Raw genomic sequence first — 144,179 nt, 5'->3', positions numbered from 1 at the left:
AGTCGAAACTGAATCTAAATTCACTTGTTTACGCATTATAATTAACCTCTGGCTTTTACTTGTATAATACTTCTGAAACCATACACACTAACACTACAAAACGAAACTATTATAATTGCGTTCACAAACCGTCTTCATATCGTTTGTTTGTAGTTTTTGACAATAGCAAATACGATGGTGAAACATTGTGACAAAGCGGAACTCGGCGGGCGGTCGCACCGTGTGTTACAACAAACTTTAATTAGGCAGTCTAGAACAGACGGCGAGAGGGTTAAGTGCAAGCCGATTTATTTATTATAAATCAAAGTTTATAACACTCGACTACGTATATTTTACAGTAGAATATGAATGTGGTAATATGGAAACCATAATATTTATTATTCACTGTAGTAACATTTAAAGGCAATTATGTGGAACGGAATGACAAGACAAATGACCGCCGGTACAAAACCAAAGGCACCTCTGATTTTTTAAAGTTATTTGTGTATTCTTTGTGAATTATGGCTTGCTTTAACAGTGAAGAAAAACATCGTGAGGAAATCTGCTTGTGGGTGAGTATGTGAAGTGTAGCAATTCACACCAAAGTGATGTAATAAGGCCTAATTCCTCTCAGTAGTAAAGGACGCCAGTGCCCAGCAGTGAGACAGTATATAATATAAAGCGGATATCGTATTATTATATCATATATACCTATTTGTTTAAAGAGGCTAGAAAGGCCGTATTTTGATTATTGGTTTCTATAACTCACCAGCTACAGTAAATACTTGGTTGTACAAAAATCGGCTGTATGCACCACATAAAATTTTCTAAAACCATAAAATTTCACCAGTGAAATCATTTCAAGAAGTTTCCAATATGAGCTTTGCGTAGATTTATTTAAAAATAAACTCAAAACGCGAACTCTCGTTATTCCAATTAAAATTCCGAAGCGACTTCCTCTTAATTGACGCTGGTGTCGAACCCGTGACGTCGGCAAACTTTCGTTATTTGCATGCCGCTTTCTGTCATTACAACTGCACTATGCGCGTGAGTTGATGAAGAAATGTTAATTGTTGTAACAACCACGTATTTCACCTAGTCGCTATATCTATGGCCTAAGGCGCATTCATGATTCTAGTTTGGGTGTTTGAGAACAGCTGAGATAACGTTAGGTGACGCATTCTCTCTATACTCAATCTCTATTCCTTTAAACAAGTGCGTAAAGCCGTCGTTCTTGCACCTGATCTCTCTTGTCCTGTCGGATTACCGTTTCACCGGACTATGAGAGTGAAGGAACAGAGAGTACATCTGTGTATTGCGCACATATGTTTGCACTATAATATCTCCTGCGTACTTAGCTGATCTCAGTTGCGATTAGCCGCCGTGACGGAAATTCGGTTAAGAAGGTATCATTCCATTAAATCTGAAGACACATCAATGATTACTTAGCATCAGGTGGCTCGCTTATTTGCCTACATATGCTATAAAAATGCTTTTAGTATTAGCAATTGGTGAGAATTGGCTTTGAGCTTGATCTTTGCCTTTTCTATTTAATTCTACAGTTTACTGAGCTGTACAATTCAGATCACTTTATCTAATTTGGCCTGATAGTAGAAATTGAATGTAGATAAAATATAAAAAATTAAGTGTAGTTAAGTCGCTACCAAAAGAATTGAGGGACATGAAACCCTCTAAAAGTCTGTATACAACTGTCAACGGGACAAGATGAAACATCAAGGTCAGGCTTCGCAATCAGTCTTTAAACAATATATATTTTTTCAAATCCATCATCTAAGTAATAAAATAGACTTGAATAAATAGAAACAACGCAGTCTAATCCTTGCAGGTGTTGTGAAAATACTAGACAAAAGCTACGCGACAATATACATACAGAAGACGAAACTGTGTCACACAACTTGTTAGTTTTAAATGGAATAAAGAGTTATGTTGTGTTAACAGTTTGCTGCAAACTGCGCATTCCGCGAACATGCTTTTGGACTTCCCTCTATTATACACATGTGAAAAGGCACCGCCTGTGGAAACTGTTTCAGATGAATTTAACTTCGAGTTTCCTGTTGTTGATAGTTTAGTTTAGACGACAATGATACGTATAGCTGTAGAGCTTTGAGAAGAGTTCTCAAATGCAATTCGGAGTCAGTATAATTTCTTTGATTTCCAAGTTTTTTTTTTATATTTTTTGTCAACTGTTGTTAACAGCAGCATAGTCATAGGTGTGAGGTCTAACAAAGCCCGAAGTATTAAAATATATTAACAGTTAATGTTTTTTTATAGCTCGCAGAGCTCTGAGAGGAGTACTCAAATGCAATTCGGAGTCCGTATAATTTCTTTGCTTTCTAACTTTTTTTCGTAATATTGTGTGTTAACTGTTTTAAGAGCATGATCATAGATGTGAATTCCAACAAAGCCCGACGTATTAAAATATATATCGTTATTGACGGCTAAAGTTTTTTTAAAAATTAATTTGGCCATAGCTAATGTTATCATGTGTTTATTAAACCCTATTTTCGTTGAAAACCTATGAGATAAAGGAACGAAATTAAATAAATTATTTTGTTGTAATTCTAAATCTTATTCAGACGAAGTCAAACCACCCATAATATATAATTCATAAATACACATAAAATAATCCATAAAATTTTGTTGCTGAGGTTATACATTATTTTACGATGCAGGCCGTCCCTTTAATGGATTACTACGTTTAACGAACTGCAAATATTGAAAGCGTTTCATATAAATTAAATTGCTCATTGCAATGACCTTTTTCATTGAAAAAATAGTAAATAAAATATTATCTATATATTATGTATATAAAAATGAATCCCTATTTCCCTTGGTCACGCCATCACGCGTGAACGGCTGGACCGATTTCACTATATTTTTTTTTTGTTGTGTTTGTTATAGTCAAATATACTGGATACAATATTTTATTAAAGCCCTAACATAACAAATTCAGACATCAGACATTAAGACTTTATGTATTCAAAATACGAATTAAAGCTAACTCTCACACTGACAGCATCCGATAGCATAACTTTATCAACCAAGAATTCACGAATACTTAAAATCTAAGAAATGTGAATTATTTATTTTAATACAATGAATTAACGCTTTTACACTCGTAGGTTTGTTGGCAGTGGACTTCTGAGATAGGCATCGTAGTTTCTAAATCCAACATAAGTCCTATAATAAATATCGTGTCACTTCTGGATCCGGGACTTATTTACTACTAGGAAATAAGAGGGTTTAGCTCTTAGTCCACCATCCTCGCCTATTGGGGGATAGCACGCTTCACATACATCGAAATTTTTAGCTAATATTTTATTTCTTAACTATTAGGTCTGCCTTGATGGCGTAATTGTATTACGGTACGACTGCAGTGCTGAGGTCTCGGGTTCGATCCCCGGGTCGGGTAAAGTGATATTAGGTTTTTCTACTCAGTATTAGTCCGCAATCTGGAATTTTCACCCGATATGACTATAGCCTCGCCCACTATTACATCAAGGGACGGAATACATACGACGCAAAGTGGGTGTACCAGTTGGACCTACGCCTTCGAGGATAATAAGCGTAAATGTGTGTGTACAAGTAATATTTATAGGTATATTTATTTCACCTTTTACAGATGCACCTTGTTTATTCCTGCGCCACCCTAAGTTTAACTGGTAAAAAAATGCCTCTGACATGAAGTCCGCCTATATACTTCTCTGTATATAAAGTGTTAAATAAATAATATTTATATCTTCTTAAATAGAATCTGTTACACTCCGGTGTGACTGCACTCTGGGAGCACTGGACGTCGAGTACTTGCGGAGGAAATGTCGAGTTTCGTATAGCTGACGATATTTTGCCGCCTTAATAATTTCATAACTAGCTCTCGCAGCCGCCAGCCTCGTGATTTATTACTCATTTTCCAATGCCGTATTGTGCAAATCCGTATTATGTGAAGTTGTTATTGATTTTTTATATAAAATATGATTTGTGTATAAGATTTTTTGTAGATTCTGATTTTATGATTTAGTTGCCTAGTGAATGAATCAGGAAAAATCATTTTCCTGATTTATATAAAGAGATCTATGGCTGTGCTATAACAAAAGATTTTGAAGAGGTTCGATCAAAGAAAAATACAGTATCTGAAGTTGTACAATTGAAAAATACACTATCATAGAACCAGTCTTCATTTTTACTTGCCTAATTTTACTAGCACAGTGAGTAAGTATCTATGGTTAATAGAACTGGACTAATGAATAACTTTTATAAATGTATAAAATTAAATATAATAAAAGTGTAATAGGCTGATGACTCTATATTATAAATATTGGACAGAACTAATATGACAGTTTTTACTACAGCAACAGAAGCCCAGACAACAATTTTTAGATTTGTTTTCTGTCTGTATGTTTACACGCGCTTTAGTCAAAGCTTACTGCATGGACTTGAATACAATCATCACCAATGTATTGCTAGAAGTCTAACTTAAAATTTAGGCTCAATTTTATCCCGGGAAAATATAAAGCGGGACTTTTATCCCGAAAAAACCCTTTCACGCGGGCAAAGCCGCGGTCAATGCTTGCCTCTATAAACTTATTATATACGAGTATATTTATCTTAATCTTATATAAAAAGCTTAACAAGAAACTGTCTAATATAAATAGACACGTCCCCCTGTCGCCGCAGTATGATATACGGCGCTGTACAGCAATAAATTTGGGACGCAACACCGAAGACATTATTAGAGTCAGATCGGTCCGGTTACAGGAATAGTTTCGTATAAATACCTCTCAGTAGTAGAGGAGCCCGTGCCCAGCAGTGGGACAGTATATAATACAGGGCTAATATTATTATTATTATTAAATACCTCTGGTTTAATCGTGGAAATTGATGTTATAAAATGGTTGTTCTTCTTACGTGGGACATGAGATATCGTACCTGACTGAATACACTATTATATATCTGTATATTCTCTACTCAAGGTCGTTTTTACCATGCGTTACTTAATGAAGTCACATACGTGAAAATAATACTACAATTGGTTACTCATAACGTAGATATAAAATAATAAAAAGTAAGTTTCGAACTAAATAAATATCAACAAAAAGTAATTTTCATTTTATACGCAACTAGCTTTTGATCGCGGCTTCGCCTACGTGATAAATTTTTCCGGGATAAAGGTCCCGCTTTATATTTTCCCGGCCTAATATAATAAGGACCCTATAGCACTCAGGACTAATGTAGCTTCCTATTAGCGAAAAATTTTTCTAAATTATTCAATAGTTCCAAAGTTTAGTAGAGGTAGTAAGTTTTTGTAGAGGACAAACATACAAAGTAAAAAAAAATACTCCGTATAATATTAGTATAGATAACACTATAAAAGTACTAGTACTATAAAAGTAGTATAAAAGTACAGTATACTATAAAAGTATTTATCGTAGCGGCAACAGCACAAATTCAGTCAGAAATATACTCACGTACAAGCTATATTTGCATTAAACTACAAAATGATAAAAATCTCAAATTCAAAACCGGGATTTTTGGTGAAAATATCCGTTCATGGATAATTTTAGCACAATGTTAGCAGAGGTAAAGATGAGACCGTGGGTTCATTTATTATCGCTATGTCAAAATGACCTTATATACTTAGGCATAACCTTAAAATATCAAATAAAACTGTGTGGGTGTAATCTTGTATTCTAATTTATGACATTACAATTTAATTCTCCATATCTCCTAGTTACCTCTGCGGAACTTCAAAAATATAACAGAAAATTCAATTCTAAATCCAAAATCAATATTGTTTAAGTTGATCTTGTGAAATACAAACATTACTCGAACAAATCGAAATAGCGTCCCAAATCTGAACTCCTTGAAAACGCACAGGGGATGTACGCAACAGCTCTGAAGTACCCTTGAAGTGATCGTGGGGTGCGGGCCCACCTTGGGGATGAGGGATAAATAAAAAAGGATATTAAACTTTTTCAATTAATCATTGGAATCCTCAATTAGACCGGATTGGTTTGTGGAATTTCATTACGCTATTGTTTTATTGGTCCGTTTCTTTCCTGATGTGGACAAGTACCAACTCGGATAAAAATGTTTTCCATAGTATCTTGATAATGTATTATGGTTCGAATCATATAATTTCGTCAACAATACTGCCCTGTTGCTACATAATTATAAAATACAAAGAAAATTATTAGAGTACTCAGAAAAAAATCACATTGAAAACATAGGCCATCTAACTAGATAGATCATTTGTGTTCTAAATCAATAAATCGAACAGTTTATACAGTAATCAGTAACAACCCCTCTAGATCAATAACTCAAATACGGGTAATGTTTTTGTATTTAATACTCAACATTGACATTTCAACACTTTATAGAATAAATCATGTCTACCATTGACAAAATGTATTTTCCCGAAAGTGCCTGTCTACTGCAATTTTCTTCAAACTAGGCCCAACAAAAACGGGGGAGATGACACTACCGGCAACTTTGGCTTCGTACTCTATCGACCAATTTATTTTGACCTCTCAGTCGGTCGAAATGTGGTTGGTATCGTGTATAAACTTGGAAACTGTGAAGTTCTAAGTTAAGTAGTTATGTGTTGCTAAGTGAGTTTTTTGTGTTATTGACATGGAAAAATGAGCCATAACATAATTGGAAATAGCACAGAAAAGGTATTTAATACTTCATCGCAGATTTATCCAATACAGTTCGAATTATGTCTAACGAGTGTATGCTTGTACGCGTGCAATTTGTACTTTAGTGGGATATGACATGAAACTTGTCTTTTATAAGGGTTCAACCCCTTCATGGATTGAAAACTCTTAGGTCATCCCTTGACTGATAGAAAGTATAAGCTGTGATATGAAAACTTTATAAAAATATCACAATCTATCATAGGCCCCGCCAAGGTTGGTTTTAGGGAGGTGCATCTGCACCTACGCACTGTACTTCATAATAAGTTTTTTGAAATTTAAATCGCGCGGGTTTTTGATAATGCTTTACCATTAAAAAACCTCTGTAGTCGATAGTTTCCATTGTTGCAGATTTATTAAGTGACTTATATTTTTGTTACTTATTTTAGAAGATGCACATGTACCTACTTGCACCCCCCTCCCGGCGCCCAGAAGATAATAAGAAGGTACGGACACGAATAAGACACACGCCGCATTCTATCTTAAGCATAATATATCAAACTTTATTAACTAGAGTCCCCCCATTCATATTTAACCATATTTTACGAGTACATCCGATACGGCACAATTTTAATTATGCCCAGGAACATTCCCGGGAAGCGTGTTAAAATCGCACGGACTGTATAATGGCGACAACTAATAAACTAACTTCATTAAATAACGCACTGGAAACTTGTCCAGTGAGAATGTTATAAAACATGATGCATTAAAAATTCATTAATTGGATGCGTTATTTCATTTTGACATGATTTGATATGAAACGATTTTGTTTTTATATGAATGAATGTGTCCGATATGGTGATAGGCTCGTCGCCTATCACATTATGGGACGGACATGGTGGAAAGTGGTTGGACCTGTTGCGCCTCTGCCTACCCACTCGGGGATTAAAGGCATGAGTGTGTGTATATGAATGAATGACGAGACGAACAAGCCGCTTGCTTGATGCTACGCGATACGACTACAATAGAAATATCGATATTGTAGCGCTCGTCACCCTAAGACATGATAAAGTCTCATAATTCCCATTAATTCAATGTCCTTCAAAGTGGAATACAACATTGCTTGCACGATGCTGCTTGGCAGTAGATATAGAGGTTGCGATGGTACGACTTTAGTTTACAAGATAACTATCATTTTTATATATAGGAATTCTATTCGGTAACTAGATGATATACTTGGCATGTCTTTCGTGTTTCACATACTTATCGAAATAGATAGTCCGTCTCGTCCGTCGTCATCCGTCTTTTTGTATTTATACCACCACGATATTGCATTTCGAAAGTGTAAATAAGACACTAAAGACCTAGCGTTAAGTGACTGGACATTTAATATTATAACCCCATAGTTATCATAACATCTAATCCAACTTCATAATTATTTTGAATATTTACCTTCTAATTTATCTCGTTTTAAAGGTTTAGTTGAAACCCCCATCGCCAGTGCAATTGGACTCAGACCCAGAAATACGCCGAGAAGTGCAAAAACTTCACCCTATGTAGTGCCTCCAGGATTTCTAACTCATAGAAGCTACAGGTATTCTTGAGTCATAATACATACTTTGGGCAGTCGCGGCATCCACCGAAATGCTAGTAGTAAAAAACAAAACTTATATTGACATTAAAGCTGATGCTATACATTGTTCAACATAATATTTTACCACCACAGCAATATAATGCCTCCTCCATTAATATAATTAGCTGTCTCCGCGCAGTACATTGTAGTGTGGGAACAGCATCACCTGAAGTTGGAAACTTTAGCGTTAATATGAGCTAACTTCCCCACGGTAATTGGATTTTATGAATACATTAAATATTTTCATAGTAAATACTGAACGTTTATGCTCTGTTGTGTTTTCTATAGACGAGTAGGTACCTAGTGTTTACGAGTTGGTAAACTTAGGGTTGATTGTCTCAAATTTGTATTTCTTTTTAGTACACTTATTTTAATAGCTACTGAAAATACTGTAAGTAAAATTCCTTTAGTAGTAACTGGAGACTATTAAAATAATCAACGTTATATGAATGAACTCACAGTGTCTTAAAGTCTGGCAGCGAATCTTCTGCGTAGATTGGAACGTCAACAGCTAAAAAAAATCAAAATGTATACTTTATTGTAAAATGTTAGTCAGATATTGTAACTTTGACTTTTTGGACGACCAACAACTCAAGCCGTCCCGTGACTATGAAGGCTGCAGTCTTTGAACTTCGGAAGATAATTATAATAATATAAAAAACCGTGATATAATCCGGAAAACTAGTTTTATGTTAATACATAAAGGCTTTTTAATAATTTGTCTTTTGAAACTTATCTTAGTAGTTTTATATTACTCGCGAAATTTTAAACAGAAAGGTGTTTATATTATGAAAACAAGATATAAATTAATGTTTGTAAGCACTATATTATAATCTATGTTTCCAATTATAGGATACCCTGTTTATGTTATATATTTACATAAAACAATTTGTTTCGTTTGCTGTAACTACACACGTCGTATAATTTATCAGTTTTATGTTATCATACGAATTCTTAAATAATCACAAGTGACGATCGAATGAATAAAGTGAAAGTACCAATCACACAAGTGTCACATGAAACTTATGCGTGTATAATACTATTGATTATAATAGTTTATGTACTACAATTTTGCCACAAATACATAAGGTTTCCGTGGTGTAGCGGTTATCACATCTGCCTAACACGCAGAAGGCCCCCGGTTCGATCCCGGGCGGAAACATTTCTTTTTATTATTCCAATAATACTTTTATTATGAATCTTTGATTATAAATTGAAAAGTAAAATCAATTTGATATAATTTTGTCTAAGAACAAGAACAAGCAAATTCTGTAGAACTACAGCATATACAATAATCATTTCATCGATTTAAAACAGCGCCATCTATTGTTTGGTTTGGTGAACGATAACTATTCGTTATCAGTAATCGATCTTGCGGTAGCGTCGAAGAGAGTCGTTATTGTAATTTAAATAACTGCGATTATTTTTATTTCTTGTTCATGATTCTTTCATGTATGGATCATCTTTTCCACCTATAAATGGAAAATATGCAAATATAACCAATAGCTGAAGAAAATGAATTTTATAAAAAAAAAATATATCTAATATGGCCAAAACTTTTTCATGAAACTCTCATGTTACTTGCAATAAAATTAAACTCTACCTACTTTTCTATTTAATAATCCATAAAAAACCAAAGGAATCTCATAAAATATACCGAATTTAATACATAATGTAATTTAATAAAAGCCAACCGAATTCCAAATAACTATAAGCCAACATGCACGCAGGCACACATGAATAACTCAAACTATAATTAACAATATTGATTAACACTTAACCCAAATATCTGATTCAAATAAACATTTGTAAACGTTCACAAAAGGGCGAGCGGAAATTTTCAAAAGGATCTTTAGGCTTTCGCAATCCAACACGATGTCACAACTTCGTTCGACTGAATCAATTTTATTTCGATATGAAATGTGCCTGTCATAGTAAATCCGCAGATCTGAAGCGGTTGATCTCTCCTCCCGGATTCACTGTGTAGAAAATTGTATTTCCAAATCCCGACGCGTATATCCCCATTTTTGCATATTCCCGTTCGGTGTGCAATGTGGGTTTTGTATAAGACTGATCGTCTGTTAGTTGATATCAATGAAGGCGTGATATTAGCCATCCTTGTTCCTGTCTGCTCTTATATTTTTATAATGTGGCGTCGGCCTAAAACAGTTTTTCAAGTATGCCTGAGGACAACAGTTTTGGGCAAGAAATTTCAATTAAAAGCTTGGAGCTTTGGACCCACAGCCCCTACGCACTACTACAAATAGGAAATGAAGGTAACTATATAATTACTTACCAACTTTTCCTCGCAGCAGCACCCGTGTGAAATATTTTTTTTATAAGTTAAATAGATTTTTTTGAAAATAATAAAAATCGGTGCTTATGATTACTTCGTATTGAATCTCATTCACATTGATTAGTCATTATCAGTAACTTAGGTGTGAAAGCGTAACAAATAGACAGACTTCCCCCTACAGTTGTTAAACCTATTATAGGTATGGATTCTTTCATTGTTTGTTTTGTCCACTTCTCTAGCAATGCTCGTCACGTCGAAGTCCTATAAAGTAACTGTCAATTTGCGCTACTGAGAATTTAATGATAAGAAGACCTAACCATGCAAGAAACCTATAACTAGAGAACAATTTTAGCTCAAGGTTTTCAAGATTTTTTTTTGAGTGAGATGTATTTTTTCTGCTAAGGTACCGCATCGCTAATCTAGGAAACTAACTTAATGCTTTGACGGTGAACTAATTGCTTTGATTTTAAGTTTAGGACTTAAAACACAAAGTAAAGTAAAGTTTTTCTTTGACACAAGCACATCGATGGCTCCTAAGTAAACTATCGTATCTGTAATAATAGAGATTTACACTTTTTTTGCGTTTCGTTAATTAGGTACTATTCAGTTCCAAACTTATTAAAAAAAGTTAACTAATGAAGATTTTTTTACAGCTTACTACCAAACCCATTGAAAAAAGTTAATAAATGAAGATTTTTTAATGGATTTAGTAGTAAACAGTGCTTAAATATCGAAACGCTAAAAAGTGAAACTCACTATTTTTAGATACGATAGTTTACTTAGGAGTCATCGAAACAAAAAATTACATACGAGTATACTTAGTTATAATAAGTAAGCAATTAGAGTTATTTAATACAATTTGTAAAGTTATAAAAAAGATAATTAAATTCTCGTTACGTTCAAGTTTGTAAATGTAGTACAAAACAAAACACACTTACTCCCTGACTGTGTTTGTTTGCCTCATACATTACGGACTAATGGAGCAAACCATTATTTCAATAGACGAATTATACGTGCTACTATCCTAAAGAGGATTCATTACAACTAAAATGTATTAGTCAAGTAGCAAGTTATTTACAAAATTTACTTAGTACGGGTTAATAATATGCGATAGAGCTAGATAGATATCACTGCAAAGACTGTGCCACTAATCATTATTATTAAGTTAGAGATTGGAGGACATGGAAGAAGTTATGTTACGCATTATTAGACTTAGGTCTTTCACCTACAGGGCTATTGACAAGCGACTAGTAGAATACGCATACACGCACGCAGTGTTATTGCCGGTGACACTCGGTGACGTTACAGTTTGCAATAACTATTATTCGACAGCTACCCCAATTTCAAAGCTTTATAAGTTACTTTTTATAGAATGGATTTAAAAAAAATCTTTTTCCCTTATTTTTGATAAATTTAATTTAAAAATAGTCGACTACCTCATAGAGTTCTTTATTCTCCTAATATAAATCATCGGTTAAAGATGATACAGTCCTAATTTGCGGTCCTTTCTAATATACTGGGCCTACAAATATTTTTTGAAAGTTCCCTGATTTATAAGCATATACTGTAACGCTCAATCGTCCCAATTTACTTATTCACTAACGAAAACATGTATAACATTAAGTTAAGGTTGTGTACTTCGTACGTTTACGAAACTATGAACTTAAGACTCTCCTAGTGATATAGCTTGGATGTTATATTGCTGTTCTATTCTTATACTGTTGTATTGATGTATTATTTTCTATAAAAATACTACAAAAAATAAGTAAAGTACATAAACTATAGTGTTCGACACTCAAGTACAGTAAGTAAGGCTAATAATGCTTAGAATCCAGGCTAAATAAAACGACATTGTCAAGCTAGCTATTCAGGTCTTGATTAACTTTTCGTGTAATATTAACAATCTTTAACATTTCCTTTGCAAGTATTAACTGATTTACGATATGCAGTCACTAATCACAAGACGATAACACTCAAAAAATTTGAATCAATTTCATAAATTGTTCCTTGGACGCCAAAATACTTAACTCCTTAGTGTCGCGTGTTGCACTTATTGTACAATTTAGGTTCTTACCCTACAAGGGGACTATTTCAAGAGGGTCCTTTCACACAGAATGCAATTTCCTTGACAAAGGCCCCAGGGCATTGCGTCCCGGAGTATTTGACCGGCACAAGTGCTTGCTTTTTTACGTAAAATGTAAGAGCCGACTAAATATTTGAATAAATGTCGGCGGCCAAATTGATTTTTCAAGGAAAACGTAAGTGAATAACTTGTTACTTTTGGTGTTATCAATAGGTAACCACAGAAGCAAATTTATAGGTTCTAGGACGTAAATCTATCAAAAAAGGAATAAAGATGTTCGTTGTAGAACAAGCTTGTGATCTAGGAGGACATAGGTGTAGCTCGTAGCTTCGCCAGTGCGGTAAGCCTTTCCTTATATAAAAGTGTCTAAAACACTTTAGCTATACGAGCGCCATCTTTTTAAAAGTTAGATTAAAAATCCTACATTTTCCAAAGGAGCCAATCACCGGGATAAAAAGTAGCCTATGTGTTAATCCAGGGCAAGGATATGCACCAAATATACTGTATTTCATCCAAATCCGTTCAGTTGTTGCTGTGTTTACTTGTAACAAACATCCAAACGCCCAGACATCCAAACATTTTCACAAACTTTCGCAATCACATCGCGACTATAAAGGTTTTAAAACTTCACATAATAAATGTATGTAAGGATAAGACGTTTAAGTACAGGACCTTTATTTATATGTTGTAATTCCTTAAACAAAAACAAACTGTTATAATACATGTAATTATCAACCAAATCACTAATTACTGAAAATGCTTATATGGGTAGGTATAGCTAACCAAAACAATCAAAATACCAAATAGGGTCTCCCCATAAGTCTGGAATAGTTCACCGGCGCATACCACCTGCCGAAACCGTAATTTCGTCATAACAATGGTACTCGCCTATTGAAAGCTGTCAAATTGGAATGAAAAGCCGAAATATTGATCAGCCAGCCCCCTTCTGGGGTCAATAACCGTTGATTGCCTTCATTGACGAATGGTCTGTATAGGTGTCGAATTCTATCTATAAAGATCTATACAACACGAAAATGGAACATTAGTTTGCCCGGTTTTTTTATGAACACGTGTATTCGATGAAAAATGGGAAGCTAAAAATATCAATATTATTATACATGCAATAGCCTACATATAGGATCATTTTGACATTGCGTTAATAAATGAAACCATGTACTCATTACCCCTGTTATCATTGTGCCAAAATATAATTGAATAACGAAAATTTGGCCAAAAATCTTTATTGATTGTTTGTAGTTTAGTGCGTATTGTGTATGTGTGAGTATATTTTTGATTGAAAGTATGATGTTGTCGTTACGACTTCTTTGAGCAGCAGTAGAAGTGACATTAGAGTGTCTAAAATAAAAAATACTTTTTATGGATTTAATTCGTAATTTACATATTTTATTTTACATCTGCGGTTCGAATAAATTATTGTAAAGTCTTATTTTCAAAAAGATAAGTACTTATGTGGTTTGATTTATCTTAATTATCAAAATGGCACTGTATATTATAATATGTATAAAGGAAACCTTGTTTAGTTATGTAATATAAGATTGGCGTAGACTTCAAGCGTACTGCAGATAGCAGAAGTGACTTCGCTGAATTTCTAGGACTGAGAGTCTACCTGTCATCAGTCAAGTTTCGATTTAATCCCAATATCATTAGAATCTAAATTTATTCAATATTGCTTATAGTTTATACCTTTTCAAAATTGTATGTGACGAGCTGAATATACAAGATATGAAATTATAAACCACTTTATTGGAAGTTATTTACTAATAATCATTTAAATATCCCGCTGAAGTTTCAACTTCAATTATCAACTAAAAATGCATGTAATTTCATAGTTATTAAAGTTATCAGCTAAGTAATAAAGTAATTAAATCATTATAAATGATTGCTCCGTTATCATCTAGTAATCATACTTAAATTAGTGACCTATATTCACAAATTGTGATGACAAACTTATCAAGACAATCGAAATTCTATTTTATGTACATGCATTGATGACTGATATAACCTTTATTGTTATTAAAAAATGACCCTAACTCATTCTATACGATATTGATAAAAGTTCTAGAATTAAATTGTCAAAATGGCAAAATTATCTATTGAACAGCATGTACATACATATCGTAGTAGCTATGTTTTGTTGAAAAATTTAGACCTTAGAGCTTTTTACCAAAAATCTTTTAGAATAACATTTAGAAATAGACTATTATCTTTATTCAAACGAGCATATGTAAACGCGTAGGAGTCTTAGAAATTCTATAAATGATCGTCAAATGGACTTCTTGAACTTAACATCCTTAAAACAAGGGTGATTTTAAATTAGCAGTATGACTCAACAATTCTGTAATTTTTATGTACGGATACGGCAAAATGATCTCATGGCACCTGATGGTAAGTGGAGTGGGATCCAATAATATTGACTGATGAGAGATGATTACTCGACAGTTAACACAGTTATGCCAGCCTCTTGGATCCGGATGTAAACAGGCTGATCCCGGAACACGACACACTTACGTGGGCCACTAAGGCGGGTTGTAACACCTTGTGCACGGCGGTCGCTATTCTAGCGGATATAAAATATATCCTACCAGCAAAAATCTCCAAATGTACTTGTAAACACTAGCAGTAATACTGAAACAGTGATTTATCATCCCAGTTTTCATAACACATTTTTATTTAAAAGCACTCCACAAATTCATTAAAATACACAATTCGCCACGTCGCGCCTCCCGGCAGTATATTAACGATTTCCAATGTACAGCGCACTTTCAACATTTTAATTTTAATTAAAGTCGAATGCTCAATTAATGTTCAGTTTTATGATCACCTGGTTCCGATATTCACATTTCGTTTGCTGTTTTGTGAAAAAGGGTTAAATAAAATTCAGATTAAAATTATGGCTTTTGGAGCATAGATTTGAATGAGCAAATGGGTCGTTTGACGGCAAATCGTAGCGCATACCTAACTAATCCTAAATACCTAAATACCTAACTAATCATGATCGGCTCATTCAAACTCAATAGCAAACTATTTTTTTTTGAAAATAATTTATTAAGGTCGTCCTTAATCGTCTTCGATGGCTCCTAAGTAAACTATCGTATCTGAAAAAAGCTATATTCACTTTTTTAACGTTTCGTTATCTAGACACCGTTTACTGCCAAACCCGTTAAAAAAATTGTAAATGATTATTATGAAGTATTTTTCTTTTCTTAACTTTTGAATTACTTAAATGGCTTTGGTAACATTACGTAACGAAACGCTAAAAAGTTAATATCGCTATTTTCCCAGATACGACGGTATACTTAGCCATCGACATATTCATAAAGAGGACAAAACTAGCCATGCTACACTTTTGTCTTTTACTTTCATTTGTACACTCAGCTATCACTTGAAGTTTGTTTACAACTCTACTAGAACTGCGTATACCAACACTATTGAAACAATCTAGAAAATAGAGACAATGCCATAACAAGGCTTTCTACGCGACGTTGTCAATACAATAGAAAGGTACGACATCCAATTGCAATAGTGTAAAAAAACCTTAAGCACACACCATCGAACTAAGTGCGTCCGCAAACATTGCTTTAACACATTCTTCGATATCAAACAAGTCTAGACTAATCCATTATTAGAAGATCTCTAGAGAGGGCACAAACTGCCCGTCTCATAACAATCTGCATACACTGCCCACTGTGTGGGAGGTCAATGTAAAATGGTTTTTAGAGTGGATAAGGGTGCATCCAGATTAACGGGGAGATCGACAAAGAAATGCAATTAAATGTAAAATAGGGGCTGTTTCACACGATTGTTGACACGCCGTGACGAATGGGGACCAATAGGTACTGGAATTTCTTTTTCGATTCCCTTATTTGTAACCCTAGATTTGAATTGGAGAGTGTAGTGTGATTTAACTTCAATATTATTAAATAAAATTTTATAAAAATTATAAAGCTGTCTGCGTGAGGCATATTATACATTTATTAATAAAAAAAATAACCTAAAGATGTCTTTTAACCTATTTTCCTCGATCGAATTGAATAGATCAATATGTACCCGCTGTGATGTAAAACTTATCCTAAATCTAAGCGACACCAAGATAATTTAAAGTCTTTTCCATTCAAAACAGAATCTTGGTTCACTAGATATCGTATCGCAAGTGATTACCTATTCATAAAACGGAAAGTTAAAACTCCTGGGATTACTGTTAGCAAGCCGGCGCGGTGGGGCAAAGAGATTTATGCATTTTAAATTACTACTGAAACATCGTACGGCTTTTACTTACCACGATCCTAGATAACATTATACCGATCTCTTAAATACTATGTTACTTTTCTAATACTTGAGTATTTTTTACGATCATTGTGAATACAATTTTACTTTTGTTATAGAGAATTGTAATTAATCCTTCAATAATAATTTAATGTTTTTGCATTTTTAATTGATATTTTCTTTTAAAAAGTCTCGGTGGCGTAGTTGTAATGCGTACGCAATACGAGTACGACTACGACTAGGTTTGCCGGAGTTCGAGCCAAATATATTAGTGTATTGGTTTTTCCATCTTAAAAATTACTCGTTTGGAGCTCGGAGTCAAAAGTTGGTGGTGGGATACACCCGTACTTCGAAAAGAACGTAAAGCCGTTGGGCTTGCGTCTGAACTCTCTCCAGTTATGTCGGATTGGCATCTCAACGGACTATGAGAGTGAAGAAACAGAGAGTGCACCTGTCTATTGCGCACACTCTTGTGCACTATACAACTCCTGCGGTTCTTAGCGCATCTCCTTTGAAATAGGCCGCCATAGCCGAAATTCTGCTTGGAGGGATTCATTCATCAATATTTCTTAGCAGGACTTTGGTGGCAGAAATAGATAATGCCTTCCTACTTAACCCGATATTTGATATTTAGATTATTTAATATTTTCAAACCCAAATTTATACCCAAAAAATATACATCATATTCGTCAACATCGTGCAAGCCAAATGTTCCCCATTTCACTGGTCAAAGGTTTAATATGATTATCATTAACTTTGGATGCTGCGAAGCTTCTACTCACAAAGGGATATGGTACGTAACTTTATAACCGCATCTCCAAGTTAGTTAATTAAAATGATATATTACTGCGTATAGTAAATTAGTTTTCAAATTTGAGGAAGTATTCACTTGTGACGATGACTTTGCCCATTTAAACTTGTTTTAGCAATTAAGTTAATTTTATATAAACTTTGTTTAACTTTACTTTAAATTCGTTAATAATTCCAAGACCTTGTGAACTTGGAATTTTTTCGTAAGATAATTGAAGTTAAATAGTTTCTTAAATTAGAAAAATACATTATAATACTAGCGCTGTTACATACTGTCCTAGTGCTGGGCATGAGACTCTACTACTGAGAGATTAGGCCTTAGTCCACCACGCTGGCCTGATGCGGGTTGGTAGACTACACACACTCAAAATTCAAATAGAGAATATCTCAAGTATGTAGGATCCTCACGATGTTTTTACTTTACCTTTAAAGCAAGCGATAATTCACAAAGAATACACACATATGTAACTATGAAAAAATCACAGGTGCGTGTCATGGGTTTTGAACCTGCGAACATTCGTCTCAGCAGTCCGTTCCATTTTTCATACATTAAAACATATTTTATTATTACAACATTGAATCCAAATCACCCTAACACGTAAACAAACAAACTTGGCCTGTATAACCAAATTTCAACTGTAAAGCATCTTAGTATCGTAAAAAGTGCTACTTTATTAGATTCCCCAATAAGCTAATGCATCGTCTGATGGAGTATCCTCGTGGCGAAGGTCGGGAGCGGTCCAGTTGCATCAGTCTGACGTCTGACGCATCATCAATCAGCCGACCGTCTTATAAACGACGCTCTGGACTGGCTTGCTGAAATCCACGAATTTTCAAATGGATTTTTTATGTTGGAGAATTTGGTTCAGTGTTATGAATAAACTTATTTCTTCAGAATTGTATCTTAAATGTTGTAGTCGGCAGTGACTTTATATTTAATTTTGCTTTTTGAGTATTTCTTACTTTTTATGTAATTGTGAATTTAATATAAATATTTACAATATAAAGATAGTACACTATTGTAATTGTTATTGTAATAACCCATTTTTTAATATTTAAGAATGTTTTAAAACCTTAATACAATAATCACACTGATATCTACCTCTATAAGTATAGTAAGAAATTTGTGCTGCCAAAGTAATTTAGTCTTTATAAAAATGAGAAGACTGTTTATTTTGTACCCTTAATATTTTACGAAAAAAGAACCGAAAAGATAAAGTCATGCAAGGTTAGATATTAGCTGGAAGGATCATCCATGAGGTAATGGTGTGGAAAACGACCGCGATGTAAACGAAACTGGTTGAAACAACGCACAAATATAAAAGTCTTTGGCTTCTCTGGAAAAGTGAAGATTTTGGGTTACCCCTGACAAAGTTATTGGGGGAACATAATTAAAATAGGAAAACAATCGATTTTTATTTTGTAATCGGCTAGAACTAAGTAAGTATAAAATTATTATTATTGTTTGTTATCAGGCAGGCAGTATATTTAATTAGTAGAAGAAACTAGTAAAAATATTAATTAATAATAATTATAGATGATCTTAAAATATTCTATGAATTATATATATATGCTATTACATAAATCTGAAAACTATGTTTGATTAAACGCACTTATCTTAGGAACTACTGGTTCGAATTGAATAATTATTTTAGTATTCGATAACTCATATATCGAGGAAAGCTATAGGTAATGTAACATCACGCTATGCCCAATGAAAGCGGTGTATCAACGAAAAATTATGCAAAAACTGGTAAAATTTATTCCTTATGAGAGCTTCCGTTGCGTGCACTACATACATACATACATACATAACATCACGCATTTTATCCCCGAAGGGGTATGCAGAGGCGCAACTAGGGCACCCACTTTTCGCCAAGTATGTTCCGCCCCATGATGTGATAGGGGGCGAGCCTAACGCCATATCGGGCACAAATTCCTGACTCCGGGCTGATACTGAGCAGAAAAACCCAAATATCACTTTGCCCGACCCGGGATTCGAACCCAGGACCTCAGAGTGCTATTGTACCGGACATGCAATACATCTACGCCACCGAGGCAGTCCCTGCACTACATAAACGGGTAAATTATAAAATAAAGCCCTCGCCGCGTCTGTCTGCTAAAACGCGTTAAAGTACTGAACGGATTTTGATGAAATTAAGTATAGCGATATTTCAAGACCCAGAGAAGTACAAAGCTTATATTCAAGGAAAAGTATAACGCGACTTTTATCCTGGAAAAACTCTTTCACGCGTGCGAAGTCGCGAGAAAAAGATAGAAGATCTATGTTATACAGTCGGTTTATGGCTAGGTATGTAGCTGAACGGCGTGCAGTTCTATCTAATGTTTTGTATAAGGGAAGCCCGTTGAAGAACACATCATATTATTAGGAGACAGTAAACATGGAATTATAGCTAAGAAATCCTATAAAACAATCTGAGAAAACAAAAACACTTCGCAACAAACTTAAGTCTTTCAAATTTATGACATTTCATTCCTTTTGTTAACATCTTATGTTTTTAATGTAAAGGTACAATTAATTTCTTGCAATTTTGAGCACTTTCGTAAAGAAAGAAAGCTATTAAAAAGAAAAATGTAAGGTGTGTTTGTAGAGACGAAGTGATTTCGCTCGAATAAAGAGGGTAGGTACCGAAGGGCTCCGAGGTACACCCCTTGTTCGTCTGCTAGGGATGATATTAAGCAAAAAGTAAGCACGGGTTGTGAAGACGATAGACTTCTGTGGACTGGCCTTTAGAGGTTCAATCATTTGTTAATGAATGATAAAATGAAATGATAATTATGAATATTATAAAATAAGAAATGAGCTAAGTTTTATTGCTTTCACATTGCGATGCACCAAGAACAATAAGAGATTTGTCTAGGCGGTTTATATTAACTAATGCAATTCAGTTTCTTACGCCAAATTTTCACTATAAAATCGAGGCGCCGCATGCATATTAGGCATATTTTGCAATTAGAACTAAGACGCTATAATTTAAAGGCTTTGCAACACAACAAGATATCTAAGTAGCTTCCAGTCATTTTACACCGACAATGACTTTAGGGCTCAGTCTGCAAAAAAATCTAGATATATAAATACACCTGTCTATACATATTATAAAACAAAGGCCCCGTTTCAGTCTGTCTGTATGTTATTGATTTTCTCATAATCTACTGAACAGATTTTTATGAAATTTGGTATGAAGATAGTTTAAGACCCTAGGAAGGTTATAGGCGACTCTCTATGGCGGGAAAATATAAAGCGGGAGTGGGACATTTATCCTGAAATAATCCGATACGTGGGCGAAGCTGTGAGCAAAATCAAGTGACAAATAAAATGATACCTATATTTATTTCTTCCTTCTCTATATCTTATTTAATACATCATATCCACAATCACCTCTCAGCGCTGGCAGCCACGTAATGCGGCCCGAATGACAGTTTGATTCACTTAGCTCGTGTTACACAGTATAAACGCGCCATCAAGCGTCGGGGGTGAGCCGGCCACCTTTGTTTGCGGGTGAACATTTTTTCATCGCACCCCGTCAGTTTTTTAATCGTATTTTTCCGCGGAAGCTTCACGCTTTCATGTTTCGAAGCCGACTAAACAGCAACGGTTTTCGGAATAGAATTTATTCAAATAGCTTTTTTGTGTTCGTTTTTAATTTTGAAATACGCATGACTAGCTCTAAATAACGTAATAGTTTTATGTTTGTAAAACGAATTTATATTCCATTTTTGCAAAACTGAATGTCTTTGTATAGAGAATCAGTGGGATATTCTGTGTTAGATATTCATTATTCATAAAACACTATTATAGAAGATATACAGGGTAATTAACCGACTTCAAAAAAAAGGAGGAGGTTATCAATTCGACGTGATTTTTTTTTTATTTTTTTTATTATCATATCGGTAGTGTTTACCTCTGCTAACAATGTGATAAATTCATAGATGAATAACGAATATTTTAGCGATAGTGGCGTGGGCTTCTTAGAGTAGTAATTGCGGTATTAAGGCGTCTAAAATTAAAATTCATTCAGTAAAGCAATTTCAAAATGATTCTGTATATACAAAACCGCATTACTAAGCACAATCAGATTAAGCATCCTCAAGGACAGTGCATATCATCTAATCAGATCTCAAAAGAGGTAATTATTATTAGCTACAGAAAGTCCACTACAGATCACAGGTCTACCCTAAAGATTTTCTAACTGATTCCAATATTTAAACAATTAAATTTTTAGCCACTGGAAATACTTGTGCTTAAATTAAGAATGAAATAAAATTCTCTAGTTTATATTTCTCTTTTTTAGACTGACACAGCAAAGATATCCAACTGCACTTAATGGTAAGCGGATAGTTTCGCCTGACGAGTGATGATTATCCCTTGCTAGTCGACATAATTATGTCGGCCTGTTTGAAACAGGAATAACACTGACTGATTGCAAAACGCGACACGTACGTGTGCCTCTGGGTTTTAAGACCATGTTTACGGCGTTCGCAATCTGAGCGGATACAAAATATATCCTACCACCTTCTCTATCTTTGTAGCGAAATATTGAAAAGCCTTAATATGAAACAGCGCATTAGGAAACAAAAATGAAAAAGAAATAGCAATAAACAAAACAGGAGAAACAAACAAACCCTCAAAGTACTTTAACCCTTATGCAAAACGTCTTCTTTGATTCTACAAAACAAGATACAAGAATTAAAATTACTGGAAGCGTTTTGTATATTATATAAAAATGCATATTGATATGTGATAAATAAAAGTTGATTGTGAGACAATTACAAATACACTGTCGTTACAATAGACGACTCCAATCTCGTCTTCGATCTATGGAATAAATTGACCATCAATACAAGGAGGTTTTAGTTACAAATGACTTATTTTGATTGGTTTATTTTCGAGATCAGTTCGAAGATTAAGTTTGGGATCGTTTATTGGAAACGGTCGTGAGAAAAGCAGTAATTTTAGTTTTCGGTCGAAAAACAAAAACAAAGTTGTTTGATACCGGCTTTAATTTTCTTAAGTGTCATCATTATTTTGTTCATGGTTCATGAACATCATGGTTTTAATGCAGATGAGCCGTTTGTGACGGTAAGATACTACAATTCTAATTTAATAATAATAGAATTCTTTATTGCACATCCAGTAAAACATACATAAAACATGGTAAAAAACATACTAGACATGGTTACACAATGGACGATCTTATCGCTAATTTAGTGATATTTTTTAAAATATCACAACACACGCAATTTTATGGTGCATTAAAATTTAAGTCATTGTAAAAGTCCCAAGTATCGAAGGCATTGGATATTCTCAAATAATTTCACTCACAAGAAAATTATGGTAGCCATAAAGTTTATAGCGCTTAAAATATGACACCAAAGTATTTGTAAGTTTTGTTCACACCATAAAATAGACGTAAAATCGGGAAGATTATCCAGTTTATATTTTTCCAATATGTATCTACACTTAAAAGTTTATGGTGGATTTATGTGGGATACAGAATCGCTAAATTAGGGGATAGTGGATTTGTGATTTATTGAATATTTCAGTGAGAATTGATTAGTAATCGTGTGATAGTACATTAGTAAGTAATTATCAAGATTTAAATTGGACTGATACGTTGATTGTCTTTTTATTAAATAATTTTCAATTATTGATAAAACTAAATACTTACAGCTAATAGAGAGATTATTAGAGCCGACTGTCCTTTTATTTTTGTAACCAGGTTTAGTTGGTTTAAGTTCTGTCTATAGCACGCTAGCAGTAATCATTTAATACTGAGATCATATGCTCATCTTGCTAAGTAAAAAAAGTAAGAAAAATTTCAACTTTAATTGTACGTTTATTTTTTATTCACGTAATAACTTTCAAATAAATATCATTAGAAATATTGAATTAATTTGAAATTGGAATAAAACTAATTACGAATTTTATCGCGAATATTTATATTACTATTTTTTCCCGACGTTACAAAGACTTTGCAGCTTTCAGGGTTGGGGACCATGAAGACTGCAAATGCGTAAATAGTTTTATTTCAATGTCTAAACTTCGCGTAAACATAAGAAATTATTAAATTAATTTGAATCATCCAGCAAATATAACTCCGCAGCGCCAATATTGGCACCAACGCGGAGTGGCGAACGCGTCGGCCACCCACCGCACGCGGTTTCGCAATTTCGGCTGAACAGTCCGCGCTGTCCGCAGGCGACGAAATCTCGCCCATTACGTGTACGTTTTACATTGCTATGGCGAAGCGATTTGTTTATAGCGAAATTATATTTGTGTAGATATTGTTGAAATGAGAAATGTGATACAAAATCGAATTTACATAATGATTTCTTATGTTTACGCGAATGTTAGACATTAAAATAAAACTATTTTCCGGATTTTATCGCGGTTTTTATATTGTAATTTTCTCCCGACTTTTCGAAGACTTTACAACCTTCGTGATCACGGGGGGGACTAAGGTGTTGGTCACCATATCTACCTAATTATTTACGTATTATCTTCTATATCATATTATGAGTTTGTATTACTTTTTGCTCTGAAGGAACCACTTATAAGATCTCACTGTCTTACTACAAAAACTAGCGACGGTATCCTAGTTGGGAGTGGAACGGCCTGCCAAGACGAAGGTTCGTAGGTTCAAAACCCAACGGCGTGCACCTCTGACATTTCTAAAAAGTTATGTGTGTATTCTTTAGAGACTATCGCTTGCATTAACGGTAAAAGAAAACATCGCAAAGAAACCTCCAAACCCGAGAAGTTCTCCCTAAGAATTTCGAAGGTATGTAAAGTCTGCCAATCCGCTCTAGGGCAGCGGGGGAGAGTGAAGACCGGTGGGAGGAGAGTCAAGTATTAAATAGCGTTAAAAATACAAGCATATAATTTTATGTAAAATTTGATGATAATATTTTTAAAGCTTTGAAGATTAGTTAAAAAATCCTCTCAGTAGCATATTATTATTATTATGTTATTTACTGTTACTGCAGTTCATTGTGAAGCCGATAGAGTTCGATGTAGGCTTTACCGTGTGATTACTGCCAGTCATCTGTCTATTTTAGTGAATCAAGACAATATACAAGACCATATACAAGACCTATAAGCATAGTATATCATTACGTATCTCCCAGATTATACAACAAAAGGTAAGCGTGCTGCATAATATACTCCATATTAAGTACTAATAAATCTAAAAAAAATCATTTCAATATTTTCACATCTACCCCAATAAGATTTATATTCCCATCGTCCGGAAAGCGATATCCGTCCGCCATCAACACATAATACCACATTGCACCAGTCAGCCTGTCCGCAGGGTGGATAGCTGAAATCCGTCGGCCGTAAAATCCTTTGGCTTAAATCGCTTAAAGCGCTTAAGCATCGCCTCATCACGCCTCGCGGTCGTTCGTACCATTTATTTGTTGCGCTTTTTGTCGACGTATTCCGATATTAAATTTCTATTCAACTCTTTAGAACCAATCGTTCGGAAATGGGCTTATTTGGTTTCCAAACGCGGTAAACATAACTGATTGCGCTTTACGTATCATTTGAATTTATGATTGAAGTCGGCTTTCATTTAAATCGGCTTGTTTATGGACAGCAACAAATTAATTCAATTGTCTAATATGTTTTAGGGATTTGTTATGGTAAGGGAAAAATATTATAATAGCGCATTTAAATAAATTGATCTATAGCTAAAGCGGCGATAGCCTAGTTGGTTGTGGAACGGTCTGCCGAGACGAATGTCCGCAGGTTCAAATCCCAAGGGGCACACACCTCTGATTTTTCTAAAAAATTATGTGTGTATTCTTTGTGAATTATCGCTTGCTTTAACGGTGAAGGAAAACATCGTGAGGAAACCTGCATACCTGAGAAGTTCTCTATAGGAATTTCGAGGGTGTGTGAAGTCTACCAATCCGCACTAGGCCAGCGTGGTGGACTAAGGCCTAATCCCTCTCAGTAGTAGAGGAGGCTCGTGCTCAGCAGTGGGCAAGTATATAATACAGGGCTGATATTATTATTAAAGAGTTTTCAGACTATATAGAGCGAACATTGGGAGATTGTCATACAAAAATTTTGCGCTTATGAGATGTTCAATCTACCGTGAAATAGAAAAACATTAATGTATAATACTTCATATTTTTCCATATCAAGTTTTTAATGCGATTATTATTTTCTGTAAATATTATTAATATCTAATTTTTGTATTAATATCTAAGGACGATCACAGGGATATTTCAAATAAGGCAGCCACTTATTATTAATTTGGCCCTGATGTCCTGTCTATAACTAACTATTTAGTTTAATGTCTTTAATCTTCAGGCGTTTTATATTCCGAACATAACATATTTAAATAAAAAATAAAATGATATTGCCCTAAGTATTTTAAGTAATAATTAGCTGTTTTCACAGTATTTAACACATTTACACGAACCTATAAAGTATCGAAGCACGGCCTTATATTTTTCCGATACATATTTTCCAAAGCGCAGACACTAAACTCCATCGAAGTATCTTAACTACGGTTCATAAGATGCGAACTGGAAGTAACTTCTTCCACATTAAGCTATTAGTTGAAGTTAAGAAATTCAAGCCGCCGCAAGTTTCAAACCGTTACAGGCACTTAGTGAATTTATTTTAGAGAATTTAAGTGCACTAAGTATGTTAGTGCCAAACGTGGGAGTTGAAACTGTTGAATTAATTACTTTGGGAATTTACGTTGAATGGCTCAGTGGTGGTGTATTGAGCAGTACGGTTACCGCTTTGAGGTCCTGGGTTCGAATCCTGGGTCGGGCAGTGTTATTGGGTTTTTCTGGTCAGTTTCATCATGAAGTCCGGCATTGTTTTGAGCTCGCCCCTTTCACATAGAACTAAGTACACCGGGCGATAATGTTGGCCTGGTTACACACCTATCTACCTCTTAGGGATAAAGGCGTGATGTATTTTGTTTTGGAATATATTATTATATAAATGTAAGAAGGGTAGATAGAATTTTTATGATCCTACACAGTTTTCGCCGCTCCAACTGCATGAAACACATTTTCCGCTATAATGATATATGGTTCATAACATATTTTAGTTGTTGGTAGTATTTTTAAGTACTTGGTTTTTTATTTGTTTAATTTTCGATGTGACAGACCTACCACCGCAATGACTATTTCTGCCGCCAAGTAGCAGCGTGTAGTCACTGTTGCGTTCTGGTTTGAAGGACATTGTAGCCCGTTTAACTACTGAACATAACAAGACTTAACATCTCATGTCTCAGAATGAAGAGCGCAGTGGAATACCAAACAATACTTTGTGATTCAGGGTGTTGGATGTTGTTTCTACTGTTTATGGGTGGTCGTATCGCTTACGTATCGTGGAATACGGCAAGCTTGTCTCGTCATTCAAAGCAATAAAAAAAAACAAGAAATATCACCCATAGGCAATTGTCAATCCGATAAAACAAAACAACCCACTAAACCACAAAGTGCTTAAATTTTTGGGTTGCACGTATAATATCATATAGGTACAGGTAAAAGAATATGCTTTTAGTACTGACAACGTAAGATTGTCTGTATTCGAATACCTATTGAGTTATAGTAGGAATAAACATTGGAGCTGAATTACGATCATATTTTAGTATTACGGCTAGCAGAGCATATTATAATATTTACAATGTTATTTTGAATTTAGAACAACACAGAGGAAGTGCAACACAAAACAAGGTATTCACCTGTTAATAATTTGGTTACTGGCTGAAACCGCAAGGCCGTGCACACGTGTCGGGCGCAATACAGCTGCGGTTGCGACGGCCCGTCCACCTGTCTCGCAAATGCATATTTCATATATAAACTCGAGAACTAGCTAGAATGTTCTAGATAGTTGCAGATGTTTTGTTAATATTTCAACGGTTTTACACACACTAAAGAGTATGTGAATGCGGATTTTATCCTCGAAGCGGTAGCAGCAGTTGCAAATGCACCGACGTTTCGTCATGACCTCGGACGTGCTTCTGTCTCATGATGTGATAAAGGCAAGTATAATTCCAAGTGCACAAATTCCAGACTTCGGCCTAATACGGCGCAGAATCACCAATGGGTTTTTCTACCGGCAAAGATCTCACCAGACAATCAAACTCCAGACCTCAGCATGACTGAGTCAGTCAGTCAGCATGATCGAGATACAATTACATCACCGATGTAGGCGGTATGGTTTTATCATCAATATAATAATACCTTCAATTATAATTGTACAGGAATTATTGTATCCACAATCAATAATGTGAATCATATTGTCAAAACATATATCTTTTAACACTCTATACTACTTATATACACGACAAGAAAATGAGGTAAATCAATCAATAAATGAACCCACAAGCATAGAATAGACAAAACGAGCGCGGCACTGAACCGTCCGATTTCACTATGGAAGCGAAAATTTCGTCGATTGGCCCGGTATTTGAATAGCGTTAACCCTCTTCCGCACTCTGATGGAACGATGATTGATTTGTGTTTGCATTTGGGGCGTATTGCAATTTAATATCTTATTGTTAATCGGCGGTGGTGTTGACTTAGACGCTAGCGGGCGGACGGTAATTGTGAGACGTTTTCCTTTGTGCTATTTCGTGATTACAATTTTGGGTTTTGGTTATTTACTGTTGGGCTGAGGTTAGTTGTGTTTAAATTAAGTTCATCATTTATAGGATACTTTGCTGGTAGGATATTTTATATCCGCCTAAATAGCGACGACCGTACACTGTGTTAAAGCCTTGTGTGAAATGCCATAGTGGCCCACGTAAGTAGGTCGTGTTCTTGAGTAACCGGGACTGGTATATTTCTGTATTTTATATGTTTTAAAATGCATTATTTTCGTGACACATTAAAAAGTAAATTGTATAAGTTCACCCTTATACCTGGAAAGGAGTAGACGGGGCCATTAACAAGATGTCTTTCTATAATTGGTAACGCTAATAAAAAAGGAGAATGGCAAATCCTAGCCATACGTTGTGGAAAGATATCTTGTCTTAAGTTCCAAATAAGTAAACAATACATCCACTATTTACTTGATAATTTTAATTATGATGTTATGTTTGGGGGATCCATTACTAGAAGGCGCAATTTCCAATGTAGGGCAATACGAGTGTATTTTGCGAATCGTAGAAATAGCTAGCATTGACAAACACGGGTATAGAACCTAAAACCCAAACTACGTTAAAATACGGTTAGTATCGAAAGAATATTTATGTCAATAGCTAAGAAATAAAGCCTTAAAAGTAAGACATCAGGACAATGGAAGCTTCCTTCCGGCTGCGTTCTATTGTAGGGTTTTATATATTTCTAAAACTAGACGTTCGTGGTTGTTTATTTTTCTAGCAATTTCCTCGTAGGGGAACTGGGGCACAAATGAATTAGGAAATAATAACCATTATGAAATGTATGTGATAATATATTTTAATAAAGTGTTATCAGTAAAGATTATTTTATTAAAAAGATAAATATTTCTTGGCAGTATAATTGCTTCGGCAACTGTCACTTCACACTACAGCAATGTTTTTCGGCAACAGGGTAACAGCATCTGCGCGGTACCTTATTTATATAATAGCATCGTTCTTGCATTTATTATTTCCAGTAGAGATAAAAACGTAGCAGAAATAAAACTTTTTTATTTCACAGGAATATAAAAAATAGGCTGGAAATTTTTATTCAAAAATTGTATTTTACTTTCAATATTTAACGGATTAAATTTCTACATGGCACTCGGTAACGAAGTTGCAGTTTTCATGGATGATCAAAAAACGTTATTCGAGATATAAAAGCAATTACAATATAAAAACACGAATAAAAACTACAAACCGACTACTATAAGCCTTTAAAACAAGGCAATTAGTTTGAGTCAAATTAAATCCGTGGCATTTCAGAGTATAGTCACAAAATATTAAATACTTTAATGTACTTAATGTGGAAACAATTTGCTCAATAACTCATTGACAAATAGTGCCTAGGCTCTAAGAGGATAAAGGCCGAGATATTTAAAAAAATTACGAGACGAGCAAGCCGGTTCCAACTGGCCGGGAAAATTGTATCGACTACTGCTATTGCTCGACAGAAAAATAGACATTGCGGTTAGTTATTACATTTATTAATTTCACGCATATTCAAGCTAAAACTAAATACGGAACAACTTAAACGATGTAGTACACGAAATTTAAATATCATCAATCTTTATTACAGCTACTCCCTTCGTTCGTTCGTCTTTCTAAACTATGAAACAACTTTCCCATTTAGACGAGTGGCGCCTCGGTATAACCTGTAACCGCAGAGTATCGATGTTTTATACACACTGTTTACACGTTCAGACCACATAAGTGGGTTACTGATAGCAGTGAGTGTTCTATATAATCCTCCTTGCGACGATGTCCTAAATGCTGAGGGTCGTGACCTCCTACACGGATCATTTCTGGACTATACTGCGCCAATGGTGCCGGTTGTATATAACATTGTGTATGAAATATAGTATCATCACTACATAGTATAAAACAAAGTCGCTTTCTCTGTCCCTATGTCCCTTTGTATGCTTAAATCTTTAAAACTACGCAACGGATTTTGATGCGGTTAATAGATAGAGTGATTCAAGAGGAAGGTTTATATGTATAATAACGTCTATTAAATAGTGGAGAAATACTGTTGTTTTGTTATGTTATACCCGTGCGAAGCCAGAGCGGGCCGCTATGTTTTTATATACAACGTTCACAGTTTTTCTGTAGTGTATTTAGTATCAGCATTGTACCCGTGCGAAGCCGGGGCGGGTCGCTATTTATTATAATTCGCTCACTTAATAAAATAATAACCTATTCGAAAATTGATAATTTGTGGGAATTGTCAATGAAAAAATTTGTGTTTGCGACTTTTTTTAAGTCGCTATAAAATTGAACCAATTAAAGATAGGTCAAAAATTAAACTTATAGTATGAAAATAAAGGAGGAAAAAGTAAAGGTCGCCAACAGAAATTAATATTTAGACGATTCCCACAAATTAACAATTTTGGAATAGGTCGTTATTTTATTAAGAGTGCGAATTATGTTTTGAAAACAATATTTAGTAAGTTTGTGGTGTGGAAGGCTTCTGTTCAAAATCCGAAATAGTCTCATTATATTTAAATATGCCATAATGTAAAGAAAATGAGGTGTGCAGTGTGCACCCTTATGGTAAGTCGCTAAGTCTATGAAATTCTATAAAACCGGAGGAATTGCGCGACAATCGGATTTGTAAGAAGGGAGAATCAGAAGTTAAAGAATAGGCCTTCAAAAAAGAATTTCTGAAGGCCTTCAGAAAAAAAAACCTAAGTATTTTTTTCTTAAATACAAAATGTGTCATAACACATAGAATACTTTTTTTTATTATGTATTTACAATGTTGGTCGAACATCGCACCCATAACCAGCACACATAAAGAAAATTCCTAATAACATTAGTGTAATTGCGATGCAAGCCGGAAACCTGCTCCATTAGTGGCATTATTGATGGGTTTCAAATTGCACGGGCCCTGCTGGGACGCAACCCCGCTCAGAGGGGTAACAATTTCACAAGATTTATTTAGTGTCAGTTTTTAAATGTACTCATATTTTTATTAGGATTTTTATGGTATTTGTTTTTCACATTACGCTTTATGGTAAATTGTTTTTGTTTCTTCTTACGTGTTTATTAGGTGTTTGGTTCGGAGTTCCTTCTAATACATTTTATAAATACATCGTAACTTACTTCTTACAATTTAAAATATGTTAAAAGTAAATGCAAAAATATCTCAACGGATTTGGATAACATTTATCACACCGATACACCATAACCTGGATTAACACTTGGGCTACTTTTTAACCCAGTAATATACTCCCATGGAAATAATGTTTTTTTTTTATATAGATGGCGCTGTTGTCAGACAAATTGCACGATGAATAGCTACAGTGTTAAGGGCCTTTTTAGAGAGACCAATCAGGCGGGCGAAGCCGCGTGCATCATCTAATTTTATACATATTTTACAGCTAGAAGATAGATAGAATAGATAGCTAGAATGATATCGGATTTTTTTATATTTCAATACTCTTAAGTCTGAAAAGTAAACATTCAAACTTTTGCTTTCCAAAAGCCAATGTTTAATTAGTAAGTTACTTAGCTTACTAAGCTTACGAATACTTAATATAAATCTACACCGTAATTTTGTAGTATTTATTTAATAAGAAGTTTGTAATGCTTATGTTATAACCTTTTGATGTTATGTTCTTACAAAGAAAAAGATAGTATTTTGTCAGAATTTATGTAGTTCTCGATGAAATGATTTTTCCTTGCATACTTAATAATTTAAATTATATTATAAATTGACTTATATTTCTTTGTCAGAGTACTGTTTATTTGCAGATTTATGAACCATCAAAGAGGAACATGGAATATTCACGGCAGTTAACCCTCAAGTCGGACACAAAACTTAAGAAAGATCTTCTAGTTAGGGTTAAGGAAATTCATGACTACATTAACGAGCCAATTTGCGGAGGTGCCTAACCCGAAAGTGACCTGTCTGCCAAAACTCGGCCGAATTAGCCTCAACTTTGTTACAAAGTTAGCGAAAAGAAATAGGGTGCCGGACTCATTTTTGTTCTTTACTATTATTAAATATATACGCTGTATAAATTATAACACAGAAGGAATTATTAAAATCCGGTAAAAAATCAACAAGTTATAAGTCTTTGAATGTCAGTGGAAGAGGTAATTAACAACAAACAGAAAAGAGACGAAATATCTACATTTGACGTCATCGGTAATTACGACGCGTGCGAAAGAAAGAGATGAAGCGATATCCCCACAACGCGCCCACTTCTGCACGTTAAAATATTTGAAATATAAATTAATAATAAATAAAATTAATAAATAAAATTAATAAAATACTTTATTTATCACGTAGGCGAACAAAGTTGCACTTATGATACGTCAAAACAAAGAATAAGAATAATTATTATTTCTAAACAACTATTAAAATCACTTATATAACTATGGAGATTTTAAATTAGGGATAAAGTTTATACAAAAGACTAGGTACAAACCGAAGTAACCAGCTCGGGCTGGCAAGTAGGGGAAATAGAAGGGTAACGCGTCGCGATCCTCACCGGTGAGGACATGAGCCCTAGCCTAGCTAACCTACCAGCCTTTCACTAGCTACCTAAGTGATGACTACCCGAAGAAGAAAGGCAGAAAGAAACTCCGGGCTTTCTTTTTGTCATCAATTGTTCAGTACTTCTTTTGTATTTTTTCCAAGTCTTTCTTGTACATAGTCACAATAGTTATATAAGCTAATGCACGCACATCACCGTTAACATGGGATAAGATGAAATCCAATCGACGAAACCTGGAGCGGCATAAAATAAAATTAGCGATAGCAAATAAAAGAGAACATAGATTCATACTTAAATAACGGCGTACAGCGTGCATTCGCCTACATTTACAATCATAGTTTTCAATCATGAGAAAAGAAAAAAGATATGAATTACTAGCCCATTTTTTAACCATTTTTTATGCAGTTTTCGCAGAAGTGCTTCTTTTTTGTATTATTAACCATTACATATAAAATAATGAACTAAATCAAACATAGGCCGGTCCCCTATTGGCCATCGTGAAATTTTCCCGTGTTGGAATAGATTGAGTTTACTGTATGCTGATGCCAAATGCTTGTACGAGTGGTCGATTTTGGTTATACGGGTACAGCAAAGTTGCTTCAGTGCATCTGATGGTAAGTGGAATGGGATCCAATAGAATGTCGACTGATCATCGATGATTACCTCTCGGTGGTCGACGCAATTATGCCGGCCTGTTGGAACTAGATATACACAGGCTGATCCCGGAACGTGACATATTTATGTAAGTCACTAGGCGGGTTTTAACACATTGTGTATGGTGGTCACTATTCGGGCGGATTTAAAATATATCCTACCACCAGCGATTTTCGTGTTCATTTTAATATTCAACGTAATTCCTAATCCATACTTTATATTAAGATTGCAAAAGTAGCTCTTGTGTGTGACGTTTTTAGGGATGAACTACTGAGCAGATTTTATGAAATTTTTGGACACAATATGAGACTCTGGGAAGAACATAAGCTACTTTTTTATCCTCGTAAAAATATATAGCGAGACTTTTATACCGGAAAAACTTTCTCATGCGGATGGTGATGCGAGTAAGAAATAGTATGGTATTATTATGACGAAAATCAAGTTCTTTTATGTCAGAACAGGATAAGACAACATTGATCAGGCTGTGCAAACCTTCATCAATCCAATTTAAATCTAGTCCAATTTCGACTATAAACCTAAATAGCCAATTAAAAAACAATCAAAAACCAACTTTAAAACTTTACCTTAAAGGTCGCAAACATTTGGATAAAATACCGAGTCTATTTGCGGAATAAATTCCGTCGGAGTCGGGGCCGTGTCATCTGAATTTGAACTGGCGCCAGCTGCCGCAATCGCAGTCGTATGTGGGCCAAGAGGCTGCGGTTGCTTTGGGCGCTTTTTTACCCACTGCCATAAACAAAGCAGGTTTGAAACTCGCATTTGGGGTGAAAAAAATAAGGATTAAAAAAAAATTGCTGTAGTTATTGGCAGTGATTTGGTTGAAATATTGAAAACACCATTCTATGAGCATATTTTTGTATCCAGTCCAATTTAAAAGTTGATTAACTCTTAATTCCTGTTGGCTCTTAATCTAATCTATGTTTAGTTGAATCTTCATTCATAAATTATGCGATTTCATCAGCATTTTTTTAAGGTCTTTAATTTTTGAATATACATTGTCTCATAACAGACTATCTTTTGCCCGTTTGATAATGTTTTTCCGGCATAAAAAGTGGCCTAAAACATTCACGAGCTATGTAGCTTCCTATTAGTAAAAAAAAATCAAAATCGGTTTAGTAGCTCCTAACATTAGCGCTTCGAACAAACACGCTCTTCAGCTGTATCTGTATAGATTTATAAATATGTAACAATAAAGTCGACCTGTGAACGATACATCAAACAGTATTTAATGTCTGTCCGTTCGATAAGTGCTCTATCGTATGTACCTGTGTCACAACTGTCGCTCCCATATTTGTCGGTAAATATGTCTCACCGATCAAACAACATATCCTATGTTATATTTGCTCGTGTTTTCGCGATTCTAGTTGCGCTTGGCTTGACTGTGGGGCGAAAGCGAATTTACCTCTCATATTTTTTTCCGTTTTTATTTTTTTATTATTACCGGAGATCTGTCGTGTCTGGCATAAATAGGTCTATAGATTGTCTATTTCTGCTACCAAGTCACTGTTGATTACTATTGTGATCAAGATTGAGGTATTGCTATCAATGTATTTTTTTGAGTTATTAATTGAATTGGTTTATAACTTAAAATTACAAATACTAAGCAATTCATTCATTCATTCTATCCAGTGCCTTGTAATTCATAGTTTTAGGTAATGTAGTTTTTTATAGGCATAGTTAGCGTTTACCAAACGGGTAATTTAGTCGTCTTGCCATAGTAAAACAACTTTTATGTCAATACAACTAATTTTGTGTTTTTATCGCGACATATATTTTAACTTTCTCCCGACGTTTCAAAGACTGCAGTTTTCATGGTAACAGAGCGGACTCAAGAGTAGGTCGTCCGAAAAACCAACGTTACAATATCTAACTACATTTTATATTTATACAAATTTAGATATAATCCGAAAACTAGTTTTATATCGATGTCTAACAATTGCGTAAACATAAGAAATCACTTCGCTGTCAGTTCACATCTTGTCCACAACGTTAAGAGCACCCGGAATACAGAATAGTTTCACTTTTCTGCACCGTTGAACTGTATGTCATGAATATACGGGAAACTTTAAAAGTGGAAATAATTCGTTCCTCGCAGACGTTTGTTGATGTTTTTTTTAAATATTCAGTGAATATTAAAATTCAAGATATTTGCGAGTATAAATCTCAACGAAATTTATTTAAGTATTTATTTATTTGCCACTTAACAATGGCTTAGTTTTTAAGAGTGGTTCCGGCGGTCTTGAAGTCCGAATCGAGATAAAATTAAGTCTGTAATATTCTGTTATTATTTTAATTAGCTAGATAAATGTATGTAATTGTTGCAAATATATAAACAGGAAATATTTTCACAACCTTTCGTAATTATAATTAATAAGAGTTTTTTTAAGTGCACCATAGTCTTGGAAATGAAACGGTATGATAAGACGATTGTCCGCAGTTTCAAATCCAATGATAGGCATCTCTTCGTGTGTTTACCAATTATATATAATTATAGTTCACTTTAACGAGTTACGCGACGAAACCACCGAACCTAAAAATTTTCCAAGAAGAATTTCAAAAGTATGTGAAGTCTGCCAACCTGTGCTAGGCCAGCGCGGGGGATAAGGTCTAAACCCTCGCATTAATGTCCTATTACCACGTGCTCAACAATATGCGGTATACAGGGCTGGTATTTTTATTTATTATAAGAGTATATTAATAGATGTCAATCATATTACTTCCTTCGATTATCTTCTTCTAAAAGTTATTAATTTGTAACACAATTGTCCATTCCTACAAAGAGGCGGACGGTGGACACTATCTTCTCTCACAGACCAATTCTCGCACTTTCCAATTAGAGAACAAAAGGGGAATCGCACCGTTTTGCACATAACAAAGGGTAGTTGCTCTCTATTCTGGCCACTTAGTCCCCCATCTCTTTGTGCCGCATTTTAAAATTCCACCTACCGGCCTCATTTGCACCGTCATTTTTGGAGAGTTACGTATTAAAATTGAAACTCTATTGTTATAATAAAATTTTAAGCTTATCCTGTACATTAACTATTTTTGCAAAATTTTATTGTGAGTTGCAACAAATGCAAAAAAAAATTATGAAAATAAAAATATAGTTTGAAAATTTTGCCTGTTCATCATTATTACTTTGTAAGCATTACATCACGCAGAACTCATTTGATTTATAATGTAACTAGCTTTTGCTCGCGGCTTCGCCCGCGTGAAGGTCTTTTCCAGTTTAAAAGTCCAGCTATATATTTCCCGGAGTAGAAAGTAGCCTATAACCTTCCCAGGGTCATAAACTATCTCCATACCAAATATCATAAAAATCCGTTCAGTAGATTTTGAGAAAAATGATAACATTCGGGCAGAATAGTGGACTTTGTTTTATAGTATGAATGGACTGTAGATTAAATCACGTCACGTTTGTTGCATATTAAGTCAGAAAAGGATACATCGTTTTATAATATGTATAGATTGTAGACAAGATCGCTTCGTTTATGACTTCCCGTTACACTTCTATGTACACTACATCCATAACACCGAAAGTGCAGCGATGCGTTCCGATTCAAGCAATTATTTCAGTTTTCACTCGCTCGACCGTGAAGTTCTTGGATTCTGAAACTTATGCAGTCGCTTGTGGTTATGTGAAACGAACCGCGATGCCCAGTTTGTGACAAAGGTATTCTTTTAGCATCTCGACTCCCGCTTGCGTACTTAACCGTTACTTTCAAAGGAATGGATTATTCAATGCATTAAGCATTTTATTGGCCTTTTAAGACTGAGTAAAGTTTATACGTTCATTCTAGATAGGTTTGTTAAGTACTAACTTTTGTTCTTGGCGTTGTCTGTGTGTATGTGAGATGGAAATCTCACTCTGAATTATTATAATTAAATTGTATAATTTTATACAAAAACTTAAACTGGAATGCTAAAAAAACCATTAAAATCATAATAACAAAGCATGTTACTAAAACTCAAACGCTTATTTGCCCAACCATAAACCAAAACTTTAACGTTTACGGCAAGCGCTGCTTAACTACTAATTGAATTCACGTAACAAGATATAATAAAAATGTAGTTATAATTTTCTAATTTCAGTTTTTAAGTCACGGACGCGTTTTGACCTGGTTTAAGTTATGGTTTAGTTTAGTTAGTTAATACATCCAGCGTAACACGTCCGAACGCGCATTAAATTGGTATAAAAGTTTAAATAGTTAAGGGAGTTACCAGCTGTGTTTATGGTAGGTCATCATGCCACAGTGGACGGTGACCATTTGCATGTCTGTCAACCATTTGATTGTAAACGTGTGCGTGTGACTCAATTTATGAATGACAAGCGGTTTGCATGATATTTTTTCGTTACTTAGTTACAATAAGTTGTATTAACACGCTATAAAGAATAATTATAAAATTGTATGAATCTGGAAGAAATGATAATACGTTAAAATTAAACTACTTTTCGGATTTTATCGTGGTTAATATAAAAAACCTCGATAAAATCCGAAAAGTAGTATAATTTTAATGTCTTACATTCGCGTAAACATAAGAAATCATTATGATAATACGTGTAATAAATAATAGATTATAGTAGTGTAAAACAAAATGGCGTCACAATATGACAACTTTATATCATAAATATCAATATGATATTTAATATATTTGATTAACACAAATTAAATGGACATCAGCGAGTCGGGAAAATAATACATTAAATAATAATAATATCAGCCCTGTATTATATACTTGCCCACTGCTGAGCACGGGCCTCCTCTACTACTGAGAGGGATTAGACCTTAGTCCACCACGCTGGCCTAGTGCGGGTTGGTAGACTTCACACACCTTTGAAATTCCTATAGAGAACTTCTCAGATGTGCAGGTTTCCTCACGATGTTTTCCTTCACCGTTAAAGCGAACGATAAATTCACAAAGAATACACACATGATTTTAGAAGTCAGAGGTGTGTGCCCTTGGGATTTGAATCTGCTGACATTAGCCTAGTTGCAAGCGGCGATAGCCTAGTTGGGTGTGGAACGGACTGCCAAGACGAATGTCAGCAGGTTCAAATAATCCATTATATTAAGTTAATTCTGTATACAAATATTCTGCGCATTGATTAATAATTTAAAAGTCAGCTATTTAAAATAAACAGTTCTAAGATCGTCAATCAAGTTTTCCGACCAAACTCAAGTTCTCACTTGCGAAGTTTGTTTTTTTCTTTAAACTTGCACCACGCACACGGGCTCGAAGGATTACAGGTTTCTAGGTTTATGGCTTTATAACGACGCGCTAAACAGTGAATTATGTGTTTACTTCCACCTGATTATGTTGTTATTGTACCAGCGGGTTCAATATTAACATTCATTTCTTACTTTACTACTAGGCGCTAATACTAATAAAATATGAAATTTATGAGGAATAGTGCTATTTTTTTCTTTCCTTTTATTTTACCTTCTTAACAATCATCTTCTTAGTACTTATACCATATTATTAGATAAAAGAACATTTTTAAACGTGTAGCAGAAAATAGGCTTAGTTTTTACGACCGGCTGCTTGCTTGACGGACACGCAACATAAGGAACCGATCTCAACATATAATCTCAGAAAACGGATGAAATTGCCTCCTGTATTAGGAAACAAACCTCTGAGTGCAGTCACCATATTTATCAACGCCCATATACGCCTTTAGAATTTTGATACCATTTCAATTTTAATTTTACCTTTCTTTTTTTTATTTTTCTAAACGCAAAACATACGCTTCATAAGAATCCACCACCAATTACTATACATCGCCAACCTCAAATTAAAGATGTATCAAACAGCGAATAATTAACTCATTCGATATTCCGTTTTAGATGCGATGCGTTACCGCAAAATGCAATCTGATTTAGGGTGCGTGCTGTTGACGGCCGCCGACTGACCACCTACCATCTCCATGTAATGGTGAATCGAAATTCAATTATGCTTCATGTTTGTTACGTTTCAGACGGGTTCATTTAGCCACTGGAAATTGGTGGAAACTTTATATTATGATTGCTTTGTTTGCGACTACTGTTTTTGCTTAGTTTCTCTAGATTAGAAATTTGTTATTTAATATGTTTTCAGATTTAAGTGTGAATAGAGACTATATTCCAAATTCAAAAAGATTTTAATGATTTATAAAATGAATGGCCTCAAAAAGTTAGCATTGAAGAAGTCAGTTTCTATAGCATTTATAATAATAATTAAATTCCGCAAACTGTGTTAAGATGAATCACAGGCCAGAGCGCACAAAGCACTGAATGACATTTTAATTCCGTGGAACTGAGCGGTTTATAAAACCCGACTTTTATACAAAAAAACAACGCGGCCATCCATTAATATTCCACGCGGGGAAACTCGCAGGAAAAACCATGTTCCGCATAAATTTGTTGCACAAAGTGAATGCGCTGAAGTTTCAATTTTCTAAAACAGTGCATGTTTCTATTTGTTTTGCTGCTTAGACGGTCACGGCGCGAAGTTCGCCGAAGTTATCCGAAGTTCGCTTAATCTGCCTCGAACGGTTGCAGTAGGACCGCGATAGTTAAGACTTTGCACCGTAACTTGCGCAGAGGTGGCTATTGAAATTGGTGTGCACCCAAATTCAAATACAGTTTCGACTACTAGAATGTGGAAATATATTAATTCGATTTGGGAAGTCTTAGTTTGAATTAGTTACACAGCCCCTTTCTACGAAATGTACCTACCTATTTTCAAACTCTGAAAACAAAATCATCTGAGGTGTAACACCATTAGTTTGCTTTAAACTTTATATCTATCCCGAAAATGTTAACTGTATGAAAATAGATAAGAAAGTTTGACGAACAATTAATTCTAAATTTGCGGGCGAAGTACCTACTACATAAAGTTTTATCTTCCGAGAAGGAGAAACATTACAATTACATACGCCCACCATAATGTGGGATAGCAACTCGATCGCTAATTGTTATTTTGCTACAGTTTTCTGAAGCTGAGAAGTAAAGGGCCGAACACGTGGATCTAGAAATTAATTAAAAAATATTTTCGTATATCACTGACAATTGCTGTTAGTTGCTAAAATTGCTGAAGCAACCGTATCATAGAAATGAACTTATTCACGGCAGCAAAACCGCGTCTGCGTAACACCTTATCGTTTACATACCAAACAACAATGAAACGGAACTCAAAATAAAAACGCAGGTGTGCGCGCATTCAACTATAAATCAATTACTTACTTGAAAACATTTTTGTTGTCAAAATAGTCAGATTTTTCTTTGCAAAAAATGTTCCAAAACAAACGAACGCTTGTTTGACGGCATCGTTAAGGCTTTTTGGGTCCACGTACACTTGATTGTCAATTGTTTCAGTGAACAATAACCGTGTATACTATACAGTCCCTACCCCCATCGTTTTCCTAGACTATGCGGAAGCGCTGTAAACGGTTTGATTTCTTTGTGCGTACGAAAAACATTTATTCTCTTTACTTTTCCGTAGCAATGTTTATGCAATTTTTTACTGCAACGTTGTTCTCACGTGGATTCCACAATTAATACATCAGAGAAGCTTCCTAAGATTTTATTAATCAACAAACATTGCCAAACACCAATTCTAAACAGAATCAAATAAAGTACAATTAATGTAACAAGAGAAAACAGATATTGTTCGACTCGACTCGAACTGTTTATTTTGACCCGGCAACTTGAGCCGGGTAAGGTACGCTATCGGATAACCGGAGATTTAGGGCTTCAACCACCAATATTTACAACGGGTTGCCCGCTGAAATATGAGATAATGTGTTTGGACTGTAATTTCCCCGGTTTCTGGATAATATTTACATTTAACGAGGTCAAATTAATTTAACGAGTAGTAACGACGTGGTTTTAATTAAATTGATTTAAGGAGTTCATGTTTGTATAAATAGAAATATTAGTTTGGGTAAAAGAAAGGATTAGAGAGAAATATTTATATTTCACTAAGCTTTTGCTAGCGGCTTCGCTCGCGTGAAGGAGTTTTCCGGGATAAAAGTCCCGCTATATATTTTCCCGGGATAGAAAGTAACTTTTAACCTTCCTAGGGTCTTAATCTATCACTATACCGAATTTCATAAAAATCCGTTCAGTATATTTTGAGAAAATCGATAACATACAGACACGCAGAAAAGGGGACTTTGTTTTATAATATTTATATTTAATAAAAAACTAGAGTGATTTCTTATGTTTACGCGAATGTTAGATATTAAAATTAAACTATTTTATTCAGATTTAAAAAAACACTAAAAACCAAAAATAATTAAAACCGCGATGAAACCTGAAAAATAGTTTAATTTTAATACTAGAGTGATATTAGTTTATCATTAGTTAAAATTTCAGAGTCTCATATACGGCAAGTATCGTCGATAACATGAATTGCGTGACTTTAGACTCATTCCCTTAACACTGGAATACCTAAGGATAATATTAATAAACCGATCTCAATTTTAAGTAGGATCTCAAGCGGACATTTAAGATGTTGAACTATTTAAGAAATTATATTTAAGTTATAATTGAGCGCTTGTTTTTTGGCTGAGTTGGCGTTGTATAAAATAAAAATGCTTTGACTTAAGATATCATTTGAGATGTTGTTTATATCTGTTTATTGAATTGCGACGATCTTAAGTCGCTGACTTTAAAATGACAGCGTCGCACTTGAGAGCTTATGTTCTATTAATAGGGCTCTAAGATTAAGTAAAAAGAGCTGACAAAGATATCGACTCCGTAGTTTCTAATTCCCCACATGAATCATTTAATCTAAGGTTGTAATTAACCAATCCATTCCTTTCATTCACTCTTTACATCAGTATATTCCCGTCAAAATTCATAAATAGAACGCCCAATTAACCCCATAGAACGCTAAAAATGAGATGCAAATGTACTGAAATACTTGATCCTAAACTAACATCAAAAGTTTGTTTTACCAACAGTTGTATCAAGATTATCATAAAACACGACCAAACATCGACTCAATATCGCGTACTGTTTTCGCAAATACGTCCTTTGGAAGTTCCGTATCTCATTTGAGATATTTGCTAGCTTTCATACTTGCGTATTAAATAAATCATACAGAATGATTATAATTATTTATGATATAAAAATCATTTATTGCACTTATGTACTCACCTGTACCATCGAAAGGGTAGGTACTAAGGTTGAAATATATACTTCCACAATTACCTAAAGCTTATTTAAACCTTGAGACAGAATATGTTTCAACCCATCACTCATTCGAAACCTAAAAAAATTATAATACTTGTACATAAATAAACTATTTCTGTTTTACATAATACCCAATTATTTTCCCGTCAATTAAAACCATTGTACAAAAAGCAAACTCAATTTAAATTCCATTAGATATTTCTTCAAATTTCAACTTCACACAAAGCTATTAAAACTCTATACGCTGAAGCTGCGAACCAAAAAATCGCGCAATATTGTGAGTATGGCGTTTGCAAGCAAATTGCTCGGCCTTGTGGCAACGTGCATACGATGCGAACGATATTTTTGTTCAAACTAAACAAGAACTGCAAAATGGATGCTGACATGTTGTTATTTAGATTGTCTTGGTATCCTACGATTTAATTTATTTTTAAATAACATCGTTTTCATGTGTCATTTTGGCTTTAAGCATTTGGAATTCCATATTTATTTAAATAGAATGTATAAAAGGCTTTAAAATTATCATACAAGCACAAAATCGCACATCAACGTTTCAATAATCAAATCAAAGTTTAATAAAATATTGGTGATTTTATTGATAATGAAATACATGTTAAATGGCATCGCATATACAATTAATATGCTAATGACGACGCTTGCGAGAAAACATTTACTTGGGAACTGTCCAAATTGGATTGCGCCGCTAGCAAACCCAAGTCTAGGAGAATTTTTATATTCACAATGCAGGGTTATGACTCGGTCCTATGATTCATATAGGAATCAGTCAATGTTTGGAGGTAACCAAAGTTGTGTTCGTGAAACAATAGGTTCACGCTTTTGTTGAAAAGGACGGGCAGATTTGCAACTAATACGTACCTGGCACGAACACTTGACATGTCATTTTTACAGTTCATCAAGGCACTAATCACTAATTTCAACCTTAAAACTTGACGTGTAATTTTTCAATTCTACCTCACAATTTGTATTATTCGGTTCGCCTCCGATACGACGTTATATATTTATTAGTAAGGCGATTTTATCGATAATAATAGTAGATTTATCGATTGGCAATAAAAATACAAATTACACTTAAAATACTAAGCATCTCCCAACGAAGTTTTAATAATAACATACGTCCTAAGTTTGGACAAGCTACGAATTCTTCGCTATTGGCACACGTTCAATATAGTTAGAAAAAGTCGTTCAAAACTCCAGTCGATACCAATTCACGCGTAAAAACTAAAACTGGAACTTCATTATACGGCAGAAATTTCTTTTTCACTGCAATAAAAAAAGCGAAAAAATAAAATAAGCTAAAAGTTTGCGTGGAGCGCACCGTGCATACTTCATACTCGTGTGAGTTTCGAGAATTTTCCGACAGAGTTCGCTTCGCAACGGTCGCTGCGCGCTGTCTCGTCATACATAATGCATATACATAACATAAAATAACACGCTGTATTTTCAGACGTTGTGAATTTTATTGGTGCTTTTAAATGTCGAAGTCAAATGCACGAATGTATTTGTGATTATTAAAATCTTAATGTTCTTTTAGTCGAAATTCTGTATTTTACTTTGAAATAAAGGTTTTCTTTATATTTTACAGCTGCCTTTTATACAGCCATGGCACTGCACCTGATGGTAAGTGGATTGGGTCCAGTAGAATGTTGACTGACGAGAGATGATTACCCCTCGACAGTCGATACAATTATGCCGGCCTGTTGGAACCGAATGTTCACAGACTGATCTTTGAACGCGACTTACGTTAGTCAATATGGCGGGTTTTAACACCTTGTGTACGGTGGTCGCTATCCGGGCGGATATAAAATATATCCTACCACCAGCAATGTTAAAGCATAGAGCAATGCCAAAGCAGAGAGGCAAATAATTTGCATAATAAAAAAATATAATTCGTTGGCTATATTATAGAAATAAACAACGAAAAGGTAAGAAAGAAACTTATCAAGTTTATCAAACGTTTTTATTAGTTATATAGGTAGCTACTGACTTTATAGATAGCTATTGTCTTCTTATTTAATTTTAATACTTAATACTTTAACCATCTTGTTAACGATATTAACATTTTCATCTAGATTGAAGCTAATCTTAAATCCTTTGAACATGAGAAAAAATAGCTAGAAGATACTGGTTTCACGCGGTTTATTCCGGATCGAGAAAAGAACTATTCTTCTGCAGTAGAAACTTTTATGCAAATAATTTGCCTCTTTCAAATATCTTATGTGAAACAAATTGTCAATTGTTTTTGATCGTTTAGTCAAAGTTACCTTTCCTGTACATGTCTGCTTTTCTAATATGTTATTTTTACGGCTTCATTAATATTTGATATGTTCTTTATAATTTCTAAGCGACGATAGCCTAGTTGGATGTGGAACGGACTGCCGAGACAAATGTTCGCAGATTCAAATCCCAAGGGCACACACCTCTGATTTTTCTAAAAATAATTATGTGTGTATTCTTGTTGAATTATCGCTTGCTTTAACGGTGAAGAAAAAAATCGTGAGGAAACCTGCATACCTGAGAAATTCTCTATTAGGAATTTTCGAGGGTGTATGAAGTCTACGAACCCGCACTATGCCAGCGTGGTGGACTAAGGCCTATTCCCTCTCAGTAGTAGAGGAGGCCCGTGCCCAACAGTATATAATACAGGGCTGATATTATATTATTATTATAATAAAAATTGAAATAACTATATCGACGGTTGAAAGGCTAATTGACTTAACCCATTTTATTTCGAAAAAAATTAACAAGGTTAAAAAAAAACAGAAAAAAGCGCTGATTTTAAATATATATGAAACTTAGTGTCGCAAAAAATGTCGTTTAAATCAATTAGCCTTTTAACCGGCAATATATTTTCTGGATTTAATGATTTATAGCACTATTTCAAATATACTGAACAGTGCTTGACATATCACAATCGTTAGTGGAAAGTGTTCAATTGTCCGCATTTGGGCATGACCTTCGAGAAACGCTGGTAGTTTGCCATTTACTTTATCAGAACCTCGTTAGTGAAAACTGGAGTTGGCCAAACTCCAAATATGTTGCGCCATATTTACTTTTATGAAAGTTATCGTATCTTAGGTAATATTGGGAAGCAATATATTATATTTAGATTAATAATGTTTTATTGGGTTTATGATAGTTTGCTAGAACTGTCGATAGTAAGGTCGCTAGATTGTTACGAGAAACAAGGTACACATTTATTTAGAGTTAAGTGTATATACATATACGCTTTTTGTCTCAAAGTGTATGCAGAGCCCTAACCGTTGCACCTACTTTCCGCCGTATGTATTCCATCCCATGATATGATGCGAGCCTATCGCTAAATCGAGCATGAATTCGAGACGTCGGACTTATATTGAGTTGAAAACCCATCATTAGTTTCTCCGACCCGGGGATGGAACCCGAAACCTTAGCATTGCAGTCGTAGGGTAATAAAACTACGCCACCGAGGCCATGAGTTAAGAATTGCCTGATAATAATTCTCAACATAAACAGTAACATCACCCAATTATATAGTAAGCACTTGTAAGTTGCATGTGTCTTTAGTTTTATTTTGATTAGTGTGTATGTGTATCATTTTGCAAATGATTCCTTTTTTATAATGATTTTTGAATGATTATTTATAACGTCAAGAGAAAGTAATAATATAAAAACCGCGAAAAAATCCGTTAAATACTTTTATTTTCAAGATCCCTTTTTTTTTACAAATAGTGCATGTTGTGACTGCCTTAAGAAGGTGTTACTCTTATATTTTATAATATTGTTTTTCTTTTATTTAGTGTAAGCAACATTGTAACAACTACTGGCTGTCCTAAACAAATAAATAAATTATGAATTACATATCCTCGTATAATATCGTTGATCTTCGAGACATTAGATGTTAAGTCTCATAAAGTTGAGAAATTGTGGTAACAAACTGTATAGTGTGTCAAATAATCAGTAATTATGATAAGGAACTGTATATAGTTTTACCAAGTGGTGATGTTGATAAAATAACATAATTTATTAATCACGCAGGCGGATATAGTAACACTCAGAGAGGTCAAGGTATATGACAATAATAAATTAATTAAAAGAGTTACTTATATAACTTACAAAAGCGGCGATAGCCTAGTTGGGTGTGGAACGGACTGCCAAGACGAATGCCCGCAGGTTCAATACGCAAGGGCACACACCTCTGACTTTTCTAAAAAAAATCGTGTGTTTATTCTTTGTGAATTTATCGTCCGCTTTAACGGTGAAGGAAACCATCGTGAGGAAACCTGCACATCTGAGAAGTTTTCTATATGAATTTCGAAGGTGTGTGAAGTCTACCAATCCGCACTAGGCCAGCGTGGTGGACTAAGGCCTAATCCCTCTCAGTAGTAGAGGAGGACCGTTCTCAGCAGTGGGCAAGTATATAATACAGGGCTGATATTATCATTATAACTACTGACTTAAAATTAAAAAGCAATTCACGTTAAATACATTAAAAAAAGCCAGCTCGGAATAGGATCTCCATTACACATTAAGTAAGCACTCTTATTTTAATTACTCCACTCTCCCACACACTGTTTTTCAGTTATTTCTTTGTTTAATAAACTTCCTTATTAACTATAGCAATCCATCAGTGCCACGGAGCGGCGTGCAGACCTATTACTTATACATTCTCAACCAGCTAATCTCTAAAAACATGCTACGAGAGAACTTGCTATTTGATGTATTAGATTCACTTCTCGGAAAAGTTTTAGCGTAAAACTACGGTAAATATATTCCGTACTAGGCAGGTCTCTCATATGTGAGAGTCCGCTTGGGTAGGTACCACTGCTATTTCTGCCGCCAGCAGCAGTGTGTATTTAATTGTGTTCCGGTTTGAAGGACATTGTAGCCAGTGTAACTACTGGATATATGAGATTTAACATCTCATGTCTCAGGATGGCGAACGCAGTGGAATACCAAACAATACTTTGTAATTCAAGGTGTTGGATGGTGTTTCTACTGTTTATGGGCGGTCGTATCGTTTACCATCAGGCGAACGGCAAACTCGTCCCGTCATTCAAAGCAACTAAAAAAAAAGTGCTCGATTTAGTGATGGTACATAATATGGAAAATAACACGTCAGTGATTAAAGTTTTGCCCCATATCAAAATCCATGATTTTATAGAAATCGGTAAACTATTTATTAATTATTTAATCGAGTACAGATTGACGTCACATTATTTATTATTGAAATTATTGTCGTTGCAGTTTACTTATGTCACATATCTAGATTTTTTAAAAATCTTTTCTTACTATCTGTGTGGTTTACAATATTGTGTACTGTATACCTGTTAGAGCAGGTTGCATGTCAAATTAAAACAGGTGACTGGTGTGTCTCTCTCTTTTCACAAATCTCAAATTAAAGCAGGTCTCCCACTTTTCACTAATTCTCAGAGTAAATATACTTTTTATTATAATAAATAATAATAATATCAGCCCTGTATTATATACTTGCCCACTGCTGAGCACGGGCCTCCTCTACTACTGAGAGGGATAAGGCCTTAGTCCACCACGCTGGCCTAGTGCGGATTGGTAGACTTCACACACCTTCGAAATTCCTATAGAGAACTTCTCAGATGTGCAGGTTTCCTCACGATGTTATCCTTCACCGTTAAAGCGAACAATAAATTCACAAAGAATACACACATGATTTTTTAAAAAAGTCAGAGGTGTGTGCCCTTGGGGATTTGAACCTGCGGACATTCGTCTCGGCAATCCGTTCCACACCCAACTAGGCTATCGCCGCTTGCCGCCGCCTTTTATTAGATTTATGCAAAATATGAAACAATGTACTCGTGTATGCTTTACGTAATATCCATTACCTGGTCTGAGGATAAAATCATTACCCGTCGAACTTCACTCGGGCACTCCATAAAAGACCTTGTAATTTCATTAGTGCTCTCCGAACGGGCCTAATGCAAAACGGAAACTCTTCTCCCTTGAGACAAACTCAATTAATTCCCTTTAAAACACGACTCCATCCCAATAAAAGCCTTTAAAATTTAAATACATTTTGACTACAACGCTCACCGTTCGCAATACATTACCGTTTCTGTCCACGATTGGGTGTCGATCTACACATAAAATGTTCAATGGATAAAATGTACAAGTCCAAATTGCGAGAGGGTTGTAGCAAGTGCGCATGTCAGTAACTAACTTGTTGGCTCGGCGAGCGTTTCTGAACGGCAGTGCGGCGCGGTGGCGCGGCCGTCTGACGCGTGTTCCGCTTTGTAACGTTTGGGAAACCGTTTCCGGATCGGCGATTTCCGAATTCGTATTATTGCGACGATTTGAAAGTTCGGTAGCTGTTTACGGCACTTTTATTTTACGACTAAAACTGAACTGGGATTGCGTCTTTGCATTTCTTTTTAAAAATATGCAGTCGTAACATGTAAACACTGGCAGTTTAAATTTTAAAAGTATTTTTTATTTGAATTTCGAACGTAACATTCTAATTTACATTTACAGAGATGTAAATCGTCCGGTAATAAACAATAATGGATACGACGTAAATTTTAATGTTCATCGCTTCGGGACGGTGGTAAAATGTACACAAAAGTGAAACTGAAATGACTGTAAAGTGAAGTGTATTCCAAATGGCATCTAAAACGCTTGTTATCGCTTGGGCCTGCCTGGCGTTGCCATTGGTAACAGGCCATCTGAACGTGCTCATCAGTCAAGCAGAAGTAATGAAGTTGTTAGGTAAGATTATGAACTTCGTATGTTTGCATTAAATTAGAAACTATCGATCCGTTTTGGTAATTTGTTGCGTATTGAGTAGTGTTTAGGTTGCTTGTTAGTTATTTGCTTTGATGATAGTGTTTTGTTTCTAAATTTGTATTTGTAGAAAACCTTATAGTATATTGGTTGTAGATTATTTTTGTATTTGTTAATTGTATTACTTATACTTTTATTTTTTGCCATTATATAAATCTTAAATGGAGGTCGTTATTTTTTATAAAATTACCTTTATTTAATGTCTTTGAACTTTCATTTAATCAATTCATAGTTCTAGTTAGATCGCTTTAAAAATCATAAATATAACGAACTTATAGTAAACATTTTAAAGGCATGTTTTACTTTTGATATTTTGACTACCAATGAATTTCTGTCTATCAATTATACTATTTTATTTGCCTTAGCATTAAATAAAATATGCATCTCTTGATGAAAATTACTACTTCTGGTCCATATCGAATTTTAACCAATAGGGTCAGGCTATTTTCTCCGGACAATATTTTTAAAATATCTTATGCTGAACTGCTAACCTAGTTTCGCAGCTATTATTGTATACATATAATGGATTTAATTTTAGTTTGACTTAAATCCAGTATTAATAACATGGTGAATTGGGCTTACAATATAATAAAAATGTAGAGAAAATGAGCTCTAATATTTTGGTTATAAATAATCGAACTTCTTTGTAGTTTCTTTGTAAATAGAGTGCAATTTAAACAAATAATTAAGCTTTAGATTATTTTTCTAGATTCTACTAAGTATAGGCATATTATATTAAAGAAATCTAAAATCTAAAAAATACTTTTTATTTTCTAGAAATTAAAGGTGTATGTATAGGGTTGTAGCGTTATAATTAGAAATAACAAATTAAAATTATATTTTGTATATGTAAATTATTTTTAATTATTTGAAGTAATCAAAGGTAATATATAATCAACCGCGAGCTGTACACTGGAAAATAGATTTTATAGCAATGAGCACACATTTCATAAAGGTTACTCCACACGATAGTTACTGTATTGTATATCACCAGTCATAGCCATTGGTTCGATGCTTGACAAATACAACTCGTTTAAGCGTAGTATGGAAACGGCGCATAGCTGCATCGGGCTTTTTAAGCGATTGAGTAAATTGCCGATCGTCAATACTAAATGTGACGTTATTAAACGACTTCAAAAAAGGTTATACTTTTTTTTTAATGACGAAACTAGCTTTCCTTTCGCCTGATGGTAAACGATACTACCCATAAACAGTAAACATACAATACCATTCAATACCTTGAATCATAAAGTATTGTTTGGTATTCCACTGCGCTCGCCACACTACACACGGTTGCTTGGCGTCAAAAATAGATATTGCGGTGATGCCTACCCAGACGGACTCTCACATATGAGAGACCTACCACCAGTATATGTTTGGAACGTACCTTTATTCCTTTTGTTGCTATACTCATAATCAATTGCATTTATTGTACTCCACAAATGTCGAATAGGTTGCATTGTTAGGTACTAATTGTGGGCTCTACATGACATAGAACTTTAATTAATAAAATGAAATAATATTATTCTTTGGTTTTTGTATTATTGAAATATATAAGTTTTTGCGAGATGTACTAGTCTACGGAATATACTCTCTAGTCAATAAGATGTATGTTGATAAGTGTGTTGACTCATAATGAAGATTCCAGCAGCGTAGTGCAGTTATTATCGGAAAAAAGGTACCTGCATTGGATTAAAAGATTTATACTAAAAATATAGCAATAAATTTACTATCCGAGAATTAATAGGAGCCGTAAAGCTCATAATCCCTTAATGAGCTGTATTTTTTAGTTCATAGTATTTTAAAACACCAACTAACTATAATTTCTTTAATAAGTATTTCTCAAAATAAATGTATATAACGAAATAGTTTTTATGAAATATTATCACGATTTTTTCCTGTCTAATGAGTTTTTTGTTTGTCGTAATACATATATTATAGATATTGATTGATACGAATGTATTAGGAAACAGAAAAAAACAGATGAGACAAAAAAAATAGTAAACAATATTTTCTTAAAAACTATGTCGTTTTTTTTATTTATTACACTTTATTGGTCATCAAAGGATAAAGTAAAAATACGAGTATAAAAAAGGAATAATAATAAAATTAATACATTTATTTTGACAAATACTTAGACATAAAAATTACATTACAAAACGATAATGATGCCAGGTTTATTTTACCTATAAGGACTGATGCAAAGTAAAACATAGTGTTACTACTTTCCGATCCTGACATAATTACAATTCGTTCCCATAAACCACCTCTTAATAATTTATTACGCACACAAGGTCGAAAAACAAATTTCACCATTATTCACTCGTACATATCTTTGACACTATCAAAACACGTCCGACACAAAGACTGACTGAGGCTTAGCAGTGACGTCACGACCCCCGTTTCCGAAGATCAAAAAATGTAATTATCTACCCCCGATCTACCCTCAACCATTTATATTTGTTCTACAAATTCGACGTATTCCGTATACGCAATTGGGTGCGTGTGCGTTGATTTATACGATACGATTTTAAATATTTTTTTTTTAAGTTTGGTATGGTTTAATTTGATAATAAGAAATGTGATTTCCTTTTTGCTCGTCAATTGTAATACTAATATATTTTTTTTAAAAGGGTTAGTTGGCTATATTTTTTAGTATTTATTTTTAGTATAGTCGCTTGACTGATAGAAAAGTTAATTATACATAGTTAAGTATATACATATTGAATTCCTAAATCTATTTAACTTTCTCTTCTTCTTTTATTAATTTAAAAATGCATCTAATAAAACTGCTATTGGTTTAGGATCTTTGTATTTGTAAATCGAACTAAATGAAAACAAAAATTTTAATAACTATTTATTTCGGAAATATAAAATATATTACATTAGGTACTTGTATCTCATTTTCAGAAAACACATATAGGTTATAAACAATTCTATCATTTTAAATAAACCCATACTAATAAACAACAATCGAAAATATCGTAACGTCCTTCAACGGGCACGCGACGAACCGCACAACCAAATAGTTTATTACTTTAGGGACTTCGCGACAGCAACTATTCGAATAGGAATCTTATTAGAGATAAAAGTAACTCACCATCGTGCAATGCATAGCAATGTGTGACATTGAATTGAGCCATAAACCAACTGTCAAGAATGGGAATAAAAATTATGATAACTGCGCAACGGAATTACTCTTACGGGTGATATTTAGCGGTTCTCGTGTTATTTTTTGTGCATGGAAGCAGTTTGTGATAATAGTAGCTTAGTATCTAAGCCATTGGGTTTTGATTTGACTTTATTTATCGCTTACGGGAATGAGCTACTTATATCGATAAGTATAAATAATCGTCTTCATGCTAATAATTATAGAATGCAAATCGTGTTAAAAATATAATCTAAAATCTGTTTCAAATTGACCCCCCTTAGGATACATATTGTAAAGCTCGCAGTTCTTCACAGATATGTTTACTAGTAGTCTAATGATAATAATATCAATTCTTTTAAATGGTAATATTTATATCAGCCCTGTTTTATATACTATCTCACTGCTGAGCATGGGCCTTCTCTACTACTGAGAGGGATTAGGCCTCAGTCCACCACGCTGGTCAAGTGCGGATTAGCAGACTTCACATACCTTTCAAATTCTTATACAGAACTCACAATGTTTTCTTTTACTGTTTATGCGTGTGATAATTCACAAAGAATACTCACATAACTTTTTAGAAATAAGAGGCTCTTGAGTTGTGAACCTATGGTCATTCGTCTCGTTATTGCGTCCCATCCCCAACTAGGCTATCCCCCTTTATTGAATCGAAATTAATCGTACACAAAACTAAATGACGATTTGCAATGAAAGAGGAACTTGATTCCATATACTGGGTTTCGGCTTACACGGGAAATTCTAATTCGAATTACTCAAATGGATTCTACGAATCTCACCTTAGAGAAGAGGTCTTGATACGGATATCTTAAAGACGAAGACATTCCGTGTAAAAGCAAATGAGTTTACTTCCGTAAATAATAGCATACAAAGAAAAACATTCTTTACGTTTCATTGTTAGGTATATCTTGATTATTTATAAGTTACTAGCTTTTTCTTGTGATTCCACCCGCGTGAAAAAGCTTTTCAGGGGCAAATCTTTTCCCGGGATAAAAGGTAGGCTATAGCACCCAAGACTAATGTACTATCTTATTAGTGAAAAAAAAAACAAAATCGTTTTAGTTGCTCCTGTGATTAACGCGTTCAAATAAACTCTTCAGCTTTATATGTATAATAGATTTTTTTTTATTATTTTGAATGATGCGACGAGCTTGCCGTTCGCCTGATGGTAAGCGATACGACCGCCCATAAACAGTAGAAACACCATCCAACACCTTGAATTACAAAGTATTGTTTGGTATTCCACTGCGCTCGCCATCCATGAGACATGAGATGTTAAGTCTTAATATGTCCAGTAGTTACATTGGCTTCAATGTCCTTCAAACCGGAACCCAATAGTGACTACACACTGCTGCTTGGCGGCAGAAATAGACATTGCGGTGGTACCTACCCAGGCCGACTCTCACATATGACAGACGTAACACCAGTATTTAGTATAATAGATTATTTTTAAATGTAATATAACGAAAATAAATATTGCGGAATACGAAAATTATTTTTGTTAATTGTATTTAATACGAAAGTTCAACAAACTCAATCCTTTATTCGAAAGCAGCAACTGAATAAATCATTCTGACGACAAATGACAGTCGTATGTGTCAAAAATAATAGAGTGCAGCGACATCTGTTGGTTGGGGGAATTAATGACAGTTCAAACATCAATTTAGGCCCCGTCTTATCGCACTTCAGCAGCGTGGGGTGGCAACTAAACACACGGACAGTAATGCCTGCATTGGATGGACCCGGTAATTGGATGCTTTTTGAATGAACACATCCCGAAAGTGGGAACTGGAATGATTTTTCGGATTTATAGATTGGGTATTAACGGATGTGATTTTTTGGTTGTCATATAATTTTTATTTGGTAAGATTTAAGTGTTCCGTAGGTTATTTGGTGTTATTACACACACCTTTAAACCAATTGAGAATCTAAATTTTCCAGGGACCCGAAAACACATAAGAATTACATCAAAATCGGTTCAACAGGAGTTAAGTTACATATATTATATATTTAAATTAATCTAACATTAAAATAACAACTGTCTGCTAAATTGACATTCATCAAATGCGCGGACTGTCAAACACGTGAAGTTAAAATAGTCGTTAAGTTTTCTAAAATTTTCCAATTTTCTACATAATTTTCTTAACTATTCTTTCCGTAACAACATTCTTTGAAGAATAAAAGAAATTAAAAAAATATATAAATTAAATCAGTTAAGTCATCCTCAAGTTATGGCGTCACTAAAAATAGAGATTTATTTTATACATATAAGTACATACATTAATAGATATGAAGTTTTAACTACAAAATAATCAAGACATGTTAATTTATCATACGATCAGCTTTATTTAAAATTTTGGTTGAAATTTTAAGAGCCGTGTACACTGTACATAGATATCGCTAGTTTATAAGGCCTCCTACACACGTACGGTTGTCATATTCAAACGCGCCGGTCAGACGCTAACATTTTGAGTGGCGCGTATTACGTTACTTTTTAATTGGAATGACGTTCTGTAATTTTTCACATGTCTGCGCCGCAATCCTGCGCGATGCATCACGCTCTATGATTAAGTGGGTGCGCAGTAAATACAAATTAGTTGGTCTGGGTCCTCCGTATATCTTACTCATGGTATGTCGTTCCGTCTGTAACGTGAATGAGTTATGACGTTTCGAATCTCACGTGACGATACATTAATCTGTCGCTAATTACTGAGCTCTTAGTGTGTTTATTATTAGCTTTTTTAATTATGGTTGTAAGATGAATGGGAGACGTAACTTTCACATACTTTAATGACAGCACATCGCATGTTATTTTAGTATCATTATGAAGATAGCGTGTCTTTGATATTTTTAATTAATTCATACCGCAAACATATTTATGATAGAACGCTTAAAAAAATAAACTTTTTTTCGAGTACGGCAAAGTGATCCATTGCATCTGGTGGTAAGTGGAGTGGGTCTAATAGAAGGTCTACTGACGAGAGTTAGTTACCCCTCGACAGTCGACACAATTATGCCGGCCTGTTTGAACTGGATGTATACAGGCTGATCCCGGAACGTCACACTTACATTAGCCACTATCGAGGGCTTTAACACCTTGTGTACGGTGGTCGCTATACGGGCGGATATAAAATATATCCTACCACTGGTAATCGATAGCATTATGCATTATGGTTATTGTATTATCTGTCCATTAATTAAGTTTTAATGATACCATAATATTCGCTAAATATCAGGATATTTATTGTCGATATCAAAAAGGTGTTCGAATAAAATGTAACAATTTTAAACGTACTAAACAATGCGTTACATTATTCCCACTACAGAACATGTATTCAACGTTTCTACACAATTTATAACGCGATAATATCTCCCATAGGTCATAAAGTGCGCCGCAATAAAATGACTTTGTTAAGTACAATGCATGCAATATTTCAGCAGTTATCATTTTTGGCTGAAATTTGCGTTTTGCCAGCTCCCACGGGACGCCGTTTGATTGGACAGTGCGAAACCGGCATGTTTTTAACAACAATTTATTGCACTTTTTGTTATGTTACATTTGGCATTATCTTTGTTTCCTTTGCCCATGGGAATGAATAAAGGTGTGTTTTGAATGCGGCCAGTATTTTTTATAAAGAACGGTGTATTTTGAAGTAATGTTATTTGGGTTTACACGATCTGGTAAATTCTCTTTTATGGCTTTTTTAGTGTCTGTGTGTAATCTTCCAAATGCACCAGTAGCGACCTCTCGACCGCTGAGTTCGAGATAATTTTTAACTCATAGATTGTCCATGGGCGAAAAATGGCAGAAGTTACTTTCTATCTGGGAAAAATTTACACGAAAACTAATCAAGTGGTACAACCGTTTAAACGTAATAGGCAGACAGTTACTTTCGTATTTATAAGTATAGATTTCTTTAAAGCTACGTTCGATGTTAGTTTCTATGTTTAGCGCGTGGGAAGTACGCTAGCTGACAACCCCTCCTCAGCAATTACTATTTACCATTCCTCACTGAAATCTATCGTTTAGTATTGTGACATGCACGGCTTATAAATAGGCTTCGATGTAATGATTTGTAAGTACCGTAATAATGCGAGCGTTTTGCCGCGGCTTCAGTAACGTAATTATAGTTTAAACTACCTCGGTATTTCATTGATTAATTTTACCTAGTGGTTTAGTGTATGAGAATAGGTTCGGTTAATTATTGAGAGGTTTGACTTCATTCAGGCGGCTGTTTGTAAAATCTAAGGCAAAACATTTCTGCAAGATCCTTAAAAAGGGTGTTGCAGCGACCCGTATCGAAGTGGGATAAGGCAAGTGGAATAAGGGTAGTCAGCCACTAATATATGAATTAAAGCGAAGTGAAAATCGAACGAATTATTAATTGTATTTAAGGGCAAGACATTAATCGAAATTTCAAATATGATAAGCTGTTGACATCACATCAATCACGCTTTATCGAGTTTCTAACTAACCAAAATGTCACAAATATAAATAAAGAACTTCACACGAAATAAGAACTTGGAGAAAAAGAAAACCAGCGTTGACGTAAGAAACTAAAACAATTAATTAAAATCTCACCACACCTCACTCAAATAAATTAAGGCCCATATCCGTTGCCTAAACAATCGGCGCGGACACTTACGGCCAAAGTAAACGAACCGCGAAGTGTTTACGTGGCGTGCGCGTCGTGTGTGCGGTCGCGTGAAGTGCGCTCTCCGCTACACTTAAACTTGGCCACGAGTGTTCGCGCGTGATAGACCCGCTGCCGCGCTCCGCACGATAACATTTTATTTTTAGAATTTATTAATTTTTAGATGTTGCTTTTAGCACTTGCCCTTAAGTTCTATTTTTAATATCTTTCCAGTTTCGGCGGGAATTATAATGGCATCTTATTGTTGTGTTTCTGAAATTAATTTCATGTCGTATTTTCAAGAAATTATTTCTATGCAATCGATAAGAACATTGTGTTTTTTAAATTGAAATGAAGTGTAATAATTACCGTTCCCACGATTAATTTAGGACCTTTTCAAACCCCACTGATATATGATTGTTTTTTAACTTAAAGTATTCCTAATTATTCAAATATAACCCGTACAGCGAAGCATACGGCCCACGATGGGAAGAGGGATTTGAGCGTCAAGCACATGCTCAAATATAACTTCACAAACTGTATACATTACGCGAACGATCCTTTTACATATGGTACAAAATTATCCGAAGTTGATAACATAAAATAATACATGTAGTCAAACCCTAACCAATGTTCGTTGGTGATCTATGTTTTAACTAATCATTGTTTCCGTTCATATTCGTACGAGAATAAAAAAAGAATGCTTTTTTTTTTCAAAATTTACTGCTCTACTGCTCACTTGATATATACTAATAATATCAGCTCTGTATTATATACCGTCCCACTGCTGGGCAAAAGCCTCTAATACTGAGAGGGATGAGGCCTTAGTCCACCACGCTGGCCTAGTGTGGATTGGAAGACTTCACACACCCTCAAAACTCCTATAGAGAACTCTCAGGTATGCAGGTTTCCTCACGATTTTTCCTTCACCGTAAAAGCAAGCGATAATTCACAAAGAATACACACATAATTTTTAGAAAATTCTTAGGTGTGCCCCTGAGTTTTGAACCTGCAGACATTCGTCTCAGCAGTCCGTTTCATTACCAACTAAGCTATCATCGCCTCTATGTTATTACATCCATAATGTAGTCGAGTATATAATACAAATAGGTACAAAATTAAAGATATATGAAAAGCAACCCAAAGATTTTCACCATCACTGTAACTTTTATCTCCCAGAAACCGCTGCGAGGTCTACAGTAATACTAATTATTTATGTAACGAAACAACACTTGTTGATGGGTTGCCAAAAATTCAACTCTTAACAAGTTTTACTTTTATTATCTGGCAAGGTGGCCGTTAAAATATTTTCTTTATGGCTCTTTTGTTAATTTGTAGAAGTTTACTGTATTTTGTGTTATGTTTTTCACTTTTTATACAGATGAACTTGACAGTTTTTATAGTTCTTTTTGGAATGGAAGGAATAATTTTATTGACTTTGTTATGTGGCTTAACAAATTTGTGCAGACACAAGGCAATATAGCTTCCAAGTTCGCTAATTTAAACAAAAATCTATATTATTCTATATATCTATATTATATATAAAGTTGAAAAGTTATTTTGTTTGGTCGCGCTAATCTCAGGAACTACTAAACCGATTTTGATTTTTCACTAATAGGAAGCTACATTACTCTGAATGCTATAGTCTAATTTTATTCCGGGAAAATATAAAAATGGACTTTTATCCCTGAATACTCTTTCACGCAGTCGGAGCCGTAAACCTAATAACTAATATAAATTATGATGTTACAAATAATTTGGAATATATCGTTTATACAACATTAAGCTAAATTTCTCTTTTCACATCTCAAACCCCATCCACAGCGTGTTGCGACATATTTTTCAACAACGCGTGTATCCGACAAACAATTTCATAACAGAAACGGGAATTTATGTGCCGCAGCATTCAACGAAATACGTTCGATATACGGGACAATTTGTCCAAAATATTTTTCTGTAAAGACAATAAAACAATATTTGATATTAGAGAATAGGTGGCCACTTGTTGCCAAATCGTACGTGCGTGCAGGATCCGTTTAGCGCGGCACGCAACCGGGGAACGGGGGCCGGACCCACTTAGATATCTCGCTCAGGTCACGTTTGATTAATTTAGGAGAAATGCGGACCTTTTCCGACTTTTATTTGTAACTAGTTATTATGAAATTGTTTTTTTTTTTATGAATCGTTTAAATTAAGTCTCAGTGTTAGACATAATAATCCTTTCAATTAATTTCGTTAGTATTTTTCTATTATTTAATTAGAGTACAATCACGTAATATCAAGAGAAACACTACCATAAAATAAATTTACTTAAAACCTAGTTGAACTTGTATCCAAATTTGGCTTTTGTCGTGATGTTTTTCCTCGACTGCTATTTTGATAATTGAGCAAAAATTGGGAGACATATCACGACCCCCTATGCAATGCCAATCTCGTTACGTCCCTGTACTTAACCCTGAAATAATGTGATTGGTGCCCCTATAGACGCTCCGTTTGGCGACCTTTGTCGGCAAATTAACCGGAAATCCGATACAGTTTACTATATTGAACAATATTTTCGATATTCCTTATAGAATTATGGATCTGATAAGTCAATATGGCGTCGAACGGTTATTGCGAGTTTGTGCCTTCAATTTTCTTGACTCGAGAATCTATTTTTGAGTGCAACTTTTATTAGAACCTGACTGAATATAAAAGTGAGACAAATTTTCAACGCACATACGACTGTTATTTTAAATCGTTTGTACTTTAACCTACGAATCAATTTTATCTGATGATTGAAAGATCAGAACTTAAATACTGTAGTTTCTTGCTAGAAATTTGTAGTGTAGACGGGAATCTTTATTCTTATAAATATTTTGTATACGTACAAAAGATTAAGAGAAGGGGTTTGGTGAATTGGTACAAAAAGTTATACTTCGTTAGCTCACTATTACTAGGCCCTATGTTAATACTGACGACGTCTTTACTGACGACGCTAAAAAGAGATAAAAAAAAATGAAAATTAAAAAAAGACATAAATCATGGTTCCTCCTTTATTTATCTTTCGGGATTATTGGAAATTTTCATTGAAAAGGTTTTTAGATTCATGTGATATATATAATTCAATTTGCACTTTAATTATAAAATAGTACATTGTAATAGTGCGCCAGCGAGTTCGTTTAAGACTCTTTGTCGCTTCTTTAGTTTCATATTAGTTATAACACGAAGTGGAATACAGAAATATGTTGTGCTTTTAGATTTCCTTCATATTCAGAATTGCTATCTATAATTATAAGAAATGCATTACAGCTACTCATAGTTATTAAGAATAAAACGAAAATAAAGAGTTTATGTGTCGTTTTCAGCCAAATTTGGCGATCCGTATAATTATTGATTTCGACCAAAATAGAATTGGACTGAACGATCTTATCTAGCTGTCAAGTGAATACGGGCAAAAAAGTGTGACAGAGATAAACGGTCGTGTGGCACAGATGTAGAGTATGTCTAGTGTCTAAGCTCTCTATTAATTGCTGACGGTAGGATATATTTTCTATCCACCCGGATACCGGCTAATGTACACAAGGTGTTAAAACCCGCCATAGTGGCTCACGTAAATGTGTCGCGTTCCGGGATCAGCCTGTGTATATTCGGTTCCAAAAGGCCAATAATTATGTGACGAGGAGTAATCATCTCTCGTCAGTCGAAATTTTATTAGACCCCACACCACTTACCATCCGGTGCAGTAGGGAATTTTCGAGTCAAAATAAAAAACATCGCATTTATATTAGTAAGATGTAGGTACAACATGAAGCTCACAGTGTTAATGGATTGAAATTACCGTACCCACTCCGTTTTCGTACGGTCACAAGATTTGACTAATGATGCTCTTGTCAGGAACACGCGCGATTTCCCAACACCTCTTTGTGACCGTGGATGAGGCAATTTGATGTTCTATCCTTGTACATAGCTATTGTGATATCGCTGTTTTCATATTTGTGTTTAGTTTGTGATGAAATAAAATAATACTCAAGATCTGTCACTAAGTAAGCATGTAGAAACTACTCGAAAGGGTTTATGCAATATTAATTAAGTTTTTATGGTAAACAAAACATAATTGCTTTCCGGAAGAAGCCGCGAGCAACACCTATTTTATATTAATAGAAAATATTCAGTTATACTATAACTGGGCCTTTAACCGAAAATAATGTTAATATAGTACAAAAGAAAACTACATGCATTATGGAATTGGGGTGAGCCGAGCGCTTAGTAATTTGTATGGTAATACCGTGTCAGGAATATTCAAAAGGAAGGATTTAGTTTTTGACACCCTTGACAGGTTTCACACGAAAATTAACAAACGAAGGAAGATTAAAGAAATATAATACGCACACTAAACAGTAGTCACGGAATACGTAAATTGAAAACTTTAGGTAAGGAATTTATGAGGGCATATACGTATCTACAAAAATAAAATTTATTGTATTTTAAAAAAACTAAATGATGAAATAAGTTATTAAGTCACAAATTATAACTACATCTGAGAGAATATATAATTTAGCGTTTTATAAACTAAGTTTTGCTCGCGGCTTCGCCTGCGTGAAAGAGATGTTCAGAATAAAAGTCCCGCTATATATTTTTCAGGGATAGAAAGCCTATGTCCTTCCCAGAGTGTAAAACTATATCCATATAACCATGGCATTCCCCAAAAAAAAAAAAAAAACTATCTCCATACCAAATTTCATCGAAATCCGTTAAGGAGTTTTTGAGTTTATCGCGTTCAGAGAGGCAGAGGCTGGGAATTATTTTAAAATATATTTTTAGAACTTTTTAAGAGGAACGATTACTCATTCATATTTGTTGCGTAACTTTAACCGTTTACGCAGTACACGCATCGGAAGATCTCAAAAGGAATAAATTTTCCTCGTTTTTGCAACCTTTTTTATTGATGCTCCGCTCCTATTAGTCATAGCGTGATGTTATGTAGCCTATAGCCTTACTCAACAAATGAGCTATCCAACACTAAAAGAATATTTTAATTCGAATCAGTAGTTCTTGAGATTAGCGCGTTCAAACAAATAAATAAAGCTTTCAGTTTTATATAATAAGTATAGATAAGTAATGACATTAAATTTGTGATAACATAATAACCTTTATGAATATCTAAAAGACCTTTTAATATAAAACACACAAATTCAATAATTCAACGGATAATGATGAAAGATATTTTTCTATTTTTTAATGAAAAAAGGTGCTATAATTAAAAACGTAAATTTTAACGAGCCCGATTGTGAGATGGAACGAGATGTCAGTCGTGAAGGGCGCATCGTTACGGTTGAAAAGTTTACGCAACGAAAATATTATTTTTCATATTAAACATTTTTCATCAAGCACCGTGAAAATAATTTTGATCCGTATAACAATTATCTGCTTTGCCGTATTCGACCCTTTACGGATGAGTTTCAATATCTGGGTATCACGTCAATTACAGGGCGGTCAGCGTTTAAACTTGGTTGAAAGAGTTAGTAAAAATATATTGTATTGGTGTAGAGGTTGTTTTTAATTAATTTTACATAAGACTGTTACCCTGACCAGGTGTAAAAGTTGTATGCTACATTTCGCTAATAGTCGTTAAACTCATGTAACATAGCACGACGTAAACGTTTAGTAATTGAAATGTAAAATATTGGTTGACAAAAAATCGTCTAATAATATTTGTATTCTCAATTTTTGTTTAAATAAAAGGAGAAATAAAAAAAATATCTTTAAGTTTTCTTCTAATTGAATATCGTTTCTGGAAATGGAGATAATGTAATAAAATTACTTGTGATGTGAGAACAAAAAATAAACTTAGGAAACATTCATAAATTGTTTTACAAATAAATTACTAAAAGCTATGCTGTATACATACCGTTAATAAGTAATATAACTGATGTGTTAACTTCTAGCATTATTTAGTTCGAAATATATTTAACCTCCAAAAGAAAACTTTGACGATAAACGGTGCATTATTACAACATAATATAAAGATATTGTTGTTAATAAATTACCGTCGAAGAAGTTAAGATAATAAAGCAGACTCTGAGCGGGTCGAAATTCGTTTTCAATTACGATCAAAAGTAGGAAATTTAGCAAAATAAGAAATTTTTCGGCCAAATTTTCACCAAAATATTCGCGAGAATGAGGCCGCGAACAAACTGAAATTTATTGCTACGATAACGAAACTTCGAAGAGGAGGCATAAATTTCAACGGTGGAGTGTACTTTTGCTGTTCCAACATAAATTTGTCGGTGAGTTTATGATCGAAGTGTATGAAATAAAAGCATTGTTATTGGACCAATAAATGTAATGAATGTTGACACATCAAACAGTAAAACATCAGTGAAATATTTGTCGTGTTTGGCAAATATTTCTGTCATTGAACTGCCGTGGTAATGGAGAAGGCAGTAAGTCAAAGGCTACCATTTTTATATTACTAATTTGGAATATACATACGAACTTTCTGCCCATCTAGTTTTCATACATCTAATTAAATTAGAAATGCATTTTCTTGTACGATAAACAGCAGTAGGAACGATAAGATAATCTATTTAACCATGTAATAAGGCAGAACTACCTTTTCTGACTTACTGCTATATTGATTACCAGGGCAGAATTTGATTGTTAATGGATATCTACTTGGAGATTTATACGTTTTATAAAACAAAGGGAACATTCGCATCGCTCATGTTTTTAAAGTTTTTTTTTTTATCTGGTAATGTCAGTCGAAGATAACTAAACGTGACAACTTCAAATAGCCTATGTATTTTTGTATTGTCAGCTATTATTTCTTCACTGTATGTATAAGGTTTACTTTGGTTTACACGAAGAAGATTAATATTATTTTAAACTAAAAATGTAAAGGCGATAGGAATATTTAGATTTATTCTGATATTTTTCACTGACTGAAATTATTTATACAATAAAGTTGATTCTTAACACGGCAGTTTTATGTTTATTTTGTGTTATTTTAAATTAATATGAAAAGTGATTAACTTATATTCAACGAATGACTTATAATTTTTAAAAGCCATAGAACACTATCTAAATCTAAAAGCGTGTACTAACCAAACGTACTTTCGTGGTTTCAAGCCGTGCCAGTTCCAAGCCGTAATCTAGACCTTAACGACAAAGGTCACGGACCCATCCAACTTTATCAGGCATTAAAAAGTCGCAAGTATTCACTCGCGTGCTCACCAAACACGGAGACAATAAATAAGCCTTTATCACCATTTTAATAAATGTGAACGGAACCACAGTAGAATAAATAAACACGCTAAAACAGTAACGTGCTATCTAATAAGTAGAATTTCCTTGGAGCGCGGCAAGACCGGAAACTTTATGATTGGACTTATGAATACGCATAGAGATACATATTAATGTGCTTTGCTGTACTAACTCATCTTTATATCGTGCAAAGATAAGGGTGCAAATAAAAATGAAGGGTAAAATAAGGTGCGGATTTTTGCGAGATTCGAATGAGGGATTAATGTTTCCGTTCGGCGTCAACACTCAATAAAAATATGAAGGTCTACTGAATTTACCATCTGGTTCATTATTATTACTTATCTTGTTACAATTTTTACAATAATATTTATCTAAGACCGAGAAAGAATATAATATAATGGATGCCAGTCATACGAACTATTTGATAGTTTGATCCTTCGACCTTTTGTAATAAATAACACATACTTCAAAGTCAGAGGAGCGTGCCTAGAATTGGAATTGATTACAATAGTGAAATTCATTTAAAATCCATTCTACTCGACTTGTTATTTAATTTTATTGATAATTGAAACGTTAATCACAATTTTGTTAAGACATGGTGAGAGAACCTACACACCGTAGAATTGTTTATAAGAATTTCGAGGTAATGTGAAGTCTGTCAAACCGCACTAAGGCAGTGTGGTGGAATAAAGCCTAAACCCTCTCAGAATTAGACAAGATCCGTGATTAGCAGTCGACAGTACATGATTGAGGGCTGGTATTATTCCTAAGGAAAGCGGCAATGTCCTAGTTGGGAGTGGAACGGACTGCTGAGACGAATGTCAGCAGATTCAAAACGCAACAGCACGTAACTCTGACTTTTCTAGTTATGTGGGTATCCGTTGTAAATTATCGCTGACTTTAAGGGTGGAGCAAAACATCCTGAGGCAACCTGCGTACCTGGGAAGTTCTCAATAAGAATTTCGAGGTTATGTGAAATTTGACAGTCCACACTAGACCAGCGTGTGGATTAAGGCCTAAACGCTTTCAAAAGAAGAGGATCACCAGTAAACAGTATAATAAAATAAGTGGCCGGCATAATTAAAAAATCTCGTGTTACGGCCAAACATCTTCAAGGTATATCCACCTCAACTTAAAAATCGCAGACACCGTTCATAAAATTCTTAAGACCAGTTATGGTCTTAAGAATTTTATGAAGATTGTTAAATCTTTGGTCAAAATAAAGGGCCCTGCGGTGTCGTATCGTCGGCTATTTGGCACCTAATGGTTCATTACAGCTTGAAACTCGAGTGCGTATTGTCGTAACCCGGCCAGTGTTTACAGGCACTTTGTTGTTTAGCTATATAGTTAAAAACTATGTGTTTACAAAAGTTGGGAAAATTCTAAAAATGGGTAGAATTGAATTCTCATATTCCAATGTTTAAAAGATTGAGATTGAGTTGGTAAGGCTTTAAAAATTTGGCATGATTGTGTTGACTGGCGAGGTGTAATATTTATCGTCATTCGACATTCTATATGGACTACACTATACTTAATTTTAGGTGCAGACACTTTATCAGAATAAAAAGGAACACTAGTTGGACTACTAGCTACTAACTAGTGTCTCTTTTTATTACTCCGGATAGCAATCACCTTACACCCGGCACAGTCCCCACGTAAGTGTGTTGCGTTCCATGATGTCTGTGTATATCTGGTCCCAACAGGCCGGCATAATTGTCGACTGTAGAAGGTTAATAATCGTAGTCGCTGTCCGGGCGGATATACAATACATCCTACCACCAGCAAACAAACTGAACTTTTTAAAGTTTATTTTATTCAAGAAAGAACGATAGTTGATACAGACACGACATTTTAAAGGTGTTTCGGAATTTTGAATAGCAAACTGTATTTAACATGCATTCCAAATTTGAACCTGTATCCAAACATGAAACCTACAACACAGAAATATTATTAATTACGTATTCCACAACCATAATCCCCGTTGCCACGTTCCTACACCTAGTCTAAGGGCACTCTGTATCGTCCAACACTTTGAGGCTCCATATTGGCTTATCATGGCCTTGCATCGCTGCACCGCTTTTGTTGGGTAAGCCTCTCGTGTCCGAAGGTCCGTCTGGTTGTGTATTACTTGTATTTGCAACTAAATAGTGCTGTTGTGTCTCTGAAATGTTTTTCCTTTTCATTCTACTAATATTTGTGAAATATGTGGATGTCAGAAGTAAACGGAAAAAACGGGACAGATTTGGATGAAAGTTGACAGACGTGTAGACAATGTCCTGGATTAACATATCGACACATCGTACTCACGCCTTTTATCACCGCAGCGGTAGGCAGGGGCATAATTGATGCACGGAATTTTCAGCGTGCGTATTCCGTTCCATGATGTGATAGGGGGCGCCACTTCGGGCACACATTCTAGATTTCGGGCTGATACTGAGTAGAAATACCCAATATACTTCACCTGCCCGGGGATCGAACCCGAGACCTCAGCACTACAGTCGTACCGTAATACAACTTCGCCACCAAAGCAGTCATTAACATTTATGTAGGGTTTTTGTATTGCGGTAATTTACTCCGTCGAACATATTTAATTTTATTTATCTGTTTTTTAAGAAGTGACATAACGGATCGGCACCGCAGTATATGCTGTGATTTGTAATATGAAGTTCTGAGTAGTTATGATACTTGTTAAAAGCGACACATACCATCAAGCGAGCGACTCCTTCGTATATAAAAAATGTGTTTCCACCCTTAGGACTCCCCTTCAGTTAAGGTACCTCATTCTACGTCTCTCTAATACGTGTTTCTTGTATTATACAACTTATTTAAATGTTACTTGAAAATAAAACCGTGTCTGCATCTCAACTTTGTCGTGCTCTAAACGCCTCCAAGATTCTCATTCCTTTATGCTACCGTATCCGCTCATTATATCCGTGTGTTAACTAGGGATCCGCATTAGCGCCTTTGAGTAATTAATACAAAGGAATAGCCGCAGGGCTCCGCTCGTATAGCCTGCTATTAGTAGAATTAATTACAGGCAAACATTCAAAGGACGGTTGCCGTTTAAATGTGTGAATTTTGTTTATGATGAATTGTTAGTCTGTGTCAATTGGTGTTGGAACTGTTTTGTTGCAATTAGGTGTTGGTTTGTGGAATATTATGGTATTAATAGTTTTTGGTAGTTGTTTGAACAACTAAGTATTTCTTTTATGAGTACTATTATTTATTAGCGTTTATGCGTTGTGTTATTGACTGTTATGGTGGCGTAGTTGTATTATGTGCGTGATACAACACTCGAGTTCAAATCCCGGGTCGGGCAGTTATATTCTATTTTACTGCTCTATCAGCCTAGAATTTCTGTCCTATATAGCGATAAGCTCGCCCCTGTCACATAATACCGAGGTCCGCACCTCTGTCTACCCCTTCGGGGATATAGGCGTGATAAATGTATGTGTATGTGTTATTACGTCATGCTCAAAGGGGTTAGAGCCACGTACAATAAGCAGCGAAACTTTATAATAGTTTTTCAAACAAACGCACGAAGTTTGTATTAGATGATGCATCTACTATAGATACTATACTATCTATAGTCTGAAATAATTTTCGTGTTCACAATAAGGCGGAAATATGCATCTGAATTTTATTGAATAAGTTTATTCTTGTATAGACGTGTGTAGCTAAGACGTTCTAAATTCGAAATCGTATTGAAGCGACAGATACCATAATAGGAACTCGATGAGGGGTGATTCGTCAATACAGTAAAGTGGCACTTCGAATTCAGTCCATTGCTGTAGCTTTGACGTCCCTATAAATGTACGCTGATTGGATCATCTGCATATTTGCGTTTTTTGGACGGTCCGTAATTTTGACATTGAATCGGTTTGATACGTGCCTCACGCTTTTTCAGTTAAAATTAAGGGTCTTATTTAAAGGGTGTATCGGGGCCTAATTAAAGGTAACAGTTACATTAATCCTTTTTTACCAGCGTTTAGGACAAAAGTACATCATCACTCAAGGGAAAGAAAGACGGATTTAATTCGAATAAATGATTCTTAGCATAATATATGAGTATTTATTTTTTTACAGTTTCCATGCGCTCACGATGGGTTCAAATTTAATGTAAAGATGATTAAAAGGCTGATTGATTTAAGCGTCTTTTTTTGCGTCACTCGGTTTCATACATATTTAAAACCTTGTAATTAAAAGTTTTTCAATGTATTTTTAACCTAGTAAAAAAATACGAAAAAAAATAGCCTTTAAACCGTCGATATGTAGAATTAAAATTCAATGTTGTTTTCAGAATAAGGACTTTTATTTAATCTAATCAACGTTACCAATATTTCACAAAGAATATTAATAACGCGGATTATTACACTTCCAAAACCTCTTTATCACGTCTTAGCAGCGATTCCTTTGTAAATTTTCTATATTTATTCCTGTGAAATGAAACTTCATAAGTTTTAACATTCAGAAGTTACGACAGTTTCTCGACTTTGTATGGAAATCGTGTGCTTGTGGAAAATATATTACTATTTTTTGTGCAACTTTTTTACAGCAAAGACTAGCCGTGTGACCATTGGGATTTGATCTCTACAAGAAATGAATTTTCGAAATTTATTTCTTAGTGCTTACCTACGTTTGTTTAAGGCATTCATATACAAAATTTCAGCTTTTTAAATTCAATATCAATTATATGTCAAAATTCATTGCCTCTGAGTTATTATTAAGTAGAAATTGTGTGGATTTTGCTATTGTTAAAATAATAGCTTTAATGAATTAAGTCATGCATAGTGTTATGAATGGGTCGTATTTATCCATTATAACACAAATTTATTGCCATTTGTGTCTGTGTGCTCACGCGAACAAGCTTTAAACACGGATGAACAAGTAAACAAGCTATATATTATATGTCTATTTTCGTTATGTTTATATTTTTAACTCTTTAAAATATAAAAAGTGCAAGTTTTTACAAAAAAAAAAAATATAACTGGTATAAAAATATCATCTAATATTTCTACCAATCTCTCTGAATTTGATTGATTTTTCATAAAGTATCAAAACTACTCAAGCGCACTACATTGAGCCATTTCTTTTAGCTAAGCAAATAGAGTTAGTTGGATAATTTGACGCGTCACGCCCCTGGGGAATCGAACTTGCATCTGGACCGGGGTGAATTCACCCACACCTTTATGAGTACCTACGTATTAGGAATCCGTTAGCGTGAAAGTAAATCCAAATATATTTTTATGTGGAATGTATTTAGAAATAAAAATTAAAGAAAATAATTAAAATTTATTAGTTCTTAGGTTATGTATTTATGAAATATTTTTGCGTGATATTTAGTTTTAATTAGTAGGTCCTTTTTTATTCATATAGTGGTGTTAGGTCTGACGTAAGCGAAAGGTTGTCCGGTCAAGCAACACTGAATATCTAATTCTACCGCCAAGCACCAATGTGGATGCTCCTTTGTATACTGGTTTGAAGGACTTTGTAGCCAGTGTAGTTACTGGGTATGAGACTTAACACCTTATCTCTCAGGGTGACGACGCAATACTAATAATCTAGTTCTGTGTAGTGCTGCTGTTTATGTGTGTTTGTACAACTTACCATCAAGCGAGCGGCATAGTTTTGTTTTATTGCTTTGAATGACGAGATGAGCTTGCCGGTCAACTGATGGTGAGAGATGCGACCGCCCGTAAACAGTAGAAACACCATCCAACACCTTGAATTACAAAGTATTGTTTGGTATGCCACTGCGCTCGCCATCCAGAGACATGAGATGTTAAGTCTCATTAATCGTTGTCTCATCATTCAATTAAAAAATATATTATATAAGTATATTTGATATATATCTCTGTAATGTTTCTTTAGAAAACCTTTGTGGTTCTAACTGCAACATATTTTCAAATTTCTCTACAGAACCCTATACGCTAAGTTTAAATATTACTTTAAAATACCGCTTAGGGAAGACTTCAATGATGTAATACACCGTATTCCTTTATGACAAAGTCCACAATTGCACGTCCAACTTACGCGAAATTCTTAACACTCTCGAAGTAAAAATTGGAATAATAAGATTTATTTGTACACGCTTGAAATATTAATGAGAACAAAAATTCGCTCTTTCACGATAATAGTAGTTTGTAGTGAGTGTCTACCGTCCATTTGTTATATTGAATTATTTCGCAAAACATTATTTATGGGTTGTTCAAAGCAGTCTTTTCGAGGCTTGTCTGAATTCTAACGTTTTATTTTTACAGAGCTAACTTATTAACGGTATTTATTCTATTCTTCGAAAGATACATAATTTTTAGGCGTCTGAATATTCTTTATTTCAATAAAATACGCGAACTGGTTATTATCAATGATATTTATACGTTTTAAAAACCTTCGTAGTTTTGGACCGCACTGAAGTTACTAGAAGAGTTTATAAATAGTAAATTTATCAAGCTAGATAAATATATTTTTTGTAGCGTATTTTTTTTGAACCACGATAATCAAACTAAGTAGGTACATAGTATAAAAGCCAAGTAACGATATATCTGTACACACGCATATCACACCTTTTTTCACGGATAGGGAGTAGGCAGAGATCTAATTTTCCACACATGATAGACTCCGCAGATACTGAGCATTTCATGTTAGAACAATACTATTTCACCAAGCTCCTGCGTCGAACCCAAGACCTCAGTTAAACCGCATAGCAACGCCGCCGTTGAAAATAATAACTATGATGTATTGTCCGTAGGGCTGGACGCGGAGCTGTACTACGTGAGAGACGGAGTGGTGAACACGTACGCGACAAGTTTCATTGTGCCGGTACCAGCTCACATCGCCGATCTGGAGTTCATGTGGCAAGCCCTAGGGAAAAGACCGGTAAGAGAAATACTAATAAAAATATCTTTATGTATGCAAGATATCGAGGCAGTAGATTTTGAACACGCCTTTGGTTTTCATAAGGTTGGCGCGGATCTAACCATGTCCTTTTTTATGGACTGATTTTATTTCTGGTTGAATACGGCGCGGTAAATGTTGAGATAACTTAAAAAGACACATCACGCATTTATTCCCGAAGGTGTATGGAAAGGGGCAAACAATTTTCGCCAAGTGTGTTCCTTCCCATGATGTGATAGAACGCGGAGCCTAACGCCATATCGAGCACAAATTCCAGAGCAGAAAAATCCAAATATCACTTTGCCCGACCCGGGATTCGAACCTAGGACCTCAGAGCGCTGCCGTACCGTCCATGCAATAAAACTACGCTACCAAAGCAGTCTATTAGATAACTTAAAATTGACAAATATAGACGTGTCTTACATTTATTCTACAGAAGCGTGCGACAATCTATACAAATAATAAAATTGTATACGCCCGATGTGTATACAATATAGATATTGAAGAAAAACTAATATTGATGGTTATTATTAGAGCAACAGAAGCCATAACGGCAGTATTTGATTTTTTTTGTCTTTCGGTATGTTTGTAAACGGAGCACATTAAAACTACTACATGGAATTAAATGCAGTTTTCACTTATGCATTACTAGAGATCTAACTTAAAATATAAAGTGGAACTTTTATCTCGGAAAATCTTTTTCGCGCAGCTATGGGCCGGGAGCAAATGCTAGCTATCAATAAAGACACAAACCATTGTCGAAAATCAGAAGTAATACAACCCAACTCGCAGCGTCCACCTCACATCCATTCAGTCCGCAACAATCCGAACATAATATGTAAATTCTAATCCATAAAGATGCAGTTAAACGCGAATGCAATTTGTCTGAACAGCGTTAGATTCGAACCACGCGTCGATAACAACCTGAACACGTGTGATATTCTACAAGCGTACTGCATTCAGATCGTTCCGATAAGGACTTCAATGCTTCTGTGGAACATTTGCGTAGTTTGCGACAGAATGGAACTTTTCTCATTTGTATGGATTGTATGTGTATTTTTACAAGTAAATGTGGGTGGCAAACGAAGTATTGGTATGAAACTGTATGGGGGATTTGAATACATTTTTGTATAGTGACGTCCTAATATACAACTCATTAACAATAGTGCTTTTCGATGGACTGATTTATTTATTCGATTTGTAAAGATGACCTACTAATAGTTTTTATTGTATCAAACATCGGGTGCTTTCAAATCAACTGCCCGCAATATTTTTAAAAATCTCTCTTGTTATTAAAGTAAGATTTAATTTTAAATATCACTAAAAATTAATTGCTATTAAAAGGTAATTTACGCGTAATCTCTGTAAGTATTAATATCGTCGCAACTCAATTTCTTGGAAAGAATAATTTCTTCACGTAATGCTCTTTTTTCTATAAAAGACCCCATATTTAGTCGCAACTTCCACCCTAACAGATATGGTGGTTAGTCATCTAAATACATCGTTGGATCTTATACAAACTCATAACAGAATCGTCAAGAATCCCCCTGACAAATCAGTCATTGATGGGTCTATCAGATATATTAATAACTAACTTCTGCTCGCGGCTTTGCCCACGTATAACAGTTTTCTCGGGATAAAAAGTATAGCACTCACTGAGTGCCACTCAGGAGTAATGTAGCTTCGTAGTAGTGAAAAATAATTAAAATTGGTTTAGTAGTTCCCAAGATTAGCGCGTCCAAGCAAACAAACTCTTCAGCTTTATGTATTAGTATAGTTTTGTCTTTTGTCTAGGCAAAATTATCAAAATAATTACTATGCGCGGTAGCAACAACATATTTCACACTTGTATCCGCCCGCTTAAGCGAACACCGTACACAAGGTACATCTTGTTACTTACAAATACCACCATAGTGACCCACATAAATGTGTCGCGTTCCGACATCAGGTCGACATATATTCAGTTTCAAACAGGCCGGCATAATTGTGTCGATTGGCGCGGGGCCCTCGTCAGTCGCCGCTCTATCTGAACCTTACTCCACTTAGCTTCCGGGGCAATGTCGTCACTTTCAGTGCAGTCCAAATATAAAGGCGTTCTTTCCCGCAACAAACACCAGAATTATATCAATGTTCCTTACGATATTTATCACACATACACACCGATGCCTTTTATATCCGAAAGGATACGCAGAAGCGCAACTGCACCCATTTTCCGCCGAGTATATTCCTATGATAATAGGGGGCGAGCCTCTCGCCATATCGGACACAAATTCCAGACTCCGGGCTGATACTGAACAGAAAAACCCAATATCATTTTCCCTGATCCGGGGATCGAACCCAATACCTCAGCACAATCTAAACTACGCCACGTAATCAGTTGTTTAAAATGTCGCCTATCCTAGATAACATTAGATATTCATGAAAAGTGTTAATCACCCTTCACAACATGACCCACATCACACGTACTAGTCTTCAGCCCTCTAATATAAAAGTCTCTAACATAGCGGCTCTAATAGAATTGTAACTAGGTGTCCTCAATGCGAATAATTCACGCTCCACTTCTTTTACTACATAATATTATTCAGCCTGTTAATTACATTTTCTGTATTGAATCCAAGTTCACAAAGCTTAATTTTATTTGGCGAGTTGTATATTAAATTTTGCTTCTATTCAATAAATACTCGTTTTATTTATACCACTGTAACTCTGAATGCTGAAGGCTCAGCACTTTCAATTTAGCTTGAAAGCGATTTAATTTTAGAAAACAATGGGTGAGATTACGTCGTTTTTTCGTCTGATATTCGCAGCTTAGTTGAATTAGATTGAATCAAAACCGCCTAATGAAATTCATTATTAATTTGTGAATAATACACTGTACGTTTTGTTTTAAGAATGTACGTGAATAGTCTTTATAGTATTTTTTTCATTAATCGAATAATCTAACTGATATTGTAAATGCGAAAATATGTGAAAATGTTTCGATGTTTGTTAAAACTTAACGCAGAGACAGCTGAACGGATTTGGATGAAATTTGGCACACAGATAGACCATATCTAGGATTATCACATCTTTATTCCGATAATTTGCTCAAATGGGAGATTATGGGATAGATTAACCTATTTTTAAAAAAAAGTGACGCTGGCGTCGTACATGTGGCGCTATGAATCACTTGTGTATTAGGGATCTTTATATCTGGAAAGATTTTTCACGCGAGCGAAGCCGCGAAGAAGACAGTTGTAAAATATAAAAGTTATTTTACTTACCTGTGACAATTTTTTATTCTTTGAATGTGCTCAATATAGGAGTTTATATGCTCCTCTTTATAATATAACAAATAACTACAATTTATTCCCTCATCTGTATTCTGCAATTCGACAACACTATAAAACAAACAGATTACAGAAGCACTGGTGCGTACTCATGGCTCGGTACTCGGTGGAGGCATCGCACTACATTTATACTGATTTCTTATGTTTACGCAAAAGTTAGACATTGAAATATTTTTGTTTCTGGATTTGATTCTTTTTCGAACGACCAACATCTCAGCCCCGGGACTACGAAGCCTGTCAAGTCTTCGAAACGTCGGGAGAAAATTATAATATTGAGAACATTGTGGTAGTGGTAGATCTCTAATATGTGAGAGTCCGCCTGGGTAGGTACCACCTCAATATCTATTTCAGCCGCTAAGCAGCAATGTGTAGTCACTGTTGTGTTCCAATTTTAAAGACATTGTAGCCAGTGTAATTACTGGACATAATAAGACTTGTCATGTCTCAGGATGGCGAACGCAGTGGAGTACCAAACAATACTTTGTAATTCAAGGTGTTGGATGGCGTTTGTTTATGGGCGCTCGTATCGCTTACCATCAGGCGAACGGCAAGCTCGTCTTGTCATAAAAAGGAATAAAAAAACCGCGCTCCGGAAAAATAATTTTATTTGAACACATTATTAAATATTATATTTATTATAGCTGCCGTACGTGATGAGTATAGACTACGAGGCTCGCGGCGCCATGCTGCCACCCCAAGTAAATATCTCGGAGAAGGGGTTCGTGCCTACCACGCTGCAGACTTTTAGGTGAGTTAATTAAAAATGAGATTTAGTGCCTATGGGATAGGATTGTTTTTGTAGATATTTGTGTCATATGTGTGATAAGGTTATGGTTTATTGTGCAAGTAAATAGAAAAAAGATTGTTATTTCGTGCAATATCACCCATTTATACCCGAGGGGTATGCAGAGGCGCAACCAAGGCACCTACTTTTTGCCAAGTGTGTTCCGTTCCATGGTGTGATGGGGGCGAGCCTATCGCCATATCGGGCACAAATTCCAGACTCCGGGCTGATACTGAGCAGAAAAACCTAAATATCACTTTGCCCGACCCAGGACCTCAGAGCGCTGTCGAACCGCGCATGCAGTACAACTACGCCACCGAGACAGTCTTTATTACTTCTTTCTTTTGTTGTCCTTTGTTTTTATAACCTAGTAAATATCTATTTGAGCGTAATACACATACTTATTATATAGTAGAGATTTGAGCGGTGGGACAAATTTAACGTTGAATTAGAAGCTATGCTCAGTTCAGACAATAAATAAGGTAAAGGAACCTTTTCCGTCTACGAGGACATATCCGGTTTTTGCAATTACAGGCGTTCTAATCGAAGGACTGCTTTGATAGCTGTATAGGTAAATAGGGGATTATTCGACTCTCTTTCCTACACGGTTATCGAAGCTATCCTTCAAATAGAACGTCAGTAATTGCAAAAAGACGGATTTGACCCATAGACGGAATATGGCTGAGCTTATACTAAAATAATAAATATAACCAATTTATTTCAACTGTTATAATCATTAAAAAATAACGAATTATATTAAATATATGATACATATGTAATTAGTAATTTATTTATTTAATTATAAATAAACCTATACTCCAACTTCTCTGTAGAAATAATTACATCCTACAGTTGTCTGAAAGAGATCGCTCTTAGCGATAAAACCACCTATTGTCCAAAGGGACAGATAGCTAAAGAGCTATAGTTAATTTGCATATGTGTTTTTCTTTTACCTATGTGGTGTTCAATAAAAAATTATCTGTCTATGTATATAATAATTTTAAATTTCCACCCAGAGTGCGGTTACCATGCACGGGGGCCAAGAGTGCGGAGATCCTGGTCACCATGCAACTGAACATATCCGCCCCGGATCGAGCTCACAAGGACGTAAGGCTGCTCTTCAAAAGGAATAAGATATGTTTGAAAGGTATGTTAACATTAAGTGAATATTTTGTGGTAATCATTGGCAAATATACTCCTACTCTGAGAGTTTCAAATTGTATACTTAATTAGGTGTTACATGCACTTGTATTAAGTAAAATAATCGAGTACCTTGCCTATAATTGGGGTATAATTATTTTCTATTATAATATTTTATGTGTAATCGTGTTATGTTTATTTGGATTCCTTAAGTTACTTTTATTTTCTGAAGGGAATGTATCTAGAAATAATGTTGAGTGTTACATTGTTAATTATTTCTGGTCTTTACAATTTATTATCAAAGACTTAGAGAATTTAATATTTTAGCATAAAAACATACCTATTCATAATTATCAATGAATACGATCCAAACCTGGGAAATAGATTGGACATATTTTTTCTCAAAAATGTCTCATTATTTTCTTCTATCAAAGCGCTAATTGTATCGTCAGCCATTATAAACTTAGGAATCGATTAATATAAGATGCGTTGGAGTAATCCCAACATTTCAAGATAACTGGTAAAATCCGACAACATGTCCTTATATGAATAACACAGCCGTAGTACTTACTATTCTTTGATGTACCACAATTGCTACTATGTATTTAGTTACAGTTTTCGCAGTAATTGATTACCCCGTGATCAGACATTACCCCAACGCACCCTATCTTTCAAAACATCGTTACCACGCACCGTATTCTGCCAAATCTCTAATTATATCTGTAGTGTATAAAATACTCGTATGAATTATAACGAGCGGTGGCGGGTAGGTTTAAGAAATCAGTTCGAAATACACTTTGTACGCGGACGTTGTGTTTTATTAATTCTCCCAGTAATTCCTAGAAATACTACATTGGCGACGAGGAAAATTCTGGATAGTGCAGGAAATAGTATACAGAACAATGTCCATTGGTAAAATTCGCGAGTTTGACATTCAGTCGGGTACGTGGTCATCATACGTGGATCGACTCGAGATGTATTTTAAGGCAAACGATATCAAAGATGAGTTGAAGCTGCCTACAATGATATCAGCAATGGGAGATGAAGCGTACGAACTCTTGGTAAACCTGGCAAGTCCGAAGAAACCGGCGGAACTAACATTTGATGGAGCCAGTGACTTGCTGCGTCAACACCTACAGCCAACTCCGTCAGTGCTCGCGGAAAGGTACAGATTCAGACAGCGGAGACAGCTTCCTGAGGAAAGTATTGCGGATTATGTGGCTGAATTAAAAAAATTGGCCAGGAAGTGCGAGTTTAAGGAGGAATTAAACGGGAATTTACGGGATCAGTTTGTTTGCGGACTTAAGGGGGACATAATGCGACAACGGTTGTTTGCGGAGGACGGAAATATAGATTTTGTAAGTGCAGTAAGACTAGCGACGTCATTAGAAGCAGCAGAGCGAGATGCAGCGGCGGTGGAGGCGGGAAGCGGGTCAGAGGTGTTGGAAAATGCCAAAGTGCACAAAATATCGGCGCAGGTAACGGCCCGGGGACAAAGCGTACGCGGAAGCGGCGGGCGTCACACGCGACCGGGTCGCGGCGGCGCGGTCTGGAAAGGCGCACATAAGGTTGCGGTGGTGGAAACGCAGCTTCCGAATCGTGTCAACAACGATTCCTGCAAGGGCTGTGGGTCGACGAGTCATCTATATGAGGGGTGTAGATTCCGATATTTCGTCTGCAGCAGGTGCAAAAATGCGGGTCATCTGCGCCGGATGTGTCCGAAAGCAGCTCGTGGATCAGTGCGTGGTGAATACTATAGTGATAGGAAGTTCCACTATGGGGAGGTCGATGTTAGCGATCGATCATCGGAGGAGGTGGAGGACGCCAGCATGGATTTACATCACTTAAATTTGCGGGATTACAAGGCGGTGAGTTATCCCATTTCACTGGACGGCGAGGTCATTAATATGGAAATAGACACTGGAACGGCTATATCGTGCATCAGTAAAAATACTTATGATGAACATTTTAGACATCGGCCTATACGACCGTATAATTTATGTTTAAAATTCATAGATGGTTCAAAAATTCAACCGTTAGGTGTCATAAAGCCCTTAGTTACACACGGTAGTATAACCAAAAATTTAGAGTTATTTATTATCAGTGGGGGTACTGCTTCCTTGTTAGGTAGACAGTGGCTTGCAGAGCTGAGAATCTCAGTCCCTGAATTAAAAACGAATATTGTTAAAAGACGTAATATTATAACTAGTCGGAATGATAGTAGCAGTGTGTTTCATAACAAGAGTGTAAAACTAAATAATAAAATTGAGATATTGTTGGACAGGTATAAGAATTTGTTCGACGGTAGCCTGGGGAAGTTCACGGGGGGCAAGGCAACGCTACGGGTGCGGGAAGGGGCGGCGCCGGTATTCCATCGCGCGCGCCCATTGCCATTTGCGCTGCGCGAGCGCGTCGACGCCGAGATTGACGCGATGCTTCGCGATGGAATAATTGAACCAGTCGATTGTTCGGAGTGGGCATCACCACTAGTCCCCGTAAATAAGTCGGATGGGGCACTCAGGGTTTGTGTAGACTATAAGACTACTGTTAACCCGGTTTTGCTGGTCGACCGGTATCCGTTACCCAGAATTGACGATGTACTGGTAGTATTAAATGGCAGTCAGTATTTTTAGTAAAAATCGATTTATCTCAATCGTATAATCAAATTGAGTTGGATGACTCTAAAAAGTACACCGTTATTAACACTCATCGGGGCTTATTTATATATAACCGTTTAGTTTTTGGGCTATCGTCCAGTCCAGGGATATTCCAGCGTATTATGACAAATTTACTTACAGGTATACCTAATGTGGCGGTGTTCATTGATGATGTCATAATAGGGGGCCAAACGGAATTAGAACATTTAGAAGCTTTGGAAATGGTATTCAAGCGCCTATTTGACAGTGGCTTAAGATTAAAAAAATCGAAATGCGTTTTTATAGCTCAGGAGGTATCGTATTTAGGATATATAATTTCAAAGGATGGTATAAAGGCAGACCCCGCGAAAATCGAAGCGATCGTAAAAATTCCTAGACCAATAAATGTCTCTGACTTACGTTCATTTTTGGGGTTGGCAAATTTTTTTGCTAAGTTTGTTAAGAATTTTAGTCTCAGATTAGTGCCATTGTATAATTTACTTCGGAAAAATGTAAAGTGGGAATGGAAACAAGACTGTGAAGAAGCCTTTATAGGAATTAAAAATATTTTAACTAGTTCAAAGGTCTTGGCACATTATGATCCAAATAAACCTCTTATTGTGACGTGTGACGCAAGTGCGGTGGGGCTGGGGGGCGTGTTGTCGCAGCCGAGCGGCGGAAGCCGAGGCGGACCCGAACGCCCGGTCGCGTTCGTATCGCGGACACTTACCAAAGCGGAACAAAATTACTCGCAAATCCATAAAGAGGCATTAGCTATAATATTTTTGTATGAAAAAGTTCCATCAATACGTTTTTGGTAGACGTTTTGTACTACGCACAGATCATAAACCGCTGGTATCGATTTTTGGCCCTCATGTGGGCATTCCTACCATGACTGCTAGTCGGATGCAAAGGTGGGCAATTATTTTATCGGCGTATAGTTATGATATCGAATACGTTAAGACGGACGAGAATACAGCGGACGGCCTGTCACGACTGCCCGTGCGCAGAGATAACAAACCGGTTTCTGCGATGCCGGAACAAACTTATTTACATTTTGCGCAGGATACATTGTTATTAGATTATAACGAAATTAAAAGATGTACTGCTAGAGACCCTATCTTAGGCAGGTTGTTAGGATTTATACGAGACGGATGGCCTACGGAATGCGAAATTAGTGTCATGCAACCTTATTTTAATAGGAAGAATGAGTTATATGAAGAACTCGGTTGCGTTATGTGGGGTCACAGGGTTGTAGTACCGGAGGGATGTCGGGAAAGGGTACTAAAAATTTTACATGAACCTCACATGGGTATTGTTAAGTCTAAAGGTTTAGGCCGAAGTTATGTGTGGTGGCCGGGTATTGATGAGGCTATCGAGGTTATGTGTCGTGAGTGCGCGACATGTGCAGCACATGCCGATGCGCCCCGCGCCAGGCGCCTCGTCCGTGGCCCTGGCCGTCCAAACCGTGGGCTAGGCTACATTTAGACTTCTTGGGACCTATTTTGGACAGACATATTTAGTAGTTATTGATTCGATGTCAAAGTGGGTGGAAATTTTTAATATATCTGGTACAACAGCAACAAGTACCATTACTAAATTGCTGGAACTTTGGAGTAGGTGGGGATACCGCGACAAATAGTGACAGATAACGGTCCACCGTTTACGAGTTCGGAATTTCAAGAATTCCTTAAAAATTATGGGGTAGATCACATATTTACCGCACCATATCATCCAGCATCAAATGGTGCTGCCGAGAATGCGGTTAAAACGCTTAAAAGAGTCATCAAAAAAGCCTATTTCGAGAAAAAGAATATTATGAAAGCTTTATATACATTCTTACTGTATTACAGAAATACCCCCCATTCATCTACAGGCGAATGTCCAGCGACGCTAATGTTAGGTAGGCGTGTAAGAACGAGGTTAGACATACTAAAGCCGGATTTAACATCACGCATGAGTCAGGTGCAAAAGCAGCAGGTAGAAAACGCGGGTGGGGCGGAGAGGGTTTTAGTATCGGGAGAACCAGTTTGGTATAGGCAATTTCTTAAAGGGGAGAAGTGGCTACCGGGGAAAGTAGAACGACAGATTGGTCCATCTAATTTTAGAGTTTCCGATGAAAAGGGTAACCAAGTACATCGTCACATCGACCAGGTAAAGCGTAGAACTAGAAACTCATTGGTCTTCCCAAGCCCGGAATGCCTCTCTCCTATGACCAGTCCGCCCGAATCTGGGCCGGGGAGTGATGGCAAGGACGAGACCATTACATCCAGGGCGACACCTTTAGCGGTTGGGGGAACTCGAACGAGCGGCTCAGGAGCAGCCTTCTAGTGCAATTGAGGGTCATGAGGACGGTGCCTTTGAACCTAAACCCCTTGGACTTCCTCAACAGCGCCAAGATCACACAAACTCTCGGCCCATAAGACAATGTAGGTTAAATAATCCTGTTAATTACAAATGTTAAGCCTATTTACTAAGTTAGTTAAGTTTACGTATTGAGTGATAATAAATTGTCAAATTTGTTAAAAATTGTTGTTATTAGAATAGTACTTTGATTGTAAATTTCATAAAGTAAGTGTGGAGGAGTGTAGTGTATAAAATACTCGTATGAATTATAACGAGCGGTGGCGGGTAGGTTTAAGAAATCAGTTCGAAATACACTTTGTACGCGGACGTTGTGTTTTATTAATTCTCCCAGTAATTCCTAGAAATACTACAATATCTCTCATATCTAACCTCATCCATTAACGCATATTTTGACGTATTCAAAATATTTCATATATTTTACGCCATTTTCTATATTAACCGCGTCGCGATCATAAATCATCCGGCGGCCTATTTTTAATCAATCAACCTGTCCTATACACAGCACGTAGTGTGAGGTCAATCGATTAAATATTCTGTGTCGATACAAGCGAGCGAAGGTTTCCACACGCTTTATTTTATTCCAATCTGATATGTAATCAATTTACTTAATTACTGTTTTTGGTCATTATGTTTAGTGCATGAGTGATGACCGTCACTTTATAGGATAAAGGTTTTAAAGAGAGAGAGAGTTAGATTTGAATTTGCTGTAAGTACTTTACAAAAACATTTATTTAGTAAGGAGAGACACCCAAATATCAAGAACTATGTTAGAGTGACTTTAGGAACAATTCTTGCCTCTTTTCTGTATGTCTATAGCCCGCATCTAAATTCTAGTTGGTTTCTAGGAATGCCTTAAAATATTTCTTCAGGCATAGTCAATCTTCATTATTATGAGGCACGGAACAGTCTTATTAACATAACATCCAACACCTATAAAAAACTTCAAATACATCTATAAACTCAGATATTTATTTTAGTGTTTATCTTAACTTATCCAAAGAAGAGCTGACCTTAAGCACTTCGTAAAGTTCACCGCAAGTTATGATGGTCAAGATGGTTTACGAGTATATGGTTTTATTAAATAATGCACTATCAATAACCCTGTAATCATTAAAATTTTCTATTAAAATATATCGAAAATGTGAAAGTAACTACGGCTAAAGGCCGTTTTTAATCATAAACCGATTTTTCTGACATTTGGTATGAAGTAAGCTTAAGGTTATAGCTTAAGGTCCATTTTCATACATTTTGTTTCACCTTTAATCTGGGTAACTAAACAAGTATTGACAAGTAAAGAATTTAAATTCACGTCTAGTTAGTGGTTAGTTCTCGCAGTTGAAAGAAAAACGTAAAAATAATTAATATGCATGGATATTTCGGCCTTTAAAATTTAATATGACGAAATTTTTTAACCCAGATTAAAGGTGAAACAAAATGTATGAAAATGGACCTTAAGCTATAACCTTTAACCTCTAGGAAGTATATCAATTACTACTTTTTATATGTTTATCACAAACTAAATTCCATACGATCGAAGTCGCAAGTAGAACCTAGTTTATTATCGTTTTCATATCGCAAAATGGCCCAAATAAAATATTACTATTCTTACCGTTTCTCAATTGAAAAGTTATAACACTCAAATAAAATCTTAATATTGTCGTATCCCATCGAACTTGCTACTTTACTAATAAATTCTCTTTCAATCAATACGTAAAAGCAATCCAAACTATCTATAGCACTGACAAAGGCTACAGCAATTGAAAATTCGGAACTTATTACCATCCCCAATGGATAAATCATTTTATATCTGCCAAAATGGTTGCACTAAAAACACGCAGTCCAACACTTTCCCTGTCTGGAGTAATAACAATAACTATAAATTTCCCTGCCGACTTCTGAACAGGGTAGCAAAAAAGCCGAATTTATGGTAACTCAGTAGTGTACAAGTTGAGATGGAATGATATAATTGTTTTGAAGAAAGAGTATAATATATGTTAAGAAAAATACTAATACAGATTTCAGTGGATTTTCATCGTTCCAATAATAAAGACAATTTACGCAAGTTATTGAGATATGTATGTTGAGTATTTTTATAAAACTTATAATAGAACTAAAAATAACTAATGAGGGAATACCAAGCGTTCAATTCAAGGGAAAAACAACAAGTCAAACTAATCTACCCAAAACTAGCGAGCATAGTAAAATGATATGAAAATCAAATGCTGCCATTTCGAAATTCTGTCTTTAAAATCCTCCCTTGCATTATACTTCTGTTCATCGTATTTTGCACGTCATTCCTCATTAACCATTAAATTCCCTTGCACATTAAAATTCCATTATGAACACAAAATAAAAAGCAACATCAATAAATTTTCAAAACAATAAACACTCAACTCTCGATGCACCAAACTGCTTACAAATCACTCCCCCGCACTCTTTATTAGCATGTAGACGATTTTGTAGACGCAACAGGATATTCTAAGGGATAAAGACGTATCAAGAGGGTCCCGGAGGCGTAACTCACCCCTCTTTTAATGTGTTTACAAGGGAGTATCGATTGTTCTATTGTACTTTTATTTGACTTGGAAATTTCTTGTTCCTTTTGCGAGCATTATATTCTTTTTGTTATTTTTAGCGAGACCGCGAAATGGATTGGGACGTTTTTGTTGGTTGTTTTAAGTGTTGTCATCAGCAGTTTACATTTTTTTATCGGTTAAGTTGTTTCAATAGCTTGACAAAGATCGTGATGAATATGGATGGCATTCAGCTTTTTTTTTATTTTCGATAATATGTTTAAAGTTGAGGCTCGAAAATGTTTTTAAGTAGTTTTTTTACACCTTTATATCGGCAGGTTTTGTATCCATAATATTGAAACAAATCGCTCTTAACATAAGATTTAAATTCGATCGCATTCATTACGATTCATATCAGACTGTTTACTGTTTCATATCTTTTCCATTATTTTCCTTCTAACCTTCGCACTAACTGTAGTAGGGTTAATGCAACAGGCTTCTCGCACACCTACACATTTATTGCTTAATTTTACGATCAGCTACTATGTCGTTTGTAAATTCCCTTGGAAATCTAATCGCTGATAATATATAGAAATGGACATAATATTGCAGCAGTAACAGTAGGCAGTAACACAAATTATACAAATTACAAGAATTGCCTGATCTATGCATCGATCCAAGACCTTCTGCTATATAACCCGAGCAATATTCTCCCTAATATAAAATATAACATCAACAGAACATTTTTCAAAATGTACTTAATCTCATAGATACCACCTTAATGCTTAATGTATTATCCCTAGGGTTCACAAAAATACCAACACATAACGAAACAGCTCGGTTGGCGGGCGACGCGTCCCGCGGCACAGGCGGCGTCCTGTTTGCCGCTGGCGGATGCGCGGCGGCAGCGCTCGCCCTGCTGACGGCAGCGGCTGCCGCTGGCACCATGTATCGGCGCGGAAGTAAAGCACGACACCATGACTCGATACAGTAAGTTATTTAACTGATTTCCAAACTATATTATAGTCATTATTTTCATACAACTATTCATCATCATTATGGAGACTGAAGTGAAATTTATAAAACCATCTCGTAAACAACAAATATACATTTTTGTGCGATAGGAAAACGACACACCAATAAACATACATTGATGACATTTTTTACATAATAAATGTCATCCAGGCTAAATTGCCCATGTCACAATAACATTTCAAGAAAAAGATCCGGTGACATAAGCCCTCGTCGAAGGCCATAGCCTGTACGAAACATCAACCACACATCGTTGCAGGTCAAACGAGGAGTTCCCAACCAAGTCACGTTTGACGTTGTTTTCTTTCGCGTCCAATATGAAAATTCCTTACCGTGCCATTTAGTTTTTCCTACCCTTGTCATCCGATGACAAATCGTGTGACACATCTGTTGGATCGATTTGGACAAGGATCCTAGTTTCCGAACTGAGGACCGGCTGCTCTTTAAGATGATGTCTAGGGATAATGGCTAAGGGTTCAGATTCCAGTTCGTCCAACGTTTGTCATATTGGAAATTCATTAGGCTTTATTGCTTTGATATACCAGATCTAATAATAAACTTCATATTAGATTTAAGAGTTGAGAAAATAATAAGTAAAGCCGATTGCTTATTTCATATTTGTAACGTATAGAGATATTGGCTTTATAAACATGAGATAAATAAATTTGGATTTTCTTCTGTTATTCATAAGGTTTATCTTAATTTGAAAATGAATATACATGTATTCATAATTATCAATTCATAGACGTCGCTATAATATAATCAGTCATTAAATACGGTCAGTTGTTTTCGTCTGAATTGTTAAAATGTATTTATTGTATAAATAGCAATTTATTTTACATTTAACAAGCCACGTTTGGAGAACGAAGTTTTTCATAAATAAATCGTTATTTACATTTTATATACAACAAAGCTTTCGGACCGAAAGTTCCAACAAAATTATCTCGCTTTCCAACTTGAGAGTTAATTTTGATAAAGTTTCAAGAAATTTATTTTGTTCGAAAGAGTGTCGGGAAATTATTATGAGAAATGTATAACAAGGTCGAATAATGAAGACGAACTAAAAACTTTTAATTATACGAATTAATAGATGCTTATAGTTATAGTAAGCGATGTTTAAATATGTTAAGAATGTGAGGTTTGAGCTCAAACGTGAAATATTTGAAGGTAATAATAATGATGATACCCACGCCACGCCTTTAAATAATTATGATATTTATTCTACTTTTTTTCTCTTTGCAATTCAACATAAATAAAAAAAAAATAAAGGAAATAAACAGTATATATTATTCATAAAATTACGTTTTGCTGTGTCACAGAACCGACGTAAAAATCTTATAAATATCTAAAGCCGTCCAAATTAAGTAAATCGTTCGTAAGAACACTAATTTGTATATTCATATGCTGGCTATTAAATATGGAGTATCTCAAAATAAATATGAAGTTCGGAGAATTTCAAGAGCTTCGGGTGATACTCAATTCGAATTCAATAGCCAACTTGTTAAGAAAAGTCGTTTAACTACGAGAACAAACAATATGAAATTTGAATTATAACTTCATGATTGAGTTTTAACGAAATCCTTAAAAATACGGACGCAGGAAATATTGGGAGCAAGGAGGAAAAGAAAATAAGGGATCATGTTATGAACAACTTGGAATATTAATGAACAGAAAGTAGTTTGAAGTACGCAAATAAACATATCAACAATTAAAAGGCTAATTGGCTTAAGCGACATTAAGTTTCACACATATTTAAAATCAGCACTTTTTTCTGTTTTTAAAACCTAGTTAAAAAAAAATAAAAAATGTCGCTTAAATCAGAAAAGGCTGAAAGCCTTTCAACCATCGATATATTAATGGCTTCGTAATTGTTTACATTGGGGTATTTTTATAAAAATATGGTGGTATTGTACTTATGGCTTGTTTCAGAACTTTTGAGTAATTGCTACTCGTCACATAAATGTATAAGCCGATCAAATGCAAAGTACACACTCTAATGTATGCTCCCAAATAAATTTTTAAACGAGTACAATCTACATTAGCTGTTTAATATGATAACCGTTAAATAAAATTTACTTGAAACTTCTGGAACAGGTCCATAATGCAATATTCTATTCCAAACGTTGGAGATTTAAAACAATGCTTCGTTCATTATGATAATTATTAAGTTTTTTCTTCTTTCATTATGATGATAATTATGCTTCTTTCGTGAGATATTTGATCTGATTTCTTGCATCTAAAAAGCATCTTCGCTTAAACAAAAACATAATTTAATTATTATTTAATTTCTAGAAGCATTTTCTAATACTACATCATCTAAAACGGTTTACGTTTCTATTATGTTGTGTTTTACATAATAAAAAATAACGGTACACAAACCGTTTTCAATTGAATAACAGTTTCTTATAAAAGTTCGGCACCCTCGATATCGTCCTTTGGATGCTTTTATAAATTTTTCAATAATACACCAATTTCAACACAATATCAGTTTAGTGTTGACCTTAAATGTTTGGGTGGTGCAAGTATTGAGAGATTATTAATTTCATAAGTTTGGGTATTGGTTTAGAGTTTGACCAAGTTTAATAAAAAAGTAATGTGACGTGACTAGGTGTTGTTCAAAATACCCGATATTCGGCATTCAATACTCTGACCGTGTAGTAAAATTCCAATTACATCCGATTATTGGGTTTTTATAATCTTTAACTAACCTATTTCATAGTCGAATGAGATTTCCGAAGGTACAAAAATACCTAGAAATTTTTACCTATGCCTTGACTTTTTACCTATGACTAGCAATGTATCCAGCCGATGCTAAAGAATTGATGGAACTTTCTTACCTACTAGCTCATTGCCAAACTGCTGCTACAAGAAAATCACTATCCCTGTCCCCCTTATAAAAATCAATTGCGTCATTTATATACTGATTTACTAACACTGTTTTAAACTATAATTGTTATTAACCTTCATATGGATCAATGTTTTACAAAATCAATGATAAATTATATTATTACAAATATTTTCCAGAATTAATAAAAAGGTGTCTCAACCTTCTTACTTATTCGTATATCAAAATTTAATCCAGATACCGCTTCCTCCTACATTCTACACCGAACGGGTACACAAAGGGCACAAACCCCTGTCGGACTCCTTTGATGGATGATGCGGTGCTCGAGGTTTAACGACGGACGGGAAAAATATTTTAGTCACTTGATATAGCCATTTTGTGATAATAAATCTCTTGCAATTTAAACAACCGCCGTTTCACCATTGATCATATCGGACAAGCGTTTGACGTAAATGTGCTTCTGGTTAGTTAGATAACTGTCATACTTCTGGTTTAAAGTTTTTAGTGCTTTAATTCTCCGTGAAGAATGTTCTTTGCTATTTTAATTATATAGGTGGTAAGATTGATATTTTCTAATTCTAAATTTATGGAAAATTTCAATTTTATTAGCGTTGCCGATTTCATGAGGTATTTTAGTTAAGGCCACCTTTGTTGCGCTTACGGCAGCACCTTGTGATGAAAGGAAGTTGTTGAGTAATAGTGATGACACCAGCAAATCAAATGGCAGTGGTAGTGACCTTACTCTTATGCTTATACTCCGAGGTGTCGACATGACTTCGTAAGACCGGTGAAACTAACATAATCGTCCCACTCACCCTTCCAGTGATGAGGGACAACGGGTTCTTTTCCCCGCAAAAAAAAATAAAGGGAAAAATGAAAGGAACAAACATTTATTTGCACAATATATTGGGACATACACAAACATTTACAAGGTACAAAACAAAAAAAAATAACACATAGAGGGTTTAGGCAACATGCATACCATGATACTGCCGAAAAGGTTACCTAATTACCTTATCTATTCTAATATTATTACTTATTGAATATCTACATTAATTGTTTATTTGTTCATAAAGCACGTCGTACACGACAGCAGCATACGGCAGCCACCAGAACGTCTTACTAAGGCTAGACACGCTCGGTCGACCTCCGAGTTCTACTGGATCTTATGCTACCATAGCAAGCCTTCATAAGTTCCCTTTCGGTAAGTATAATTTTATTCCGTATTTATATGTTTTTTTATCTTTACACCATTATTTATAATGAGTTTGCAATAATATGAGGAGAATACTTCGTGTTGTCAGATCGACTTTTTTCGGTATAATTGACTGCTGAGGAGTAACCATCTCTCATCAGTTAACAATCAATTGGACCCTACTCCACTTACCGTCAGGTACACTGGAGACACTTTGTCATACCCCCATAAAAAACAAAACATGTTCATCAGTTGATAATTTTAAAAGGCATATTTCACCAATTCCACTGTCATAAAGCGTGTCGTGAAGTGTTTTTCAATTGTAATTATAATAATAACACTATTGATAATTAGTAACTGCTACTATATAGTTAATTCTCCAACAGGCAGCAGAAGATCTCCCTCGCCATACGCGACAACACACATCGGGGAGCACGTGTACGCAAAACCCGAGTCGCGAGTCTCGTATTACGCGGCCTCTAATCTCACCCACGTCTCGCAGGTAAGAAACATAACAGAACATGTGATTTGGATCGTTTTGGTTACTACATATAGGGTTCAAATTTCAATCAACTGTTCGCTGCACACTACTAACTAACACACCTATTTAAGAAGATACAGTACAGAATGGTTAGTTCTGTCTTAGAGGTAAATGGATTAAGAGACTGTTGATTGACTTTGAGACCTTACGTTTAATATTTACTCGTGTTGTTAAAAAGTATTTCTATCACAAAGAGGTTATGAGTTAGGAATACAGCAATATTTAATATAAAAAATAAAATGGTAACAATATAAATATTATGCCTTAAAACAGTAATTCATAAAATTTTGAGGAACATAGAAAGAAGTCTAAACATTTGATATCTTTTTTCCATGAGTAAAAATAAAAAATAACATTGTACAAATACATTCGTGAATATTGCTAGTTTAATCCGATAATTTGTTTCGTTGAGGGATTATATGCATGGCTGCTTCAGATTTCATCGAAATCAGCGCTAATGCTTTCACGTTCAGATATTTTTACGATTGAATTGATATTGTTATTGAAATCATGGCTGAATGGCTGTCATGCCCAAATGTTATTATAATTTCGAAGAAATCTTCTACATCGTTTATATCTTATACAATTACAATAACAAAGATAATCCTACTTAATTGAAAGAGTTCTAACTATAATTCCGAGCATTTATTCTTGCAATTTAACAGAAGAGCTTCGCCCATTCCCATTACTCCGACTATTTTTGCAAGACTCACTTCACGTTTACAATTAAAAAGTTCCACGTTGCTATTGGATGCAGCCATCTAGTCTTTAGTTGGAGGCAGGTGCTGAGCATAATTGCATTTACCTCGGGCGACGTCGAACGATATCACTAATCGAGTTCGCCGGATACCTGCGCCGTCCGAGCCTCAATTTCGCGATAGCCGTGAAAATTGCGAATTTCGCTCATTCAGCAGATTATGAAAGTTGGTCATTAAGTTTTTGTGCTTTTTATATTGGATTGTTATTAAGTTGATAATGCGCGCGTCGAGTTTAATGGCGCGTGTAATTCTTTTGTTTTTGCATTTGAATTTGGAATTGTTTGTTCGCTTGGTTTTATGTCTTCTTTTTAAATATATTCGGACTTAGGGGCCGTTCAAGTATTACATTACACAATTTTTGAAGATTTTTGACCCCCTCCTCCCCTATGTAACGCGCCGTAACGCTTTCCTGTATGCCCCCGCCCCCCCTCAAAATGTTACGTAACTCTAAAATTATTATTTTTTTCGCAAAGTACCGGAAAATCGCTAAAATACCATTGTTATTGTTTTAAAATAAAAAATCCAATGTTACATAACGCGTTGTATGAACCCCCCCTCCCGCGCGTGTAACGCATCGTAACGTTTTACAAGAACCCCCGCTCCCCTATAAATTGCGTTACGTAATACTCGAACGGCCCCATACTGATTCATTTGTCTTTTTTGTTTCCTAAATATCTATATTAGTAAACGAAAAATTAAATTCGGGTGGAAATATTGGATTATACATTGGTGTTTAAATTCGCAATGGATGTTACAACGCCTAATTATCTGTCTTCGCTAACACATCTCCCTCCGCAAGGATACTAATTCATATTTCTTCCCAAAGACTTCCAACGAAGCGATAAATTTACGGACAAAAGGGGGTTGCAAATTAAAAACTCGCTTCCTTGCCAAGCCCAATAATGAAAAGAAATAGCGATTAACTGGATAAGGCAAAATCTCGGAAAATTTAATTGAAATACATAAGTAACGATAACTACAAGAGCTATTTGGAGCCTATATTATAATTTATGTTGCAGTCTATGGATAATTCAGATTTAAGAATTCTTTTAAAAATTAATTTATATTATTTTCTTTTAAAACCATTAGATAAAAATATAATCGAATGCTAGGAAAAACAGTTAAACTTTCCATTGATATCACATTTCTAGCGGAAAAATTATAATAAAATACTTATATAAAAAATGATTCTAAAAATATTGTTTTCTATATTTCTACAACAAAATAAGGTTGAAACAAGAGACGTAGTGACGTACGACAACAAAGCAAAAATTGTAGCGACGTCTTCCACACTCTAAGGAGCAGTTAACAAAGGCGTCAGCGCCTCCAGGAAATTACAAGGAGAAATTAAAATTTCATATTCATTTCCAGTCGCACTTTATGTTCATTTTAAATACTTTGAGCACAAGAAGAACGCTAATTGCATTACGTTTGTATCACCTGAAGGGGAGACGGGGTAACTCGTCTCAAATTGGATTCTTAATGAGGTAAAGGTCCCATTTTATGCACAATTCATCCACCCTTCATCTTAAAAGACTTTTAATGAAAATGCAATCTCTCACTCGTACAAATGTTCTTGATGAACTTATTTTTCTTAAATAAAAATCTAACGATGTATTGTAAGAAAAGGACTTATTATATTTTATACCGCGTTTTATAACATCTAAACTGCATTAGTGTAACGTGTACGCATGACTTTATTTATTATTATTAAAAGACGTAACAGCCCAAGAGGCTTTTACGCGAAATGCGCAAAACATGCCCACGAAATTAACTTACTTTTTCCTCATCTTAAGATTCCTTATACCAGTATTCCAAATCAAAAATAAATAGATGCTTAAAACGCTCACATATCTAAGCGACAATCAGTAAAATTTTGAATAGAGCAATTTAAAGATTTGATTTTAATAAGAAAAATCATAACAATTGAATTATTTATTTTATAAAAATATTGTACACAATATAAATTATACTAATACTAATAATATAATATAAATTATACCAGACCTACAAAACCTAGACCAAACAAAGCGGAAAAATCTGGCGATTTAAAATATAGATATAATTTTTAGTATATTTGTCGCTTAGATATGATTGCCTTTCAAGCGTGGATATGCATACAATATATTATATATTAACAGATGTCAATAATAAAGTAAAGACCGTTTTAAATAAACGATCCTAATCTCAATCTTCAATCCGATTTCGCTCTGAACCAATCAAAAAAACAAATTTTTAAACATGTCAAAAAACTTCGTTCTGATTGGTACAATTTTAAGATAGATCGCAAGCGATTGGGATCGTATTTAAAATGGCGGTTAGACAATCAGTAACATCAAATCATAATTCCCTGTTTCGCATACAATTTTACTGTTAAATTTTAACTAGGGACAGATTTACATTACCGCATACGAGGTGTGGTTCCAAAACAATTCCATTAAAATGTTACTTTGCGGGATTACTTAGCCAAAGATCAACGGAAACCGCGTAATGTGGGTTAATTTATCTGCGGTGTCGGTTGAATTTAAGGCTGCGGTTTAAGAGCATGGGATATGTCCCGGTTTTGTATTTACAATGGAAATGTTTTGTCAATCCTTAAGTACACCATTTATTCTTAATTATATTTCTGTACTTACGTTTTAGATTTGTATATATACTCATTAGTCGACCTCATGCCTTAAAGATGCAGTAATAGTATTCTTTGTATAAAGATCTTCAGGTAAATGTATACTTTAACAATTATCTTTTAAATCACTTCTTATAAGTTACGAGTACCTATCATATCATTTATTAACTTTCAAACATAATTTTAGCTATTTTATACTGTTGCTGGTGGTACGTTTTGTTTTATATCCGTCCGGATAGCGACCACGGTACACAAGGTGTTAAAACCCGCCATAGTGGCGTGAGTGTATCGCGTTCCGAGATCAGCCTGCATATATCCGCTTCCAACAGGCCTGCATTACTGTGTCGACTGCCGAGGGGTCTCTCATTAGTTGACATTCTATTGGATCCTACTCCACTTACCACCAGGGCCCTTATTCTGTATGATAGTGTAAACGCGTAACACGGCCGTGTCATGTTATCTTCGAGAAATGTGCGTGGAACGGTATTCTGTAAGCCAAATTTCTATAGTCCTATACATGATGCGTTGTGTTACGTGCTTGTTACGCATTGTTAAAATAACGTGCGGGATAGAGAATAAGGCCCCAGGTGCAGTAAGGTTACTTTGCGGTGGACGTATAAAAAAAATCGTTTAAATTTTGCAAGTAATCGCCTCCGCTGCAACTCGTGCATTCGACCACATTCCCGCCACCTACCCAGCAATAAACTAAAATCTACTTCCAACACCGAACTAATTTATTATCCGACAAATTTCGAGGAACACAATGGTACGTGCGGTGCCAAATGTCTTTAGTGGGTCATGTGCTGAGAACGATGTATGAAATGTGAAACTCCGCTCGGCTTGGTAATTATACTGGTCTGTGAGTGAGTTTTGGTGTTTTCAGAGGCCAGAAGGGCATTTTAAGTTTATACTGTATTTGGCTCTACAGTTTAGTATTTGCTCGCGACTCCACCAATGTGATAAATCTCCTCTGGAATTAGTCACAAACAAATTCACATCCTAAACCTATGAAGATAGAACATGAAAACGAATGCAGTATAAATTATGAGACTCAAAAAACGTGACAAGCAACTCCCAAAATTACGTTTGTCTGGCTCAACTAAAGATTAATGTATGTTCCGACTACTCGAATGGGTTCTGTCCACCGCTGAACGTGAACTAAATTTCTTCTAAGTGTAAGTGTCAGCGTATAGAATGAATTATTTGGAACACTTACTTCACTGTCTGTATCACATAATTCAGTCTTAAACGAGGTTTGGAATATCAAGAAAACTTGCAGAAGTAGATTTCGGCAAGCAATTGTTTCTGTGTTATCAAGGCACGCTAAATTCTGAAAATTGAAAACTTGCAGGAGTTGCGGCAAGTCACATCGGTATAGAACTAATGGAATATTGCCAGTGTAAACATTTGGAATTTCTTGAGTTATATATTACTGCAAGAACATGCTTATGTAAGCTTGAAGAGTAAATTATTTACATCTACTTCATGGTCTAGGAAAACCCAAATTGTTTTTTAATTAAACAGCAAACCATCACAAAAGACCGCGTCACCGATCCAGCAGAGCAACTGCGACTTCTCACCACTCCCAGGTCGAACATCAGGCTAGAGATCCTCGTGCACGAAGGAACCTTCGGCAGGATATACAAGGGGGTGTTCAAACGAGGGGACACATACGAAGAAGTCATGGTGAAGACCGTCAGTGGTAAGTTACTTTAAATTCGTCTTTCCGAAGGCCTAGTTGTTATGTAGCTGGTACTGCTGTGTTGAGATCTCTAGCTCGATTCTTGAGTTGGGAAATGTGATTGGGGATAACATCAGCCCTGAATCTGTAATTATTCCCAGAAAATATAAGTAATCTCACTATTTCAACCATAACATATCGGGTAAAATATGGGTGTGTTACACATCTGCCTATCCTTGAAAAAGAAAAAGGTATGATGTTATCTATGTATGTTTACACATTGTATGCCTTGGTATCTTCCTCGATCTTGTTATTCTAGATGACGCTTGGTTAATTAGATATTAAGTTTACTTTAGTATTTTCCATTCCACGAAGAGATTTCATTTCAAGTTTAACCATTTCATTTAAATAATTTAACATAACGACCATTTACTTAAAGTTGAATGAAGTCGTGACCATGTTGAGAAGTTTTTATATTAGCAACATTTTCTTTAAACTATACAATTATATCAAAATATTATGAAAGGAAAAAACTAATACTTCGGTTTAAATATTTATCTGTTTCTTACCTAAGAATATTACATATAAAAATATTCAGAAATCCCGCAACAGATAATCCTCGAACCACATTTACTCAGCATAATGCGTACAATTTACATTCCGCGATACCATAGGGAGTTTTTATCACATACATTTCTGGTATGAACGTTTCCCACGGGAACCTCAAACTTCAGTCTTACATCATTCACAACGGCCTACTTACCGTGTGAAGCGAGCGCGCTTGTTCCACTTTTATTGTTTCCTTTGTCAACTTCACGCCGTTTTGTTAACAAGATGCTGCGTCTGCGATGCAAGCGGCGCTCCTAGTGGCTGAAGGGCTCAGGCTTCATGGCCTCGTGCATGCTAACGTGTTGACTCCGATGGCTGCATGTGCGGAGGAAGCGAGGAAACCTCTGCTCGTGTATTGCTGTCCGTCGCACTCCTCGAATCTAAAGAGGTGAATATATTGTTTGTTATAGATATAAGACGTATCATTGATAAAGGTATTCCTAAGTATGTGGATGAGTGAATTAATGTAAGCAAATAATAAAATATAATATCTTTAAAACCATTCTTTATTAAATAGTATACAGTAGCGAATTAAGCTAAGCAATTGCCCAGAACCTCTTTCTTCCAGGGGTTTCGTGCTTGTAAGAGGCACAAAAGGACCAGCAAGCCTCACAAAGATCCGTCGCTTAAAGCTTCGCATTAGTTAGGGCTGCTACTGCCTATATATCTATATTACTTAACAGGTTCTTGACCTCATGCCGGCTGGGCCATCAAGCAGCCCCGGCTACGCGAGAGCTGGTGGACTTGGGAGCACAGGTCGCGTGTGGCTTGGCGTACCTTCACGTCCAAAGACTGGTACATGCCGATGTCGCCGCCAGGAACTGTGTGTAAGTAATAAATACTAACACTATGTTAATATTAACACTAATGATGCGACAGATAAGGTAATCGTAGATATGAGATCTAAAATATTGTTTTATAATTTCAATTTGCTGTTCTGAGACGTAAAAAACTATTTAAAAGGCACTAAACAAAGATAAAAAATACCCGATAAATACTAAGATATTATAAAGAGACTTAATAAATAAATAACGAATTAGTAAAGTATGTAAAAAAGTGAACATTTATAATTTACTAGTTGACCCGACAGATGTTGTACCGTCTTAACTATGAATTTGCAGCGCGCATTGTTTTAATCGCTGACAGTTATTTCAAACAATTGATAGTTATATAAAATTAATATTTTCGTTAAGTTTTCTTAAATTTTCTAATTTTCCGCGCATTTTTTTGAATTTTTTTTTCATTAGAACCTTCTCTTGACAATAACAAATACAACAAAAAAAAATAGTGAAATCGGTCCAGCCGTTCACGCGTGACCAAGGGAAATAGGGGGCCATTTTTATATATATATATAGATTTAATAAATCATTAGGGTGGACGAGAAATTAAGACTGAAGGTGACAGACAACGGTTTGGCGCGGGATCTGTTTCCGGACGACTACCACTGCCTCGGCGACAATGAGAACAGGCCGGTGAAGTGGATGGCGCCGGAGACACTACTGCAGAATCAGTATACTACTTCTTCTGATGTGGTAAGAGATGATGATGATTGTAAAATAGAAAAAGAAATTGATATTATTATATTGTAACAATAAGTAGTGGACATGTATTGTTGATTTAATTTTGATTTCAAAACAACCGAGGATGAGAATGGAATTTTAAAGATAGAGATGGCACAGCCATTATGCAAAAAGAATAAAAAATTCGGAACTCCTTGTAGTTTAAACAGCAAATAGTTTATACTCGACCACACAGCTATCAAATAATAGAGGACGTAAACAAGTTAATTTATAACAAAATTATAAATGACTTCGTTAACTTTGTCCTTTCTCCCATCCAGTGGTCTCTAGGTATAACGTTGTGGGAGTTAGCAACATTAGGGTCGGCGCCATTAGCCGAACTAGACGCGGCGGACGTCGGGGCGTTCTTGAATGGCGGCTACAGACCGTCACAACCGCACAATTGTCCAGACGAACTGTGAGTATTGACGCGATATAAATTGTTTGCTATCTATGCAGGAACAGTAGCGAATATAGATTGCTCTCTCAACGGTCTAGAAATGGCGTAATCATAAGTACTCTCAAAAAAGCTGCAATTTCTTTTGTTTCTAATTTATCTGATTAGACATTCATGATAATGGTAAGAATTTTACTTGTCGATGAATTATTAACGATGCGAATAGTTTCTACTGTAGTGTAAACAAGACAAAAAACATATCACGCCTTTGTCTCCGAAGGGTTGGCAAAAATGAAAACAAGGCACCCACGTTTCACCATTGTGTTCAGTCCCAAGATGTGTGCGATGGGGGCGAGCTTATCACCATGTCAAGCACAAAATCTTAGACTCCGGACTGATGCTGACTAGGAAAGTTCAATATTACTTTGCCAGACCTGGGATACAAATCCGAAATTTCAGAGCGATAGTAATACTGTACAGCCAATGCAACTACGCCACCAAGGCTTTCTAAAGATGTGTTGTCTTTGCTAAATAGTTTTTATGTACAATCAGGTATGGCCTAATGTCCTGGTGCTGGACCATGCCTCCAACGACACGTCCAACGTCTCCTCAACTGCTGGCAGCTCTTCACGACTTTAGGCAAGCTCTCAGTACTTACATTTAGGTTAATTACTCTCTTGTAATATATTTGTATAGCACTTTATACGACATTCACTTTACCATTTACAAGAAATTCACTATTTTCAAAACCACTGAAAGAATTTCTTTCCAAGTAATTTCAAATCTTTTCTAATGTTTCTACTTTTCTTAATACCTCTTTTAGTGATTTATTTTAAGTAGACCAATGTGCCTGCGTAATACCAATGTTTTAGGTACGAAATACAACCTTAAATGTGTTATTTTAATACAATTGTTCAGTGATTAATAAGTATATAATTTTATGGCCATATGTATGCATAAATGAGTTTAATATAAATAATATTTACGAATATATTATAACCATTTTGCATGTAAATTGAAATCAAAATGATATATTTTTAAATTAAATCAAAGTGATATATTTGTAATGTTAGTAATAATAAATGAGTCGTTTCTAAGGAATGACTGCAAGAAATATATAGATAAATATCGATAATGAAAATTATAATAAACTTTTTCATGTAAATCGCTAATTCTTTGTAAAATAAATAAATATGCCCATAACGAGTTACCAAATTTATTCTTGAATAGATAAAGGATATGATTAATATGTTTTAGTTTTCCATAAGATGTACATACAAACAACGTCGATGCAAGAGGAATTTAAAACTGTAATGTAGACGAAGCTGATCGCTTTGGTATAGAATATTTTAATATATTTTAGAAAAATAAACTAAATACATAAGAAATTCAATATTTTTAAAATATTAATTAAATATAACTGTTTGAATATGTCAAGTTCTTACACATGTCGCTTTATTGTTTTGTATCAAACAACAAAACCCAATATTTCTATATATATATTAATGTGGTAGTAGTCCCTAAAATAATATTAAAATATGCACCATTTATACGTCCGATATTGCACATACAAACTGTACAGGAATTAATGCAGTAAGGGTCGTTTCACATGAGCAATTTTTGTCGTATTAGAAACACGAATCACAATCGTGATTACAAGTAGATCGAAACTCTCTTTTGCCCAAAGTTATCTTTAAGCTTTTACTTTAAACGGAAAATTCAGACATATTAAAATTAAAAAGGTTTTTTTTTCTTCATTTTAGAAACTTGGTCGTAATTTCACGTTCATGTCGCTCCATACATCCGTTTTCACGTGTGTTCTTTTCACTATGTCAATTTTTTTTTTTATAACCCAAGCCCCTTCCGACTTACAAATCGATAAAAACTATTTATGATGCCCACATTCAGAACCAAAATTATACGGTCCACTCCGCACACTCCGACAAAACGTGATGTACGTCTTAAAAATGCTTAACAATCAATTCCGATATAATTTTTTTATGATATAAAATAACTTGAAAATCTTAATTGAGTAACAGCCCTTACAATCCACTGAATGCTTTATGCACAGCGAATATATTAAATCGGTTGGGTAGTTTTTTCGATCCAGTAAACTCACTCTTATTGCCAACAAAGCGGTTTATGAATATGTTTGTGTTATGAATATTTTGATTATCTACTACAATTTCAGAATAATTACTGCTTTTTAATTAGTATCAGGAGACTGAGTTAATTTAAATGAGTTAATAAGTGTGAGTTAAATTGTAAAGTAAGGATAAGGAAAAATAAAGGCTTTTTTAATTTATTTTTTATTAATTAGGGTGAGATGGGGTAATACCGGATCGCGGGGTAATCCCGTCGTCTCAAGATTATTGCTTAATACGAAATTTTCTAACAGGGACAACAGAGCCTGAAGTGCTATTTTATAGTACCACAATAATTAACACGTCTATTAGTTACAGTTAACAGTAATCTATAAACAACGGAATTACCCCGTATCCGGTCTTACCCGAACCCACCCTATAAACTCGGTTGTTAGAACCTCGTCGATAATAAATAATCGTCTTTAAGTACATAAGATATAAGTGCCATGTATATTTGTGTATAATACGGCAGGTATGCACCAAAATAGATGTAAGTTTAGGTTATAATTCCTGAGGACATGCAGTCCGTCCAGGCCGGCACAAGGATCAACACCAAAACAGTAGTTAGTCGTGGTTTTGTCGACGATTTGGCTTTGACGAATTTGTATGAATTTTTTAGCACATATATTACTTATTTTATGTCTTTTTTATTCGGTCGGGTAATATCGGTTTTCTGTTCAATAAGAACATTAATTTGGGTTTGGTGATATTTAAAGTTTTTTTTTAAAGATTCGGTAGATTATTCGGTTGATATAAATGTAACAAATATTAACAACCGAATTTAGGAGTCGTTCAAATTTTTTTTGTTGTACAATTATCTAGAATCAAAATACTAAGGGCCGTATTAAAAAATAAATCTCAGCTTTGAGTAAAATCTCAAGTAAACATAATGTATTAAACTATTTAATAAATCAAGCTTAAGCTGGCATTTAAGAGCTTGTCCTCAACAAAAGTCGGCTATAAAAATCCGTCTTGTATTATGACTTGAGGTTATGTTAATACGGGTTTGTGAAATAATTAATTGTCACATCGCAGATATAGCGCTACACTTGTATTATTAAGTATTGCATGCACCAAGTATGACAATAAACTTCTTTTCTTTCTTTCTTTTCTTTCAAATAGAGATTATCTTAAGATGCCAATGTTCATTTGACAGCGTCTCGTATATCGGACTTGAGAGCGGAACTGAGTTATATTTATTAATACGGGACTTATTATCATTTCATGTAAATAAATAAGTGCAATAAATCATAATATGCATTCACAATCTATAGCCGCTAAGTTTATTTTGATCTAAGTGTTTCGCTTTTATCGAGTCCTATTTATTGCTTTATTGAGTCGTTATTACTGAACTTATTATATTTTTATTATTATTGTTTCAAATTCCTTGAAGCCAACATACGCGCAAATACCGCGAAAATATATGTCTATTTACCACAATTAAAAATAATAATCAAATTTACCTAATTTAATGGAATCTGATCAATTTAATCGAATAAATGTGTACATTGTAGTGTTTATTAGAATGTAGTCTGTCTTTGTTTGCATAGACTGTACGTAAAGATTATTAGGTACGTATTTCAATATGGTGACCCAATTTAAACTAAGTTGGTTTCTAACGCACGAATATCAAACTGTATTAAGCTGCAGACTCGATTATTGGCACTTAAGAGTGCAGTTATTAGCTCAAAAGGCTTCTGATTTGATGGCAATATTGAATTAGAGGTTTAACTGAAACATAGATTTAACTTGCTTATTACGAACCTTAGAAATAAACACTTTGATCAGTAATTGACCCAATCAATATAAATGTTTCAATCAGTAATCAATACAATAAATGTTAGTTTATTTTACCTTAATTTGACGCTGTTGAAAATAATTGTTAGACAAAAATGATTACTAAAGTTACTGATAGAATTACTGCTATTAAAACTAAGAATCTAAATTATCTCTAGTAAAAAAATAACACAAAATCACAAAAAATAAACACACAAATCACGCAAACATCACCGTAGGGGTAAGCAGAGGTGCAACCAGGGCATCAACTTTTATACCATTAATGATAGGGAGCGAGCCTATCCCCTATATCGGGCACAAATTCCATCCGGCGCGCTGACATTGAGCACAAAACCTGAATATTCCCGACCCGGAATTCAAACCTCAGAACTGCGATTGTACTGCGCAATACAACTACGCCATCGAGACAGTCGAATACAATACAATAAATATCCCGTACAAATAAACCACAAAATCATGATAGTTTAAATTGGGCCACTCTTTTTATTTTCATCGTGGGCTTACTTTATAGGTACGCTTATATATAGCAGAGGTTAGTGCTCAAAGTATATGACATATGTGATATAGTTATGTTTATGTTTACGCACCCTATAGCTTTAGTGTTGTCATAGTCTAATCCAAAATAATGAATTTATACGATATAAATAACAATTCGATAAAATAGTTTATTGTGAACTATACCTTAATAGTATCGATTTAAGACATAAGATGATTTCGACGTCCCTGACTAGTTTTGTTCGGCTGTTTTCTATTGATGTTTTTCAATTTAGTTTCATGTGAAGACCCCTGTTATTAGATCCCTGAATGTTATTTGATATTTCACATTACACAATAATTGTTTTGATAAAAATCATAAGCTGTTACTTAAATGTAATTTTATATGCGGAGATTTTTTTTATGTGCACGGCACAATGACCCCTGCACCTGATGGTAAGTGGACTGGAGTCCAATAGAATGTCGACTGACGAGATATGATTATCCCTAGACAGTTGATACAATTATGCCGGCCTGTTGGAACCGGATATACACAGACTGATCCCGGAACGCGACACACTTACGTGGGCCAATATGGCGGGTTTTAATATTTTTTGTATGGTGGTCACTATCCGGGCGAATATAAAATATATCCTACTGCCAGCAGTTATTTGCATTTATAATCATTTGCAGCAATTTTTTTTAGTTGTGCAATTATAGTAGTACTAATTCTTCAGTACTATCTCCACTCTTTATAAAATTATTAAATAAAAACACTATCATTTTTAGTCTAACCGCACCTTAATCTGGAAGGGAAAGGGATATTTCTGTTTATTACCAAAAAACAGTATTTTACGAAGTTGTTACTCATTTCAGCCGCGTTATCGACATCTTTGATTTTTATCAATTCAATATCTATGTATAAGCATAATGTACATGCTACTTAACATATAATTGTATTTATAACGCGTTATGGATCAAACAGGGTGGTAATGACTTAGGCATTGTAATGCGGTATTCTGTAGTTGTTTATTTTGTTCATTTGCGCTTCTCTCGAACGTAAATTTTGTATGAATTAATCGATGTTTACAATTAAGACTATGATATTAAAACTGGAGCAATCCAAATTGATGTATTTGTGTGATAGAATATTTTTTTCATACGTATTCAGTAAAGAGTAAACGGCTCATTGATAAATTAATTTTAAATGTTGTACGTAGATTGTGTCCGATGCGGGAATTTTCTGTGGATGTTGAAGTGATTGCAGTTTGATGAAAGCCAATGAAGTTACCTTATACAGTGTGGTCCAACGAACTCTCAATAAAATATAAACAAAATGTTCGACAAATTAAGAATGTTTTATTGAAATAAGAACGTTTTATTTGAAAATAGTGTGGTAAAACTATTCAATAATTGTTATATGCGGCCGAATTTAATAAGTGATCCCAATCCTTAACGGAGGATTAATGGTAAAAATTAACCAATAAAAATTAATAATTTATAAGCATGTCATAAATCTGATTGGTCTGTTTTTACGATCGATCCGAACAGTAATTTATTTAAATCAGCCGATAAACAGCACAAGTATCGCGTTTTTATTTAACCCTTGTTACAGATACAATATAAAATTACTAGCTTTCGCTCGCGACTTCATCTGCGTGATTATTTTTCTAAGATAAAAGTCTATTTTTTTCGAGATATAAAGTAGCCTATGTCGTTTTTAAAATGCAAACTATCTACATACCAAATTTCATCGTAATCCGTTCGGTACTATTTGAGTTTATTGCATTCAGAGACAACGACGGCGGGGACATTGTTTTAAAATACGTAAAAGTATTATTGATAATCTTTGTACTTTGTAATGTTGTGTTTACATTTTATTCAAAGTTCGTTGGTCTTAACTGTATTTAGATGTGAATATGGATTATTGTCGTCGCGATAGTGACATTGAGTGCCAGATGAATGTGATTGTACTTTAAATGTTATGTGTTTAATGTTAAGGATCATAATTGTTTACCTAGTGTTAAATAAATGTATGTAATATGTAATCGATATTGCTTCAGTGACAATTACGAAGAACGAAATAAAAACGTTATTTTACAATAGATATGTGTTTTATTTACAAAAGCTAGTTTTGGTAATTATATATGAGTATATATACAAAATACATATAAGTACCTAATGTACACGATTATTGAGATGATCCCGTCAGTTTGTCAAAGCAACATTACTCGAACTTTTGCTTGGAATACTACACGATTACTAACATACAGGGGGAGTTCATTCCAAGGAAAAATAGATTGAATTGCAATGAATGAATATCAATAAACAAATCATAATTTCCAATTGTAAACACTGATCATAAAAAATACCTTATTAATATAATATTTAATAGAAGTATGTAGCTATATAAGATCAATATAGCATTCCTCTACCTTATTAACAGTAGTCTATATTTGAATTAAGGTCGTGGCTGAAGATGTCTGACCTGAATACGATGATTGTTCCTCTATTATTAATTAGATATAAATACAAAGACTCAAATATGTTAAAGTTAATGAAAAAAAACCTCCACACAAAATCAATGCGATGAAAATGTACAAATAACAATTTTCAAAACGGCAGGAGCTAAATACGTCATCTTATGGTTAATGAATACAATGCTAGAGGAATTGCATGGGCTTTGCCTGCATTTAAGAAAGAGGTGGGATTGGAGAATCATAAGTATTTCATACCATTCTGATAATCTCACGACTGAGCACAATGTAAGGGCAAAGTTACTTCACGTATAATTTTTAATGTTTACCCAAAAATAAGACATCTAATTAAAACTAGTTTTGGATTTTGTATGTTTAAAACAACCATTACAGTCCTACAAGGTGGACGGACGACCTGGCTAAGGTCGCAGGAAGTCGCTGGATGCAGGCCGCTTCCAACAGGTCGACGTGGAGATCCTTAGGGGACGTCTATGTTCAGCAGTAGACTTCCTGTGGCTGAGATGATGATGATGATGAAAACAACCATTTGCTCTGGATATTCATTTATTACTGGCTGACGTTAGCTGCGTATAGGCATGACAGTGACAGCAATTTTTTTAATAATTTGCACTCAGGCTATGAGTGTCATACATATCAAAAATGCAGGTAGATATTGTAACTGACTAGTCAGACAACTATCATCTAAGTCCGTCTCGTGATCACGAAGGCTAGTCTTAATGACGTAGAATTCCTTATGCATTACGACTACCGTGGTAGAGTCTTTCGGGTTCGATCCCCGATTAGGTAAAGTGTGGGTGGCTCAGTATCTGTTCTGAACTCTCAAATTTCGCTCGCTAAATGACATTACGCTTGCTGCTTATCACATAGCATCTAACTGATACATTTATAAGTAAAATGATTGCTAATTATCACTGGGACCTAATATATTTAGCATTACGTAAGTTACACTTCTTCCTACCTCAGAAAAAGGAAAAACCGTGATGATATGTTTAAACGAAAACCCAAACAGGAACCACAAAGATACGTGAAAACTTTAGGGCAAAGGTCACACCACATAAATCAGCGGAATTAATGGCGGCCGTACACCTTGCGGAAATTTATATGTCGATAGATTAACTGTTGTGCTGGTGCCAACTATGAAATTGCGTCCCCTTTTGTGCGCAAATTTAAATCAACGTTTACAGTAGTTAACGATGGTGCGCGTCGGTTTTATTTAGTGCTCTGTACATTGGTAGTTATGGGAGAGATCTTTCAGTGCTATTTTAAATCAATATTTATAGGTAATAGTTAAGTTATAAGTAAATCGTGGTTCATAATACAACCGATGAAGTAAGACAAATAAACATTTCACAGATTTTTTTATTTAAGTAACTAAATATTTCTTAAACTAAATTGTTTGGAAGTTAATCGTTGTTCCATAAACAAGAAATTTAGAAAGCAATTAAAAGTTCGGTGGCACTATACTCATGTAATAACCAAGATTGTTACTTACTGCCCTTTGAAACCTTTCTCTTCTGCTTGTGAAAACTTTAAAAATTTCCAATACTTTCCTGCGTTGACTTTAGAAAATATCGCAATTTCGCTTCTCCATATAAACAGCCCGCGGGAGGCGGCGCGACAAAGTGGCAATATTCTATCTCGGCGGGGCTTCTCAAACAAGGGGAATAGAGAGAGATGGAAATATACACAAACTTACAGGAACGAAAGGGACGACTTGAAGTTATTAATTGGAGGGAATTGACGGAAGTGCACGTAGAGTCGTGTTTTTGACAAATTTCGCTTTGATACAGCGATTACTTTCACCTCAACGCTTGAAGGGTCAGCCCTTAAGAGTGACTTGACAAAATAATATTTAGGATGAAGTCTTTTTATAAAAGAAAAATAAAGAGTCTTTTTGGGCAATTTGCGTGTAATTGTGACGAAACGTGTTTCGGCGATGTTTTGTGAAACGAATTTAAATATTAAAAAGGATTTTATCGCACATTTTCTTTATGAATATTTGATCGATTGATATAAATTTTAAGCCTTCAATTAAACAGTATTCAATTAAATTATAGAATAGATCAGTCTACAATACAATTTACTAAAACTACAATAAAACCTATAAAAATAACTTCCAATTCACGCAAGAATTCACTGAAGATAATTGAAACTTACATATTAATGGACCTGCAGAATGTAGATAACAAAGAAACTTTAAAACAAAAACAACGCATAAACGAGTGAAAGCCACCAAACAATGCACAGCCATCCCTCCAATTTCAATTTGTATTGATGTTAATTGAATTACTGCAGACAGAGCTATATTTCAAACGTGACGTCAGCCGACCGGTCGGGTAACCGGATTATTTTGATTGATTCAAAAAATATCAATTTATGCAATAACTTTGTTTGGACCGTTAAAAATGAAACTATTAAATTTTCGAGCAAATCATTAGACAAAATAAAGGAAAACGAATTAGTTACAGTCAGAACTCACAACAAAAAAAACATAAGAAATAATTATAAAAATAAAACGAAGAAATAAGTTATTAACTTATTGCTCGAAGTTCGACGTGAAAGACCATTTTAAGAATAACGTTCCCACTATGTACCTTACTGAAATAATATAGCCTATATGTTAATATCCAAAACATATCTCTAAATGCCAAAAATTATAAAACAGAGTCTAACAAATATCCAAATACTTCACTTTTCGGGTTTGTAATATTACTAAGGATAAGAAGTAATATCAAAACTATCGCGAACCGCTCCAGCCTTGCAAGAATTCTTGGACACAACAAAACCAAACCGCATTAAGCTTGCTAAACTCATAAAATGTTATATGATCAGTAAAGATGGCACGAATGGAAACAAATGAAGTAACATCTTCTATAACAAATATACGGTCACTATTAACATGTTTTACAGCTTTCACAAACAGTGTGTTTACGACTTCCACGAGCTTATACGATTAGTTACTTTTATAATTGTCTTTATATTGGTAAAAGGAACCTTCTGCTATTAACCTCTCAGATATAAAGACTAACCTCCTTATTCATAGACGTTATTTATCTATTGACGGAGCATTACTGTGATAACAAGTCTGTTTCTCATCTTTATTTATCTAAAAGCTTGCTGTTTGTTCACCTTTGTTTATCTGACAGCCAACTAGATTCAAGTTGTATTCCAATATTAGCCAATCACAACAGCCCTATGTCTACGCACTGTGAAGGCTGCCATGCCGTCAGCATTGAGAAACAGACTTGTTATCACAGCAATGCTCCGACCTTAGAAATATAACGTCTATGAATAAAGGGATAGTTATAAGACCAACTGAAGCCTATTGGGTAAGTTCGGGGGAGATGGCGACAATGTTTTAGGAGACATTGAAATTAAAACTATCACTAAGTACTAATTAACTATGATAAACATTTATTAAAGTTTGGATATGAAACTCTCAGGGAATAATAAAAAAGATATGATTATAACAGAATTGACCTTCGTAATTTACCATTTTTAAACGGCCATCTTACCAGATTTTACCCTAATGTGTTGTAAAGTATGTAGAAATACATAGAAAATAGTTTATAATTGTGTATACGTTCTTTGTATAAAAACATATTTTATCACATATTTTAGATATGTCAGACAAAACCAAATAATTGCATTGCTTTCTGAATGTATCAATATTTTAAACGAAAGTACAAAATGAAATCTCGAGTTAATTATTTTAAAATATTGGATAAATTGCCGGCAACGTTAATTGCAAATTGCTCAACGTATTTCGACAATCCACAGCAACTCGAAAATAGCCAACGATTGTAACATTCAAGTTTTAAATTGTGAAAATATTTTTGCAATAAAAAAACCACGGTATACGATAATAATATGAGAACGTAAAAAGATCCGAAACTATTCTCATCAAACTTAACGAGCAGAGTAGTAATGTAACTACGCTGACCATACTTTGAAAAGTGAAAACAAATTCTTCGAAACTAGAACAAGAAAGGTCCCAGTGCGTCGCTAGCTAAACTTGTATCTCACGTGATTGCATTTTTATCCCAGTAACAGTTGCAGACTTGCGATTTATCGTCGTTCATTAGTGACCGGCGACCGCAGCCGAACGCAATTTCTTCACATTATCTCGGAAACAAGTACCCCTGCTCTCACCTTTGCACCACGTGCCTTTAATATGTCACTTCAACGCCACCGCAATGTGATAAACACTATCTACCTTCCTTTGAATTTGAACCTTACTGCTAAAGAAATTTGATTTAATTTCTAAATGATTGGTGGAAAGGGTACCGATGTTTTTAGAGATGAGACTGCAATTTGAAGGTAAATTTTATGCTTCAGCCAACTCGTCAGTTTATGGAAGGTCAATGGCCATCGGTTGCCAAATGTTCTTATATTTATTAATGTTAGTATTGCTGCTTCGGGCAAGAAACATGTAGGGGGAATAGGGATGGAATTTTCATGTCCGAAAAGAAAAAAAAACTTTTTTTGTGGATATCTGACCCTTATTGCTGCCGTCAAGTAAAGTCTTTGTTTGTTAATGGGTAAGTTCCTAAAGAATGTTTTATTTCTGATAAAAAATAAAAAGTCTTATCTAAATTTCAAAGTCAAGAAGAGAAGAAGAGAAGAGAAGAATATTTGGCTAGCTTTGTCTAAAAACTTTTTTTTAATATTAATAAAAAATAATAACTATAATATGAACTTATTGCCTTTAAAACTGTTCGATATTTAAATAGAATATGCTAGCTCTGAATTCCTTACCAAACAATACCTGAAAATAAAATAAATTGAACTATTTCATCCCATCTCAAAACTAAGATTAAAGAACTCAATTTCTCATAACTCAGACGAAAACAGACATTACCAAGAAGATCAAATATACAATTAGCTGCAGGAATCAGCCGAAGTTGTTTGTAAACGAGAATCCTTGCAATATTACAGTTAAAACTTTCCAGTTGTCTGCTGTCAGTATAATTTGCTTACTTTTGCTGAATTCCATACTTCGATGCTTGCACGAATGTTGATAATTTATAATTTTCCATTGACTTGTTCTCTCTTTTTTATTTCAGTAATGCTTTAAGTACTAAATACTATTATTTGATTACTTAATTAAAATTAAACTTGTTGTTGAAATTGGTATTTCTTTTCGTAGTGCTTATGACGACAATATCACAATATAATATAAGCAATAATACATATTATTATGTATATACTACTATATAATTTTAGTCAAAAAACTTTAAGACTTCAATCGACGTTGTATAAACCGTTTATGTGAGGATAAGCGGCGATAGCCTAGTTGGGTGTGGAACGGACTGCCAAGACGAATGTCCGCAGGTTCAAATCCAAAGGGCACACACCTCTGACTTTTCTAAAATCATGTGTGTATTTTTCTTTGTGAATTTATCGTTCGCTTTAACAGTGAAGGAAAACATCGTGAAGAAACCTACACATCTGAAAAGTTCTCTATAGGAATTTCGAACATGTGTGAAGTCTACCAATCCGCACTAGGCCAGCGTGGTGGACTAAGGCCTAATCCCTCTCAGTAGTAGAGGAGGCCCGTGCTCAGCAGTGGGCAAGTATATAATACAAGGCTGATATTATTATTATTATTATTATATGAGGATTATTTTTCATCCATATAAATTGTGCAATTAATGAAGTTCACATGAAATAAAATGCTTAAAGCAATACGTACGAGCAAAGAACTGTTTAACCTTTATACTCCAATGTGAAATTAAAGCGAAGTACTTTCAAACAAAACCTATCTCACTCACAAAGTTGTTTAACGCTTTAATAAAAAATGTGATCAAAAATCTACGGCGTATTATTTTGGTCTGAAAGCTCACCGGATATGAAAGAGAGCGGAGCTTTAAAGCTCAAAACTTCCGGTCCGCTCGGCAGTCGGCTAGTGACTCTCAAAAGGCAACACGTGCAGCTTTTAGTTTCTTTGTGCTTTTAAATTTGGAACAGTACCTCATCCATGTTTCGCTAACTTACAGTTTTTGTTTGTCCTAGATTAGCCGATTGTGAATAAAATATAATAATAATAGCCTTTTTTCAGATTAACATTGTTTATAAATTTACTAAAACTGATATTGTGACGTAGCTATCATATAGCGGAATCTCGCCCCCCCCCCTTCGACACCCCACTTGCGAAAACACGCCCAAAAATTTATTTTAATAATTTAATGAAAATTAAATGTACAATTGTAAATTCTTTTTGAAAAAACAAATATTTTATCATAACGAAGTATCTGTTTTCCCTTTGGCAAAGTCCTTTCCCAATTGTTACCACAATTGTGTCAATTCTGATTGCTTGAACTAAATATCTTTTATATCGTACAACCAAGAATTAAATTGCAGCACTGCCAGGGTTCCTGTTTTTTTTTTGATTTAGGACACCAATATATACCTATTGTATGACTATCAAAATACAACACATTACTTATTATTCATTATTGCTACAAATATAATACATTTTATGTCTATCTTTATTTGTGAGTACTGAAATATAATAATAGCATATGCTAATAATGATAACATTACTAAACACACTAGCAATATTTAATAATTAAATTATATATGTAATTGTATGTACATTAATGTAATTATAAAATGAAGTCAATAATAACAATAAAACATTTTAACACACAAACCATTTCAGGACGTATCTTCCATCTCGGTCCATCACAGTTATTTCCAAAACAAACTTCACACAATTAATTTCGATTACATTTTTCCAAGCATTTTGCGGCCATTCGTCAAACGGCAAGTTCGAGATGGCTCCAGGGGCGCAGTGAGTTACGAGCCGCTCGCTGTGGCCGGCCCATCAATCCCGTTTACGGTGTAATAGCAACACTATTTGTCACTCTTAGCCTGTTATTACTTGCATGCGGTTATATTAGCTGTGATGGCAATAAATGTTGATTTTAAGCTGGGTTGCGATTGGTTTTTGTTTGGTTTTAGATGCAGTGTGTGTGTTTGTGTATGTGTGTGTGGGAGTGGGTGGTGATCTAGTGGAAAGGACAATATAGTTCAAATATAAACTGCCAACATATCCCGGCGTATATTACACACATAACGACAATTACATATTATTCACTATACATACACACGCACATCCTTCAAATATCCCCGAAGGGGTATGCAGAGGCGCAACCAGGGCACCCACTTATTGCCTAGTATGTTCCGTCTCATGATGTGATCATTTTGACCGACCGGGGATTCGAACACAAGATCTCAGAGCGCTGCCGTACCCCGCATGCAGTACAACTACGCCACCGAGGCAGTCACCGAGTATATGTATGTGATAGTCGTTCTATCATTGGGTATTTATATTATCGCCACACTCCAACCCAGCAAAGTTCAAAATGTATTAAATCAGCCTCACTCTACCATTACTTCCATAATAACACCTTTGAAATATACTAAACGAATACACATATCCCATCGCTAACAACTTTTCCAAAACCCGAAACAATACGATCACAAGTCATGTTTGTCTACCGAAAACATAAAACACCTGACGATCGTTAATCCAGACAGAACCGCAGTATTTCGCAACACCTTTATCCACTGCCCGCAGCGTCGTAGTAAATTTAAAGGCAAACAATACGTGCAATGTGCATTTTACGAGGCATGGTCATGGAGTCGATAGTAAAATTTACGATACGGCCCAAGCACAGGCAAAAAACGCGCGTAAGCGAACGTAAACAGCATTTTTTCGCTCGATAAACTTTATTTGTAACTAGCTTCGGTCTATGAAGCTTTGTATCTTGTTAATTTCGATGGCGGTTGCGTTTGTTTTGTAAAAACGATATATTTTTCATACGGTTAAGCTCACGCTGTGTTCCAGGAGGTGTAGGCAGCATACCAAATGGTTGCTGAAAACATTTTTACTCCATGATGTGATAACGAAGTTTAACTATATCTATAGGTATGTCGAACCTGGATGCGATTGGTTCGAGACCGAAAACGGTAGCATGTTGTGAGAGAGACCTATACCCAGCAGTGGGACTCTACCGGTTGTGGATGAATGAATGAATAGGTATATCGGATCCAAATTGTTATTCACATGTGTTATGATATGGTTAATGTTATACAGTTCTTAATCAAACCTAAGACTCGTTGATTTCTTGATTTAAATACACTACGAATAGACCAATGAGACGACTAGACAAATAATAATGATCACATTTGAACACACGAAACAACAAAGATTTACTCGAAACTTCAAAAGTTTGCAAACATTCGTACAGGTAAGTAATCGATGCGTTACAAGACGGAAGGCGAAACAAAGAGCAATAAGTTAACGCCTGTAGCCAAGAAACAAGCGTATTTGGGATTTTTATTTATTTTTAGCAATACATTCCTTCCGAAGTATGGTTTTGTCTGTTACGGCTTTCTAAAATATATCCTTAGCTCTTGATATGTGTCTACAAAACAATCACCGAGAATTATTTTTTATTTCATAACCCTACATAAAATTAAATAAGTCACGTCATTTTCAAATTATTTTGCTCGTTAATTTGAAAAGAATCATGGATGTGTTTCCAGCCATAGAAACCAATTATATCTGTGACAGTTGTACTAACACAATCCAACTAGCATATTCATACTGTAGCCATATATAATAGGGCGTAGCTCTGAGGCTTTCATCGACTGAGTTAGCCTAGCTTTGCGACTTTGAAAAACTAAAAGTACGCTACGTTTAAACAAATCAATTCCAATGTGGTTCAGGTGGAACCCCCAGAGGTCCACGGGAGACCAAAAAATGAGGGTCCATAATTCATTAACGGGAGTCCACGAAATTATATCTGGTTTGATATTAAAGTACGTAAGTATGTTGACTTGACTTCACCTATCAATGTAGGCAGATAATTTTGATAGGGGTCGTAAGAGGCACGGTGACCCCAACATAACTGTAGAGCCATTTTCGGACGGGGTCGATGAGAAAAAAAAAATTGGAAACCTCTACTATAAACTCTTGTTTCTTGGCTTCAAAATATCATACGGAATACAAGGCGACATCAAACGTTGCTATGTCTACACCCGTTTTAGAATTGATATTAGATATCCAACATTCTCGCGTTTCGCAAATACACCCCTTATAATTTATTGGCAGTTGACGACGCCTCTTGTTTTTGCTTTTGCAATAAAACATCTGAGTTTGAGATGAGACTTTGCCACTCATCGTAGACACTGTTACGTTATATTTGTTATATATTAGAATGTTTGTAACAATATGCTTTTTTGTTTTGAAGCGGCGATAGCCTTGTTGGTAGTGGAACGAACTAACGAGACGAATATCAGCAAGCAAAAAATCCAAAGGCAACCTTTGAACGAGTCAAGCTTTAGACGACTAAAGCTGTGTGAGTATTCTTTGAAAATTATCAATTGCTTTAACGGTGAAGGAAAACATCGTGACGAAACCTGTATACCTGGTGGACTAAGGCCTAATCTCTCACAGTAGTAGAGGATGCTCGTGTCCAGCTGTGAGACAGTAAACTTATAATACAGGGCTGATATTATTATAATATTATCATTGTACCTTACTCAAAATTGTGTTAAATTCAGCGCTATATTCATACCAAAAAGATCGTAGAAACGGTAAGATAAAAATGTTGTGTTTACATCAGTTTTAAAAGCCACCTATTAATTTATAGTTTTACACTGGATAGTCAAATTTAAGCCATTCCACCACTACATTTCGGCGATTCATCTAAATTATAAACAAAATTTTCTCACAAAATCTCTTGTTCATGACTAAAATCTATTACCCTTTACACAGATTATTATTTATCATATATTTATTTAATCCCACAGGTTTTGGAGACTAGAATTACCGCAATTTGTATGCTTACTATTTTAGGGTTCCGTACCTCAAAGGATCCCTTAACTTTACTACTACACTTACTTTATTCCCCTTTTATATAAATTAAACTTTACATAAAATACGCGGGTCTACGGCCTCTTTTAGTTGTAAAAATATCAAACTTTTAAATCAAAGGGATCAAAAGGTATGGCTGTTTATGGCTCCCAGTTCCGCATATTTTGATTCATAAAGAAATCACAACCTTTAGGGTACTTTTTGTTGACCAAGACTCTTGAAATTTGGCAAGAAACAATGTCAGCGCATGTAAAGGAAAAAACCTGAACAATTCCAATATGTACTTTAATAACAAAAAAGATAGTTAGTACGGAACCCCCCGTGCTTGAATCCGACTCGTACTTATCCAGTTTTTATACAATCTATATATATTAAAATGAATCCCTATGTCCCTTGGTCACGCCATCACGCGTGAACGGCTGGACCGAATTCACATTTTTTTTTTGTTGTGTTTGTTATTGTCAGGAGAAGGTTCTTATGAAAGAAAAAATTAAAAAAATTGCGCGGATAATTATAAAATTTAAGAAAACTTAGCGAAAATATTAATTTTATATAACTGTCAATTGTTTGAAATAACTGTCGATTGACAGAATGCGCGCTGCAAATTCATAGTTAAGACGGGACAACGTCTGTCGGGTCAACTAGTGGGTTTTATAATTATTGCTTTCGCCATAACCAAGTCGATGATACAGTTCTTACAGTTCGATAAGTAATTAAACTCTAGAGATGAGTAAACAAGTGTCCCTTTAACATAATCGTCAATTCACAGTCGATTCCCGGTTCCCTCGTCTATAGTCCCGATTCAATTAAACTTTAACTAAGTTTCTCGTAAACAACATAATTATTGCGTACTCATTGCAATTTAGACTCTATTGTTTTAAGTAATTGGATCCATGTTGGTAGAGAAACGTGATGTGGGTGTCTATTATCGAAATGAATCCATTGTTTTGATAGTTGACACTGTGGTTGTAACCCTAACAGTCTGTAATGAAAGCAACGTGACCTCCGCAGCGAATTATGTTTACCCCTGTATGGGTGCATGAATTTGTGTGTCTAATATCCAAATTTTGGATATAGCACTCTACGTTTTATACAGGGTTATATCGACATTGATTTAATAAATGAAAAAACTGCTAACATTGCGTCCAAAATCATCCACAAATGACGAATATATATGTTCACAAAAAAATCCGGTTCTACTTTCCTAATTTTTCAATCACTTTGTAGTTTAGTGTGATTATAGTATGTATGTGAGAGTTTTTCCTACTGAATGTGGCATTTTACTGTCCACGAATTATCTTAGAGGAATAGTGAATATTAGGGAGTGTTAAATTAAAATTACTTTTTATTGATATTTATTTTGTTCAATACTTAACATTTTTATTTTACATCTATGGGTCGTGTAAAGTGTTATTTTTAACAAGACGAGTAACACAATGTCAAAATTACATGTTTATTGATAATATTGTACACACAACAAGTGCGGAGAGCGAAGTTACATTAATATTAAATTATTTACCATTTTAGTAATTTCAAGCATCAAATTGATGTAGAATACGGTGCTATAAATTAAGAATTACGCAGTAAATTCAAGGATAAAGACAACGTAATTACATCTTAGATACCATAAACATAACTGAACCTAGCTGAAACGTCCGCAGACACCGAAAATCTATAAAAGTAAAATTCAGTATGTTTTAATTGCTGTGCTAATCAAAATTTATATAGGTCACTTTGGAATGCTATCTTTCACTCCATAATTTAAGTATCTTGTAATTTTTGTTCATGTAGTTCCTTTATGTTAGTTTCAAATCCAATCTTTTCACATTAATATAACGTATTAAAAGAATGAGTAGTTATAAAAATACAATGTTTCTTCATAAACAAACACCACAACTACAATCCGACAGCCAACTACAATCCAGTATTTGAAAGAATAAAATTTCTTTGACCTGGGACTTGGCCTTTAAGAAAAACTTGAAACTTCACAAAACTCTATTAAGAAAGCAGATTAAACCGGTGTAATGAAGTTTGAGTGTAAATTGTAAGAAACTAAGTGCCAAGTCCGAATAAAACGCATTTGTGAGTTTACTCAGAGAATTCGACCTGCAAGTTAGTTGTGAAATGCTTTTTCTATTTCATTGTTACTACGCCACGAACGGACGAATGGATAAAAGTCGAATATCGTTTTAAAAGCCATTTGAAGTCTATCAATTTTCACTTACGCGTGAATACTGTTTGAGTTGTTTTACCGTCTTTAAAAATGTTTCTCTCGAATTCATGGAATAGGAAGTTTTAGCGGATTGTTGATTTTTAAGAAAATAAATTATGTTACATAGTGATACATCATAATCATCAGCCACATAAAGTCCCCTGTTGAACATAGGCCTCCTCCAAAAAATTCCAGATGAACCTGTCGAAAGCGGCCTGCATTCAGTGATACGTAATTAGGTAACTAAAAATATAATGTTAAAAATATCGACTATGAATCATTATAGTAGAATAATCAAACATGCGCAATGGACGGAAATCCTCGATTTGCCTGGGTCACTCCCAGAAGCCTGTGGAGACACTAGGAAGATCCTGCGGTTCTGGTCGGAATTAGGCTGGCTTGTTTCATAGCTGGCATGCCTGTCACGCACAATAGCCCGACTATTTTACAGGGTAAGTGCGGGAAAAGGAGCCCACAACCAATACCAATATTAATCAACTATAGCTCAAAAATGTAAGTGTATTAATATCCAATAAAACATACTGTTTCCTAGAACCCTACGTTTCCCGGCCAATTCCACAAACTCCATTAAACCTTCACCTATATTACACTACAACGTAACCGAACACGTTAAGCCTTCGTAATCTCGTACGGCGATGTACTGAAATTATGCAAAATATGCCATTAACAAATTACTCTAGACACCCACTATGGTATTAACACGAAATAACATGCAAATTGTGTCCCGATCGAGAATCAAGTCTCTCTCAATGATGGATAAAACCGGTTTAAGCTGGATTAAACCGGATTACACCGGCTCCGAGGCTGAGGCGTTCATTTATTATGTAAATACGCGACAAATTAAATCCAATGGGAATTTCGTTTGACAAACGGTTTTAATGTTAAATGTGTGTGCTTATTGACGTGTTTGTTAGTTTAATATAAATAAATATTTGATTTTTTTAAATATCTGGCTGCTGAATATTTTTTATCAAAAATTTAAGTAATATTCTTCGGTCACATAACTAGCGCAAATGGTACGGGATGGCACTCAATTATAATTAGTAAGTAACGAAATATCATAGGTAAGTATATATAACAAGGTATTATTTAAAAAATAAAGTGTTATTATGATGTATAGATTTTGTTCCCTCTAACCATTTAATTTAGACAAAATTTAATTTAAGTACTTATTGTTTTACATTGAAACGAACAGCTGGCAACCTCCCGCCTCCTTTCTGAGCATAAACCTTAACAAATACAAGCAAAATCAAAACTCAAAATCTGAAATCTTAATCAAGACCGTGCCGAATAGTCATTCAATATAGGTATACAATAATGTTAAAATCGCCTAGACCGTCCTACCGACTAAAATCCCGAAGTGTATTGCTCAGGCTTACGTCGGGGGCCGCGTGGCGCTTATGCAATATGCATACACCCGCAGCCCCGGGGAGGCGGCTTATACGGAACCAATTGAATGACCTACTCATTAGCTGATTTTTTATAATACCTAATTTTGTATATGGTAGATTTAACACCAAATCATCAAGGGTATAAGAATTCATTAACTGCATAGAAGAACAAGAAATAAGTGCATAAAAGACGAAGGACGATAATTAGTACTTATAAAGACGAACACGTTTGTTGTATTAAGTAAACTTAGTGTTATTACAGTAAATGAGTTTCTGCTATTAGCCGACTAAATTAAGTAATCAGCATCGCTTGTTTCTAAATATTCAAGACCCTGTGAGCTCATTCTGCACAGGTCGGACCGTCAATAGCTAAATCAATTTAAATTTTTGTATAATTATAAAATGTCGTTAGATATTGTAACTTTGACAGACAAAACACCTAAGTCACTCCGTTCCCCGTCTAGGGATCATGAAGGCTGCAAAGTCTTGGAGCCGTCGGGAGAAAATTTAATATGAAACCGTGATAAAATCCGGAAAATAGTTTTATATCAAAGAATTCATCACTCCAAACTACAGCTGTATGAGTGCGCGATAGCCTAGTTGGTTGCGGGACAGACTGCCGAGACGAATGTACGCAGGTTCAAATACTAAGGGCACACACCTCTGACGTTTCTAAAAAAATATGAGTGTATTCTTTGTGAATTAACGCTTGCTTAAACGGTGAAGGAAAACAAAGTGAGGAAACCTGTATACCTGAGAAATTCTCTATTAAGAATTTTCAAGGGAGTGTGAAGTCTACCAACCCGCACTCGGCCAGCGTGGTGGACTAAGGCCTAATCCCTCTCAGTAGTAGAGGAGGCCCGTGCCCAACAGTGGGATAGTATATAATACAGGGTTGATATTATTATTATTATTATTAAACTACAGCTCACGATGCTCACAACACCAAACTTCGATAAACTGTCAATACAGTTTAAATTGTACGCCTAATCATGTTTCCATGTCGAACAAACTTTAAAGTTGTGTTTAATAGACTTGTAGAGTTGTGTCACTGAGCGATTAAGCGGTCTCCCAAGCTGATGGGAAATGGAAGACAAGCGAAACTAAATTAAACGTTGCGATGGGGTGTCGCGTGGTTTATTAAGCGCTAAATATTCGAGTGGTTTGGTTTGGGAAGAAAACATTCTTTAGGTTTGATTTTGAGTTCGAATACTATGAAGGTTTGCGGAGATTGCGTTGATTTGCTTTAATTTTTGCAGCCCACTCCCTATCGTAAAGATTTTAAACGGAACTGTCAAAAGCGGCCTAAAATAAATAAATATTATTTAATATTTGCTCGAAAATATTTTGGTAAGCACATACATATTAAGCTACTACCTATATATGTATGTGCGTGCAAATTATTTTCATTACTTCTATTTAAAAAGATTTGAATACTTATTGAACTATAAAACTTGCATACTCACTCGTAGTGCAGGAATCTAATCTAGTTAAACTTCACCATGCTTACAATGAAGGAAATTCCGACTCACACATCCATCGCATGCCGCGTAACCGCAAGAACCAATCAAGCAAACTAGAAAGTAATGCAGTAAAGCTCGAGAAACCGGACAACCGGAAACCGTTAAAGCCGTGTGTACACATACTGATACACATACGACACGGGAACCACTATGGTCGGTTTTACACCTTGTATACAGTGGTATTCATCCGGACGGATGTAGCGTCCTACCACAAGCCAAACTAATTTATTCATTAGTCTATTTATGAAACAGAAAAGGGACTCAACTACGTCTGATTACAGACAAAGGACATTTCAAGGAATCGTGTCATGGCATGAGAAGCGGAAGCAGTTAATTCATTAGTCTATTAGCTCAGAAAAGGGACTACGCTACGTCTGATTACAAATAAAGAACATTTTAAGTATCGTCTCATGGCATAAGAGACGCAGCGTCACGCGATGGCAGCTTATACGAAATCGAATAGCTGATTCCGAAAGTGATTTTTGGTGTTATATAGCAGTCACATTTGCGTACAAAATATATCCGGCACCAACTGAAAAAAATATGTGATAAAACTATTTTAACCACCTACCCCCTTATTCATTAACGTTTTTTATCTAAGGACGGAATAATGCTGTGATAACAACACAACAACAAGTCTACAGGGGCTAGAGTATACCTCAACACTTATTGTATTAGTACCAATAGTAATAATAAATTCATGAACGAATTTGAAATGCCAGTATTGTATTAATCTCACAAATGCCTATAACGCCTAAGGACTCTGCTAATGATTTAGCATGATAGTAATTGCAAATCCTTCAACATTAGCCGAGGACTCGCACAGTACGTACAATACATAGGCAATGTCGGTGTTTCAATTACGTGTGTAGACTACTGCGACACCCGGGTCCTTTCCATCCAATTAGGATTAAGGGTGTGTGCGCAGTATGAGAGGGTTCAGCTTATAACGTGGATTAATGCCAATGCTCAAGTTATACATCACTATTACAACTTTCATAGTTATATTTTACGTGCAAATTGAATTATACGTATCACATTATTCTGTTTCTATTAAGTGAAAAGTGTAATTCCGAATGATAAATGAACGAGGAATCATGAATTATTGCCATTCTAATTTTAACCAACATGAAAATCTTTAAATTTAATTTTTGCAATATGAATAATAATAAACATAGTACCTTGTAATAATGAGCCAGCAACGTGTTTGAGTTCTATATAGATTGTTTTCTGTTGTGGGCACTTAGTCTTACGATTTATAGCAAATCTAAAACAAATATTTGCAGCACGTAAACATTTGTTTGATGTGGGAATCGCAATCGCAAAATCTTGAATTGTATGAGCTAAACTGCGGTGACTGTAAATAGCTTCTTGAGTTATGAATCTTGTGTGCTTAAGTTGGAAACTTATATTGAAATGTATTGGGTTCGAGATCCGATGATTTATTTTTTTTCATTATAATAGGAGACTAACATTTTTTTAAGTTTACTCTAATGACTACAATTAGCCAATCTCCACAATAATTTTAGAGTAATGGACAATGTTTTAAAGATTTAGGTTTACTCTAATGACCATCATTTGCCAATTTCCATAACTTCTGAGCAATTGAGAATGTTTAAAGATTATAATATAAAACATGCGTTATCACCCGCTGACACAGGCACCACGCCTCTAATGGGGTCCGATCACAGTAACATCGCATCGTATTAGTGGCTGGCTTTTTGAAAGGTGTCCGTGATTGGTTTTTAATTATTTATTGTTCGACGCAGTGAGTATATAGGCTTTGTGAAATTAACTAAATTGTATACACTATTGTTTCACGTATACGGGCTAGTCACCAGTATAATGATTTTCATTCTACCGACAATTTGAAGTTCTCAACTATCACTTATTAATACGTTTATGCTGTAATGTTTGAATACAAAAGAAGTAGATAAAAGGTATTTTTGTGAGGACTTATTTATATTTAATTTCCATAAACAATAAGACAAAATCTCAATTTTACATAATCATTATATAACTTTATTTTTTAGATTGGAGTGTATAAAAAGTAGATAAAAGTGTGTCATTAATCTCAGAATTAACTACAAAATAATATTTCTAATTATTGGAATTACAACACAACTACTTACATGATAAAGAATACCAAAAAGACATCTCAGACTCTTCACCAGGGACGGCTTCGCGCAGATACCCCGAGGCCGTCCCGTATGCACCGATGAAAGCTACCGCGGTTTTGGTTAGCATGGTAGAGCATATACACGGGTAGGGACTCAGTCCAATGCTCATTCGGATGACGCTATACTCCCGAGTGTCGACATTGGGCCGTAAGACCCATGATACCATCATAATCATGGTGGAGACCCCCCCTCCCATGTGGTGATATCGATAACGCGTTTTTAGCCAGCGTATTATAGAGGTATGGACTCGGCCCAAGGCTCACTTGGATGATGCTATACTCCCGAGTGTCGACATTGGGCCGTAAGACCCGTGATACCATCATAATCATGGTGGTAATTCACTCCCAATATGGTGGTAGCGATGACGCGTTTTTAGCCCGCGAGAAAATGAAGCCGTTTACCTCACTGAGAACAAAAGCCCAACGTTCCTTTATATAAAAATTCCAGCACTTAAGCAAGCAGTAGTCCAAATCCTCGTGCAACTAATATAAAAATACTTAGAGTAAGACTTGAGCTATTTAAGTGCAGCGAGTTTTAATTAACGCAACAGGTGTTGTGGAATCAAGACTGCTATTTTAAACAACGAGCAATTTGGTAAAAACTTTTCTAGGTAAGTTTGAAATTTGTTCATAAAAATTAGGTTTTGTGTTGTGTATAAGATATAGAATTGATTTGCATTGAATTTGGTGTCTTCCCATTGTCTAGATTAACACAGTGTACTGTCAGCCACAAAAGCTGAACTAATTCAAAACTTCAAAACTCTACATATTTAATTCAATCGCAATATACATTTATATCCGCCCGGATAGCGACCAACGCACACAAGGTGTTAAAACCCGCCATAGTGGCCCACGTAATCGTGGTGCGTTCCGGGATCAGCCTGTGTATCCGATGCCAACAGGCCGGCATAATTGTGTCGACTACCGTGGAGTAATCATCTCTCGTCAGTCGACATTCTATTAGACCCCAATCCGCTTACCATCAGGTACAGTAGGGTCATTTTGCCGCGACGGTTAAAAAAACACTGTAACACTATGTAATTAAGTGCTAAATTGCGCTACACGATACGCCCTATAAAAACAACTAAGCCATTTTAGACCAAGTCCCTCCTAGTGCTTTGAATGTTAATATCTTTACTTTTTACTTACAAACTACGACGTTGCTGTCCAAACTTTTTAAGTTGAGATGGTGAATTTTAATTGTACATTTGCATAGTACTGAGCATAACACTTAGCGAGAAGGTATTTCTGCGGTAATAATAGTTTCTTTTAAGTTGATAATTCTTAAAGATAGTAAGATGCTTGCGGTTGGAAAGTGTAAGTCGAGATCTAGTAGTTTAGATGTCAATGTCTTTTTCTCGTCATAGGATTATAGAGCTAAAGGCATGCTTTAGAAGTTCGTATTTTTAACAAAATCACAAAATATATAAATTTTGAGTTAGGTCACTTTAGTTCTAAGAATACGACATGGTTTTGCAATAAAATATGGAAAATGATTCATAAAGAATACTTACTTATAGGTAATCTGTCAGCTTTATTCATGAATTAATTTTTCTTTGTTTCTCTGTAGTCCCACATGTAAGGATCGTGGTCATCATCAATGTACTTCATTTGGAGCGGTGTTGTCTCCACCGGCTTCTGTTCATCGCATCTTCAACTAATTTTTAAAGGTGTTTATGTCATTGATTGATTGTCAGTCTTGACATTTTATTATATTAGAGACGGATATAGTATGACACCTACTTCCTCTTAAGTAACAAAATGAAATCTCTATAGCACAATATTGAATACAAATTTCAACAAATTCTCAAAATCGAAGCCACTCAAGTGTTCGATTCTCAGATAGTTTTATTCATTTCAGTAGATTTCATGGGCGAGGGAATCGCAAATTGCGCCGCTCGCTCCCAACGCGGCCCGTAATCGATTGTGCTGCCATCTGTTGGCAAAATAATGACTCCGTCTGGTATGCTTCTCCTTTATTTAGTGTGGGTATATAGGAAAATTTTACATTTTTCATGTTTCACTTGCCATCGGAAACCGTTGCGCACAATTTGTAAGTGATATTATCGATGTTTGATTTTTATTGAAAATACTGGCCTCGTTTTTAATATTTATGCTGATATATTTTTGATAAATCATTGGTGATAAATAGGGAATTTCGGTATATTTACTCTCAAATCTATTAAAAGTGTGGGATATTGTGACGATTATTATAAAAATAGCAGCTTACTTATGATTTATTTGTATAAAAAACACACAGATACACCTCAAACACACCTCATAATATCCAGCATAGTACAGGTCCTTCATATAGACATATTATAATAATACTTAAACACTGCTTGTTGAGAAAAAGAATAAACTGTACCAAAACGAACTATCTATGAGCAAAATTACAATTTAGTGTTCGCTTGTTAATTGCTAATAACATACATAACAGCACACCTTTCTTTCTAGGGGTCGGCACAGATACGTCCTATGTAATCAATATTTTGCCAACTATAATACCGTGTTACAGACGACAAGTCAAGTACCTATTATCGGGTACAGTAAATATTTTTTTTAATTAACAATAAATAGTATTCTATAACTTAATTAAAAGAATCTTCACATACTTATTATAAGCAATTATCAAATAACCAAGCATCTGAAACTTCTCCATATACTACATTTAGTAGAAGACCAAAAGCCGCTCATAATGAAACTATTTATCTCCCGAACGCACTGATCGGCCCATTCGGTTCCGGCCCTTCGATACAATAACACCCCTTGATTATATCGACACCTCCAGAATGAACCCTTTAGTGATTCTCATTTAAGTGGTTCTCAAAGGTTTTTATCTCAGAAAGCAGTTAAGCTTTGAAGAAGGGACGGTTAACAATGGAAAAATTTTGAATTAAATTTCTAAAATACTGACAAATTAAGAATATTATCCTATTTGTGAAAATATAACTAATATTGTTGAGGTAAGTTGCTCTTAAAAAAATACAGTTGAATTGAGAACCTCCTCCTTTTTTGAAGTTGGTTAAAAATAAATGTGCCGAAAATATTTGGCGTAATTGGAATTAGTATAAAATGATGATTATTTTATTTAGCTAAATACACTTTCAGTAAAAGTAAATGTTATTTTGAAACGGTAATTAAGAGCACTCCCATAAACTAATAAATCCAAAAACTTCAATACATCAATTGCCATTTGGAGTTTCTGTAATCGTTAAAATTGGTACCGCGGTGCCCGGGAGACGTGAAAAGCCGCGCGCCCCGAAACATCAAAGTGCTTTGATCTCCAGGCGACAAATCAAGCAATGAGTTAATTAAACATTAGATCGACTTCGTCAACTCTGTTTGCTAGGGCGTTGCCGTTTTGTGAGCTTACAGCTACTACGTATGTTACGTCACGAGTAATAGAGAATTCATATTTTTTTTCTATTTGAACACGGCAAAATGAACTTAATGTACCTCTGGTGAGTTAGGTTCAGATAGCAACGAGTGACGATAGATAATTATCCCTCGCTAGTCGACACAATTATATTTCGCTGTAGATAGATTGTGTTCTAAATTCGAAAACCTTTATCAATTTTGTGAACTATTATTTTAATTTAACGACATCTTTCGGCACACGTCTGAACTACCGTTATAAGCTAAGATACATCAACAAGCCACTCTCGCATTTATAAAATTTCGTATTTGCTCGACGGTATGTCGGACGGTAGTCTCAAGATTAGACGTCGACTACAGTTCTGGTAAAGTGATCCAACTTTTCACATGTCGGACATGTATTACGTAAAGTAAATTGTTATTTCAACGTGAGCGAGTTTTCTCGGGATAGTTTTTAAAATCGCGTACATTTATGTTGAAAATTTAAGGCATAATGATTTCTTATGTTTACGCGAATGTTAGACATTGAAATTAAACTAATTTTCGGATTCTATCGCGGTTTTTTAGTATTTTCATTTTTTCATAGTATTTCCAAGAAGGCTGGAAAATTTCGAAACGTCGGGAGAAAAATAAAATACTAAAAACCGCGGTAGAATCCGAAAATTAGTTTAATTTCAATTTTAAGGCATTATAAAGCTAAAGAGGTAGTTTGAACGCGCTCACTTTAGACACTATTAAACCGAATTTGAAATGATTTACTAATAGGAAACTACATTATTCCTGAGTACTATTGAATACTTTTTATCCCGGCACAATATATATTCCGCAAAACATTATCACGCAGGCGAAGCCGCAGACATATGCTACTTCCTTATACTTATAATGTATAACAGATTGTTTCTTATTTAGCTATAATGAAGATCGAAGTCTACATAAATTATATATTTTTTTTTAAATAACCTAAAATATTTTACAGATTCGATTTGCCATCAAACTTAACAAATTCATATCTACAGCCTGAGTAGGAATAGAAAAAGCCTGCCACGCCTAATGGCGTAATCCCTGGGACGCAATTTGCTTGATCGTTTTAAAGTTAACGTAGTAACAAGAAAATAGTTCCATACTTTACCACTAAATGGCGAGAATTAATATATTTTTTTAAATGTACACAGCAAAGTGAATCCATTGCACCTGATGGTAAATGAAATACGGTCCAATGGAATGTCGACTGGTGAGTAATGATTACCCTTCAGTAATCGACACAATTATGCCGGCCTGCTGAAACTGGTATGCCTGTTAAAACCGGATATAGGCACAGACTGATCCCGGAACGCCACTATTTAAACTTTCAGAATAACCGCATTGCATTCAAACATTGTACCTACAATATAAGAAGTACTACACTCTCCTGGATTTAAAGAATGCGTGCGGTAAACACAATACATCTTAATTTACCTAAGAGCTTTGGTAACGTCGGGACCTAATTAAGTAATTCTTTCCGTTCGAGGTACAAAGGTTTAGCTTAATGACTATTTAATGCTGCGTTTAACTCCGTATATAAGTTAACTGGAATTTATTAAAGGACTTCTTTGTAGGTCAAAATATTTTATAAACGAATTATAATTTAGATTTTAAGTGGTAATAAAATTCGTGCGATGCGCTTTGCGCAAGCGCTGCATTTTAAAGAAATTGATTATTAAATGTAACAGGCGATTGTGTTAGATTTTTTTTTTTTTAATTCTCGAAATAAAAGTTGACTACCTAAGAAAACAACAATAAAACACGCTATTGTGAACAGTGTACCTTATTTAATATCTTACAAATAATTTTAATTTAGAACCCCAGTTATAATTATCAAAAAATAATTTAAACTTCGAACTCTCTAAAGAGATCCAACTCGCAATTACGACAAAAATAAAAACACCAATAAAAATCTTTCTCACAAAAAACTTTCCCTTGAGGTACAAAATTTAATCCCACAACTTGAAGTTTCTAATCACCATCGCCTTGGTGATGCTGAGGGAGTTAAAAAAAACTCGTTAACATCGCAAGATTGTAAATTCTTCTGATTATCACCAATTATAGGGGATGCCCCGGGGTGCCCATCAAAGACGGCAAACACGGTTGAATGACCGCAAAGGGTCGTGCTGTCTAATGTGATGGAAAATGTTTTTTAAATATGTTCAAACGTGATAGTATACATTCAATAACAATCCTAATATTTGTGGCCTATTCCTTAAAATAAAATACAATACTTATGTACATATATATAAGAATTTATTAATGAACTAAGAAATGTATTGATTTTTAAATAATATATAACAAATAGTAAATACACTTACTTAAAACATAGAGCGTCCTCATACAAACTCTAAACACCACAATTCAAGGCTAATTTACTTAAGCGACATTTCTTTCTCGAAAAAATTTAACTAGATTAAAAAAACATACAAAAGTGCTGATTTTAAATATGTATGAAATTTAGTGGCGCAAAAAAAATCACTCAAGCCAATTAGCCTGTCACCCGTCGTTATTTTCCAAACTCTTGAAAATCTAAACAGTAACCAAAATACCGTCTCGCAGAAGTTATCAATTCAAAGCATTTAACGAACCTTTTATGACACACTTCCCAATAGTTCCTATAGGATTTATTCATCGTTTAGAAATATGAAAAAACCATTACCCAGTTATTTATCGTGTGAAAAGCGATCGAATGTGGCGCTTAAACATTTCAAGTAAATGGCCGAACGCAACCGTTTTCTTTAAAAATATCGCGTGAAAGCATTCCGTAGGAGTGACTTAGCATTTTAAAATGGTTTTTGTGAGATATGAAAATGAACTTTTGTTGTTGAATGTAAACTGGATTAACATTCCTGTTTACAGTTGTGAAAAAAGTTAAACGAATTGTAACGAGTAGGAATACGCTTTAGTTACGGGTGTAATTAATTTTTCTTTTGTGGGTTTGTTTTTTTTTAATAATTATAGGCCAATGTGTCGACATGACATCAGCTTTTTGCAAATACAATGTGAGACGTTAGAGGTTTTGATTTGACTTCCAGATGAGACAAAAGGAAATCTTTCTTTAATTTGAATCTGGCTTCAAGTATCCATGGTCATCAGAGTCTGAGACAAAAATACTATCCACCAACCTTGATACACATTGTTCTACGCCATGATTGAGAAAAAAACGACAAACAAATAGCTTCATTTTTTGTTAATACCTTTGTTCGCTTTTAAAAACACCGAATACAATAACTACAGATCATTGACAAATTTACATTAACTTCATAGTCGCACCCTTAGAACTAAAGTGACCTAACTCAAAATTTATATATTTTCTGGTTTTGATAAAAAACGATATTCCAGCATGCTCTATAACCCTATGACGAGAAAAAGACAAAATTATAGAACAGAAACAGAGATTCTCACTTTCGACGACCGCCCAATTCACTGCCATCTATATTGTTTTCAAAGAGTTCTAAGATTATATAGAGTGGACATTGGGAAAATTTTCTTACATACATTTTGCGCTTATGTGATGGTTAATCAATCTTCCGTCGAATAGCAAAACATCAGTGTAGAATACTTCATATTTTATCCATATGATTTGCACATTTTTAATGCGAATATTAGTATATTTTCTGTAAATATATTTTTTTACTAATATCTAAGGACGCTGTGACAACTTACGGACATTTCAAATAAGACAGCGACATACTACCAATTGATAATATACTTTTGGAGCAATAATTCGGCCCTGAAGTCCGGTCTACAACTAACTATAAAAATAAGATAAAATACTTTATTTATCACGTAGGCGAACAAAGTTGCACTTATGATACGTCAAAACAAAGCATAAGAATAATTATTATTATTTCTAAACAACTATTAAAATTACTTATATAACTATGGACATTTTAAATTAGGGATACAATTTATAATAAAAACAAGGTACAAACCGAAGTAACCAGCTCGAGCTGGCAAGTAGGGGAAAATAGAAGGGTAACGCGTCGCGATCCTCACCGGCGAGGACATAAGCCCTAACCTAGCTAACCTACCAGCCTTTCACTAGCTACCTAAGTGTTAACTACCCGAAGAAGAAAGGCAGAAAGAAACTCCGGACTATATAGTTTAATGTCTTTGTTTTCAAAACTTTTTTATTCGATTCCCACAAATCGTCTTTTAAGTCACCTTATTCTAAGGGTGTGGTACATCATATACCCAGTTATAACGATATCTAAAACCTTCTAAGGCGACTTAATCAAGCGCGGTTTCTGCATTGATGAATCACTATTATTCCCCTAACAACTGACGACTGCTACGCCACCTGTGTTTACTCTGTCACCCGACACGACCGGTGTAAACGATGTAGGTTTATGTGGTATTTGCGAATATGTATAAGACTTGTCATTGTATGTGGAACAGAATGATAGTAGTTATTATATTAAGTAACATTTGTGGGTCGAAACCATTGACGTATATTCTATAGACACGAACTTCCTTATAAACTATTTGTTCAAAACCTAACCAAAATGGCAACCAGAACGTCACTGTTATAACCATTTATTCACCTAAACAACAAATATATTACTTATTTGACTAATATTTGTTTTCAAATCCAGGTTTACACTTAGCCTCGAGTTTTTATATCATGAGCGCCACTCCGTACACAACTACAAGCTGTCAATATTGACCATGCTAAAGTCAGTTTGAATGGATATCAGTTTTACCAACTTACCAATCCATAATATATGTAAATGGTCCAAACTACATATATTATGGATTCGTAATCATAATTTAGTAAGCACTGTAACCTCAATGCTATGACACTTAATAATAATTATGTAATGGCCCCAAGCTACAAATTTAATTAGAATCCACGGAAGTCGGAACCTATAATTACACTTAATATAATAAATCATAAATATCCTTTATACACAAAACGGACTGTCAACTGAAATAAGTTTTTTAGGGGAAAAAAACTGACGAATAGCCGATGTTGACACTGTATTCCTACAAAATTTTAAAAAATCACACAAAACTACACTAATAGCCTTCGTGACAGCGGTTTATGTTGTGGTTGACCCGAAAATTATTTCTTAAATTTTTACACGTAAATTGACGAAGACAAAGCTCTTTTCATGTAAAAGATAAGCACAAGCCTAAGTCTGTCAGTTTTAAAGACAACCAAACAAGCTCTATTGTATTATTTCATGACATCAAATTCAGCGTATTTTGTAATAGTTTAGTTGCAATAAGATTATACTAAAATAAATAGTATCACAAAACTATTAATTGCAAAAATTACTATAAAAATGAATATATATAAAAATGAATCCCTATTTCCCTTGGTCACGCCATCACGCGTGAACGGCTGGACCGATTTCACTATTTTTTTTTTGTTTTGTTTGTTATTGTCAGGAGAAGGTTGTTATGAATGTATAATAAATGTTGTCTGAAAGAAATCGCCGATAGCGATAAGACCGCCATTTGTACTTCCTGTTGTTTCATCATCTTTGTTGTATATTTATTTTTCCCTACGGTGTTGATGTACAATAAAGTGTTTAAATAAATAAATAAATGTGAATTAATTGCGAATGCCTCAAGGTGTCAACTGAATGCTGTAAAACCACATGCCACTTAGAACTACCGTTCTATACGCTAAAAATATCGCTTATCAATCGCTGGTGATTGATTTTTATAAAACTCCGTTGTCATCCGTTTATTAGATCAATTAAAATTGTACAGCACACACGTCGAGTGTTGATATTTAATTCACTTAACCAGACATGGCCGCGGGGGGACTCATGAAATTGTACGGGGATTACACCGGGACTTGATGGGATTGCATACGATATTAAGCCGGATTTTATAAACAATGCTTGTTACGGTCGACTGCGTATTTTGAATTGATTGAATAATTATATTTTTATTTTATGTATTCCTTTATAATGAGGATTTTATTTTTATGAATGACTAGCTTTTGCTCGCGGCTTCGCTTGCATGAAAAAGTTTTCCGGGATAAAAGCTCCTTCACGCGCGCAAAGCACGTTGCTCACTGTTTTGGTCATTGTGGCTTCCACATAAAAGGTAGATATATGCTGTCACAGATTTTTATTTAGAACTATTTACGACAAACAATCCTATTATACATCATCTGTGTCTAACTCCAATGGTTTAGGCAGCGTACGCCAAGCTAACATTTTTATTCCGAATTACTTAATATGTATCGTTATATTATGACCAAATTACACAAAATCATTATAAATTATAGCCTATGTGTTATTTTTGCTGTATACCAATATTACTGTAAAGTTTCATCCAAATCCGTTCAGTGGTTTCAGTAGAAAGAGCAACAAACATACATACATACATCCATCCTCACAAACTTTCGCATTTATAATATTAGTGGGATTTTATTAATACTTGGTTACCTGTAAGAGATCATTCAATTTTTTTATAGAGATTACAGTTTAAAAATAGAATAAATTATTTATATAAATGATTTTTTAAAGCAAGCTGCGGTAATCTCATATCAGCCAGTAATTATTTTATTTTCGTCCTTCTAACAATTAATTACAACACAACTTAAAGTTCTAAAATCCTCTGGCAACAACATTCAAATAGAATATACAAATAAACAAACATATACCTATAACAACATGACTTGATAGTACTTAAGTTATATATTTCGTACAAGAATATGGCTAAGTGGCTGAGACCACCAGTGGAGTGGTGTTGTGGACCTTCAGTAATGATATTTGCTCGGGCTGGCTATCCCAACACAAAAGAGATTAACTTTATTACCTTATCCAAACAAATTTCAACTATATCTCAAAGTGTTAAAACTCCAAATAGAGTATAAATAGTGTAGGACAGTCTAGGTCATTGCAGCGTACACTTGGCACTTTAAAGATTTCTTCAAGGAAGAACTCTACAATTTTCTTGTTTGAAATTCATTCTGACGGCTAGAGTTTGTTTTGCGAAGTAAATAAAAGTTTAATACTTTAGATTGCCTTTGAAAATGTTAATATTGGTTGTACTTTAAGTTTAAGGAATGGAAATTAACGTTTTAATTCGTGAATATTATGAGCAGATTTAAAGGCAGCGTCTGGGTCGAATTGTTGACTATTAAATAAGAACGGACCATCGATATATATGTACTACGTACTAGATCTGGCGCTCTGTACACTTATTGCGTTCGACTCAACTGTACTGCAATCCGTACAGCTGATTCGATCGACCAAATCATTATTTACTATTAATTGGAAACAGGGCATTATTTTAATAATCCGCAAGTGCTACCGTATAATCAACTGTCGTCACATTTGTTATCGACTTCCTTTGACATGTAATCATCACTTTATGCCGAGCTGTAATAGGGTATGTTTATCAATATGTAATTCCTTTGTGTTCCGATATTATTCTTAAGAATATGTCGATATTCTAGTTGCATTATTGAGAGTTGAGTTTTTTTTTATTGCTTTGAATGACAAGACGAGCTTGCTATTCGCCTGATGGTAAGCGATACGGCCGCCTATAAACACCTTCCAACACCGTGAATTACAAAGTATGGTTTGGTATTCCACTGCGCTCGCAATCCTGAGACATGAGATGTTAAGTCTTATTATGTCCAGTAGTTACACTGGCTGTAACTCTTTCAAACCGGAACACAACAGTCACTACATACTGCTGCTTGATGGCAGTCTTTAAATCAAAGATCAAGCAGTATAATTTTGATTTCTTAAGTTTACGCGAATGTTAAACATTTAAATTAAACTATTTTACGAATTTTATCGCGGTTTTAAAATTTTACTTTTCTCCAAAATCAAAATTCAGTAGTAGTAATTCAGTATAATTTTGTCGACTGGCGAGTAGAAATCAGGTATCCATAGATTGCTTCGGTTATCGCCATCGCTTGGTATCAGATTTCCTACGTTAAGTTCTGCAATTTTTCATGCTAATGTAACTTCGTTTTAAGGTATGCGACATGTACTTTACGATATTCTAGGAAGTGGCACAAACGTTGGCAATAAAAAATGTATATTCAGACGTAAAGCGCAATAGACTTGGGACTTTAAAATTTTAATTATTCATGGACGTCATCTTGAAGAAAACAATTTGAAAGCATTTCCATTTGGCTCAGTAAAATAATAAGTTACAATAACAAGCTCTAAAACGGAAGTTTGCTTTGCGCGATTTTGTAATTAATGTTCGCTAAGTGATTGGTATAAATACAAAGAGATCGAAGGACATTTTGGGAGGCGATGACCTATATTAGAATTGAAACGTGTTAGAAATTATTAACATGATTTAACATTTCATATTTGTTTGGACAAAGTCGTAACCAAAACACATCCTTCATAACAGTTTTTATAAGTCTTTTTTATAACACTCGGTAAATCTGAAAATCATTTCTTATGTTTATACGAATGTTAGACACTGAAATAAAACTATTTTTTCGGATTTTAGATTATATTATAATTTTCTCCCAATATTTCGCCAGACTTTGTCACCTTTGAAGTCTTCGAAAGGTCTCGAGAAAATTATAATATAACCGCTAAAACATCCGAAAAATGGTATTATTTCAACGACCTGAAAATAATATAAGGTCCTGTAAAGAATTTTGGAATTACTTCTGCTTTTTATATAAATACGGAGAACGATAAATACGCCAAGTGATCTTGAAATAATCTTTTAATATAAAGGAAATAGTTGGCCTATATAGTCAAACTTTCAATCCATGTACATACTTTATACTGGCGACTTCACCAACCCTATAGTAGCCACTGCCCAGATATCCTTTTGACAAGCATTATCACTAAATTTTGTTTACAATTCCCCAACGCTTTCAAATCTCTTTTTCATCGGCCGAAAGTAAAAAAAATCCACACACGTGACGCATTCTCGAGCCAACTGCTCGCAAGTTAGCGCATGGTAATGTCGAGATAAGCCGTCGCTATGGTCGGACACAAGTTTGTTCCCAAACTACTTTGTTGGTTACATCTGTGAGGGATTTGTTTTGATATGCATCGATAGGTATTAGATATTGTGGGGATATCTTCCTGGTTTAAGCGTTATAGCTGTATATAGATCTTCGGTTTAAATGTGTTATTCAGTCTAGTAGTAAAGTATAAAAAAACAGTTCCCAGGATAGGTTCCGACTTCGATTCTTGGGTTGGGCATGTATGAAATAAATTTCTTGATCGATAAGTTGTCGGCCCCATCACATTATAGAAAAAATCGGCAAAACGTGGATGCATATTATTGTCTTAACGGTACGCCTTTAGTATCATTTAATTAATATATTGACCAGTGAATATATAGATTGGAAGGACGAGCGATTTCTTAAATGATGCCAATAGAAACAGCCCTTATACTAGCTAATAACATAATTACTTCATATTTGTAATAAAAATACAACGTTAATACAAAATAAAAATTCACAACGCTGAAGCGATTTTATTGCGCTCGAAAAGATTTTAACTGAAACTAGGAAGATTTTACAACGAGTAAATATGCCCCGCTGCTAAAGTTAAATTGACCACGAACACTCACAACTTAGCTGTTAATATTTAAAACTGCACTGGCAGTTTTCTTTTGCGTTATTTTTGAAGCTCAAACACTATGTTAATGTTTAAACATGCTCTTACGTTGCCCGTTTTGGTTACGTGGTAAAGTTAAAATTTTGCTAAAATATTGTCGTGAACAAAGATATTTGCATTTCGTTTTGTGGAAAGGAATTTTTATTTTGATGCGAAACTAAATCATAAAATTCATATATTTTTAAAATACATTAATCCAATATACTATTTTACTAATACGAAAATATATCATAATTATTTACCACGATTTTCTGCAAATTTGTATTAAGTTTTATTGTAATTCTAATAAAGCTATTTTTGTAATGACCGATACATATATACTCAATAAGATTACCCTACGTCCACACTCTCAGTGGCATCACAAAAACACAATTTTATTATGCGGTCTCTCTTTTTAACGCAATATTGAGTATTTCAAGTCGAGTCTTTTGAAATTTTTTCGAGTGTAAAATTCGCTTTCATTTCATTTACTTTCGGTTTAATGAAATTCTCGATACATTTACTGCTATATCGGGAGCGAAGGGGACCGGTACGGATGCTGTGATATTACAAATTGTTAATAATGCTAATTTTATTCAATAAATTCAATTATTTGGAACGTTTATAAAACTCCGAAGAAAAATGAGGATTTAATTACTCCACCTGCTATTTCCCTTTTTGATTAAATTTGGGAAAATTTACAATTAAGATGTTCCATTTTATTGATTAAATTATGATCATTACCACAAGCAACTACATATTTTATGATGTTTATATTTATCCGAATTTAATTTAACAGTTTTAAACTCAATATTCCTTCATAAGTTTATAAAATATTTCAGCAATTTTTTTTCTTTACAACGCAAACTTCAAATAATCGATAGCAGTACCGGTCGACCGACAATATTTCTCATAAAATAACATTAATTGTATAATTATATGGTCTTGAACTATCCTCATTCCAGAAATATTGTTTTGGTCTACGATACTTAATGCACACTATGTTACCATAATGACATAATTAAACCTACACAGGTTCAAACCCTGTATAATCTAAAACATCGTCATTTCACCTTCTAACGAATGCAAACAGCGTATTTACCGCGCTACAGCAATAATTTCCCAACCTATCGCATTTCAAATGGAAACAGGTCACGCAGAAATGTGGGTAACCTCATTCAATTGCGGTATACGAGATGATTTTATGTCTGTAATTATTGTCACGAATATACGCTATAATACATTTAATACGCTTCCTTAATAGTCACGTTGTAATGCGTTTCGTGATTTAACTGAATCTAAGAGTACATAATGCGTGTGAAGGTCCTTTCAGACAGGTAAGTGTGTCGCGTTCCGGGATCAGTGTGTGTATATCCGGTTTAAACAAGCCGGCATAATTTTGTCGACTATCGAGAGGTAATCCATCGTCAGTCGACATTCTATTGGACCCCACTCCACTTACCATCAGGCGCAGTGGGGTCACTTTGCCGTGGAAGTATGAAAAAAGGTACTATCGTTTTGCCTATCTCTGCGGCCAAATGTGTTTCGGCTTAGGGACAACGTAAAATTACAAAAAATATGCAACTTTAAAAGTTGTGCAGCCTTCATGGTCGCGGGGCGGAAGCCTTAGAAACTTCGGGAGAAAATTAAAATACAACAACCGCAATAATATCCAAAAACTAGTTTTGTTTCGATATCTAACATTCGCGTAAATGTGGGTATGCTAAGGTGGTTTGAGTATTTGGGGAGGATGGATGATAGGAGACTGACAAAGAGGGTTTATAAGAATGTGGATGGAAGAGCCGGTAGAGGTCGACCGCACCGAACCTTCGAATGTCAGATATCTGACATTCTTAGTAAAGGACCGGTCAAAAGTACCCGTACTAAAAAAAAGCGGCGATAGCCTAGTTGGGTGTGGAACGGACTGCCGAGACGAATGTCCACAGGTTCAAATCCCAAGGGCACACACCTCTGACTTTTCTAAAAAATCATGTGTGTATTCTTTGTGAATTTATCGTTCGCTTTAACGGTGAAGGAAAACATCGTGAGAAAAACCTGCACATCTGAGAAGTTCTCTATAGGAATTTCGAAGGTGTGTGAAGTCTACCAATCCGCACTAGGCCAGCGTGGTGGACTAAGGCCTAATCCCTCTCAGTAGTAGAGGAGGCCCGTGCTCAGCAGTGGGCAAGTATATAATACAGGGCTGATATTATTATTATTATTATTATTAAAGTACCCGGAACCGATGGGAATGCATGAAAAGATTAATGAAGGTGGAGGAAGCGCGAGAAGTATGGCAGAATCGTGCAATGTGGCAATCCATAGAGTGCTTACCCCTATGCGATAGAGGCGTGATACTATATATGTATGTAAACATGAGGTACTCAATGTCCAAAAGGGACCACTGCAATGCAGTACATTGTATTGATTGCCAATGTCCAGACGGGATGATTATAATCAAACACATTTCCATAAACAAAATTCAACCTGTCAAAGGTAATTTCTTCAATTGCCTTCAACTTTCCCTTGACGGGCAATTTGTAAATAATCATCGTATATGTTCCCCGTCCATACCTGTCAAAGAAGGCCCGCGGGTCGATTCATTTATTAAAGCACGGGGCGAAGTGGCCGCTCACCCCATGTAATCCCGCTTGTGCCGCGGGCCATCTATCCCGGTGCAGATCGGAATCGAAAACAAAGATATCGCCAATACCTATCATTTCACTTATTATGTCTCCCTTGTCGCCTGTATTGAATTTCGATGGTGTACAGTATCTGTTTTGTTTTGAATCTTCAATACTTCAGTCGTAGATGAACGGTTCAATATACTAAACAGATCAGAAAACAAAAAAGCAAATAGATTAGTTGGTCCAATCAAACAATAAAAAAAGAAACTCCGACCCCTACTTGTTTATGTCCTCTAAAACGATCTATTAAAGTATTTTTAAGATAACTTTAATATCATTTTAGTACACACAATACTGTTTTAATATATTTTATTTCTGCAAAATATATTTTCAGTATCTGACAGGCAATATGGATTATTCTAAATATATGAAAATTTACACAACAGTTCCTTTGATATAGGTGAGGTTTAGCATTAAAGAAAGAAACAAATATTCATTCCCTACACAGTTTCTCAGAAGTCTCAAACAGTATTTATAAACCCCGATAGATTTTTGCAGTAAAATATGTTTAACCCTATCAATATTTTAGCGTAATATTTACACTACATGAAAAGGTATCCACAACCCTACCAAGTGCAGATTATGCGGCTAATCTCCAGATAATCTAGACCAGCGGGTATTTCTCATGTTACCAGTTAGGTTAAGGTTATATAATACTAATACGGGTCACCGAGGTCATTACAAATCCGACCGTTAAAAATCGAATTTAAGACTACCCACTTTTATAGTTAAGAATCCGAGATTGTATGGAATTTGGCATAATGATTTAAAGTTTACTCACATGTTAGATATTAAAATAAAATTATTTTACGGATTTTTCGCAGTTATTTATATTATTATTTTCTTCCAAGGTTTCGAAGACTCCAGCCTGCGTAGTCTCATCAGTCCGCCTTGTATAGTTTTATTTCAATGGGATTTTACAACCAACGAAATATGGTCTCTCTTAGTGTAGAATGCTGGAATACTTAAGTAATCAAAATATATCCCTTAAACTTTATGCATGAATGCATTAAGTTTAAGGGACATATTTTGAGATAATTAGTATCAAAGACGATTATTTACTACTTCTACACTTCTTTATTCCAATCCAATAAAGAGTCAGTTCCACTCCACTTTTTTTATTGCTGTGAATGACGCGACGAGCTTGTCGTGCGCCTGATGGTAAGTGATACGATTGCCCATAAACAGTAGAACATCATCCAACACTTTCAATTACAAAGTATTCTTTGGTATTCCACTGCGCTCGCCATCCTGAGACATGAGATGTTAAGTCTTATTATGTCCAGTAGTTACACTGGGTACAATGTCCTTCAAACCGGAACACAACAGTGACTACACACAGCTGCTTGGCGGCAGAAATATTCATTGCGGTGGTACCTACCCAGGCGGACTTTCACCGTTTGTGACAGATGTTTATCTTAACATAATTTTAATAAAACACTATCTGAACATCTGATACTAATCCGAGAGATTGTTAGGCGCATTGTATCTACTCCGAAAACACACTTTTACTTGACTACTCTGTCAACAATGTTACAAACAAGAAAAAGAGGAACCGAAATATAATACCTACCATGAAAACCATTCATATAAACTAATTAATTAAATTCCACCTTACAGGAATGCTGCGGCAATAAATGACAATTTCCTTCAATTTCCTAACAACAAAGCAATATTGAAACTATATTAAGCTCGGGAGCCGTTATCTTGAAAGCGTTTTAATTTATGCCACTAATGAAGACGTGCCAGTCTAGGCTTTGAAGGAAGACAACGCGACGCAATTTCCGGTTTTTAGTTTCAAAGAGGAGCGCGGCGGGGCGCCCGACTTCCTGTACCTCTGTTGTGGCCGCTAACAGTGGTTCTCGAATTTGTTAAACGGTAAATAAGCAACTACGCTGACAGGGTTGTTTTCAAGTTCTAGATATTTTTAGAATTACAGCTCGCTTACAGCTTGTATCTGTGATCTTTATTTACTGATATTGTCAAAATCGACGATACAATGTTGCCCATACGCAGTATTTTCGACTATAGAAACATTTCAGGTTATAAATTCTTACTTTAGAATTATGTAAGCTTAATTTGTCTATTCCATTTTAAAGCACTACATGAGCATATATACAACTATGTAAATTAAATATACAAAACACTTCACAAACGTATTTCACTTACAAATCTATCGTAATAAGTTTAACTGAACATTTCTTACTGGAAAGATCCATACCGATCGTATACAAATGGTAATGTTTAGGAAGCACTTTGACAAACACGGATGGGCCCGGAATCGGTTCCGCTGTTTAGTCCCGGCATTGCTTCTCATTCCGCCGCGTTATTTGGCGTATAACATAATTGGATGTTGTACTCGGTAATTCGAGATGTATTGTTTTGACAAGACGTCTTTAAACACATTTTATTCTCAACAATATTGATTGCAGTTTAGAAATTATTTTGTAAATACAAGAGATCTTTAAGACGCGAAGTGGTTGAATTCTATAAGGATGTGCAGGGGTTGAGTGAAGTAAAATAATATTTAATTGGAGTAAAGTTACATAGTTTAATTAGACTTTTGACTTATAAATGTGCAGAATGAAAGGGACTACGATTTTTATCACTTAAATTTTTTGAAAATAATCTCAGAATTATTCTGTTGACAAGGAACATCACACAGGGCTTCACTGATAATATATAATATAATACCAGCCTTGTATTTTATTCTGTCCCACTGCTGGGCACGGCACGGGACTCTACTACTGAGAGGCATTAGGCCTTAGTCCACCACAGTGGCCTAGAGCGGATTCGTAGACCTACTTCACTAAAAAAGCAGCTCTAATACATTGACATTAGTTACAAATCATCTTATTAGTACCTTTATTGACGTAACTATCTAATAACTTAGAATTTCGAGACACATTTTCAAATAAAAGCCTACTGTACCAACGAGACTTATGTCTATATTTCTGGAAGCTTCGATGCCAAAAATAAGAGTAAAAATTCGCGACCTACTTTCAGCTCTAAAATTTGGTCTGAACTTTAATTAGCTGATGTTGTAATATGACCTGAACTGCATTCCGAAACTTTATTTTTGAGTAGTTTTTGCTCACAACTTCGTCAGAGTAAAAAACAGAAAAAAAAGTATGCAAATGACTGTGGCAAGAACTTATGAAACATTATAAATATATTTAATGCTCATGACTATAACATAAACTTATGAAAGATTATAAATACTTACATTTTATTTATTTGTATTGAAAAAATATAAAGCTGATGATCTACATTGTCATACCCACAGAGATATTCAAGTTTTATTTATTTATTTATTTATAATTAGGACAGCCAGTAGTTGTTACATTATAACTAGCTCCAATAAATATAATAGTAATAATAGACTTACACAACATTTTGAGGTGTCACAGCATGCATTGACAAAAAAAAAAAACACCTTTTTCTTGTTTCTTGGCATACCCGACGCTCCCAGCAATCTCTCAGTACCAAAACAATTAAAACCAAACGAATCTAAAAAAAATCGTAAACATTATGAGCTAAATTAATTTCTGTAGAATAAGAAAAAAGCCACCCACAAACCTTCATGCTAGAACAATTTCCGAGCAAAGTGCAATATTCAGACTATACTTAAAACAAACAGCGTCCGTACAGTGGAATGGAATTAAAATTTCCATCAGACTTGTTTGTGTAGGCGCCGTGTCAGCGTCGTCACACTAGAAACGATGTATTGAGTGTATAGTATGGTAACGGAGCGCCTTGGTGTGATAGTCTTATGATTGACTGGAATATGTGCCATGGAGATTATTTCCGAAGTCTCAATCCTATTTTAATTCAGTTAAAACCGATAAAAGCTAAAGTATGTGGAATTTATTTAGATTTTGACTGATTGAACTTAACAATAAATAAAAAACTATTATAATATTAAAACATGTAAAGAAAAATAAAATCCAGTCACAAATATTTTTTATGTTTAAAAATAAAAATTTTATAAATCCGCACCACCCTAAGGTTGACTAGAACAGAATGCCCTTGGCATTAAGTCCGCCGATATACACGTGTATATAAAGTGTATAAATACCTTAATAAATAAAAATAAATTAATAAACTCTTAAATTTATGTATTATGCTGCCATCTCTAAATCAAAACAGTATCACGTGAAATTTTTAATGTTATTTGCGTATTCCAGTTGTCGTACTGTGACATCTCTACATTGCGTGCATGCGGTTATTACGTTGTTTTGTTCAACTATACTTTATGATTCGTTCATGTTTTCATTTTCTTAATTTCATTATGGTATTATGCTTAGAACGTTTAATATTTAACGTCTAATGGTTCTAATTGCTTTTGCCTCCATTTCAATGTAATCCTATGTAATCCACCTAATGTTTATTTCTGTTTTCATAATGTTCTGTTATTCGGATGCTGTTTGAGATAATTGTATAAGAGGAAACAAAAATACTAGTCCTGCTAATATTATAAATGCGAATGTTTGTGAGGATGGATGTATGAATGTATGTTTGTTCCTCATTCACAAAAAAGCTAAACGGATTTGGATGAAACTTTACAGTATATTGGTCAGATCAGAATAACACATAGGATACAATTTATAATGATTTTGTGTAATTTGGTCATAATATAACAATACATATCAAGCAAGTCGGAAAAAATAATATCCCGGAAAATTCCTTCACGCAGGCGAAGCCGCGATCAAAAGCTAGTAATTTATATATCTTGTAACACAATAAGCAGATTTAAATATGTTTTATAAGACTGAATGCAAACGATCTAGGCTAATAGAGTTACAACTATGCGCAAGTTTAATTATCTAGTTTTACCATTCGTCTTTACTTAACATAAGGAAGCAAATTACTTGAAAGCGTTAGTGAATACTGCTTACAAATTTTATTACTATGAGTAATACGTTTTTAAATTCTAAAACAAACCATAAAATTAATGTTCAAATTAAATTAATGTACAAATTAAATTAATTTTATTACCGAAAATAACCTAAATATTCCTTCTAAAACTTTCACCATATTTCAGTTCGAATTAAATCAAAAACGGACAAGTTAACACCCCTTTACCGTTTAGCATACACAATTTTTTATCGCCATTAGGAATCTCATTAGTCCATTTCACCGTAAAATAATGCAGGTGCTAAACATAAAGCTTTAAAAACATGCCACGAACAAAAACTACATTAGCATTATAAAATCAGCTGAGTTTTCGACGTACAATGAAGTCGCTCTGTGTACATAATTCCGTTTTAAAGATTTCTTCAAACGCTTTTATGGTAATAGTTTTAGAATGGAGAGAAAAGACGTAATTAGAATCCGTGCGGTTTTTCTTGGATAAGTTTTTGTTCTGTCTCTATCAAATGGTTGGGTACGGTCGCCTTATTGCAATTAAATATGGTGCAGTTAAAACGAAGTTTAGAACAACGTAGAACAGACTTAGAATTAACAATTATTTATAAAACATATTCGACGAATTCTGGACCCCGATATAATGTGTCGATTATTTTTAAACACTAAGGATTTTAATGAGACATCGCCCACATCAAAACCAAACGATTCCGAACATGAACATTTATGTCGGCCTGGCACTGATCAGCCTCACTTTTTTTTAATGAATGACGAGACGAGCTTGCCGTTCGCCTGATGGTAAGCGATACGAGCGCCCATAACAGTAGAAACACCATCCAACGCCTTGAATTACAAAGTATTGTTTGGTATTCCACTGCGTTCGCCATCCTAAGACATGAGATGTTAAATCTTATTAGGTCAAGTAATTAGAACCATGTCACTCGCTTCGCTAAGGCGACTGCTTCAAACAAAAATAAAATAATTACAAACACGCATGAAGAAACTTATAAATTGCAATATCTTTCTAAGTTTCCATGCACCAAAACACTGGTACAAACTCATACAACATTCTAAGATGATATATTAATATCATATTTAGAATAGTTAAGGATAAACCATTTACACGATAACATAACTTATCACCACAGCATAAGTTCCATTTCACCTAATAACGTCTAAATTTATTAACTCGGTCCCATATCACATCACCTACAATAGTAATGAAGATGCCTACGTAGTCAAGTTTCCGGAATTCCAACAATCTATAGGTTAATCAAATTCCAATCCTACTTAATCAAACGCGAACTAGACGTATACCGTGGATTCAGAGATTTGTATAAACGAACGAGCTAGCGAATAATAGCATTACTTTTGTTTTCTTAATGTTAGCAAACTTTGAACTGTGGGTTTGTTTGTACAACCGTCGCCTCGACTGGGTTTCATTGTTACACAATTTTATCTCTTACAGATGGTTCAGTTTGCATTATAAACCAATAAATTCATGAATTTAACATCTAATTAGACTTGTCTGTTACAATAGATAGACAAATCTAATTATTTTTTAAATTAGATTTAGAATAGTGTATTTCTAGTTTGTTCATCGATTTGCCAAATAATTCGAATGCGGTATCAATATCTGAACCATTCTAATCAGCAATCCCATTTTTAAACATAATTGTATCTTAATATAAATACAAATCTTCAATTCCAACTATTAATAATAATTATATAATGTAAATATTCATTTCCAACTATTAATAAAATAGTATAGTAGAGTTATAATCTTGTAAACATTTGTAAATGAATCTCAGATGCGAAATGTAATAAAATGCCATGTGTACACACAATTTAAGTTAAAATACTCAAATTAATATCGTAAACATAAGTCAAAGCCTCTATTCCGTATACGGGAGCAAAGCCCAATTTTAAAAAGACGAATTCGCCCCCCTAGAAGGTATAGGGCCCCCTTAATCTACACATAAAAAAAAATATGTTTTTAAGTTCAAATATTCTC

The 144,179-nt window shown here is 34.8% G+C and overlaps 2 protein-coding genes and 1 non-coding gene across 3 annotated transcripts; all 3 read left to right on the top strand.

Annotated features, from left to right (window-relative positions):
* The first annotated feature begins 9,357 nt into the window (after positions 1-9,357).
* Trnav-aac lies at positions 9,358-9,430 on the top strand. Its single transcript has one exon. It is a non-coding gene; the product is annotated as a tRNA-Val (tRNA).
* A 39,960-nt stretch (positions 9,431-49,390) lies between these two features.
* Positions 49,391-100,394, top strand: LOC115450557 (tyrosine-protein kinase Dnt). Its single transcript, XM_037442767.1, has 13 exons — positions 49,391-49,496; positions 71,365-71,492; positions 75,481-75,587; positions 76,640-76,770; positions 85,083-85,269; positions 89,233-89,360; positions 89,738-89,853; positions 94,801-94,978; positions 95,792-95,954; positions 96,250-96,393; positions 96,939-97,098; positions 97,407-97,543; positions 98,075-100,394. The coding sequence occupies exons 1-13, from the start codon at positions 49,391-49,393 to the stop codon at positions 98,184-98,186; spliced, it is 1,797 nt and encodes a 598-aa protein (XP_037298664.1). The 3' UTR covers positions 98,187-100,394.
* On the top strand, positions 77,490-79,387 carry LOC119190628. The gene is made up of 2 exons (XM_037442914.1): positions 77,490-78,631; positions 79,048-79,387. The coding sequence occupies exons 1-2, from the start codon at positions 77,666-77,668 to the stop codon at positions 79,051-79,053; spliced, it is 972 nt and encodes a 323-aa protein (XP_037298811.1). The 5' UTR covers positions 77,490-77,665; the 3' UTR covers positions 79,054-79,387.
* Positions 100,395-144,179: the final 43,785 nt, after the last annotated feature.

Source organism: Manduca sexta, chromosome 25 (genome assembly GCF_014839805.1).
Source record: "Manduca sexta isolate Smith_Timp_Sample1 chromosome 25, JHU_Msex_v1.0, whole genome shotgun sequence".
Classification (NCBI taxonomy): Eukaryota; Metazoa; Arthropoda; class Insecta; order Lepidoptera; family Sphingidae; genus Manduca; species Manduca sexta.
This window is presented reverse-complemented; position numbering and strand designations above follow the sequence as displayed.

Coding starts and splice junctions, on each gene's coding strand:
- LOC115450557 (XM_037442767.1), top strand. CDS start 49,391: ATGGCATCTAAAACGCTTGTTATCGCTTGGGCCTGCCTGGCGTTGCCA. Junction 71,493..75,480: donor AAGCCCTAGGGAAAAGACCG/GTAAGAGAAATA, acceptor TATTTATTATAG/CTGCCGTACGTGATGAGTAT. Junction 96,394..96,938: donor GTCGCCGCCAGGAACTGTGT/GTAAGTAATAAA, acceptor ATAAATCATTAG/GGTGGACGAGAAATTAAGAC.
- LOC119190628 (XM_037442914.1), top strand. CDS start 77,666: ATGTCCATTGGTAAAATTCGCGAGTTTGACATTCAGTCGGGTACGTGG.